The 114,280-nt window shown below is 37.9% G+C and overlaps 5 protein-coding genes across 5 annotated transcripts in view; 3 read left to right on the top strand and 2 right to left on the bottom strand.

Annotated features, from left to right (window-relative positions):
* The first annotated feature begins 51,938 nt into the window (after positions 1–51,938).
* On the top strand, positions 51,939–57,812 carry LOC124163663 (neuralized-like protein 4). Its single transcript, XM_046540724.1, has 5 exons — positions 51,939–52,307; positions 54,216–54,336; positions 55,001–55,177; positions 56,598–56,688; positions 57,384–57,812. The coding sequence occupies exons 1-5, from the start codon at positions 52,025–52,027 to the stop codon at positions 57,543–57,545; spliced, it is 834 nt and encodes a 277-aa protein (XP_046396680.1). The 5' UTR covers positions 51,939–52,024; the 3' UTR covers positions 57,546–57,812.
* A 2,843-nt stretch (positions 57,813–60,655) lies between these two features.
* LOC124163968 (neuralized-like protein 4) lies at positions 60,656–74,352 on the bottom strand. Its single transcript, XM_046541105.1, has 5 exons — positions 72,721–74,352; positions 66,097–66,205; positions 64,607–64,777; positions 62,940–63,030; positions 60,656–60,931 (listed from the first exon to the last, which is right to left on the bottom strand). The coding sequence occupies exons 1-5, from the start codon at positions 72,995–72,997 to the stop codon at positions 60,767–60,769; spliced, it is 813 nt and encodes a 270-aa protein (XP_046397061.1). The 5' UTR covers positions 72,998–74,352; the 3' UTR covers positions 60,656–60,766.
* Positions 74,353–74,410: 58 nt separating this feature from the next.
* Positions 74,411–84,502, bottom strand: LOC124163967 (neuralized-like protein 4). Its single transcript, XM_046541104.1, has 5 exons — positions 84,138–84,502; positions 81,884–82,001; positions 79,618–79,788; positions 77,935–78,025; positions 74,411–76,229 (listed from the first exon to the last, which is right to left on the bottom strand). Exons 1-5 carry the CDS (start codon positions 84,415–84,417, stop codon positions 76,065–76,067), a joined length of 825 nt encoding a protein of 274 aa, XP_046397060.1. The 5' UTR covers positions 84,418–84,502; the 3' UTR covers positions 74,411–76,064.
* Positions 84,503–94,048: 9,546 nt separating this feature from the next.
* Positions 94,049–99,716, top strand: LOC124163552 (neuralized-like protein 4). Its single transcript, XM_046540536.1, has 5 exons — positions 94,049–94,360; positions 95,742–95,862; positions 97,061–97,234; positions 97,684–97,774; positions 99,401–99,716. Exons 1-5 carry the CDS (start codon positions 94,093–94,095, stop codon positions 99,560–99,562), a joined length of 816 nt encoding a protein of 271 aa, XP_046396492.1. The 5' UTR covers positions 94,049–94,092; the 3' UTR covers positions 99,563–99,716.
* Positions 99,717–112,687: 12,971 nt separating this feature from the next.
* Positions 112,688–114,280, top strand: part of LOC124164188 (neuralized-like protein 4) — a 12,231-nt gene continuing 10,638 nt past the window's right edge. Inside the window, exons 1-2 of the mRNA XM_046541397.1 lie at positions 112,688–112,800; positions 113,499–113,721. Of these exons, the coding sequence (XP_046397353.1) occupies positions 112,699–112,800; positions 113,499–113,721 (325 nt within the window). The 5' untranslated portion in view covers positions 112,688–112,698. The remainder of the gene's footprint in view (positions 112,801–113,498; positions 113,722–114,280) is intronic.

The raw sequence follows: 114,280 nt of genomic DNA, 5'->3' as shown, positions 1-114,280 counted from the left end.
TAAAAAACTGAAATTATTAGAAAAGACTAGATTCGACTGTCGCCAATTTGTAATATTAAAACTATGTAAACTTATTCAAACTTTGTATAACTTATCTTCAGAATACATACCTTTTTCCAGAAATCGCTGTTGGAACGGCAGTTTGTTTATGTAGTTTGCGACCATCCTGTTGACGACACTCTTAACTTCTCCGCAGTGAAACAAACCTAAATAATAATATTCGTAAAAATTGAGGAATTTCTGAACAGAGAAGGCATTATCCATTGCACGTATAAAACTGAATTGAAGAAATGTATACTGGCGCAAGCGAGCCTACATACGATCCGATTATTCTACTAATTTACAATGAAAATGCACCATTTCCGTATTATTCCGTATGAAACATGACCCGAAGTAATAAATAACATTGAAAAGTTTGGCACTTTTGCATTACTTAACATAATTTCAAGGCAAAGCGTGATGAATCCGTATCAAAATATGCTGGTGACAACAGCGTTGTCAACAACTTTTGAGAAGCCTATATTTCTACTATGTGACGTTCCCTCATTGACATAGACTATTGCTAGAATTATTAAGACTTACGTTGAATATATAAATATTTACAAAGTACAAATACAGGCAAAAAATACTTATAATATTGTCACTTCCTTACCTCACAATGTGCGATGTTATTGTAGATTTCCATTTGTTTCTTCTGCAATCTATCGACCAAGGAGCCTTTCTTTTACGATCAGAAGGAAAACGAAATATTCATACTCCGTTTTTCGTGGAATTGGAGCAAATCGGAGCACTGCAGCACACAATTTTTTGAAATTAATTCATATGCCCTATGCAAACACCATGTAAACAACAGACAGGTGGGAACCAAGATGATCAAACCGAAATGCACTATGGGAGCGTGACACGACCTGCCTTTTACCGACCTTGCCTTACTAATGCTCTACTGGCGCCATAAAGTGTGAACGGAAATAATGCGAACTATTGGCAGTAACGAAATGTGACGCACGGGGTAGTGTTAGAATATCTGGTGGTTGATTTAAGAATCAATTTCACCTTTATACTTATATTTTTGCATGCGAAGAGCAAGAATTCACAATGCCGATATAATATAACGTAGAAGAGCTCACATAATAAACACAAAATTACTTAAAACTCCAGTTCAAGATTTCTGAGTTTTCCATTGCCGCCATTTTGACGTCCACTTCCTACGAGGGGAAGGGAGCGAGGGAGCATCCCCGTTCCCTAGTTCACTTACCCTTCGTTCCCTTGCGCCCTCAACCGATTGGATCCACCCTTGCTGTCGTCACATCCGGAAGTTGACGATCGAAAAGTGCACGAAGGGTGAATAATTGCGAATTGGAAAACGGCCACTGGCCGTTTTCCAATTCGCAATTGCGCAAAACCGAGGCAAGTGCGCATTAGCTGCACACGAAATAATCGCTATATCCTACCTAAATCGAAACAGAATAATACATTTGCATGCAATTTATCCCTCTGAGTGCATTTATTTTCACGCGCAAATGAAATATTTAGAAATCAATAAGAATTTTACAAACTGGTGTCTAAAAAGTTTTAAATCGGGGAACATTGTCCAGAAAATATGCATATCACTTATTTTGTAACGAACCCCTGAGTAAACCCGAAACTATTAAATACACACAAAAAGACACGTAGGAAATGTGTAGAGTACAATTTTTAATAAATATAAAAATCCTGTGAAAAAGAATCCTCCACAGGGATACATTTTTGCAAATGTAATCCTACATACTTTTATGCCCCGTTCACACTACGTCCTTTTTACGCCGGTTAGCCCCGACCATGGTTACAAAACGAGGTGTGAACGCAAGTTCCCGTTAACCGTGGTTGGGATTCTGACCACCGTTTTCCGACCATGGTTGGCGGTAGTTCATGCGTGTGTGAACGCAAGTTGGTTAAAAGCTGGTTAGAAAAAGAAGAAGGCGAAGCAGCAACGAAGTGGGATAGGAGGAAAGAAAACAGAAAATAAAGTTTCGAAGAGGAGACGGTCGTTACTGCTGAATTATATTCGTCAGAATTAATTCAAAGGAAAGTACTATTGATTCATTCCGTAATGTGTTGTATAGTATGAGATTTTAAACCCGATTTAAGTTATGCGATATACTTTATAGTTCGTAGTGAATTAGCTATTAACTCGTATTGTATTGTTACGGACAGATTGAATAATCTATATTAATATTTTGCTAGAATTAAGTAAAATGTGCGAAACTACCATAATAAAAATCCGAAGGTCACAATGATTTTAATGTTTTGGTAAGAGTTCTTTGTCCCAGTTTGAAAAAGATCACTTATGTTCATCCTTGAACAAAAGTTCTTCCCATATCAATAAAAGTATCAGGCTAACGGCTAGTCAGATGTAACGATAGAAAATAAATTTAGAAACGTCGGGTGATACCACATATCGCAAAAATTACCACGTTCTCTCTCTTATTTCATAAGTTAAATTTCAACAATCGTCACATTTCTGCAAGTTATTCGTCCACATTTGAAGAAGAGGTAAAAGAGTTTTAATTTACGGTATAGCATCAGAGTGGATCATGTCCTTTGTCAAAGTCAGAAAACAATAATAGCTAAGAATGTAATGCAGCGAAAAGTGTATCTCCATCCCAAATCACAAGTGTCTCAAATTGAGGCTCAAGTCTCAAGATTAGGTCCTCGATTTTCTTCACCTACATCAATGATTTGTCGACAAATCCGAATCAAGGGCAAGTAGTAGTATATGTTGTTGATATCAACCTAATTATCAGCAATATTCGCTTTCATTCGTATTAAATAGAGCAGTAGAAGAATGCAAGCCACACTATGGATGAAATGATTAGTTGGACGAACACATTTGAATTACTTTCTACGTAGCAAGGAACAATGATTGTCGACGCTGGAATGCAATTTGTAATTCATAAGCAGCTCATAGTATGCACATATGTTTAAATTCATCATCAATATCATTGCAATTAACACAAGAACTTTTCCCTGCACATTCTATATTTCCTTCCAACAAGTTATTCGCTCTTGTCAATTCATTTTTCACTTGGAATTACTCTACCACTCATCAGATGTCGCCAGGGTCTAACCATGGTTGAGTGTGAACGCGCGTTGGTTCTGACGTCATCTTACGCTGGTTAAGAAAGATGGTAATGTGAACGGGGCATTAACCACTGATACATATTTCCTGTAAAAGGGAGCCTGAGCTTATGAATTGATAGTTATTAAAATAATGCATTATCCATTAAGTACGTCCATTCATAGCCTCCTGCTTATCAAAAATTAGGCATTACTGGAGCACAATCCCACTCGTGGAAGAATTTTTAGGGGAGTTATTTCATTTTAAAAACGTGATTCCATGGCGGCAGGAATCTTGGAACTTGGCGGCTCAATCCATGATGATGAAAATTAACAAATGATAATATATCATTGTCATAATACTAGGAAAAGGAGATGTATATTATTATACCCAGATATGAATAGCACGTATGAAGAAATGGAGTAAATTTCCCCAAAAGTACTCAATTCATATAGAAAATGCAGAAGAGGAAACGTGATAAGTTATTTTGCTATAATTTTACATTACTAAAATAATACGCCACAGAGATATGCTATTGCAAATTTAATGCTATGTTCCTTTAACTTCTGATGTATGTTCAATGTAAAAGAGACCCCAAGCTGCACGAATTGAATAGATACTAGTTATTAAAAATCGTGAGTATGTCCCGCCGACTGTATTTGTATGTATTGCCTGACCGCACTGTAATGTAAAAAATAAGCAAACATATGCATATGAGTGGATAACCATTTGTATTTTCATTTAACTCACTCGATCTTCCGTATCGTCTTCCCATCACTTAGAACCGCTACACTGCTGCCACAGGTGGTGTGAAAATGCAATTTATCATGAGGAGTTTTTGACGACTGCTGCGCGTAATTTAGCGACAATCCTAAAAGGTAGAACAGAATAGATTTATTACATACAGAAATAAAAATAATTACTGAATGTAACAAATATTAACTAGTTAATATTAGTAGTAGTTGGTACTCTACATTCATACAAATATATTGACTGTGAACCAAACTAAGACGAAATTACAAACTATTCGTCTGAATTTTTTAAGTACTTACATGTGCCTGGCTAACCACGGCACAATTTACAGCGAAAGGTAGGCTCGGTTTTCATGATGCTTCAAACCTAGGTAAACCAACCAAAACTATGCAACGGAACGCGTTTGGTGATTAAAAAAAGGCGATTAATGAATGCGATTCACGCGACTATTCTCAAACGAAAATTCAAAGGTGAGGAAGTTCTTAATCCGAGGATTCCATGATTACGACTTATACGCCCTTTTGAGCTTAAACGTATTCAATTTCCAGTTCCTGGTGCATTCGTGACGACGACTAACAAATCGCATGGTCAGTCTTTCAGTTTTTGTGATGCTTGTGTTTGTGCTCATGTGCTCATTGAAACCCATGATTTTCTCATGGTCAGTTATATGTGGTATGTTCACGAGTTGGTAACCCATCCACAGTATTTCTTTCTTCGCTTCAGGGGCGCAGCTAGGAATAGGGTAGATTCCTTCATCAAAGAAAACGAAATGCATTGATTGCTATTCGTTACCCACCATTAGGGTTTTCATAATATAAAAATTATTTGGTTTTAGAAATTCCAGTTTTGACGAATGGCAATGGTCAATTTTAACCTCATTTGAAAAAGGCCAGATTGGCGCCCATGCGATTCCACTCCACGTGACGTCACAGGGGCCTAGTTTCTATACGAGAGGATAGGAGTTTTACATCGTCTGAGATTACCAATGCATACATGAGTCACAGAGCTCAGGGTAACATCTCTTAATAATCACTTATTTAAACTGTCTAAGGTCGGAAAGTTTCCTTCGTTTGATATGGTAGCAATAATCAATATTTAAGCCAAGCGCTACCAGCTAGCAGGGTACTCTCCTACCTGCTAGCAACCTGCGTCGTATCATCGCTCAAGCCTCGCCTCAAGGTCACCTCACAGGGCGGCAGCGGGAACCAGAAATATGTCACACGGACTTTTCCCATCATTCCTACTTAGCCGTCGCGTTTTCGCGAGCTTGAAATTTTTCACTTTTCATTTAATCGCGAAAAATAGATAACGTCATTTTACATTTTTAAATGACGTTATCTATTTTTCGCGATTAAATGAAAAGTGAAAAATTTCAAGCTCGCGAAAACGCGACGGCTAAGTAGGAATGATGGGAAAAGTCCGTGTGACATATTTCTGGTTCCCGCTGCCGCCATAGATAACGTCATTTAAAAATGTAAAACCTCTCCCAGGGCTACCACCTTATCGTGGTGGAGAGGTTTGAGTGCCCCAATGACCCGGAGAGCTATGCTGGCGGGAGCGTATGCTCCTGGTAGGGCCACCCAAGCCAGACAGGTCGAAGGGTAGGGGACTGACTAAGTGTAGCCCACTGGTCCTCCAGGTTGGGGGTTGTGCGACAGGCCGGTAACCTGCCCATGTAAAACCTTCTTTAACTCATAAGCTTCACAGAGAGCCTCGGAATAGGTTAGGATTCAACAGACGACGACTAGGCAAAAGTAAGGACATGAATACGGGTAGAACGGATATATTAAACATAGCCACATGGAATGTACAAGACTTAGGCAATCACGAGTTAGAACTTAACAACACCCTTAAAGAATACAAAGTGAATATGGCGGTCATCACTGAAACAAAGAAGAAACTCAAAGGGACAAAAGACTTGGAAGATTACGTAATGATATACAGTGGAGTTGATCAGAATATAAGAGCACGTTGTGGAGTGAGTGTTTTAATAGACAAAAAATGGAAAAATAATATCAGGGAATACACTTTCATAAACGAAAGAATAATAACGGTGCGACTCAAATTTGATAGGGGTTTGGTGATGGTTTTCCGGGTTTACACCGCGTTGATACATGTTTTGCGGACGACAGTTTCGGGCGCGTTCCAGCTCCCGTCTTCGGGTCCAAATGATTTGCAGATCTGTGATCCTTATTTATTTACAGCTAGTCAGACGGATGTTGATTTTTAATTCCATTGTTGGAAAAGCCGTTTGAAAGATGAGGATAAAGGATAGCCGTCTTCCCTATTGAAGTTCTTTGGGTGACTCGCTATTTCAATCGCCTCCCTTATCAGCCTAGGGAAATATTTATTTTCCCTGGCGATGATTTTCGATTCCTTGAATAGTATGACGTGCCCAGGTTCCGACCATGCATGCTCTGCAACCGCAGAAAGACGAAAATTTTTCTTTTCGGTTGCCTTCAGATGTTCATTTATTCTGCATTTGAGGGATCTAGATGTTTGCCCGATGTATGATAAACCACAGGAACACGTTACTTCATACACTCCTTCATAGATATTTGATGGATGACGATCTTTTTCACTCCGGAGGAGGTCAGAGGTCTTCTTCAAACTTATAAATCGCGTCAGAACGTCATGTTTGGCGAGAACTCTAGCAATTCTTTCCGACGTTCCAGCCACGTATGGCAAGAGAGCATGTGCCTTTGCCTTTTGCTGGTCTTCCTTTGCAATGTCCAAGGCCACATCTCTTTTCTCTTCTTCCCTACGCGCGATTTTTTGAATCAGTACCCGATCGTAGCCATTTTCTTGGAGCGTGGTAAGGAGGTGTTGTTTCTCTCCAGCGAGCGAATCTGTATCCGATATGGAATATGCCCTATGATATAGAGTTTTAATAACTGATGCTTTTTTGCCTGGGATGATGGTGTGATTTGCCATTCAAATAGCGATCAGTATGCGTTTCCTTACGATAGACTGAATGTCCCAATGTGCCATCTGATTTCTTCTTGACGAGAACGTCCAAAAAGGGAAGTTGGTTATTTTCTTCCATTTCCATGGTGAACTGGATGGAATTATTTTGGCTATTAAGATGTTCAAGGAATCTTTTCAGTTTATCTGTCCCATGAGGCCATATGACGAAGGTGTCGTCAACATATCTCACGAAGAGTTTCGGCTTCATAGGGAAAGAATCCAGGGCTTTTCGTTCAAATTCTTCCATATAAAGATCTGCGACGACAGGTGATAAAGGAGAACCCATGGATGCCCCTTCCGTTTGTTCATATAATTTCCCTCCCCAAGAGAAATAGCAATTACGAAGGCAAAACTCCACCATTTTCGGAATGTCTTTCGGAAGGCCTTTTTCTGTCAGAGTCTTAATGACTTCGATGGCATCTTCAATAGGTATTTTGGTGAACAAAGACACCACGTCAAAACTAACAAGGAGATCCTCTTCCGTAATCTTATATTCCTTTATAATATTGATGAAATGGAAGGAGTTCTTCACATAGGTTGCAGTTAGGCCCGAGAATGGCCGAAGGCTATGGGCAAGATACTTTGCAAGCTTATGTGTCGGTGAATCAATAGCACTTACGATAGGCCGGAGTGGTATCCCATCCTTGTGAATCTTAGGCAGGCCATAAAGTCGTGGAGGTTTAGGAGCCGACTGGATCAGTGATCGTCTCTCCTCTTGGGGTATTGACGAATGCTTCATGAGGTCCTTGATGTTCCTCTGGATTTTTGCCGTAGGATCTGAGTTAAGTTCTTTGTAGGTGGGGTCGTCTAGCAAACCGCAATAATTTGATAGGGGTTATTTAACAATACTTGGAACATATGCACCTGAAGATGGGAAAAAGGAAGAAACGGAGATTTTCTATGAGCAACTGCAAAAATAAATAGGGAAGTTAAATAACAGGGACTACTTAATAATAGCTGGTGATCTTAACGCTAGAATTGGGAAAGAGCCAATTCCACAATTGATTGGAGTACATGGAGAAGACCATCTGAACCAAAATGGAAGTAAATTAAGAGAATTTATAACTTTCAACGAATTAAAAGTAACAAACACATTTTTCAAGAAAAAAGATATCAATAAATTCACCTGGTCAGCCAGGGGTCACCGATCCCTAATTGATTACGTAATTGTTAACCGAAAATTAGCCTCGAGGATAACTGATACACATGTATATAGAGGAGCAAATATATGCACCGACCATTTCCTTGTTAAGGCAAAAATACAACTATGGGCAAGGTGGAAAAAGCATAATACGGAAAAGAAACAATGTCAAGTAAAGAAAATCTTCAAAACATACCTTTTGAAAGAGAGTAGTATTCGAAAACTGTACCAACACAGGATTACACAACTGCTCGAACAGATAAAACCAGAACATGGCATCAATAAGGAATGGGAAAATCTTAAGAAAGCTATTTTACAAATAGCTAATGAAGTTTTGGGCACCAGAAATAAAAAGAAACGGAAAAGAGGTTTAAAAATCTGGAGCGAAGAGATAGCACAGGCCATCGAAAATAAAAACAAAGCATACAGAGAATACCTACAGAGAAAAACAGAAGAAACGAAAGAAAAATATCACAGGGTCAGAAACCGCACGAAAGCAATAATAAGGAATGCACATATGATATCATGGGATAGATTTATAAGTGGAGTAGAGGAGGATATTCATGGTAGGCAAGAAATAGCATATAAACTGATGAAACAACTTAACAAATCAGAGAAAGATACTGCCCAACTAAATGTTATACCGAAAGAAGAATGGATAGAACACTATAGGAGATTATGGTATGATCCAACATTAGATGATACGATTAACACTCCAGAGGAAACAATAGGAGTAGACCCTATTGACTTGAAAGAACTAGAATGTGCTCTGAAGAAGACAAAAAATAGGAAAGCTGCTGGCATAGATGGAATTGAATCAGAGCTGATAAAATATGGAGGTACATCCCTACAAATAAGAATCCTCCATCTATACAACATGTGTTGGAAAAAGCTTGAAATCCCAAAGGATTGGAATGTGGCGAAGGTTGTTTCATTGTTTAAAAAAGGAAAAAGAAATAATCCAGAGAATTACAGAGGTATAAGCCTACGAAATACTGCATACAAAATTTACAGTAGAATAATAAATACTAGACTACAAACTATCTCTGATACCATTTTATTAGAAGAACAGGCTGGATTTAGGAAGGGAAGATCTTGCATCGACGATGTTTTTACTTTAAAACAAATAATTCAAAAACGAAGAGAGTTCAATCTGGAAACGCATCTGGCATTCATAGATTTTGAAAAAGCATTCGATCGTGTAAATAGAGAAACGTTATGGTCAGTTATGCAGAAAAGAGGGTTTCCTAGACATCTGATAAAAGCTTCCCAGAGTCTATACAGAGACACCAGAATTGTAATTGACACAGGGAAACAGATCACCCAAGAAATTATCATTAACCGAGGAGTTAGACAGGGTTGCAGCCTATCCCCAACCTTGTTTAATCTATACATAGATGACGTTCTAAGAATGTGGAAAGAGAATAATGTATCACCAGGCATAGAAATAGGACCATCTCAATACTTAAATACGATGCTGTTTGCTGACGATCAGGTTATAATACAAGATAAAGAGGACAAACTCCAGATGGCAGTACACAGACTACACGAGTTGAGCAAGCTATACAACCTGAGAACTTCAAAAAACAAAACAAAGACTATGGCATTTTTAGGAAGCAACCCGATAAGAACAAAAATTGTTATTGAGGATCAAGTCCTGGAGCAAGTGTCGCACTTCCAGTACTTAGGATGCGACATAACATATGACGAGGAAAAAGATATTATGAATAAGGTTAACACTTTCCAGAGAATATGTGGCACTATCAGAAGAACTCTGAAGAACAAAACAAGAAAAGAAACACAAATAAAATTTTACAAAGTGATGGCAGTCCCTACTGTACTCTACGGATCAGAATGTTGGGTAACAAAAAAGAAGGAATTAAGGCAGATAGAATCGTCTGAAATGAAATTTTTAAGATCAGTTAAAGGCTGCACAATATTGGATAAAATAAGAAACACTCAAATAAGAGATGAACTGGGTGTCCAAGCGGTCACTGACAAATTAAAAGAATACAAACATAGATGGAAAGAACGTTTACTTCGAATGCCAAATGAAAGAATTCCAAAGCAAGCAATGGAATATCAACCATTTGGCAAGAGAAGTATAGGAAGACCAAGGAAAAGATGGTGATGTGGAGCCGGAACAGGCTTAGTAGCCTAATCCTGGAAGGAAGAAGAAGAAGAAGAAGAAGAAGAAGAAGAAGAAAAATGTAAAAGCTTGAAATGCGTACTCCAGGAGTGGTAATGGTAATCTTTCGATTTAGGCAATAAAAAAATAATAGGAAACCTCCCTATTAAGACTCGGGGGGGTTTTAGGCACAACTAACACTGGCGGGTCTGGAGGGTATAGATAACCCGCCAAGGTAAGCGAGAGGTGCGGGGGCCGTCCCCCAGAATTTTTTTCAAAGATAAATGGTCAAAATGGTGAGTTTTACGGATGAGTGAGTAGTTAGATACGTTTTGTTTGTGAGTCATCCGTCCCCCTAATATTAGTTACAAAATTTTTCACATTAAAATATTTTGATAAAACATTCTGTGAGTTCTGGGGGGGTTTCATCCCCCAAAACCACCCCTTGCTGCATCACTGCTTCGATTCACTATATTTATTTCGCTTCATCCGCATGCGCCTGTTAACAAATCAAAACTGCTGTATATCAGGATGCACTCGACTCCAGAGATTAAACCCGAATATGTCGAACACAACGAGGTGCGTTTACGCATGTGGCACGTTCCCGCAGTGCATATTTTCCAAACAGAGACGCTATCACTGGCGCACCTAAAGTCATTTCATACGAATGCTGCTTGCTAGTGGCTATTCTTACACGATTTTGAGCATCAGTCAGGCGTCGGTATAGCGTTGCGTCAACTTGCCCCGTGAACAGGCCAATTTACGCAACAGTCTTACAGTTAGACCTAAAATATTTTTTACGGTTAATAACACAAATAGCCAACAAATGAATGAATATGATTTTGACGTTATTAATTGCTTTATAAAACCAAAATGTCCAATGTTTCTTAGTTCAAAACGCCAAAATTAGAAAATTCATTAAATAAAATCCGCGTAAACGTGCTCCGATTCACCCCATGTAGATTCAAGAAAGATAATGTTTTCTGACAAGCAATTTTGATACCTATTTGCGTAGTTTTATGGAATTCGTTTTCTTATTTTTATTATAATAAGTTAATTATGATTAAAAATGGTACAGCCGCTCTTAATTTATAAATGGTATAACTAAACTGCTCATTGATTGTTAGGCGGTACGAAGTTCGCCGGGTCAGCTGGTATAATATAAATGAGAAATCAAACCTGTCAAAAGACCTCGTATCTGTAGCGCTCTTTTCCCGTTGCATTCGACCACGGCTTGGGAGAGGTCCATATGGACGCCGTTGGAGGCGTTGGCGCCGCTCGCTGCATCGTCTTTGCTGAGGACGAAGGTGGTCACCCAATCACCCGTCTCATTTCTCTGGCCCCTCACCACCACTCTCACAACTTCCTCCTTCCGATCCTCGCACCCATCTTCACCTCTCGACACGGCGATTATCAGATGGAAGAAACTCACCACGGCAGGGACGCTGAAGCTTGAAAATAGCATCGTGTTATTCGCTATATTTTGTGCTTTGGATGAAGGACACAAGCGGGCTGCTACTTAAGTTCTCCGCGAATGGCAGACGGAAGGCTCCGACGAGAGCGCCCAACCCCGCGTGAACTAAAAATTTCGATGCGGACTGTCGGAGATCTGATGAAATACCGTATCGAGTGGTAAGCACCGCGCTCTCGAATAGTGTCCGCCGACATCCGATAATTCTGCTTATATAAGCTCAATATTAATGATAGGAAAGAGCGATTCGTGGCCTTTGCGAATGAGAACAAGGGAAAGAAAATACGGGGACTCACGTGACACCCTCCACCCATAATACCCCCTCCATAGAGCGTCCCAAAAGAAGTATGAGTTCAAATGTTTTTATTCGGGAGTGTCTCACTCGGCGAAAGAGAAGAGTTCGACCCGATGGCAAATGGTGCCGCACGGCGTTTGAATGTTTTATCTAGTTTATGGCTCTCCCGGGTTTCCTTCCGCGTTGATCCGTTTCCCTGGGCAACATTTCGCCAATGTTCCAGTTGGCTTCACCAGGTCCACTTAAGTGTCGATGCAGAATTTGGTCTTCCATATATACACCCTGTTTAACGCCTTTTTTATGGAGGTGTGCTCTGATTGGTCAAATTCCTTGAAGAAAAAGCAAAATTTATTTAATTTCTTACATTTACTAATTATTAAGGGGAGCAATTGACGTTTCTCTTGATTAATAGTCCCTATAGAAATCCCGTTTCTATTTGTATCTACAGAAAATTCCGCGATACCATTAACATATTTGATATTTTTGACAAGTCCGTTACCTAAGGAAATCCTTATCAAGCCTCCAAACTATCGGATTTCTCCCAGTAATGCTCGGTGCAATTCCAGTTACGATGATAACTAAGCATCCAAGAATGCAGAATTTATGCTGATTCTTACACTTCGATCGATTTGCTAGCATGTTTGGTCCACGAGTATATGAGATATTTTCATTTTAATTGGAATAGGAGGTATTTTTCCTTTGTTTTCTTTAAGATGCTCACTTGTTTCATTTTTTGATGGCTAGAGGATGGGAAGAGGAGGCCAATGTCAATGCCATCCCGCAGTACATCCACTCGCGTCATCCCATCTTGTGCTGTGCGCCGACAGCAGCGCCTCTAATGTCGAGCGAGGACTATAATTACAGTATATCTATCGTATGTTAATTTGGGTTATTTCAATTAAAATATATGGTATTTCGCTCTCTTAATTTTCATGATTTCGTGTGGATCACTAATTTTGCAACAGCTGCAGGATAATTGATGGGTGAGTCAACACATTTCAAGAGAGAGAAGAACTTTCTCAAGTATTTTCTAGAGTAATATTGGCGATTACATTTTTAATTCAAGCTCTCATTCCTGCAGCATTCTATTGATCAATTCAATCATTACATCAAAGCACATCACCGTATGTAAACTCGGTTCACCCTTGGAGCGCTGCTATCCATCAACTGCACAATAGGGTCTCGCTTGTGGCGAATGCATTAACTGTGCTATTATGTAGATTTGCTCCTTCAAATGAAACATTTACTTCGGATCATCATCCTAATTCTATTGCCGACTCAATTTCTGTCTTGAATTAAACAATTAAGTTGATGATTTATTGCAGATAATTTTCTAACCCCTATCGTGTAGCTGGGCAAAAACTTGAGGTGATAAATCAGTAGAACTATTTAGGCTGCATATTAGAATACGATGGATAGAGTAGTAATGGCGTCAGGAAGAGAATGGCGCAAGTAAAGTAAATAAAATTTTGTTTTTATACCACATACTTAATTTGGGAATGCTTTTCAGTGCATTTCAAATTGACTCACTTGGTAATAAAAGGGAACCTATACCATGAAAGAATGTATTCCAAGCAATTACCCACACGAGAAAAACGTTTTTTTTTCATGAAATTCTTTTCCATTTTGTGTATTGTTTTCTAAATGATTTTCACTCACGCACCTTCCTCTTTTATTTAATTGAGATTGGTTGTAATGGAGCGAAATTTTGATACATTATGGGGGAAATCGTTCGAATTTTAATAGTTCACGAGCATCCCATGTCATGTTTGTGTTCAGCCACTCGTGAAATTCAGCACAGATCAAGCGGTCAAGGCGATCACTAGCAATTGGATCGGAACGTCGCCATGCCAACTGACGCTCCAATTCGCTTTACAAACGACGACACTCCCTTCTTCGACACAAAGTGCGCCTCTCGTCGTCTCCAAAGCATAAGCCTCATAGATGGCCCCATTCCCGCTCTCTAAAGTAGCCCAGGAATGAAAAAATCCGCTCTACTGGCCACGGAATAACAAACCTCAGACATCTGAAACCGTTTAACGAACTCTCAATTTGTAAACCCGCACGATACGCTCTCCTCTAAAATTTCAGGAAACGCTGTGCAACGTTTACGCCTTTCTATAATTCACGTTCGAGTTTTTGACGTGGTATTTTTTCCTGGAACAATACGTTGGGATAATATTATCAGCATAATGTCAATTCGCTTAGCGCACGGCATCTTCAAAGGGTTTATACGGTTAATATAGAAGTTCTACTTCAACAACGTACGACCATCTCTTCTTCCTCGCCTATTTTCCCCAAGCCCTTCGTTTCTCTTTGATCCTAAATATTTGCTTCGCGAATGTGGCAATGGATTAAAATTTTCGGTTGTTTTTTGATGGAGACTTTACCCTCCCCCCCGTAAGCCAAATTCCCTGACAACGCCCATGTCAATGGCCTCACCGGGACAGCTTTAAGAATTGCGGAGTGTTCTGAAAAATGAAGATTTTTCGATTACGAAATATGTTTAAATTATTTTATAACCCTATACGTTCTTAGTACGCTGTTTTTCAAAAAAATTACACCGGGCCCCCCTGGTTTCGGTCTGCTCAGGGTAACTCGCCCTCCGTTGGTAACCCCACAAATCCCCTGGAAAATTTTCTAATATTGTTGTTTCAGAACTTAAATCTAGTCTAATATCTGTTAGCATAACTATTTACTGAAAGGGGTCTTAAGGGAGCGCTGTGTGACGTGGCTCGTGTAAATTTAATTTGTCAATTTTCCTGGGGTGACGGGTGGGGGGGTAACGGGTCTTCTGAGGGGGGCGGGAAACCCTAGATCGGTCACAGTGAATGGTGAACTTCTTGTGTTGTTTGTTTTGTTAAAATAGCTGTAAAAGATTTCTCATGGAAAAATAAGATTTCATCTACGATTGAGAGAAATGAAAACATTTTAAGTAATTTACTGATGCCATTGGTATTTTTTTTCCTTTGCAAAAGAATAAATGAGAAGAAAGTAACAACCGTACTAAATATCAAATCAACTAAAATCATAATTAAATAGTGCCACAAATAAGAAATCAGAGGTGAAAAATAAATAGTGTATCAATAATTTATGTATTAAAAATATAGCGGCACAGATATGAGGTTCACTCATGACTTCTTGTTCCTCCTGCCAGTCCTTCCTGCCAGTAGGAACCAAAATTACTAATAATAATGTTAAGGTGAAAAAAGCACCGTTTTCATAAAAGAAACTTTGAGCCAAGTGCTTCAATATGTAAACAAAGGCTGCCACATTTAATTCGAATGGTGCGTGTCACTACCTCATTCAACGGACATAAACATTTGTCTCTGATTTTCTGACTTTTTATCGGCCGAGTACGAACTAAGGGAGTAGGTACTAATTAGGCTAAAAAAAAGCACCCACACAATCAAATCAACCATGATTGAGCTCATTACTTGGTAAGATACGGTATCACACGAATGAGGTATATTTTATGCATAAAAACTGTGATTTTGAAGGATATAGTGAATTTTTCAACTTATCGCCATTCCAAGTCGATGATGGAAGAAAACGCATTCTTTTGTAACTACCCAAACTTCGATAAAACATTGCATCGACCTAGTTTCAACGGATAACCGATATTATCGAGGTATAGAACACCAGCAAAGTAACAAAATCTCCCTATATATTTCTACTATATAGATAGCTTTTTCTCAACTTATACGCAACCAAACTCTACATATGAGGTACCAAAATGCACAGAATTTATCAGAGAACATGCGACGGCATCTCTTGTTTCCTAAAATTGGTTTAAAAAAATGACCCTTGATATTTCTCTTAGGGGATGAGGCGATCCGCCATCTTGACGTCACGCACTTGCTCCATGGTGCAGAGCAAACCTTTATTTCAGGATATTTAATTGACACCAATGTAGTTTCAGATACATCTTATTCTATTTTTTGCAATATAACGCGCTCTCAACATTATATTTTTTCCAATACAACGCGCTTTCAACATACAAGTATTAACAGAGGATAGTGTAATTACTTCCAATAATTTGTTTAAAGAGCCACAGCTCTGAGCTCAATTTGTACATCAACCTTCCAATTACATTTGTATATAAGACCCTGCCTTTTTTTCTACATTTTAAATTTAGAAACGCGCCTATCCCTTGTGGACCTGCATTGAAAAGAGCGGGGGAAGCTCGCTCGGAGCGGGCGCATCACGCTCGCATATACATATTACAGTTGGGGTGGGGAAGCAAAAAGTCTGTGGGTTTGGGACCAGGGAATGATTAGGGCATTCACTGTACATGACACCCAAATATGAATGAGTTCACACATACTAACACCAGAGCATGGTAAATGGACAACAGGGTCACAGAAGAGGATATTATAGGATGAGGGGAAAAGTGGAGTATCAATAATGAATGATTCCTTCGAGGAAAGTGAATACATGGCAATGGTGAGCAGAAATCAGAAAAATGGTCATTGCGAGGATTAACTTTCTTAAGGAGTCTATCGATAAATAACATTCGTTCCTAGTTAGAACACCATGCGAGTTTGACTTAAGTATAGACAATTTAAAAAATATTTTTTTCTGCTTTCATAATGTTTGAAAAATTCCAACTAATTAAAGCTGATCCTATTTTTTTACATTCAAAGTAGAGTAATGCCGAACTAAGTTATTGTGAACCGATAGACGCTCTTCTCAAGTTTTCGGCGACGAACACCAAATTAAGGCAAGCTCAGTTGTTGTCCCAAGGAGGCTTTAACCTGCGGCGAGGTCATACATTCAAAGTTGAGATCGTCGGTAGCCGCACCTCAAAGGAAGGAGTTAGCAGGTGGAGGCTGAATACGTTGACAAATGAAGGTCGCGGAAGGAAGGTGATCGGTCGGCCGGGTCTTTGGGCAAGTACAGCGTGCGAATACAAATAAATAAATCATCAAAGAAATGGGTCGGGATCCGTTAAGAAATTACGGCGAACAGATGTCGCTACTCAGCTTTGGGACGAAGTTTGTTGGATGCGACTGGTGTTTCAGCGGCTACATTCTAAGCTTAGATATCGCGAAACATGGAGGATAGGCATCTTTCAAGAGTTATGCAGAGGAAATTGCAAGCACCGAGCTGTATTTTCATGTGGTCCAAAACAATATAATAATGGAGATATCTTGATTGAAGCTTTCGAGTTTCATGGTGATTAAAAGGGTGTCAAAAGATTTTGATCATTCCCTTGAAGAAGTGACCAGCAGTCGGTCACGAAACGTCGGGGCAATCTCCACTACGTCACGCGGCATAGACCAGTATGTCACTCTCTTAATCAATAAGAGAGATACTTCGCTGAACGAATAGGTATCCTAATTTGACTTCCCGCGGACAGTAAAGTTTTTGTTAGAAAAATGGCCCACCATCAAAACACCCTAAAGATATTCTCATAGCTCTTCTCCTGGTTTAGGCCAAGAGCGTCGAATAGGACAAAATGCAAGAACGGAGCTATATTTTAAGGTCGGGCAGAAACAATACGATAAGAGCGATACTTCGCCGAACGGATAAGTATAGGAATTCGTATTCCCGCGAACAATTTAGTAGATTTTGGAAAAATTAGGCCATCATCAAAATACCCACAACATACACGTGAATCTCTCCTCCACGTTAAGGTTAATTTGAAGTCATTTCACCCCCTCACGCGCCTGTGGAGGGATCTTGCGGTGCAAAAAATACATTAAGATTATTAAACAAACAATTAAATAAGACATAAAGAACGTCACCACTTCCGCTCGACCTGCCATTTTTTCTCGATTTCCTAGATTGAAGACTTTTCAAGGAAATGGTTTATATTTCAAAAACGAAAAATTGTTGTAATAAAAAAACAGACATCGACAACCTCAGCAAAATTTATTTTTATTTAATACATCAAAATTAATGGTAACCTAGGTTGTGGCAATACCTTAGAAACAAAATATAAATAAATATGTTCAAAAAAGGCTATTCGGGCTTCCAGCCGGGTGGTCTCCCTCCATTCTGCCGACGTTTCGGAACACGAGTCTGGTTCCATCCTCAGGGCTAATGGTGAGTGGATGAAGTTTGAATATGTTCAAAGTTTAGAGGTATGTCAAAATGTTTTGTATATTACATTCTGTTCTTATATATACATGTTTATATATACATATTTTTTAAAAATTATATTGTATTATATAAAAAAAAACCAATCGTTCCTTCTTCATGTATAAATATTGTGTATCGTCTTATTCTCTGTATTTTATATTGTTTCACACATTTTTTCTAACATAGCCCTGAAGATGATTTAAGAAAATAAATCGAAACGTTGGCTGCCAACTTTTGTTTAAATGACCTATACTCCAGGAAATACCATATTATATATTAAATAAGGTCAAGAAAAGGAAAAAAAATAATATTAATATCTATATATCTATATATATAAAAGAAAGTCGAAAATCGTGTTAGTTAGAACACTTATAACTCGAGAACGGCTGCACCGATTTCAATGAGATTTGGTTCTTTGGATTCGTCTCAGGCGGGGTTAACATATAGGCCATTAAAAAAAGGATAATTTCACAAAAAAATTCATCTCTTTCCTATGGACATGCTTTTAGGAGTTCTAGTAACACAACAATTGATAAGTCGGTCAAAACTACAAATTAAATAATTTGTTTTGTTTTTACCACTTTAATAACTGAATTTAGTAACAATATAACATTTTAATTACTAAATATATTCAAAATATTAATTAAATTGAAATTACATTTTTAAAATTTAATTCGAGCTGATTGTAAGCCCAGCCGTGGCCCAGCTCGAGTTGACACTTCACTACCGTGTTTGTAAACAAATCTCCAAGCAATTGTTGACAAACGGTAATGTCCGTGTTCCTGTCGAGGAATCGAGTAGTTTTAACTCATTTCCTTGGAATTATTGCAAATTAGTTTCAGTGAGCTCATCAACAAAGAGTTCCAGAATATGATTGATCACCAAAAGAATCAAAGATGGTTAATTTAGCGAGCAAGAACGAAGATGTGGATGACTAAAACGAGGTAAATTCAAATAGTTCGTACTCTGCATGGATTCGAATCTTTTAAATGTGTAACAAACGAAGACGAAATCACCAACAATCTATCTGAATATTTTAAGTCCTTGGACGTACCTGGCTTACCAAGGCACGATTTACAGAAAAATGTAGTTTCTGTGCTCATGATCTTTCGAAGCCTAAACCAACCATAACTATCCAACGGAACGTGTTTCATCATTAAAAAAATTGGTGATGAATGTGATTCACGCAGCTTTACTCAAAGGAAAATTCAAAGGTTAGCAAGTCCTCATTCCGTAGATTCCATGATCTCAACTCATATGCCCTTTTGAGCTTAAACGTATTCAATTTACAATTCGTGTTGCATTCGTGATAACGATTAAAAAATCGCATGGTCATTCTTTCAGTTTTTGTGTTGTTTGTGCTCATGTGCTAATGAAAACCCATGATTTTCTCATGGTCAATTTAGCGTGCTATGTTCACGAGTCGATAAACCATCCTCTGTATTTCTTCCTTCGTTTCAAGTGCGTAGCTAGGATAGGGGGTTTTGGGCGCAGCTAATACCACGGGTCTGTAGGGTATAGAAAACTCGCTAAGGTAAGCGGAAAGTGTGGGGGCACTTCCCCCAGACATTTTTTAAGATAAATGGTTCAAAATAGTGGGTTTTGTGGCTGTGTGAATAGTTAAATATGTTTTGTTTGTTGGTCATCCGTCCCCCAAATATTAATAACAAAATCTTTCATAAAAAATTCTCTAAGCTCTTGGGGGGGGGGGGGGGGTTTATCCCCCAAAACCTCCCCTCGCTGCGTCACTGCTTTGCTTCGCTATATATATTTAGCTTCATCCGCTTCATCTTGCGCCTGATAACAAAACAAAAACTGTTGTTTCTCAGAAGGTGCTTGACGCAAGACATTAAACCCGAATGTGTAGGGCTCACCGTGGTGCGTTTACGCATGCAGTACGTTTACGCAGTGCATTTTTTCCAAACAGAGATACTAAAACTGGCGCGCCTTAAGTCATTTAATGCGAATGCTGCTTCATAGGGGCTTTTCTTGCACGATTTTGAGCATCAGTCAAGCGTCGGTCTGGGGTCGTGTCAACCTGCCCCCTGAATAGGCCAAGTGTATGCAACAGACTTGGACCTAAAAACATTTTTTTACAGCTAATAACGCAAATAGCCAACAACTGAATGCGTATAATTTTTATTTCATGAACTGCTTTGTTAAACCACAATGCCCAAAATTTCTTAAGCTAAAACGTAAGAAAATTTGTTGAAAAAAATCCGCGTAAACGTGCTCCGATTCACCCTATGTAGATTCAATAGAGAAAATGCCTTTCTGACAAGCAATTTTGGTACTCATTTACGTAGTTTTATTGAATTTGTATCCTTATTTTATTATAATAAATTAAACATGATTAAAAACGATACAACCGCTCTGGATTTATAAATGGTGTAAGTAAACTGTAAGTTCATTGATTGTTAGGCGGTACGAAGTTCGCCGGGTCAGCTAGTATATATATAAAAGAAAGTCGAAAATCGTGTTAGTTAGAACAATTATAACTCGAGAACGGCTGCATCGATTTTAGTGACATTAGGCTCTTTGGATTCGTCTCAGCCCCGGATAACATATAGGACATTAAAAAATAGGAAAAGTTCACAAAAAAAATTCAACTTTATCTTAGAGATATGTTTTTAGGAGTTGATTGTTAAGACGGTCAAAAAAATAAGATTTTTTTTCATTTTTACTAATGTATTGACTGATCTTTTTAACAATATTAAAAAATTTTAAATATTCAAACATGTTAAAAATATTAAAGTAATATTAAAATAGTATTAAAATAATTGAATTAGAGGTAAGCTCAGCTCGAATTGAGTTGTCAACAAACACATAACTACCGTGTGTGTAAACAAATCTCCAAGCAATTGTTGATTATCAGTAATGTCCGTGTACTCTGCATGAATTTAAATCTTTTAACTTTGTAATAAAGGAAGACGAAGTCACCAACTATCTATCTGAATAATTAAAGACCTTGGACGCACCTGGCTTACCACGGCACGATTTACAGCTAAAGGTAGGCTCTGTGTTCATGATCTTTCGAAACCTAAATCAACCAAAACAATCCAACGGAACGTGTTTGGTTATTAAAAAACTGATAATGAAAGTGATTCACGCCACTATACTAAAAGGAAAATTCAAAGATGAGGAATTTCTCAATCTGAAGATTCCATGATCCCAACTTATATATCCTTTTGAGCTTAAACGTATTCAATTTCCAATTCGTGTTACATTCGTGATAACGATTAACAAATCGCATTGTCAGTTTTTCAGTTTTTGTGATGTTTGTTCTCATGTGTCAGTGAAAACCCATGATTTTCTCATGGTAAATAATATGTGGTATGTTTACGGGTCGGTAAATCATCCGCTGTATTTCTTCCTTCGCTTCAAGGGCGCAGCTAGGAATTAAGGATAGGCGCAGCTAATACTGGCGGGCCTGTAGGAAAACTCGCCAAGGTAAGCGAGAGGTGTGGGAGCCCTCCCCAGACATTTTTTAGGATAAAAGGTTCAAATGCTAGGTTTTGCGGCTGTGTGAACAGTTAAATATTTTGTGACTCATCCGTCCCCCTAATATTAATAACCAAATGTTTTATAAAAAGATTCTTTTAGCTTTTGGGGGGGTTTTAACCCCCAAAAACCCCCCTCGCTGCGTCCCTGCTTCGCTTCGCTATTTTTTACAGTCTTTATATCAACTCACCAACCTGTCTGTTTGTTTGTCTGTTTGTTTGTCTGGTACAAATCTTGTAACTCAAATTTGACTCACTTCCCGTGAAGCAAAAACGCTGAAATTTTGCACACTTCTTCATTTCCGATGACAATACATGAAAATATAACTTTTTCTCTCCAACCCCCCTTTAACCACCCCCCAGTCAACCCCCCCCAAAACATGTTTTTGATCTAAGAAGTTCCAAATGGTCGATTTTCGTGTTTCGTGGCATTTTTAACATAGGGGTAGGCATTTAAAAGCATAGGGGTGGCATTTTGAAACATAGGGGGCTTACCATTCACTGAAAATTTAATAAATATAGTGACTTTTTTAATACGTCACTTTTGGTTTTTCGGGGTCACTGAGTTTTTTTGCTTTGTGTCATATATAAACGTTGCTCATCCCCTGTAATCTAAATATAAAGGCTGGTTTTTAAAAAAAAATTTTTTATAAGAGCTAATTTTAGCTTCATTCGCTTTATCGCCAAGCGTTTGCCTGATAACAAAACAAAAACTGTTGTTAATCAGAAGGCGCTCAAGCAAGACATTAAACCGACGTGGTGCGTTTACGCATGCAGCACGTTTACGCAGTGCATTTTTTCCATACAGAGATACTATAACTGGCGCGCCTTAAGTCATTTGATACGAATGCTGCTTCATAGGGGCTTTTCTTACACTATTTTGAGCATCAGTCAAGCGTCGGTCTAGCGTTGCGTTAACCTGCCCCGTGAACGAGCCAAGTTTACGCAACGGACTTACAAGGGGAATACACGACCTTCGCATCGCCGATCGAGCTCAAATTTTGCGATTTGGTAGTTTATGGGTACAAATGTAATATGCCGAAGCGAGACGACGCACTTCTCGTAAAATTCCGAGAAAAAAGCAATTAAAAATCGTAAAAAATGAAGGTACGTTATATAATCTGTTTTGAACGCCTTTGTTAAACAAGTAAGCGGCAGTCCAGTGGATACGGCATCCGACTGTGGAAGTGAAGGGAGCGAGTTCGATGCTCGCTCGGGGAACTATTTTTTTGTGTTACTTTTTAAGAATTTTACTGTTTAAATTTTTTAAGTTCGTTTTCTTATCTTCGTCACTACTATGGAATATATTTTTAAAAGAGTTTTTAATAGTTAAATCAGGAATGGATCAGCTTGGGATTAGGAACTGAGGATGAAGGGTGGATAGAAACCCGGCGTCGGCATTAGCCTGCTCATAACGAAAGGCGCCGAGGGGACCACGGCTTAACGTCCCATCCGACGGACGGTGTACTGCACAACTAGTGTAATCCAAATTGCATGCAGGGATTGAATTTAGGAATGCCCCTTAATTCTTTACCGAGATTTGGATGTGGAAGGCCAGTACACTGCATCACCACTCCGGTTAATCCTTTATTTGCAATTTTCAGGATGGAACTCATCATAAAGACATGCGAAGCAAAGTGATTTGCGGCACCACGAACAAGCAGAAAAGTCGTTTTTTCCACAACCGCAACGACTGTCCATAATTTTTGAAGGAAAACACGTCATTTACATTTACGAAAAATTGTCTCGTGCCAGCGAGCTTCGAGTGGTGTTTTACCCAAGGTGTTTTTGTACCTTCAAGAACCTGATGAAAAATTTGGACCAATAGTGAAAAGAAATGTCGATCATTTGACCGAAAGATTTAAAAACGTGTTTATAACGTGCTCAAAATCGGGAAAACTGACGATAATGAGACAAACATTAATGAGACCTTTTTAGAAAATGTGATGAAACCACATGTCAACGGAGAGAAGTTTCTGCTTTTCATAAATTCGTGGGGAGAGCAGACGAACCCCGCATTTACGACGACGTTTTTGCGGATGACAAGGGAGAGGCATCGTGCACTCTGAAAGTGATACCTCCAAAATGTACCCCATTGTGCCAGCCATGCTACGTGCATTTTTTCAGGCAGGTGAAAATATTTATAAAACATTTACAGAATTCCTCGATTCTATTGGAGGAAAATCGAGATATTGCGTCAAGAGAAGACGCAGTAAAAATACATGCGTTAATTCATAACCAATTAAGTGCTCCGATTTTCCAAAACATGTTAAAATATGCATGGTTTGCTTCGAAGCTCGCTGGCACGAGACAATTTTTCGTAAATGTAAATGACGTGTTTTCCTTCAAAAATTATGGACAGTCGTTGCGGTTGTGGAAAAAACGACTTTTCTGCTTGTTCGTGGTGCCGCAAATCACTTTGCTTCGCATGTCTTTATGATGAGTTCCATCCTGAAAATTGCAAATAAAGGATTAACCGGAGTGGTGATGCAGTGTACTGGCCTTCCACATCCAAATCTCGGTAAAGAATTAAGGGGCATTCCTAAATTCAATCCCTGCATGCAATTTGGATTACACTAGTTGTGCAGTACACCGTCCGTCGGATGGGACGTTAAGCCGTGGTCCCCTCGGCGCCTTTCGTTATGAGCAGGCTAATGCCGACGCCGGGTTTCTATCCACCCTTCATCCTCAGTTCCTAATCCCAAGCTGATCCATTCCTGATTTAACTATTAAAAACTCTTTTAAAAATATATTCCATAGTAGTGACGAAGATAAGAAAACGAACTTAAAAAATTTAAACAGTAAAATTCTTAAAAATTAACACAAAAAATAGTTCCCCGAGCGAGCATCGAACTCGCTCCCTTCACTTCCACAGTCGGATGCCGTATCCACTGGGCTGACGCTTACTTATTTAACAAAGGCGTTCAAAACAGATTATATAACGTACCTTCATTTTTTACGATTTTTAATTGCTTTTTTCTCGGAATTTTACGAGAAGTGCGTCGTCTCGCTTCGGCATATTACATTTGTACCCATAAACTACCAAATCGCAAAATTTGAGCTCGATCGGCGATGCGAAGGTCGTGTATTCCCCTTGTTAGACCTAAAAACATATTTTTACGGTTAATAACACAAATGGCCAACAACTGAATGCGTATAATTTTTATTTCATCAATATTTTCTCATTTAATTTATAATAAATCAAATATGATTAAAACGATACAGCCGCTCTTTATTTATAAATAATGCAACTAAACTATAAGTTCATTGAATGTAAGGCGGTACGAAATTCGCCGGGTCAGCTAGTTAACAATAAATGGTTAATAACGAAATTAGCCTAAAATAAGTGAAAAAAATTTCGTGCACTAAATTTGTGAATAAATAACGACAAATTAACTTTTGACCAATAAATCAAAGGAATTATTTCGTGAATAAACTTAAAAAGAGATGCCAAACTACATTAACAATACTGATGGCCATCAAAGGGAAAAGTAAGCCGAACGCTCAAATTTCAGCATTATTTTGATTTTTTCAAAATTCTCGGTAAACTACGTGGAAAATGAAAATCAATTTCAGAGTGCATTTTTTCTTTCCAATTATGTGTGACCATTATCGCTAATTTAAATATACAGAAGAAAAAGGTCTGCAGGCATTAATAACGAACCTCACATGTAGGTATTTTTATGGAAATGATTCAGGACCCATTCCAAGGTCTCATGGGCCCTTCGAAAAACTATCCTCACCTTTTAAACTTTTCGTAGACTTACACACATATTATGTAACCAAAATGATTCAAAACAGCCCATCCGTTTTAGAGTTTTAGCGAGACTAACAGACAGCAATTCATTTTTATTAGTATGTAGATAATGTTTAACAATTTATTCCGTCCATATAAATCAGCTGACTAATTAAAACTGTCCAGCAGAGAAATATACTGGGTGTCCCATTTATCTTGATCACCCGAAATAACGTTTTGTCCAGATGCAAATTCAAAAATGTGGCAAGCAAATGCTCATTAGCCGTCAAGGGGACATTAATCAGCATGATTGCCTTCCTTGTAGCTTTGTTATTTACAAAGATATGAAGAGCGGTATGTCTTTTTTAAATGGTACCCTATATTTTTTATTCGGAAATTCATTTCCTCTCCTCTACCTCCTCCTGTTCATTTCTTTGTAAATAACAAAGCTACAAGGAAGGCAATCATGCTGATTAATGTCCCCCTAACGGCTAATGTACATTTGCTTGACACATTTTTGAATTTGCATCTGGACAAAAAGTTATTTCGGGTGGTCAAGATAAATGGGACACCCTGTATAAAAGGTAAAATATTCGGATACATTTTTATTTTTAAAATTTATTTCGATTTTGATCTTTATATTAGAGAATCTGCAGTTAAAAAGTATTTTTATCAGTATCTGTCAAATATTAATGGACCTAGTCAATAATATTTTTTTTGCTTTCCTTCTACGTGATTTTGTGTTCAGGGATAAAATATACCCAAAATTTAAATAATTACAACTTTATTACTTCTATTCTATCCCAAGGTTCGAGAAACATGGTAGCCTCATCACCTCTTAAAGAGTTAATTGTTCCTGTTGCCGAAGTACTGAAAACACTACTAAGTATACGAGTATTACACTTTAGAGCGACAAAAAACGCCTGAAGTGAACATGATATCCTGCACCATCAAAAAAGTGAATTTGCTGTTGGTATTAAAGCTTTAGCCTACTCCCTTGGTTGGACTAAGTCAAAAGTTGCAAAGCCTTAAGAAAGATATCTCTTCTGCTTCAGTTAACGTAACTGATATTTTGGAGAACTTAAAAAATAATCGATAAGAAGCCGAACTTGAGTTTAAGTGAGAAAACTCACTTAAAGTAGCATATGAGCTGGGGTTTTAAATATCAACACAAAGAACACGCATACGTCAAAGAAACGGAAGCAACGCGCCCGCAGAAAATCCTCAAGAGTATTTCAGGAGGTCAATCTTCCTACCTTTTATGGATCATTTAATTTCAGAGAGAGATTAAAGATAGACGGCAGAGGTTACTGTGGAGTCTCTCATCTTGGAGGCCTCAATAAAAACCTTGGTGAAACATTTGATAAACATCTTAATTGGAAGCAACAAGTACAAAGTGCTAAACAGAAAACCCTAGGTATATTACACCAGCTGTATATATCAAAGAATATTATACCCCAAAAAATGCGCACCATTCTTGTACAAAAAATAATCCTTCCACACCTGGATTACTGCTCTTCCCTGCTTACAAATATAAATGATTAAAAAAGCAAAAACCTACAAGCGACAATGAACTCGGCAATACGATTTATTTTTGACCTCGAAAAGTGGTATCGAATTAGCAGCAGAATTGAGAGAGATAATAGGCGAACAAATAGGCGAGGGAATTCGTTTTTCCACTGCATGACAAAGGACTTTATAAAATACTAGACTTAATTTCGTTAGAACATTTGCTGTTCATACGAAAACGACGGGTTTCCTGACATCCCCACGCCTATTGAGGAAGCTTGCGGGGTAGTATGCAGATGACCGACATTTAACTTTTACTAACAAAACTACCTACAACACGTTCGCAGCAGTGTCTTTCTTTATCAAAGAATAAGCAAAAAGCCCGTTTTTGAGTCTCGAAAATCCCAAATATCCTATATCCCCGAAACCCCATTCGGCAGGGGGAAATTCTTCAGACCCCCGGTTCCTTTAGTCCAAACTTACTTAGATCCGCTCTGGTATAAGGCGTATCACTGCAGGTTTTGCAATAGGAGATCGTTTCTTTTCTCTATTCGAATTTGGCGCAATGCATAGAAAATAGAATTTCCGCAAAAAAATTGAATATCAGTACAATGTGACTCTTTTTTATGCTGGCGCTTGGGAGCGTCCACTGTTTTTCTTTTTTTTGGTATCACTCCCGTAGACAGCCGCGGAGGACGCTGTCGGAGGATAAGTGGGGAAGTCTGCCACCCCCTACAACCCCTTAGGGGGATGGTCGAGGTCGTTCGGGATTTTGGTCGGACTTGGACAGATCCTCATAGCGTCCGGCGAGGCCCGTTAGTATTGAGGTTGTGGTTGAGGTTTTCAGTTTGCATATTCGGCGGGAGTCCGAGAATTGTTTCGTTCGTTCCCTTAATGTATCTATCATTACACACATCAAACTCATTGCTTCAAATAGCATCCGCACCAAACAGAGGAGAAAGTATTCTTGATTATTTAGCGACAAATATACCTATCAGGTAATAAATCTGAGCACCGTCGAAGGTAAAGTGACCATAGGGTAGTAACTGCAATGTTTTCTCTGGATACCGATGAAATTTTTAAAAAAGAATGGAAATTTTTCATTTTTAAAAGAGCTGATTTTGATGGGTTTAAGAGTCATCTGAAAAATACTTGCCCAGCGTTTCAAGAATCAATATTGAAGTTAGATGTAGAGTGTACTTGGAAATATTTTCTTTCGCTCGTAACTTTGGGAATAAATAGCTGCATTCCTGATAAAATTATAAAAGAAGGCATCGAACCGAGATGGTATGACGCGGAAGTGAGAAAATTGAGGCGACAGAGAGCGTGTCATGCTAAAATGAAAAAGTCAGCACGGATTTATCTGCTAATGAACGCGAGTTAATAATTTAGAAATATAGGTTGTCTAAAGCCGCAATGAATGAAGCGTTTAGGAATGCATTCACGAATTCTAAAAAAAAACACTAGTAGATCAGTTACGGGATAACCCAAAAGCATTTTGGTCTTATGATAGGGAAGTTCAAGGCAAATGGTCCACCGTTTTTTCGCTGAGAAACGATAATGGTGACGTGTTGTCAAACAGTTCCGATAAAGCCAATTTATTAAATTCCTACTTCTAGAGCGCGTTCAGAGAGCCTTCTGAGAACTAATCCGAGACAGTTGACGATCTCTGCATACGAAAGATGCCGCTTATTGACATTAATACGCACGGATTAGAAAATATATTAAAATCGCTGAGTCCAAATAAATCAACTGGTCCAGACGAAATCCCCTCTCGCGTATATAGAGAACTAGCCTCAGAAATTGCCCCCTACTTGCAGTTAATATTCAGTAAATCCATCAAGCAACACGAAGTACCTAATGACTGGAAAATTGCTATAGATAGACTCGATTTCAAAAAAATATTTGATAAATACCCTTCGGAAAGTTAATGATAATACTGAAATGTTATGGCCTATATGAAAATGTCATTTCCTGGATAAGAGAACTTTTGAGCGACCGCGTGCAAATAGTAGTATTAGACGGTGCAGTCTCCAACGATGTTAGAGTCACTTCTGGTGTACCTCAGGCATTGTCATTGGTCATTCCTATTCCTTATTTAAATAAACGACATTGGTGAAATAATACACAGTAAGCCACGATTATTTGCAGACGACGCTATAGTTTACAGGGAAATCTGTTCCAGTAAAGATAGAATGAACTAACGAACGACCTTGCTGCTATCCAAGCGTGGTGCGATGCATGGCAGGTAGAATTAAATTTGAAAAATGCGTAGTAATGAATTCCTGGAAGAGGAATAACTCCCCACAACTTAGCTCGATCATTCGGGGTACCCAATTAGAGACTGTAGAATCCGTGAAATATCTTGGAGTTAGACTCAACAATGATCTATCGTGGAATAAGCGAATTCGAGAAATAACCGGTCAAGTTAATCGTAAAATGGGTTTTGTTAAAAGAATATTAGGAAAGTGCGACGACAAAGTGAGAGGAATTAGCTACTTCTCCGTCATTAGACCCCATTTGGAATACGCTGCCAGTGTTTGGGACCGTCATGAAAAAGGCTTAATAATAGAGTTAGAACTCATGCAAAGAAGAGCTGCCAGGTATGTGAAAGGTCGTTACGATAGTCTTGTTAGTGTAACTGACCTCTTACATAAACTCGGATGGGAATCTCTGTCGGAGCGTAGATTGAAAAATGAACCAAACCTTTTAAATAAATTCAATGGCAGTGTCTTTTCTAACGAAGTTACCCATATCTTACGGACGCCAACGTACTTCGGAAGATCAAATCATATAAATAAAATAAGAGAAATAGATTGTAGAACAAACAGATTCAGAATGTCTTTTTTTCTACGATCAATAAGACATTATAACGGCAGCGATAGAACTCTATTTATGAGTTCTATATATGATTGCATGACTTGTAGTGTAGCCTACTAACCTACGTGAAACTTTATGCCTGTTTCTTAATTTTATTATTATATCTAACAGCATATATAGTATAGATGTTATTATACGGGACGTTTTTTGGACGGTGTGGTGTGCATGTGGGAGTCCAATTGAATGCTGCATGCTGGTGATTGATCACCCTCTGCCAAACACCCCAGAGGTGGCTCGCAGGGTATTATGTAGATGAAGATTTTTTGTAATTCCTTCCAACCTTCGTACATTAGTCAAACACGACGTAACATTTTCAACAGATACAAAGAACACCTCTAATACTACAAAAACAATAAACCTGAAAAATCCAGCATTGCACAACACCTAGCAGACACAGACCACGAAATCACCGAAAGAAAACTTAACTCTATTAAAACAAACATCGCATCACCTACTTGACGCCTATGAGAGCATTTACATTCATAAAAACAAATAGAAATTCCTAAATAGTGACGAAGGACTCATCCCTAATTCTTCCCTATTAAAATAAGAACATTACGCTCGCAGCAATTTTCCACTCCTCAACGGTCATCCTATGTCACGTTTCCCCTCCCCCCCTTCCGTCAAATGTTAACCCCCTTAACCTCCATCCGTTAACTCCCCCCTTTCCGCCCCCTACACGCCTTACGTCTTACCACAAATTCCCGCCCACTCCTCTTCCACCCTTAACCCCACAACCGGCCCCCCCTCTCTAGCCATATATTTGAGCGGTGTCTATTGTTTCTGCATCTCTCAACTTTTGTTGAAGTAAAGCTCAAATTCTCAGTTGCGTTGAGAAGAGAATCTCGGATTCCGAAACCGGTACGCTTCTCCCGTCCAGGTGGCATTTCCATCGATCTAGTTCGAACAATTCTCCCGGATTATAGCCCACGGAGTAAGTGTTGTGTGTGCGAGGGATTATTTTACGGGAGCAGCCTTAGCAAGGTCACCCCTAAAACCTCGCGAAGGGTCCTTCATAGTTGACCGAGTGTTTGTGAAGGGTTTCCGGTAGAGAGGCTGGGGTTGGTCACTGCTCAGAATCTTCCCGTTCCAGCATACCAACACAGTGCTTTGTTTGTACCTGCGACGAGGTCCCCTGTTAAGGCTATTGGACTTTTTTTTCATTTCACAGTTTAGATTGAGGCCGTAGAGGTCACCCTTTTCATTTACAGATTGAATGTGCCGCCTTGTCAGAAAGGTAATCAGTCACTTGGCGATGAACAATTTTCTCAAAGGCTTACGGTAAGGCAAATAAAATCGACATTGGGCGGAAATCAAGAGGGGAGGAGGGCTTTCGGGCTCTACTCGGGTCTCGCGATTGCGTTTTCCATATTATAAGAAAAACCGAGTTAAATACGGAATATTTCAAGCAGTTGCGATGACAATTTTTCGGGGTATTTACGAATGAAGAAATTTGAAATTCCATCAACCCCGGATGAATGGGATAGGCAAAGGGCCTGTGGCGTAGCGAGGGGGGTCCGGACATGCCACCCCCCCCCCCCCAAATAGTCCCCGGAAGAGGGGACTTTCCAGTCTCAACCTCGCCCGAATAAAGGCATTTTATTATTATTATTAAATATAGAAAAAGCATTGCTTTCGTTTAATAAAAGAAAACAGAATATTGAAAACTTTACAAATTTACAAAGGATTTCTTTGAAAAATGAAGTTATTTCGATTATGAAAGTATTAAAATTAGTTTAAAATCCTCTAATTATTACCCATTTTTTTAATTTTCCCCCTGGTTTCGGAGACATAATTCCTGGCTACTCCACTGCAACGGGCCATATGTTTTGGATAGCATTTAAAGAGTAATATATAGAAATGGAAAACTTAACTATCGAAAAACACGAGAATACTATCAAAGGAGGTTGAGGGAAGACGTTCATTTGGATTATGGTAAACAGAAATGAAATACTGATCAATTAATAACTGATGACTTTAGGATTAACTGTGTGAAGCCTTTCCATTATGGAAAATGAAAGAAAAACGTTGTTCGCTCCCCTAATATATATTCGATAGAACACGACCCGGGTTTCATAACATAGTTCACCTGACGATGTAACTATGTTATGACACCCGGGTCGTGTTTTCTCAAATATATATTAGTAAACCTAACAAAGTAAATTATATAATTTCCCATGTAATCATAAAGTTTTTCAACGCAGCTATGTAACGGAAGGCCAATGACATGAGGCCGAATGAGACCAAAGGTTCATTAGTGCGGGCCAGGTTTGAATTGCGTAACTTACGCTGAAGAAAATTTGTGAGTAATAGAGGCGGCTTAGAACCCGTGTCTTAACTAAGTTTCGGCGTTCCCAGAATAAATAATATACTTTAGATTCAATTGTCCGAGAGAATGTCCGTTGGAGTCGATTTCTATCTTCTCTTCTATGTCGATATTACCTTCAGAATAACGGGGCTGAACTACAAGGATATACGACGATTTGGAGTACAAACCCAAAGAAGAGCAACCACTCACACTTTCACATTCCGAAACGAAGTAACGGCAAATGCGGAAATTCAAAGCGATAGGTTCGGCACGGCAACCAAATCGCGGGCATAAAGGAAGGTTGTTTGTCAATAGAAAATTATTTTCTCAAGGTCGCCAACAAAACATGTCAATAGTGGCAGAATTCGAAATGTGCTGCTACCGAAGAATGATAAAGAGAAAGTGGTTCGCTTGAGTGAGAAATTAGGAAGTGGTAAGAAGATTGAAGGAAAAGAGAAATATTTCAAAAATCATTCGAAGAAGATGGAACAACGAAATCTGTCTCATTATGACGTCATGACAGAATAATGACATCTGTTACACGGAGGCCAAAAGAAGGATATCGTTAGCCAAGAAAACCTTTCACTTACAGAGAAGTCTCTTCGTAATGTTAAGGGTTATTGTACTGTTAATGACAGAAAATTAATTGAGAAATTACCGCAAGGAGCCCAATAGGAAAGAGAATTAACGCAAAAAATTGAAATAAGAAAGCAACACTAGTCGGTTACTTACTCGTGCAACAACACTTCGTACAGAATATTGCAAAAGAAAAAATTCTTGGTAAAAGACAAATGATGACCTATAAATTCATACGAATAAGTATTAGCGAAGGAAATGGAATGCACCTTTTACGATGGAATGAAATATGTATAAAAGGTTTCAAATGAAGTTATGTTGTACATTATGGCTGCAGCAACGAGAAAAAACATATCCATGATAAAATATAAACTACTAATTGTAATTTCTAACACTTTAATATAAACACGAATGCCTAATTACTTCGTAATGATAGTAATGTTATGGTATATTTAAAACCCTCTATCAAATTTCTCGTAGCCTATCTCAACGCGAATTTTAATAACCATTGCATAAAGTTAGAAGTGATTCCTAAGTACGTTAATCCGTGCTGTAAATCGCCCTTTAGGCAGTAGAGTTTTAAATTAAAGTGTTGAAATTACCATATGTAGTTTATATTTTATCGCAGACGTAACGCATTCCTACCAGGTCAAACCTGAAACGATTACATACGAGGTACTTACAACATCTCCAGGAAAGAAATCCTGCAGCATCTACAGAAATGTCCGTGGACTATAGTTCCATTTCTGCATTGTCCAGGTTTCGCTGGAAAGCACGCCCCCCTTGGCCTTGGAGGAAGCGTGTGCCCTCCCCCTCCTAATCCCAATTCCTTCCCACGTGAGAGTAAACAAGGCGCCGCTGTTCAAAGGGTACCGGCCGAAGAGCATTCGACTGCAGCAACGAGGGCAACTTGTGAAACAAGAAGGACATAAACAACCTCGTCAATAATTCTGATGGTCAGCTTCTCTCGTCCGCAAAGTTCCGGAAACAAAGGTATGAGCAAGCAAGTTGCAATTATTTAATCGCATTTTCAACCAATTTTTTTTCAGAAAATTAAGTTTTATTTTATGATTGTGGAGGTAATTCTTATTAAAACCTCCAAATCTGGAAGTATGAGACATAATGAGGAACCGATCTACTGATTCACCAAGTGCCTACATACTCCGAAGATCATTCGGCAAGCGTATTCAGAAGACGTTGCTATTCATAACGAATACACAAGAGTAGTTTAATTTTAGAGTCCGCTTTTGAAACAAGTTAACTGTGCGAAGGAAAATCCGTCCCCTATATATTAAGAATTGCATCAAAAAACCTAAACGCAGAAATTTCCACTCATCTTTTCCGGTATTTTCCCTGGAATTCGAAATTTTTAAGAACTCCATTCACGGCGGGACAAGCCTAATTAAAAGAATTGTCCTTAGACTTAAGTATATAACACCGTGAAAAAATCTTCTATTTCAAGTTAAAGACTCAGGATTAGCAATGGCAAAAATTTGGCGCATAACATAATGAAATGTTGTGTAATATTGAAAATTGAAATTAGCTTACCATTCATTCCTCGGGATCACTCTCCAACGTGCAAGAATTCCAAGAAATATCACTCGTATAACTGACACACCACAACATTCACGTGGACTGGAAATACTGAAAATAATGAGAGATAGACGCATATTATCATAATGCTGTTATCGTGCACGAACAGAGAGTACGAAATGCATAATATTTGAATACTGAAATATTATCGCAGCATCATCCGGTAAATAAGATGACGGAAAAGTTTTGGTAAGAAACGAAGTTGGTGAATAATGTTGATTAATACCCTAATATATTCGATAATCCTTTCATTATGATTGTAAAGGCCATGTAAGTTAACGGACGGGAGATAAAATTTAAGAAAAAAATACCGAAAGGTCTTGGTTGGTTATATTCCGAGGAAATTACCGAATATTTACGATTAAGATAAGCAATTACAATCACTTGCCGACTTCAACAAAGGAGAGGCGTCTGTTTCAACTCTCAAAACGAAATATTAAGGAATATATCTTGAAGGATCTGCGAGCAATACCATGCCACTGATAACAGGAAGGTCAGGCAATCTGCGGTGAAATGGCACAGCCTTACAAATATTCAACTATCTGGGTGACAAAGTCCCGAAAAGTCTTTCAGAATATTCTTGCGGCAAGAGCTAACACGACGTGAAAACTCTATTACAATCGACTGTAGCCAACAATGGGAGATAAATCATTATATTTTAGCTGTTCTCAAAACCCCTTAAAATCACTCAAAAAGCATGTACGGATGACCTTCAAGCACTCCGTAAGATACAGAAATACTCAAAACAGAAAAAATAAAGCAGATTACACCTTAGTGACTACATTATCACAAAATGACCACTGGATTGTTGTAATGGACAATTTTCCATCATCAGATACGTGGGACATGCAGGCAGCATTACTGAAACTAGATTACTAGGCATCGTGCTCAGCGATGGACAATTTAGACGTATTCCATACCACAATAGCAATCGGACCGCGACAAGCATAGCAATAAGGCACGAATTGGAAAAATATCCCCACTATCCTCGCAGCTTTAGAAGGAACAATGAAAGGATATAAATCACTGGCGAAGATATCACGAAAACAATTACTTCAAATCTTGAGATTCTTGGCTGAGGGTAATACATGTTCTCAAGCGGAATAAAGCTCAATAAAGCGATTTTCTCATGTATAATTATCGACATTAATCACAGCGAATTCAATGATATCTCAAACACTTAAATAAAATAGTAATGGCGTAAATATGAAATAGGGAACCGGACACATACACATGGCTTGGTTACTCACCTCTTAACTCGAAGACGACTATCAATAAACTGAGACCGGGCGAGGCGCCCGAAGATTCGAAGATTGAACAGACACGTGATTGGAAGACACCTTTGACGTCACGAAAATAAGGCCGATGTATTTTCGTAGATATATATTAAAATAAGATTTAATTTATAGATAATTAATAGGATGTCATTGAAATTAATTTTAAAATGTAATACTTTATATACATTCATTTAAAATAATTTATTTATCCTAAGAGCTCGTATCATTTCCTTGTGTTGCTTAAGAAGTTCGATACTTTCGGTGATTGGGCGCTTTAGACTCTCCAACGGTTTCAGTGCTCTATTCAACCAGACGTCGCCTACTTCCATTACTTATCCCCCCCACCTCTTAACTTTGTCTTGCTAACCGTCAGAAGACTGTGACTCATTATCCAGTGTCATTTCAAAAACCACTTCCAATCTGTTAGTGTCGCAGTGACTACACCAACGGACCACCGTCCCTAACTTCATCAACATCGGCTTACACAAAGGGCACGTTTGAGAAATTTGAAAGGAGTGAGGTAATGTGTGCAGGAGAGGATAGAGTAGGATTACCTGTTGCAAACAGCGGCTTGCTGGGATATTCTCGTGACTTACCGTGATTTAGTGAGTGAGTAAATGATTATTATTTTGTGGGCTTTTATTGATGTCATAACCTGCATTCCATTTATTAGTGCGCCAATGTTCGGCAAAATGCTATCATAATGAAAAAGGATATGATCGATTTTTAGCATTTTATGATTCAATCGCATTACTTATCTATCCACTCGACAGCTCCTCAAGGAGCGATGCTGATAAAAATGATATCATTTCAAACTTTGGTGTTCTCCGATAGATTGTCAGGAAATAACCGTCTTAGTATTTTTTTAAATCTCTCTCTCTTATTTTTTGTATCTATCTTTTAGTTTCTGTATCTAATCTGCATTTCCGCAGCATACTTCTTTGTTACCGTTTTCCTGGGTAATGGCCCTAAATTAACTGCATTGGATCTGTTTTACTGCTTATAGAGAATGTGAGCACGGGGCGTGGTAAAATTTGGTACGGACGTGCTTGAGGAACAGAAATACATGAGAGGGATCATGATTACGTGAAAGTTAACGTGCAAGTTCTATGACTCAATTGCCGTCGTCATAGATCAGCAATTCGAAGATGAGTTTGACGCAGCTCTCCTCTCAGTTCTCCTATAATATATTTACGTCTATCCAAGCTAACCTTCGGTGTGAGGCATTGACTAATCGATGACATTAATTATCTTTTAGTTGATACCCTGAAATATGGTTCTAAACCCAATCCCAAATTTTCAAACGCGAACTACGTGCCGTCACCATAGTAATGGGCAAGCCCCATTATAATTCCTTGAATTTATTAGGTTGCATTGGATGGACTATCTGCATTGTTTTTCACTATTCAGTCACAAAAGATTTTTTAGTATTTTTTTAGATTTCTCGGAATACCTCTCTGTTTCACAGAAAGATTTAATTTACATCCAACAAATGTGCTCAGTAATTAACATTCTCTGTTTCCGATTTTTGTATTTAATCGCCTCATTATCAGCGATGAAGATGAATATGATAATTTAAAGCTTACAATTTGCTCAAATCATAAGATTCATAAAATTATTATCTGGTATACCAACTTCCAAAAACCTTTCTCATGTTGTTCACTTTTGTGTAATTTTGCAGTAACGCTGAACTAAGCGTGTCTCTGGGTGTTAATCGAACTGTTCGTCGGGGATGCTGTCACAGATATGAGCAAGAAGTGAGAAGAAATTTGGTGCGAGAAGAACATATGGTACGAGCACGCCGGTGGAGAAAAACTTCACTGGAATGATCCTGAATACGTGAGTGAAAAAAATTAATTCAATTAATTTACATTCAAGTTACATCGGAGTCTATACAGGGCTAACAATTCTTACCCAGGCGATACGTCGTCTCACTCTCACAAATCTGAAGGCTAAATTCTCCAAAAAGACAGATGACTCACCTCCTGGCCGGTAACTTTTCATTCTTTTCTCAATAGCCCACTATTTCTCATCTGCGGCCCTCTACACCCATAATGAATGATATTTTTGGCAACATTTCATACTGTTTGATGATTATTCTGAAATTAGTGGGTACCGTTGCATTGCTCAGTGGATATAAGGACAGGGAATAGGGTAACTGTATACGAACATCCCTGCTGAGGATTCCCTATAGGGGAGTGAAGTTATCCTTAATTAAAGTCTATTTATGACTATTTCCCTTTCTAACTTTCGCCATTTCCCACATTAGTACTGAGGCAGGGATTTCAAAGTTGACATCATATTATTGGAACTGCGCGTGTCTTGAATATAATCGAAGAAGAAGATCGAAATTTAGATTATATTCACTTTAACACATGTGCTCCGCCGATGCAATCCATGGCAGTAACAAGTGACTATCAGACCGATCTTCTTCCGTCCGCGACCTTCAATTCTCAGCACATTTATGAGGAACCGCTTGGGCCCCCATCTCCAAACTACTTACTCCTCACTCCTACCATAACCGACGACCTCAAATTTGAATAAATGGCCTTGTCTCCAACGAATAATCCACAACCCCCTTTCTCCAGCTGATTGCATTCGTTAACAGTACAGTTGTACGTCGCTATACAATCAGAATTGTTTATGGATCAAGTCAACATTGTCAAAAAATTTGGATATACCTTAAACGTTAAAACACTTTCGGTAAAACATTTGAATCCACTATGGTTCTGTCGTTAAATAATTATAGGTGGTATATATAACCATTTTTAATGAACTTTATACGCAATATTTCAAGCATTTCTATGCATGCATGTAAGTATTTTTAGTCACTTCATCTTATGTTCCGCTAGATAGGAATCCACAGTAACAACGATCAAGTGTTATGACAATCGGCTTATTAATGATCTACTGTACTTCATATCCCTCCAGTGGCGCAGCGAAGGAGAGGTTTTGGGGGATAAACCCCCCCGCCCAGAGCTCACAGAAATTTTTAAGTTAAATCTATTTTACTTAGTTGGATTAATATTGCTTATAGAATAGTGTGAGGATTAGAAGTGAGAAAGCCCAAGCTAATGTAACTAATGCTATCTAGATTGTGGCATAAACAATATGTTTATGAATGGTATAAATTGTAATTTCGATTTTATGGCTTCCAACTGCTCTGTATACGGACTGTCTATAAAGCAAGTACACAATAGAAATCAAAATACAATAATTGATATATGAATTTATAGCTTAGTGTTTGAATCAAACATTACCCTATATTTATATATGTAAGTCTACTTGATTTTCGTCAAATGTGAATCCATATTTTCGACGTCCGTATTAGTTACGTACTCTACTGCAATGCTAAAGTCTTTTTCACAAAAGATAATCATTTGACTAATATTTCATTAAAACAATCAATGACTTATTCTTTAAATCACAGAACAAACCACGAACAATTTCTGAAATTCAATTTAAAAGACTGAAGATCATTAAGACTATTTTCATTAGGTAGACACAACCATCTTACCTGCTACCCGATAAATTCAAGAGGAGTCATGGCTTGTATCAAATTATGACTAACCTAAAGCTACGTTACGGAATTTTAAGTTGTAGTGAACCAGCAATACCCTCTTTAACAATTTCATTCTATTGCTAGTTTAAAGCGAGAAGAAGAATACGCCGAAATGATACGCAAAATATTTCATGAGGGCCTATTTTTACCGTTAGAGATCCTTTAATGATATGTATCTAGGAAAAGTCTCTTTGAATTTGTGGACGTTTTATAAAAATTTTGTCGATGTGGAAGCATGTGGAGATGACCGCTTATTCTACGTATTTTATATAAAAATGGCTGCACGTATATTCGACGGAATAAGGATTGGTAGAATGATGGTGACGTAACCACTTTGGTCCCAACATACGCCGAGCGTCAATGGTAATTCGGTATTGCATCACGTAACTTCCATGCGATCAGCGAGAGAGTGGATTGTTTATGTGCATTTAGGTGTCAAGAACTATCACTAAAGGTTAGCTTAATGGCCTTTCATCGGTGATTCGACTTAAAAATATTTTAATGTATATATTGGATTTTAATATATGTAATATATATGTTGTATTTGATTTTTATGTGTTCATAATTTTTCCCCGGGCTCATTTTGTTTGAAATTACCTCGTCACGTTAAATATTCGACAGGTACATGTGTTTATTAAAGAGATTTCTAGCTATCCGGATTCTTTCCTTAAGACTAGCGCTAGGCTTAGATTGCTTGAACAATTAAGAATGGATATCTTTAAGAGCGACACAGAGAACATAATCTTAGAGCCACACTATATTTCCAGGTCCGACAGAAGCGATAAATTAAGAGAGATTTTTTGCCGAACGGATAGATATGGGAATTCGTTTTTCCCCCGAACTATAAAGGACTTTAATAAACGCTTGTCCCAACCTCGTTAGAGCACTTCTTTTTTTTTTTTTTTTTTTTTTTTTTATAGCTGTAAACGGCTGGTGTCCTAACACCCCCTGCCACACGCCTTTTAGGCGGCTTGCAGGGTATTATGTAGATGTAGATGTAGATGAAGACGGGAAGGCAGCATACTTAAAGAATGGAGAAATTAATGTGCACGTAAAGGAGGGGGAACGACGAAGTGCTGGAAATGGTGGGTCAGCGGAGGGAGCTTCTAGATGAGATACGGAAGGGACACAGGGTATGGATGGAGGGAGTACTTTGCTAAGAGTGGATGTTGAAATCAATGTTAGTGGGTAGAATGTTTGGTAAACAAGGGAGAGGAAGGGGAGAATGTTTTTTTTTTTAGATAGAATGCAAGGGAGTAGGCCTTATTGTGAATGGAAGTGGGAAGTGCTTAAAGGAAGAGAAGTTTCCCTGTTGCTTTATAAGTGCTCCTGGCAAACCTACCTTAATCGGTTGAATACTATAATGATAAATAATTATCCAACACTTAGAAAGCCATGAACAGAGAATAAGTAATTGAGTTCGTCTCTGGCATAAACTGAAAAACAGTTGGGGAATAAAGCCTAAAGTCACATCACTTAGAATATTACGTTATTTTTGTATTAATTCGTCCGCTCAGTCGCGAACACAAATATCACTCGTGAAGCGGAACTTTCTCCAGAATTGACTAATTTTGGATCAATTCAATCAATGACTTATTCTTTAAATCATAGAACAAACCGTGCATCACCTCTGAAATTGAATTTAGAGGATTTCAGGACATTAAATTTTGTTTCACCAGGTAGGCACAACTATCTTACTTAATATCCTATCATTAAAAGAGGAATTTTGGCTTATACCAGCTTAAGATTATCCAAAGCAGAGTTACGGAATTTTAAGTTCTTTCATACCAACAATACCCTCTATAATTGCAAGGCCGCTAAACCAGGCCTCCGCATCGGAGAATAGCAAACCCACTGAGTTGGGTCTTTTCTTCGGTACGGTCTAAAAGAAGTATGTTGTTCGTCGTGAAAGTGAATTTGACCATCACAATTATTATTTAGATGGGGCAATTCACGATAATGCTTTCCGCAGATGAAATGAGGGCGACTTCGTAACTTAACTCCGTGAGGAATTCACGCTTGATAGGAGACCATGACTCTTGCGCACCCCATCATAACAGTCGCTCATCATAACGTTTGTTGCCGACGTCCATTCCTCGAATAACTGCATACTCATTTCCAACTACTCATAAGAGAAGGGATTTTCGTTCTCCGAAACGAAGGCATGATTCAGCGGCATTGCCAATTCGGCGTCTATTCTGGACAACAATTTCGACTCCTACTGTGCACTGCCGCGTAATTTTCGTTTTTGTGGTTTATTTTAAGTAAGAGGAACAATATAAACATTTCTTCACTTAAAATTTTTGAGAATATTTTTTTTCATATCGCATACGTAACTTCGATATTCATGTACTTTTCTACACCTCATAAATTGATGTATACCTTTCGGCTATTTAAAATTTCAAAGAATTGGTAACATTTCATTTTAAAAAGCTATATGTAATGCAGAGATATCGTTCTCTCTATGTAAACACAATGAAATGTACCAACTCAAATATTTTTCTCGTGATGCGATGAAGAAAACAACCGTTTCGCTGTTCTCATTGTTTTTCGCGTGTGTTTCTTCACTCTTTCGACCATAAAAGCTAAAAGTTTCTTCCCGATTAATAATTCATGAATGAAGTCGAATATACAATAAGAAAAACGATATATGATGCGACCCTACATGGCTTCGGCAGAATTTCACACAAATGCTAAAAGTTCAGCACTTTACTTTTTTTGCGGCGATAGCAGGTGATTTTTATGTCCGGGATGTACTAATGCTGCACAGTGAAGGTAAAGAATTCTAAATGCACCCAGTGTCATTAATGAGGTCAATATAATTGTGTTCTCCCAATCAACTGCATTGAAAAATACGATAATTACGAGTACTTTCAAAAGGTGAAAATTATAGCTACTTACTTGTTGTTTCCTTGGATCTGGAGCACTTGACTCTTTACAGGAGAATGAAGCCAAATCCTGAGATCCTAGTGTCATTATTCCTCTTCTGTAACCCTCATGGTGACACAAAAAAACTGCACAATGTAACTGCACAATCACCACAAGATGCCTCCACACGCACACCATCCAACATACTTAACAATATATCACGCACTGAACCAGTTATTTCCAAATTCAGGTATTTACGTACTCAACACAAACCAATGCACTTCACAGTGCCTAACGAACGATTTGGGTGTTTTAGATGCACACACTGCTTCCTTCTTGTAATTGGGAATTTGAAATAATCACTTCACAAGACGGAAAAAGCACACCAGTCAGAAATGACTTCCAACACTATCGTCACATTGCACCCAGCAACTGAAGTATTTTCTGAGTGGCTTCGCACCGATCCGAAATTTTTTCCACCCTCAACTCTGAACTGCGTCATGCTGAAGGCCTAAACGCACGACCTCTTTCTACAGATAAGGCAGTTCAAAAAATTTTTAGTCCTTAAGCGAGAAAGCAAATACTGGCAATCCGTTTGAGCAGGAGTGATGCGTCGTGTTAACCGCACGTGTAAATGGTAGCGATTATTCATGAAGGTTTCGTACGGAATCCAGGGTAATTCTTCCCTTCGAGAGCTTTTCAATTTACAGTGGCTATAACGTCATCAAAGGGACCAGAAGATTTTTAACGTTATATCCGAGTGACGTTATAAAAAAAGCAGCCTTTAATCTGAGTAAAAGGACAAAGTAAAGAAGAGTACGCAAATGTTCTGCTATATACAACACTGTTTATTGAAATTTACTCGTACTTTGGAATATGTATATTAAAAAACCTTAATAAAAAATGATATTCACAATTAAATATTTTATAGCCAAATAAAAACCTTACTTTACTGTCGAAAAAAATGTGTGATCTTCTTTTGAACGGTCCTCTCAGAAATATAAATTCTCTCCGTTGTGCAACAAACGTCTTGAAGCGCGCTGAGTGTTGAAGCAGTGAAGAGCACTTTTGCAACCTAAGAATAGCAAAATTTTTGACGCTATACCCGAGCGTCGCAATACTTCTCGACGGTATAAACGGGTTTTCGTACAACATAAAATGTTCAATTTTGGCTGGTCGGTATAAAATGTGACGTTAAACCCGAGTTGACGCTACAGCCGATGCCGTTATAACCAAGTTCCACTGTATAATATGGAGTGAGGGATGAAAGACCAGCCCTCACCGCGGCATACGATAGAGTAAACTCAAAATTGAAGGTATGCGGTGAAACGGGGACTCATAAATGCACACGGTGGAATAACGAGCGCCATATTTCGCCATTAGCTGAAGCAAAGTCACCCATGAGACGTAGAGTAAGGGAGGCAGTGCACTGACTGTTGTTTACACTTAAAATAAAGGAAATACAGGAATTTAACCGCAGGCGCAAATGCAAAATGCGATTACTGATGAAGATTTACTCGTTGCCCCTGCATAGCTAACTTCTTCTTGACCTAGGGTGGGCATAAAAAGACACTTGGTTAGATAGTAAAAAACTAAACAAAAAATGAAAGTATGGAGCTTAACACTAGAAGGACGGCAGGGGTCATTTGACCCATTTTCAGAATTCAAATTTATTTTTCTCTTATTAAAATATTTTTTTAAATTTTGAAACTTTTTGACTTTGTTCATTTTGGTCTATATTTTGATAAATTAGTGAAAATTCAACAATAATGTTTTGTTTTAAATTTTTATGACGTGTTATACCTAGAAGGACGGCTAGGGGTCATTTGACCCACAACTGGTTTTCGCGCTATTTTCTTGCCCGTGGTCACTTTAGTGCCATGTATATCATATATCCTAGTGTGGTAGATGATTTGCTTCATTTTTAACCTGGAAGTACCCGGTTCAATGCCAGTTTCGTCCCAAAGGCTCCTATCTGTATTCGAAAACCTAGGCATAGCGACTTGTTGTGCATAATCTTTCATTATTTTTTGGGCAGCAAAGGGAAATAAAACCTTTTCAATCCTTGATTTGCGTAAATTCATGCAATTATGATATTTTAATTTTGTTTTATTTATTGTTCAATGATTATTGTATTACCCACACCGGAAAATCGTCACGTATCCCAAGAATTGTTTTCCGTCGCCCAAGATTCAGAGCTCTTAGAGAAATTATTTTCAATATCGACTCATCAGGTTTACGAATAACTTTCATTTCTCTGTCCTGACGGCACTGTCACTTGACCTAGCCCCTTTGTCGTGTGTCCAGCATTAGTGCCGCCTGACCCGGTCGGGGTTTGGGGCGGGTTGACTGCACGCTTCGTCCTGGGGAAAAATCCTGTCTCTTTTTGAGAGAGCGGAGGAATTGGGTGGACTGTAAAATTCTACTGTAAATCCTACCCTTGGAATCCGCACGTAGGTCGAAGAAGAAGCATTACTGCAAGTCCCTGGAAGATACGAATCAGGATACGGTTGGCGGTTGAGTCCCTGCCTTTCGAATGGCAATTAGCGTTACTTCTGAAAATTTTGTCCTTTTGTATGAATTTCTAATGCTCTCCAGCTCTCTATACCTCCAATGCAACTAGAGAAGATTCTACCATAATGCGCTTTCGTTTGTAGATTTTATCGCATGCATATCAGTTGCGAGTTGAGGAAGAAAGTAAGAAGTCGAGAAATATATCAAGAGAAGAGAATCGTCGCGAATCAAATAGCTGTAGGGAATATCGAAGAACAGTCTGGAAGTGAATAGTAAGCATCAGTTCCAAGACATTCTGACCAATCCATCAACATCTGCGTATGATGGATGCGATGAAGTCCAAGATAGTGAATCCGATGGCGACTTTGGCGTGATAGCAAATGCACAGCTCTATCCAACAAAATGCAACTGTCCTTTTATGAGGTAAATTCCAAATAAACAAGACAAATTTGGAATCGAGTACTGGGTTTTGTAAAATGTGAATACATATGTGAAATGAAAATACAGCCTAAATGAATTTCTATATTGTGGCAAAGATGATGATTGGCCATCAAATCAAGCGTTGGGGAAATAAATAGTTACTGAAGTGACCGTAACATACAAGAATTCAGGACTAAATGTAAGTTGTAACAATTATTTTCCATCTATCCTGCTGGCAGGAAGCCATAAAAAATGCAAAACTTCTCTTGCATGGACGATCTGAAAAAAATAGGCGTGATGCACAAATATCCATGACCCCTAAAATAGCTATGTAATCCATTCAACGCGAGTGTTCAAAAATACCTTAGGCCATACTCTTTCGTAGAATCAGGCAAACTAGAACAATAATGTACTTTCACTCAGCAGCATGAGCTCAGACGACACTATTTCCGAAACGAATAAAAGAATACCAGAGACCATCCTATTTCATAATAAAAACAAAGCGGGAGTAGATATGATGGATAGCATGTATCAATTTATTTACACGTCTCCAAATCCAACAGCCATATCTCCACGGGCACAAAAAAGAAAAAGGTGCCAAATACCATCAAATTGAATCATTGCACCAATTTCCTTTCCATTTTTCAAATTCCTTTTCATGTGCAAATGGCTGGTGTCCTAACACCCCCTGCCACTCGTTTTTAAGCGGTATGCGTATTAGTGTGTAGATTTAGATGTACATGAATAAATCGTCCAATGAACGCATTCAGCGCAAAAAAATATTTTGTAGAAACAGCACTGAAAAAATACTGTCTGTCTGATATTTACAACAAAGTAATAAGTTTAAAAAAATTTTATGCAAATTTTGTAACCCAGTACCCCTATTGTTTAAACATGTAACACCACTTTTGTATTGAGTGCATGTATTTTCATTATTAGATTTGCAATCGACTACTACATACGGTTTAATTCATGATTCTTTAAAATAATTGTTATTAACTTTTGACGATGGAAATAATATTTAATAATGTTAAATAGTGTTTTTAATGAACTGGTCCAACAATTAATACAATTAAACTAAATATTAGTTGAAAATTAGGCGTTTTATTCCAAAATACATTTTAGGGGTCAAATGACCCCTAGCCGTCCTTCTAGGTAGCGCGAAACTCCCGTCCTCCTAGTGTTAAGGGGTAGAGTTTGCTCTGATTATTATGGGACGGGGTGTGGCCCATCTTTCTCAAGGGAGCCGCTAGAGAAAGTTTTCCACTGGCAGCTACACGTCTGCTGAGATGACCACTAGCCTAGAGGCAACCACCCTTTGATCCTCCATTTTTCGGCATTAAGATACATTCCATAATGTCGACCAGTAGCCAATAATGAAATTAACTTTAAGTATTATTCAGGCGCAACTCACAGCCGATTTACTGATGTTTTTTTTTTGTTTCTCAAATGGCGCGAATTGACAACAAAATAGCAATAAATGCAACGCGCATACCACACCGGTATCCCAAAGCATATTTTTTTTAATTAATCAGCGTTCTAGTTTGATTTGAATTTATATCAGATTATGTTTCAATATAGTATTTTAGATAATTGCGCCATAGGCCATGGTTTTATTTTTTACAAAGTATGAATAATAGAGTTCGTTATGATTCTGGAAAGGAGTGATCAAGAAGTGCCTCTATTTTACTATTATCACATTCGTCCCTACATTAGCAGTGCATAATCATATTTTGGGATATAATTAATGAACTACTCTTTCTACTCCCCTTAGTATATTTCTATCGATGCCAATTTTTGTTTAGATTGCGAATCGTAAAGCATCGAATTACATGTAAATGTGAATAGAATCTGTATTTTTTCATCATTGGTAATCTATGAAAGAACCACGTAAAAGATAAAATGTTCTTCAACTGATTTTCACATACGATCAATTTTTATCTGACCTCTACCCTCAACTTTTTTTGTCCGAAATTCTAGGACTAGGTGTCCTATTTTCTTCGCTGAAATTGGGCAACAAATATCATCCAAAAATATTGGACACGATGCAATTTCTCCAATGACTTTCAATCAATGAGCGATGGTGACAATTTGTATTTTTTCTCATTTTTGGTCATCGCAAATATTTTAATGTGTACCTGGGGTTGGAATCAAAGTTGAAATGAACTCGTGGGTTTTCGCTGCAAATGCCGACCGTAGATTTTACCAATAAGACTCACTATATAAATTTACGGAGGGAATTTTGATTAAATCTTCCTATTTCAGGTTAAAATTTTTTGCGATGAAATGTAATAAAATTCCCCTTTGGTAAAATCCTTGTGTAGTATCTATCTCATAAATGAAGCTAAAGGTGCTGTCGCTGCTTGAGTCCCGTAATACTAGACCGAAAAGAATCGACGAATTTCATACACTGGCCAACTGCACAGCAATCAGTCTTTCCGAGAAAAAATTCTTGCTTGTTGCTCCTATGTCAGCAATAGTAATTCATAATACCTGAAATAGCTTTAGCTCTGGGATAGTTTGAGTCGGACTAGACAAAATAGGCTCTAAATGTGCACACCGTAATAGTCAGTATTAGCTATCTGCATGAATTTCTTGGCGTGTTATAACTCATACATGAATCAGATAACATTATGCCAACTTTTCCTTTTTCCATGAGTAACTTATAATTTTGTTTGCACGGTAGCGTGTTCTCATCCTTAGCTCTCCTAGTGTCTGAGCTGGCCGCAAGTCGCTGTCCTGTGTGCTCTTGGCCAGTGTCCGGTGAAAGAGGGCGAGTCTGATTGGTGGCTAGGATGAGTGTTGCATGCCAATTAGTGTGGAATCACCTGGTGGTGGCTTTAACGGTATTTCGTAAATTCAGATGGCATGTACAATGGCAGAGTGATGGGAATAGATAAGTGTACTTTAAGACATGGCAGAGAATACTATGAATAGTGTGTTTTAAGATATGGCAGCCAAATATCTGATATAAATTGTCATTTGGGGTAATGAGAATCCTCCAGGGAGTCTTGAGCCTTTTCACCTGGTCATCCAAATTGACTGAGGGATCTTCCACTCAGAATAAAAATTCATAATAAGAATTAGGCAAATAGACGGGAAAGATAGGTTACCACTGAATAAATATTTCCCGTTCCCGATTTACTCATCACCCCCAACACAGAACGACCACATATGAAAAACATTTTTCTGTTGTCGGAGCGCGATTATGGAACAGTTACCCAAAAGATGTGAGGGATTCTGTCCCACTGTTTTTGAGCAAAAATGTCTCTCACCACATACAAATCCGCGAAAGTGTATAACTTGTGTTGTTACTTCTTCTCTTCTATATAATCATTTTATTTTCACTTATAATGTATCCGCCGATCCACATATTTCCCATATACATTTTTGTTAGCTGTTAGCTCAACTGCATTTTGTTTTGTTAGCTCAATTGCATTATGTAACCCCATTATGTTCTTAATGGACAAGTCAACGAACAATAAATCATATTTTGTTTCTCTCATAAGTTTTATAGCTCATTAACTCGGAAGTTGCCGCCCCTTTTCATAAGTGGTTGACGTCATTTGAGTTTTATTTCATGTACTCGTTCAGATAGAACTTTTCACCGAGTTCAAAGATTCGCCCGCAAGAGTAAAAACTACAAATAACCATAAGCGGGCCATGCCCATTGCCCAATGCTTAGGAGAGATATCGTTTTCAATAATATGAAGATAAGTGTCATATGACCTATTGTATTCATATCTATTGAGATATGAGGTCATATTTGTTAAGAGTTGTCGATATAATGAGTATGACTTTAACTCAACGGATATAAGATAGTAATTAGCAGCAAGGACACGATCGAAGATACAACCACTGCCAATTCCCCTGCTCATTTCCTATCATTTTCAGTGAAAGAATCTGCTAATATATAAATTTTTTTACGTAGATAGAGTCAATAATTGTCAAGTAATATATGTTGTCGTTTTAAATAGGGCGAAATTAACATTTTCTTGAGGAATCGGAGCTCCATCAGCCCTGACATAATGAATCTGACATCATCAGCTCTGAGGATGTTGGGAAAGTCTATCAACGAAACGTCGGCCTACACCATGTAGACCCTGACCCGGTTGGAAGCCCGAAAAGCTTTCATCTAAAGATTTTCTTGAGTCGATTGTCTTGCTGTTCAGAATTCAATTTTTGCAGGATGAAAAAAGGATAATTATTTCGGATTCGAAACCCTCCCAAATCTTCACAACAACTATCGCGCATGGAATAAACCTACTCATGTACAGATCCACGTCGTCGTGCTTAAGTCCAAATATGAATCTACAACGAGTAAAAACCACGCCTCGGACCACGAAGGGAAACATTCTGACGGCCCTACGCATCAGTGGACGTGAGTTACACTCACTTTTAAAAGTTTTTGGGCAATATTTGCGGCGCAACTCCGGCTTCTCGAGGAAATTTAGTTTACATTGCTACTTTTGTTGTCATTAGCAACATATTGCAAAATTTACTTTTTCGCGTGAAGATATATGCACTGAGGGGGAGAAATCGGCGGCCTAGTGGAGTAAATGTGCTGTTGAGGAGGAAATGGTTATGAGATCGAGTCCCCGTCGTGGAAAACTTAGTTGGTTAACTATTTTTTCAGGTCGCTCACTCGTTTTGTATTCATTTACGGCGTCAAACCATTTAAAATTCGATGCAACAACTTTTCATGCTTGCTCAGCGGTAATGGGTCACATAAAATTTAGTAATTGGGTAAGGGATGTCTTATCCTTCTAGAAAATCAAATATCCGCATTTACTCTGAGTGACATTAAAGTGTAATAGTTATTGTGAAAGGTATTAATCTTCCATCTATAAATTTGGATACTTACACTGTAAAACCGAATTCAGGGAATAGAGAAATCAGCGAGATCTCACTCAACATACTTGCAAATCACTCTCTCGCCCAAGTAGTTGACAAGCCTACGAGAGGAAATGAGATATTGGACCTTTTAGCAGTAAGCCATCCTAAGTTGATAAAACAAATCAATATTATTGACGGTGTAAGTGATCACAGAGTAATTTTTGCAATTTTAAATATTGATGTAGTGTCAGCTGTAAAACCAAAACGCAATATCTAATTATCTTATAAATGCAACTTCATTAAATTTGTCGAGATGCTTAATGACTCCTACACAAAATTCGTAGCTAAAACAGGATAAAAGCACAGATGTAACATGGAAATACTTCTTAGAAATTCTGCGCCAAGGACTCGAATATATTAAGCAAAAACTGAAATGTGATAATAAAGAACCACGCTGGTACTACAACGATATCAGAAGGGACCTTAGGAAACAGAGAAAAGTATACAACTGGTGAAAAAAAGTCCATTACGTTAGGTAATAGATCGAAGGAACTTGAAGTAAAAGAAAGGTACGCTGCACAACGCTCAATAACTAATAAATCAATGCGAACTGCAATGCGACAGTTCAAGAAAAATTCAGTGAATTACTCGAAGAAAATCCGAAATCTTTTTGGTTGTATGCGAGAGAGCTTCAGGGGATATCCTCAACCGTATATTCATTATTTGATAAAATATACCTCACGGCAAACTTTTATTCAAATTAGAGTCTTTGATACTTTGATACAAAAAGTAGTTCTTGACGGAATTAGCTCTGATTTAGTTAAAGTGATATCAGGTGTTCCACAATGAAGCGTAATCGGCCCCCTTTTGTTCAATATATACATAAATGACGTCTGCTCCCGTTTTAGCAGTAACATATTTATATTTGCTGACGACGCTGTCATCTATCGCGAAATTAGTGATTACTTTGACTATGAAATTCTATCATCGGATTTAAACGACGTTCATTTGTGGAGCCAAGAGTGGGGACTATTAGATTATTAAATTGAAACTGTGTTAAGTAAATATGGCATAACGATGCATTTCGTGGAAAGAATAGGACTAACACCGAATGAAGCGACGGACTTGGGAGCTTCGAGCATTGGCGCGAGGTGGCGCCACTTAGGGTGGCACGCACTCACTCTTGGGGCCGTATCACGGGTACCATTGGTTAAAATTGGAAAATATAATAGGTGCGAAAATTCCATAGAGAAAAAATCATTCGCCTTGACCGGGATTCGAACCGCCTCTTATGCGGGTGACTCCCGTAAAGTTATCACCGTGGCAAGTCCCGGTATACTTAAAATATAATAGGTGTAGCATATCAAATGCCCAAGGTGTCGTTGATTACCGGAGAACATCAGTTGAGAAATACCAGCGCCTTCTTATTGCCATTCATGTCCGAAAAACAGCCAAGACAGCCAAAATTTCTCAACATTGAGATCGATGCGGCACGTCTTCCCGTTATCCGATTGCAATAATATTTTACAAGATATGTTTTTACACCAATTGGCATAAAATGAGGGGTTGTCCCGAAATAAATTCGAAAAATGAGGACCACCCTATTGTATCATGCAGTAGTTTTGGATGTACCTACGTTGATGAGTGAGAGAATAAGTCAGTCAGGACACCTTCTTTCATACTAGAGCTTTGTATTTAATAATGTTCGTGCGTGAAAATACAAAGGGAAGCTGTGCGATTCGTCGGAATCTGCAGCGAGCCAATAGACAGCGTTTCACAACTTTTACACGAATCATATAGGGAGTTTATAGAGACTCTTTGGGTTCGGCTTTGAGTTCAGCTTAGATTGCTTTCACACATCTTAATCTACATATTGACAGATTTTAAGTTTTTTATAACGGATTTTTTTCAGAGCGACAGGGAGATATTTATATTAGAACGACCATTTTAATTTAATTATTGATGCATTAAACTTATGCCTCTGCAAGAATCAAGAGAAACTGTTTCTAGTTAGGGTGTTTATGAGCTTTGCATGACCGTGGTGTGAGATCAAGATAATTTTAGCCAAGACCTTATGGCACGCACAAATTCTGAGAAACAGTTTCTTTTTATTTTATGATACACACAGAAATTGATATTTGTTTTTGAATTTCATTTGAAAAACTCTGAGACGAAAGACTAGAGATATAACCTCGGAAAAGAATACTTCTCAGGTCACAGTTCCAAGTCCATGTGCAGTCCTCTCTACTTGATAAGAAGATGTTGGCAGCAAACATCAACAGTAATAATTCCTCCTTGAAGTGAAGATCTGTCACAATAATTCATAATAAGAGTCAATGTGAGTGACATTAAGCGGTACGCTTCTAATTAATCTTCCGATAAGTCTGTGACATTTGTGAGTACAAAAGCGACCCTCGTCCCTCGGTAATTCACAGTGCACGCCAACTGTCCTTTGGGTCTGAAATCCCCTTCAAGAGGACTTAAATCTATACGTTTGATATTCGTCATGACAACCACTAAACTCGCCTTTTTGACCACCTGTCTGACTTCTTCACTCTTGCTGACCTGCGGTGCAGATGAAGAATGTCACGCTGACAAATATTCCCCGGCCTCAGTCAACTTGTACATAGGCAGCCACAGGAATAGCACAGGAGACTGGGTAACCAGCTTCAACATCAGCAAAGGAGACACTGATGCGGAGGGAAGCAGTAATGTGACGCTCAATCTGTCGCAAGACGTGGCTGAGTGTAGGGGTAAGAGGATACTGCACATTCGAGGAGTTCTCTCAGGTAATGTATACAGTACATCCAACATACAAACACACTATCACAATCATAAGATTGGTGTACATACTGCAGCCCCCATTTCTCCCTATATCTCTCAAGCTAGTTAGTTCTTTTGCCTTCCTTTCGTATGCTATTCTTCCCCGTTTACCTTTTCAACTGTCCTTTGCATTTGTCCCTTGGTCTTTCTCTTGCGATATTTCCATCAATTTCTCCTTCCATTATCTTGCCCACGTAACTGCTGTGCCTGATAAGATGGCCAATGCACCGCGGTCTCCATCTTTGGCGCACTACAGTGATCCACAGTGCCCTTCCTTCTCCTATTTCTCCATGTACCTCCTCATCTTTCACACTTTAAGTCCATTTTATTTTCAGCATCGTCCTCCTTCAACACGAGGTCTCGAATACCATTTCTTTTGGTCATTTACTCCAACAGACCAAGCTCCTGATATTCATGGGATGTATTCTTCTCTTTCACAACTTTCATTACCTCCTCAATATAATTCGCATGAGCAAAGCGACGTACCTAAGTTTCACTATTCCCATTAGGTATGGCAAACTTGTAACTAGTTTTTTTTTGCAGGTGAATTAATTTTTAATGTAAATAAATAAATATCTTAAACTTAGACAAGCACCGTGGTAGATTACGTATGATTTGATGTAACACTTTTGATATAAGACACGGTCTCAGGCGTTACTTTGTGGAATTGCTTCATCATAGAATAAAATAAAATAAAATTACTTTGCTTTATTCCACACTTTATTTTAAATAGCACGACCCGGGTTTCAGCATCTGATGACGATAGCATTAGATGCTGAAACCCGGGATTTAGATTTAAAATAAAGTGAGGAATAAAACAAAGTAATTTTATTATATTCTATAATACTTTTGATTTCAAATTACACATTCAGAACGATATGGCAAACATTTTAAAATGGTATTCAATGGAGTAAAATTAGGAAAGTTAAGTTTCATTTGTTATGGAATCTGCCTCAACATTTTCATAGCAGGTATCCGTTGGCAATGAGACTATTGCGCACCAATCCAAGTAACCCAACATATACTGCATCTTCAAAACCCTAAGTTATCACTGCCAGCGTTCCTCCCTCTCTCTTATTACTCATCGTAAGGAATTTCATGATCTATCTTCAGCAGTGCTTTTCTGCCATCATCAGACAAATCTCGACTTGTCACCCACTCTCTCTCTCTTTATGTACATTTACCTCAGCACCCAAGAGTCAGCAAATCATTCATTGTTATTGCACGCCGCGAATGGAATAATCTTGATACAACGCTACGTTGACCACCTTCACACAATTCTTTCAAAAGTGCACTTCATGGAACGCTTCTCGAAACACAACAGCTTGAAATGTATGATCTCAGTAGAGGTAGGGCGGCTTCAATACCACCAATCATGCCTTTTCTCTACCAATGTACCAATTGGGTGTGTTATTTTTTATGTATTGCATTGTCCACACAAATCCAATCTCTCTCAGTTGGTTTTCGCTTTTTGGTCACTTCCTCCTTCTTGAGGCGATCTTCTCCAACACCGTTGTATTTTAGAAAAGGGTGTATCAAACAAAATCTTTATGTTTATCTCTTAAAGGCAACATACCTTTGGTCACATTTTATTACTATGTTGTGCCATATCTGTGTGTTGTCATATTTCGTATGTCCGTAATTCTCTTTAACTTATGTTTTATAATGCTACCAACCATTTCTACCTGTGACAGTATATCGCTGTAAATATTAAGTATTTGTTGAATGACGAGGGGTTAGATGAAAGGAAGCGATCCACAGTATTAATATCGCCCAGATAAACCCGTTTTTTTCTTCCCTTGCAAGGAATCAAAAGTACACTTTATGCTATTTTATTGCTCTCTCATACGTTAATGACTTTTCTTTTCCTGAAGGTCTTTCGTCATCCTTTTCCCAAGGATATCGTAATAGTAAGAAGAAAGATTTATTGTTTCACGATAAGTGTGGTAGCAATGTTGCTATCTTGAACAACGGTCTGCAGGCACGCAAGATCAAGTAAGTAAAATTTTTCACACTCTCAGGTGTGACTGTGAATTAAATGTTTTATGCAGACGACATCACGAATAATGAGGATATTTAAGTCATAGGTGAATTTCAATTCCTCACTAAACGCTGGATATTTGACTTTGAATTGCTTCAAGGATTCAATTTATTTATCAACCTAGGACTTTCAGGGCAGTATTTCAGAACCTGACTCATTCTTGATTCTTCACTCCAACTTGGTCATTCAAATATAAAACTCAAGTTGGACTTGAGTTCGTATTTTAGAAAATAGCTTCAACTTAACACATTGAAGCCAGATTAACGGTGGTATATTTCATGAAATAACGAATTTTCCTGAACTATTTTCATTCGCTGTCTCCTGCACCTTGAAAGATAGTACCACTAGATTCCATTGTTGCACACAGGAGTACTTTTGCGAGATATATTTCATTTGACAAGCGTGAGGCGAAGGCGGCCGACTTCTTGGAACTTGGCGACACAAATTCTGTTTGGGACTGGAGCCAACGCCAACGTGGCAACCAAGTCGAGTTTGAGTGCAGATCAAGACTTAAGTGTCATTCTGGAATGCGGCCCTCACTCTCATTACAATAAAAACGATAAGCTGGATATATTTTCCATGTTATTCTAAAATGTGAGTTTTCGAATTCTGACGCAGTATCGAGCAAAGCGAGCATGCTGTTGTCTTCACTCGTCGCCCCCTGGAGATAAACGAAACATTGGAAGTAAAACTGGATGTAAAACATAATAAATTTACTCATTGCTTGGCAATTGGAGTCACTACTGCTTCTCCAATGGACTTTCCACAAATTCTGCAGCATATCAACAGCATTAAGTGAGTATTATACGATTTTATAGTGCTGTAATGGGAATCCTACATTTATATTATTTCTGGTATGGTAATTTGGTTTAGGGCGTAATAGTCATATATTTGCACTGCATCGCAGGCATGATTTCATACTTATACTTTTCCGTCAACATTATTTCATCAAAAAAGTCCTTTTTAACAAATTTCTCATTTTAGCTAACACTTTCAACCAAAATGGCTGTTTATAACTTAGCAAAGAAGTTATAAAAGCCAGGAGAAAATGAGACTATACTTTAAGTATTGTAGCATAGAGAGCAATGTCTAAACGTGGAAATTGCGGCTCCAGTCCTTATGGTGCTGACGGGACATTGGATGTGGAACTGAAGAAAATACACGACTTCTTTCTTCAATGCTTAGCCAGTGGAGGTACTGCTGCCGATTCAATCACAAATTTCGCAACATACCGACACCATTAGTGAGTATTTCGCTATAATAGGATTTGTGCATTAATATTCAGCTGCGGTGGGGTCAGTCGTTCATTTAGCACCGGTGGGCCCTTCCCCAACGGCCCTCACTCGCCCGCCAGGGGTTCAACAAGGTATTTTCACATCCCGGAAGAAAAAGGCCCTATTCTCTTTGACAAATTTTCCCTCCGCGCAGTGTGGAAGACTTGCGATCTAGATATCGCAGCTGATGACGAAATGATGGCATATAAAAAGGCTTATTTTAATTAGGTGTCAATGATAATAGTTAGAATTAAGTGCCAACGTTCAAGTTGTATTACGTTAAAAAACCAATGTAATTGCAAGATGCAGATGAAAGCGGTTACAGTATGGCATTGCAATGAATGCGATCGGTACTCCGGATTACCTTTTCCTTTTATTTGTGAGAACATTTCTAGACTGTTATTTTCTCGTCGATTTTTAAATATATATTATTGCAAACAGCAATTGTAGGCCCTATAATGAAGTTACTATTCTTATCCTTCGTTACGAAATTGAATCATCCTCAGGGATACATTGAAAATATTGGCAGGTACAATAAAACCTTCAAAAAGTATTCAACATAAGCACAAACGAGGAGTGGTATGATGTACAAATAATTATCACTACCTTAAAAATAATGGAAGGGTAATTTATGCATTTCTTCCATATTGACAACCAGCTTTTCATCATGATTAATTCCAAAATGAAAACCAATAGCATCTTTGCCATTAACGATTTAATTCATGACTTGGAGACCAAGTAAAAGAGACATCCGTGCATTAGTACATGACCTTGTAATCAGTGATATTCAATTGTTATTAGAAAAAAATCACTCTTTACAGATTATCAACATGAGCACAGACCTTAATTAACAGTGAAAAATGAGTGTACTAAAGTTAATAAATCCATGATAACATGTAATATAATAACTTTAATAGCTCCAAAATGTTGTTTCATTCTAGGAACAAGTCCTGGGCGTGGTATATTTCAAACACCTATCAGAATGGAGAAATGAAGTTGAAAAACTATGGAAAAAGTTTGGACGACATGAATGTAAGATCTTGCTTGATTACCATTACTCCATTGTTACACTCATATCCTCGTAATTGCAATGGCATTTGGTTATCTTGCTTTCACTGCCAACCCAACCGCTATTCACATGAATTGCCATGAGAACAAATTCCCTCGTGTTTCTAAACCTGGATGTGGAGGATCTCGAAAGCCAAAGGTCCGTGGGTTCGATTCCTGGAGCAGGGGAATTTTTTCTCATGACGATGTATGAGAATTTTGTCGCCGTTCAGGTGTAAGGATCGAAATAATTATTAAAGCAACTTCAAATTGGGTATAAAATTTAAACACATCAGAAGCCTCATCTCTTCCTGTGTGTTCATTTACCTTGATCACTGTTCCTTAGGATTGGCATACTTATGAACCAATAATATTTTCCCTTTTATTCTCGTATGATTTATATTGTGTATAGCAATATATTCTTTTAGTTCTTTTATATATTTCCCGAAACCTATGTGTAAAAAATATGTTTAATAGCAAATTTACACTGAAGCCAAAATGACCCAGTGTATTGATATAATTACTTATTTATCTCTTTGGCTATTTCTTTGTCACTGCAAGAGGTCATGTGTCTAGAAATGTGATATATATATATATATGTCAGATATGCGTAACAAGTGCTGAATTCAAAGAGAAATCTTGCATTCACATGTGATTACATTCTAATTGTGTCCATTCAGGTCGGCGATAGAGCTGCTGTGAAGAGAAGTAACACAGGAGGCCTTCATTTTTATTTCAATGGCGTCGATCAGGGACCAGCCTTCTCCAACATTCCACATCCCGTTTACGGCGTCGTTGAGCTCTATGGGAACGCAGCCATGGCCACAATTGTCGAAGACTGAGGATTAATTCCTGGAGATACGATAATAAGTGGAGAGCGTCTTCTCCTTTAGACAATTGCGCCCATCTTAAGTATCACTTGGAGTGGGGAATTTTCGCCTTGCAATTTTCAATGAAACCCATGCTTTTCTCTTGATGGGGGAGGTTAAATTTGATAAATTCGCATTGGAGGGTACGTTTTGATTGTGCCGCAATAGTGTTGCATTTGGACGTCGAAGCAAGGTCAAACAAACGTGGGTTTTATCGATTATTGTTGACACAACAATGAGCCCAGGAAAAAAATTAGGTACTTCTACAAAATAAAATATGTTAAATATATTTCAACTTGACTCAGCAATGAAAGGTCGCTCCCATATCGTCTTCTTCTCTTCCAATGAATGATTTGTCTTGGCATCACAGCGACAGTGCGCCATTTCACTGATCGTAATCAAGTCACATATGAAGTCAAGAACCTGTCAAGACGCTCAAGTTATGATAGGACCAACTTAGTGACGTCATCCACCATCTACTACCATCCTTAATTTTAAGGTTTTAAAAATGTCAATTTTTTGTGTTCTTAAATAATGTATTTTGGATTAAAAAAGAGTTCTATCCAATTAAGTGTCGTCACTTGTGGATAATTTGTGATTTCCTCTATTGCTGCATGCCATTCCAAGTCCTCTCGTATGAAGAGCGAAATTTGGACTCCATTACGTCATATGCTCTTAACCAAGTTCCCTTCGTTAAAGGATAAAGGAGGTTAAAAAAATAAAGAAAACGCACTCTCATTACCCTATATTTTTAATGCTGAGTAAACAACTGTTGATTTTGTTACTCCGTCACCATGATTTGTAAGCAAACTTTTTCCAAATTTTGTAGTGGAATGTTCATAAGTGAGTTGGATAGAGCATTTTAGGATAACAAATTGCTTAATCCGTCATAAATTTTTAATTAAGTTCATAAAATACTTTCAATAATCCAACAGTTGATAGTTTTGTGTTATTTTTGGTCGTCGCAACGACATCTAGGAATAATATATATATATAGCACGAGAAAAAAAGTTTAATTTCCAGCGAGAGCAAATGTGGCGCCACTTTATCTGTTAGGATACTATTTCCACCCATTGTACAAAATACATTCCGAATATCTGAAAAATGGTAGTCAAGCTGATTCAATACTATGATAAGCACGATCAAAAATGTTACTTACTGAATATAAATCAACCCTACACATTTCCCCACTTATTAGTAATCATCAGCAATATTCAACGCTTTTCTAGCGATTTCATAAGTCTTTAAAATATTATTATTGTTATTATTATTATCATCATCATTATTTTACAATTATAGGGATACTGAATCGATAAATTTAAATTTCTTGAAGACAAACAACGGTAAAAAATACTTGCGTTGTTGCTGCTGTTGTCTACAAAGTTGAAAACATCTGTTTCAACTGTAATCTTATTCCTAAACAGCACAGTTGTTCGACGTAACCAATTACCAAAAGAGCTGCTGTACAAGCATCAAAAAGTTATTATTATAGATGCGTGCATAGCTGGATTTATGATGAATAACGACACTTCATCGGAGATTTTAATACCTTTTTAAACGCCAGTGTTTCATGATGGGTTCCATTTCTTATTTCATGTTGTTATGTACTTAAATAATTTACCTATTCTGCGCCACTTGACTACAGTAATTTTTCACAGATATGAATAATAAATAAATATCCTCTACATCCCGTGCATACAGAGCCAGATTGATGTACATTCGAATAATTGCAAGTAATGCGAGTTCGCAGTCTGATAATGAAAGACAATGACTTTCAGTAAAGATTATTTATATTTTTAAATTATATCCCCTGAATTCAAGGCATTTGGTCCAAAATTATTATTCCTTCCAGGAAGTGAGAATCTGGAAGGTTATGAAAATATTCATCAATGAACCTCTCAGCTTCTAAATTGGCGGCGAATACCTTCCCAGAAATAAATATCTTCACATTTGGGAACAAATAGAATTCTGAAGGTGCTAAATCAGGAGATGACCTAGCAAATCTTACGCCAAATGCGACAGTTCGCCTTCGCCAGCGCACTGTATTTTGCTGGCGAAAAACGATTTTTTTTTCCTCCCGTGGTAATTGAAGCGAATTGCAGTATTCTTTTGCACGGACTATACTCCACTGACCGAGAAGTTTTCACCTCACACTCTCATTGCTTAAAACCATCACTGCCGGATTATCATGCAAATCTCTGCGCTTAAGCGTTTATAATTTCATCTGATACTGGATAAAATTATGGAGAAAGGAAGTTCAGCGCACTGGAGGAGAGGAGGGAAATGCCATTCGAATCATAGAGAGAGAAATAATAGAGAGAGAAATAATAGAGAGAGAAATCGCGATCGAATGGCATTCCCAAATTCCATCTAAGTCTGTGATCTTGCGTGGAGGGACATCACAAATAGATTCGAAACAATTGCCAAGAGAAAATCCTGAGCAGGAAACAGACCATCCGGAGCAGCTGTCAAACACTGTGAAATATTCTTTCCCGCCTCAGTGGATATAAGATTTGAGCGGTCATTACATTTGACCTGATTATTCGTAGTTTTGGAACCCTCCCCGCGAAATCAAAAGACCGTCATGGGAAGATATTTTAAAAATTGAATTGTAAGGGACTTTTTTCTTAATTTTCTACTATTACTAGGCATTTGGTAAAGTTTATTTTTATTCACTCATGTGATTCCCATTGAAATTTTATGTTTTCTTTTAGTATTACCATAGAGTAAGTATATAGAGTATATACTTACTCTATGTTATACCATAGTGTATATACTTACTCTATGGTATAACATATTGCCACTCGACCGGATTGTCGACCGTTAATAATATTTTTTATACTTACTATTAAAATCGATTCGAAGAAATCATTTATATTAATAATAATAGTTATAACGGTCATTAGCGAATATTTAATGTGAAATCGTGCATGTTGTTTTCAAAATAATGATAAGGAAGATAGATAAGTGAGTTACTGAATCACAATTATTCGGAGATTATTACTTGAATTGTAAATATTACGCTTAAAAATTCATAACTTCATTTGTTAATGGAGAAATTGGGGATGACCCAGAAAAGATTATATTCATAATTTTTTATTTATTTTTCATAGTTTTGAATCACATATGTTCCTTAAAAACGGTTCTCTGTCAGTCATATACCAATGTGCGAGTAGTATCGTGCTTCTTTCCTGTCAACTCCGGCTGACGATTGTGGCTCCGGTGGCGAATCCTCTCACTTCGTAAACGCCGTATAATGTGGAAGGGGCAATGGTGGTGGCAGGTCCTTGGTCGACGCCATTCACGAAAAAGTGAAGGCTCCCATTGCTTCGCTTCATCACTCCAATCGTTTCTCCAACCTGAAGAAACCAAATGCTCCATTAAAAATACTATCCAACTTTCCCAACACGACTGCCCAAGAAAAGAATTGATTGTATTCATCTAGCTCCGTGGTATGCATGTATGTCTTTTTCAGACCGTAGCTGTCAGACGGTCCCAACGATTAAAATGCGTATTGTTAGAATAGACACATTAACGGCAGTAAGTTAGGGGTTGTGTTATCAGAATTTAACTTTCGATTGAGATTAACCTTTTATGCGATTTTATCGAATTCATATCCACGTCCTACAAAGAAATTCGTGTTTTTCATGTGCCAATTTTCTTGGTGTTTTTTTTCCCGGTGATGCAATAACACATTCATGTTTTCCATAACCGCGTAAGAAAAGGCGTGCGACTTTATATCATTGTATATTTTTCTCTAACTTTGCGTAAGAATGCTGTAGTAAGCGATGAAACTTTTTAACGATTCCTACGGGAGCTCGCTAATCAGGTGAGTGGTGATTTTGAAAGTCCCGTTGGCGTAGAGATTCCACTAGAAAATTATCATAATATTGTCGTATCGTGCATGATTTCCATGCCTCCATGATTTTATTCCCGGGGACATTCTTCAACAGCTATTGCTCTTACTGCCACCCTCTGTCCCTAATTTTCCCGTCGGTTGACTTTATCTTCGTATGATGAGATTTTTTCTTTCCCATATCGTGCCAAAATTCATATATCCGTCGTCTTTTATTGATGGTTGTTACTGTGCATCTAATATTACCCAAATGGAAAAATTTGGGCTAATTTACTCATAAATACTGCATTTTAACTTTTGTATCGTCAAAAATGTTTCATGCTGGTTTCCTTTTTCATTTCCTTATTGCCAATGACATTGAAATTCAGTGAACTTTCTATTTGGTAGCAGGCTAACCTCAAACTACAATGCAACTAAATTGGATCGGTGAGATGTGAATGTTACAACGAAATATGAAATGCAGCAGGAAGGCCTTGTAAGGGGAAATTGATTTTACTTATACACGGCCCTAGTGAACTCCAAGACTATATACAACTTAGATACCCTCAATTTTTGGATTCCCAATTTGGTCTCATTTAGATTTGTATGCTATAGTAAACAATATGCTAAAAAAAACTAAATTCTACTCTCTTTCCTCGTAACTATACATTTTACTTTACGGAAAAGATTTAATATTTAGTTAAACTTCTAATTATATCCTGGTGTCTGGTATATTTTTCTTTGGGAAAAGTGGAACAATCCCGCCTAGTCATATGCTCACTTTGTCTCATAGCATAAACCACAATTAATATCTGGGAATGAAAATTGTTATGCCAAATTAACGCCATTTTTATGTTTAAACGATCATCTTTTTATGAAGGAAGGTTCTATTGTACCCGAAGAACTTTCATGAATCAAATAAATCATATCAAAGCAAAGAAGACGGAAATAATTTCCAAATGGTGTGATCAAAAACTAAGATCTCCGTAAATCTCGTTTCAGTAGGTCAGGACAATGGTCATGCATTTAAAATATTATCTAAATAACCAATTTCTGCGCCATTTTCATTAAAAATCTCACGCAAATTCTCTTTGATTGGAAGAATATTCTTCACATAAGGCGACACAGATTCACCCCGAAATTCAATAAAATTATCACCTTCGCGCAAACATAAAAAAATATTAATTATTCACTGTAGAAACTCATGTTCTCATCAATCCTAAAAGCCAGTGCGCAAGGAGTTATTATTTTAGTAGCTGTTTAGAATTACTAATTCAGATATACTTCTACCTAACGCATTTTGTAGACGACATGACGCTTCCAAAAATTTAATGAACAAGAGAATGAGTTGAAATGTGGAAGAAAATAAATCTTCCTAGCCATTGCGGAAGCGCTTGGCGTTATTGTCGGAATATATGACATTTGGCTCAACGTTTAACATCGTCATAGAAAACTGTTATATTTTTCGACTTGTGGAGCAAAGCCATCTAAGGTTACAGCACAGATATTCATTTAGCTTATCACGTACTCACCTTGGATTTACAGGAATCGGCACCGTAGTTAGGAATCAGATTCTTATCTTCTCCGTATATGGATTTACCATAAATAATCCATGTCCCTTTGCTAGAAAAATATCAGGCAGTAAATTGCGTTTGCCGAACAAATTCTCCCAACAAAAAATAACTCAAACACTTCTTTATATAAACTTTAAACTTCGTAAATAAAATGCTAAAAGTTATAATTATCATTGGCTATTTCTGGAATGGGCTAAGTTGCTGTAATTGCTACTTCGTATGCATTTTTGTATGCAAAATTTAGTATGAATTTTCTTCAAAAATTAAACTTCAGGGTTCGGTCGGCAATGGATAATATCATCCAATTAAAAAATCGTACTTCAGACCCTGATGTAAGTAGACAACATTCCCGCACAAGACAAATTTGATCCTAAAAATAGTCACTTTTCGGCCTACCAACTCAAAGCAAATCGAAGTATAGAGCAAATCTTTTCTATAAAAAATATTCAGGCTATAAAATACGTATACTGAAAGAAGTCATCCAATCAACTTTCATCCGCGTGCCAATGCCTTTTCACATTCATTGAAACCGTAACTTTACCAAGGTGAATCGTTTTTTAGGAATAGTTGAGTTGATTTATCATTCATTAATATTAGATTTTTATTGCCTGGATTCAGTTTGACAATTTTTACAAATTTTTTGGGCAAATATAAATAGAGGTACTCATCTCAAAACAAATTAAAAATGTTTACAATACAGTCACAGAGCAGGCGATGAAAAATGAGTATGACTATATAAAATGAATTATGCCAATGGTAAAATTATCAGGCGATAGGAGAATTTAGTTAGGAGCTAAGTCAAACCAATGTAAGGATTTATGACTGTAGACGACGATGACAATGCAAGCCATAATAAAAACCATTTACGACCGTCATGAAACATATAAATACTACATTGAAAGGATTTGGAACACTCATTTTAAAAAATAGGTCCAAATTCAATCGTAATAATCCAAATAGGTTTTTTGAGCTGATGACTGGCTGCCTTCGGGTTCTGTTCATTTCTTTCAGGCGACGACTTATCCGCGAAAGTCAGGTTTTGTTTGAGCTTCTGAGCGATTGCGAGCAAGACGTTGACGGATTCATTTCCTTTGGTGTCCGAGTGGCATCGAAAGTCCAACGTGGAGGTGCGATCGACTCCTTCAGAAATACTTTCGGCCTTATTCATAGATTTCCGCCAAAACACGCTAGTAGGGCGACTAACTTAGTCGACTACTAAGGCCTATATACATACATAGTCTCTGAGTGTTCTCGTGTGTTCTCGTCTCTGTGGTTGCGTTCCGAAACTTCCAAACGGCCAATCCACTCAACACTTGGATGTATTCGCCGCAGCCTATTCAATGCATTCTCGCGCAACTGCATTTCATTAATCAATACGGCTTCATTTTTCTCTTTCCCTATTGGCCAAAATTCGTATCCAATTTCAAACAGATCTAAATTCAACAAAATTAAACGAATAAAATTAGCTAAAGTTAGTTTTTAATCATTTAGTGTAAAATTTTAACGAGTAAAAGTTAACTCTTATGTAAATTTGAGATTAAATTAACTTAATAAAACATTTTTAATAAAGAATTTTTATCGGAATCTATGTTTAATCGCTAATTCCATGTGTTGTTAGAACTTACCTCCTATACATAGAATCGTAAAATTTCACATCATCGGGTGAGTGAACCATTACACCGATTCCATGGCAGTAAACATTTTCCGAGGTTCTCTGGTCAAGACGTACTTCAAAAATCTCGTTGTCCTTCAGAGGTCTATTGGTGAACACCGTTCCGTGAAAGAGGTCCTGCAAGCTGCGGCAGAAAAGTTATACCAATGGTGTTGAAACGAATAAGAGAAGCTTGAATGCAGACTAACTAAAGCTGGCGTAGAATTTTTAGTCAAAGACAGGGGAAATGCTATGGGTAGAATAGTGTCACAATCATGGGCGCAGGGAGAAAAATTGCCAGGTGGAAGATTTCAGCTCCGTCCCTGGGACGCTATGTTGCAACGGGTGACGATCAAGCTTCTGTTTGAATTGTAAAGCAACGGTAGATTTGATAGAAGTGATTTTTTAAGTTGTTCTTATTGGTAACTTTTGCTCTTTCTAAATACACTTTTCTTACTCCGATTACAAAAGCAGGCTGTTCCGTCAATTCCCAAAATATTTTGACAGGGGTACAAGTCAATCAGAGAATCATTTTATCAACAAGATGGAGTTTATTCTGCAGCGGCATGGATGTGCCGACGAAGAGATTTAATCTAAATGTTGCGCGAAATGTTGAATTTAATTTTACGCATTTAATTTACATTTAGCGAGAAATTTGCCATGAAAAAATATATCTGGGCTTAGCGGGTGCGCGAACTCGGGTCTCCAGAATTCCAGTCCGGTATGCCAACCAGTTACACATCAAAGGCATCTCCCGTCCAAGGTGAATTTCTATACCAGATAACCCAACATTAGAGGACGGCGGCAGAGTAATCTGTCAAGACGTCGGCATGGAGCTGGAACGCCGCGAGAGTTTCATTAGATTTATTCTCCGGGAAAACTGCAAGCAAGTAAGGCACTTAATTTATTTTTAAAGTCGTGATTATTTCTTTTTTGGGCCTCATTCCAGAACCTAACTCAACATTGAGTACTCACTCTACCACGGTGGTTCAGATGTCAGATTCTAGTTGAGTTTGAGTGAGAGATTGAATTTTATGAACTAACTACAACTCAACTCACTTGAGCTGGATAAACTGTAGTAAATTTACGTATTACTGCATTTGCATAAACTATTTTTATTCATCAACACATGCTCATTAAAAACAGGCATTACTGGAGTATAATATCTCACGTGGAAGTATACTTATGACAGGAGTTTTATTTTAAAAGCTGAAGCGGGGAACATGTTGCATCCGATTGAGTTGGGACTCAAGACAGGTCTCGACGTGGCAATCGCTTCGACTTTGAGTCGGAATTAGGAATTGAGAAAAGTTACGCGAAACTTTAGCTAAATTAGAATATTTGTGCATTAAACCAGCAGACGTTCAAAATTAATTTTATTATTACGGGGCCTTTGATCACGAGAGAGAAATTCCCAAATCCATATCTGTGTTGAATGTGCGACTCGACTAAGAAATTACTCACTCTATTTTTTTAGCCGACTTTCCTTCGTTAAATAATACGACGTTGTGATGGTGGCGATGGTGGAAATGTAGGTTATCTTCCTTTGGCTCCAATTGGCTCGGACCTCCATCTGAGGAAAGAGAGGAAAGACGTTAGACTTCATTAGTGATGAAATGTATGTACTATGGGGGAAAAAAGTATCCCAACAAAGTTTGTGCCGCCACCATCGCTTCGCAGGAGAATGGGTTCCCTTTCTAACAGTATATAATCCTTGGAAAGAGACGAGGGAAATTCAAATACGGTCTTTTTTCAGCCACCAAGGTCGTGACGGTGAATTTGCCTGCCTCGAACCGAGGCTCGAACGTATTTCGTACTCTCTACAATGATGGCGCATTTGATATCCCTAGGAATAGTGCCTTACTTTTACCCGCTATCTCGCTCTAACCCTCATTTCCTTTCCTTCTTCGCTCCTACTCCGGCACTCGTAATAAAATTCACTGAAAGACCATCTCCACTTCCTCATTTTCTCGTCTCTGAAAATTTACGGGATAAATATTCGCTAGACGTGATCTGCAAGGCAGCAATGGCGAGGAGCGATTTTGAGCATCAGGAATTACCCTAAATAACAACGTCAACAAAAAACTTTTTTCTAACCTAGAGATGTTGTGGAATGATCCTTGAGGTGCTTTTCGTCCTGTTTCCAAATCTCGGCTCAGATATTTTCTATCACGTCTACTTTCTTTAGGACAACCGAACTAAATAAGGGTTCAAGAATATTTAAGCAAATAAATCGTGATTTTAAAAATGTGAAAAATAGGTACTTAGTCGTAGTATCGTAGGATTTTCTTATATATTTAGCATCTGGTAAGTTCCTTTTCAGTGTCAATCAGTAATCTGATAACATGTTGCTGAAATTTCCTTGGTTCTATTTTTCCAAATGTAAAATATCTTGTTCGAAACCCTCTCTTTGTTCATCTCTAAAAGCGCTTAGGTTTGGTGGAAATAGGCAGGGTTTGAGTCGAGAAAATAGATTTTAAAATTCATATTGCAGCCCATATTTTGGTACAATTTAATTATATTAACATAGCCACCAGATCATGATAATTTTCTGCCATGATATTTCCTAAAAAATGTCCCGATACATTTTTAAATGCGTTCCACGCGCTTTTCTCCATTGATCTCACTTGCTATTGAAATTCTGAATCCTTCAATTCCTAATCTGTGGCCCATTACATATTCCTTATTTGATCTCACTTAATTGAACGACTTTTTGTTTCAAGTAAGTAAAACCAGCACCATATTTGTCCATGGCTTCAACAAAATTTTAAAAAAGTCCTTATTTAATAGGAGGAGGAAAAAGAATATTTTTTTGGATCAACCAAAGGCTGAAAAAGGACATTTTTGGATCCAGGGACGAGTTCTTTACGTTCCGGACACATTGTTTTCAAGCAACAATTTTTTCTGTCCCTGATATCCCATTCGCAGATGAAGCAAAACATTTCGTATAGCCAAGCTGTAATCCTAGTAACATTACAATTACTTTAAGTGGCCACAAATTTTCCATGTATATTTTTGGTGGTAATTTTTTTCTAAAAGTAACTGCATATTCTCGTAAGATTCTTTCATTTCAGTTTCATGAGTTAACAGTATTGATGGGAGTTCATTGCCATTATGTAAGAGATTAGCCTTTAAAATAACCTAGGAGGAATAAATGAGCAAACGCTAATCATCTGTGTTTAATTCGAAATTAAGAGTATCCATAACAGAGAGAACATCATTGCAAAAAGCAAATCTGTTTTGGTGAAGAAACCAAATCAAATTCGTCATGGCGAGAGCGGGACATCAAAAGTTTCGAATTTGGATCCAACAATTTACAACCCTTAAATCGTGATCCTAATATTTTACCATGCTTTCAGGATAAAATTTAAATCGTGAAGTAGATCATTTAAATCCTCTTGCGTCATAAAACGAGGTACAGCAGATTTACTCGGTCCAAAATTTGGGTCCTTCGAGTTTCCGAATCCTTCATTATCATGTTCTTGATTACTTTCTGAATATTTTCTAGGATTAACATACTCCATTGGTTTCGGCACTTGTAAATTTTCGGAGTGAGGGAACGGTAGTATCGCTGATTCAAAGTTGTCTGGATTTTTTACAGTGTGTTTTGACTTCGTTATAATTCCTTCCATTTTTTCAACAAAAATAACAGTCTGAACAATGATCTGCCAAATTATGGGGACGGCAAATTCCTTATGACGTTTTCCCTTCGACCAACCAGTAAGAAGCTCTACATTGGTGCCACACAACACATGGGGATCCCATTCTTTATCTTGGCCACCCAACAGGCAGTAAAAATAAAGTTTATAGCCCTGTCTGGAAAAGGGAGTAATTTTCCACCTTTGAGCCTTAAAAGTAATTTCACCGTATACGTAATAAAAGTCATTAGGATGGTTCACGCACTATCTATGCCTAAATTCTGATTAAAGCTAAGCCACTTCTCAGCGATTACGTTGTAATAAGCTGTAATTTCTTGCGAGCAACAAAAGTCTATCTTCTACTATCTTCAGAGAAATCAAACATCTTCTCGCTCCTACAGCTGGTCACATGCTGATGTGAAGTTGCAGCTGAGGCAGCATTGCTTTGAACAAAACGATAAGATAGTACAATTTTAAACATAGCTTGACAGAATAGGAACGCATGACATCGTAGGACAACATGTTTTGGCAGGAAAGTTTTATTTACACTTTCTCATACACACTCACTTTCTCACGATACATAAATGAATTAAATTTCTACTTTCGTAAAAGCAAAAATATACATTAAGCTGTCCTAAAGAAACTAAATGTGATTGAAAGAATCTAAGCACAGATTCGGAATCAGCGCGAAAAATACGCCTTAGACAATTATCACTTTAAAAGGTTTTAGTGCGTCAATTGCGATTGAAAATTTTCTCAATGATATGCACATGATTGCTACAAATTTAATAGACACAATTTTTCGAGTTAAATTCCATAAATCGCAAAACAAAATTAACATATTATTTTTTCCTAGCTAGTGGCAAAAAACTTTATTTTCTGCAATTTGATACCTCACTTTCTTTTTAATGTATTGGGAAACCAATTTTGAAAAATTAAAACTGCATGCTATTTTGGTGTCAAATTACTTTTGACAATAGATAAGGGTCAAATAAAATATCTAAATTAATGTGGACGAAAAAAACACTCCAATGAATTTACACTTCACTTGGGACAATGTATCTCCTTTCATTAAATTCGAAATCTCAGCAGCAGTTTGATGTATTATTGTCAGCATCAACATCTCCGATTGTAAACCTAGGAGCTAGCCGGTCACTTCTCAGGTGGAGGTCTTCTCCGACGCGTTCTGGCAATGTGCACGGCAGTCCTTCCGGAAAAGCTAAAACTTCTTCAAAACCAACTGCATTCAAATGCGTGGCCCATGGAATATTCTCGTTGACTGCCTTGTTTACGTTAAGGGAAAGCTTGCTATGGCCCATAGTGATTTTTGTTGTTTCGATGAGATATGCGAAGGAAAATTCAGAGGAGCGTTTCCAATGCGCGCACATGATGCCGTCGAATGCGCCTCAAATTCTACGGAGTTCATCGCCAGTCATGCTCTGGGTTGCGGGAGACTCGGTAGTCGATCGCGTATTTGGACGACGAAGATAAGAAATGGTTTGCCTTGTTTGAATTTCCCTCACTGACCAAAGAATAACAGCCCACTGGAAAGGAACCCACTATCCCGCGGAGCGATAGTGGCGGCACAAACTTTGTCGGGATACTTTTTTCCCCCCATAGTACCTGTAATGGCCAGTAAAAGACAACTTTGAGGATAATTTATTCAATTTGGGAGAAAAAGAAACTGTTGGGAAATCAAATTCAGGGATCCAAAGTACTCTTATACTAGACAGAAAGTATTGCTGGAAATAGAGCAATGGTAACCGCATAATTATTTAAGAAATAATTCTTTTCTTGTGGAACACTTCCACAAAGGAGAGCCCAGACTTTACCTTTGAAACGGAGATTACGTCATATACAAAACGTCTATTCTTCAAAACACAATTTTTCTTGAAGGGGGAGAATTCGATCCCCGCGGCAGTTTAAGATAAATTTGATATTTCTATACGAAGCAGTAAGCGTTGATGATCCTATTTTTATTCCCATGCGTGAACTACAAAATGATTTAAAAAAAGTCACGAAATATAATGACTCCGGGTGAAAAAAAATCCGATAAAAAATGTACTGACGCAAGGATTAGAGTCATCATCAATGCTAACGTACTCATCGAAGAATCAAAAATCAGAGGAAAAGATTCTGAAATTATGTAAACTCAGAACTGAGTCACGTGATTCCCTCCAATGTGTGCAATATTCATCGCATCAGTGATGTCATTTACCGAGTCTGAGGAGCCAATTGTTTTTCTTATTCCAACCGAAATCCAGGGAGGGAGGGAGAATCGCCTTTGGCACTGGCAAAATGAAAATCAGATGCCTCGCTTCCAAATTCCTTCCGATGGATTCCTTCCCCTGTCGTTCAATGCCAGCTCCGTCGCAAACTGTCTTCGTCGACGTACACTGCCAGATTTCTGTTTGAGGCTTTCTCAGTTTGCAGTTCTCTCCAAATTTTCCGGGTTAGCTGCGCGGGGGCTATTTAAAAACTAATAGAAAATGCCAATGGAGATGATGGGAATAGGTTTAACACAACCTGGAAAAGACTAATCCGTAAAAGCAAGCCGAATTGAGGTTCTCATCGCTGATTGGTCTTGCCACTGGTAGGTCACCCTGCTGAGGTATATTGATATTTTTTATATGTATATGGCATAGCTATACCTTTATATATTGCAATGAAGGCATATTACCAAGACCGCTTCATGGTCCTGGCGATATGCTAGAAGTAAACGGTCTTGTTGAATGGTATCATACTCTCCCAGCAAGTCTAAGAGATAGAAAGGTGCAAATTCCAAGCTGGATTGAGTATAAGGGAACTAAATATAAACCAGGTATGGTTCTTGTCACCGGTGCTAAAGATTTGTGTCCAACATTTGCAGAGATTAGGTTTATCTTAATAGATGACATGCCAATTTTCATTTGTGTAGAGCTAAAGAACTTAGTCTTGAATGAGCACGTTCTAGGGTTGAGGTCATTCACTCTAGTGCGTGGGTTTGCATTGGCATGAATAAGCTATTGGACCCTCTACCACTCTATGCATTCACTATGGCAAATGGGGAAAAATATGTAGTGCTGAGATATGCCATATAAATGTAAATATATGTATCCTTTTCAATGCAATTTAACTGTAAATATGATGCATTTGTGACTAGCATGGAGATACCACCCTTAAGGGTTGTATCTACAGTTGTAATGTACTTGTTTTTCTTGTCAATTATGCTTTTCTCAGTTACGTATGTAACTAGTTTCTAGTTTTTCCCACATATTGATATGTATTTCCTTATGTTTGATGCCATTAAATGTTTGATTCCTAGACCAAACGACATTGTTGTTATTTAGATCTTAAACCCCATTACGTGTTCAGTCTACATTTTGTCATCAGCACCGATAATTTGCTAAAATAAGGCATGCCAACGCTACAGTTACTTCCGCCGGCCGAGCAAACCGCTAGGCTGGACTAACAACTGAACGCCGAAATAGCAGATACCTTGGCTACCTCAGCTAGTCTGACGTCTGGCGGAGCAAATCGCATTTGTACACGGAGAAAATGCAGTCGAGCGGTCAGCAAATGACTATTGCTTGCTTGGCGGAGCAGAGGCAACAAACGCCATTTGCTCAGGCTGCGGTGAGTTTTGCTGTCACTATACTGACAAACGAATTTTGCCGCAACAGCATAGGGAAGGTAACTTATACAAAGTTTTTTTCTCCCATATATATATATATATATGTATATGTTGGTTATTATATATGTTGAGGGACTTTTCCATCCATCGTCACTCAGACCTGATCTAAAGATATGGCCAGCATAGGCTACAAAACGTCATCGGAAATCTACTTCGACGCACCTAACCCGGAAACTATGGATAGAACTGCAGTTCCCTATCAGAGTTCTCGTGCCAACCCTAATGAGTGTTTTCCCCGAATTCACGGAAGCGATGGGTGGAGCACTTTTGGAAACACGATACATATTACAATGTAATATGTATCGTGATTGTGATTAATATAGTATTCAAGGTTATATTGACGAAGTTTAAAGTTTATCTAAAGAATTTTATGGTTTTACGATGGGTGAGAACACATTTTGAGAGTATGCAACCCGCGTGGCACCCAAAGTGTTGCCTGGGGTGGCGCGCGCTCACTCTCGGTGCGATATCCCGAGAACCAAACGGCAGAAATGAAAGATATTTGAAGTGATGCAATATAAAAGTCTAAAGAGTCGTTGTAAAAAACAGAAAAGTGATAGAATAATCCGAGAGTGACATAACCTTAAGTTATGTCCTAAAAACACCCAAAAAACACAAAATTTCTAAGCTTTAAGTGCGATGCGGCGCGTTTTCTCGGCATCCGATTCCTAAGATAATTTACACTATTTATTTTCTCACCAAATGGAACAAAACTGGGGGGTGTCCCAAAAGAAATTCGAAAACTTTAAAAATAAGGACCACCCTAATGCTACATACCTTTCACGATGATCTCCACGTGATGTTGACCCTTTCCGTTGCTTCCGCAGTCAGTTGCGATGTCGTGCGTGGCGTCAATCGTCAGTGGCGCCGTGGAGTTCGAACCAATAGCAGACAGCCTAGTCACCCACTGACCATCCGACTCATTCAAGCGACGGTCGAACGAAATTTTCAGAACGTTTCGCCTGGTGTCATTGTGCCAGCACGCACCGCTGTCCCGCTCCGCGCCCGTTGACAGAGAGCAGAGTACAGCGCAGAGCCAAATGACGGCGTGCATTGCAATCGGAGTGAAAAATCTCAAGACCAAAGTGGATATATTTCAACGACGTGTTCCTATCCCTTTCTTTCCTACTCTATGAATTTATTTGTATGTTTGCGCATATGGCGTGGTGTGAATTAATGAAGGAGTATATATACATATTCATATACATATATATATATGACACATGCAATATCCCTGATGGCTTTTATTCGGGTCAATAACGCAACATGATTTAAAAATGGTGACCCGATCCGTCAGCGGCTTGGTTGTGACCCATGACCCTCTCTAAATATCAAAGTGCTCTGCTGATAAACTACAAATTTATGAACAGAGGGAAAATATCATTATTTTATTTTTCCCATGTAGATTGAACCCCGGGATTCAAGTCATTGGACCACTTTTCTGGTCAATTAATTTTTCATGTGATTTCAATGACCCGATGAGCACCTTCAAAAAACCAATAATCTTGCTAATTCATTACGGTATTGTATGATATTTGGACTAGGCGACCGATAGGTAAGCTCATTCGCGCCATTAAGAAGGAAAGGGTGGAGAGAAACCCGACGTTGGCTTTAGCCTGCTCTCAACGAAAGGTGCCAAGAGGACAACGGCTCAACGTCCCATCCGACGGACGCAGTTCTGAACCTGAAGTGCCCTCAGCAAAGCACTCAAACAGGGATCAAGCAGTCTCAGAAAAGTCTCCGCCACTACCGGGATTTGAACTCGTGTCCACTGAGGGGGGAGCCGCTAGGTACACTAACAAGACCCCGGACTTATTTATCACTCGTCACCAATCCTCATGTTTGTTTGAAAGAACTCACCCCTGAGGTCCCTTATGCACCATTGAGCATCGATTTTTCATCCGTCCCTACGTTATATTACATGTATATTAATCGAGGCCTTGGCATTGCTGATCTTGGCATTCAACAAATCCTTACTAATCGGTTGATCTGCATGATCTTACCAAGGGAAAAATCTAGCAAGTCAAATTTAAATCACTTCCCAATTAGCCATCAAATATTCAGATCAGAACCAGATGATAATACATTCGTACGCTATTTATAGTTCTTACTAACCGCCACATTCGGCAGTCAACATCTGCATTAATTGCTCAGCTGCAGCATCAATTTTAACAGTTTTCTTCGCAATCGTAGCTTAGCCAAAAAATTATATTATGTAGCTTGGCCGTTACTTTTCTGTATATTTTATATTTTTCCTAAAAGTTTACTGTGTAAGTCCATTGTTTAAGGCTTGCAATTAGCCACTTCTTTACTTGGAAAACTATTTCGCCTTATGGGCTTAACTTTATTTAAAAAAATTGAGAAAATTATATTAAAATTGATTTTAAAAAATCATCTAAAAAAACACTCTTTTATTCAAAAGTCATTATAAAAGAAAAATTTTTGCAATAACTTAAAAATAAAAATTAATTAAAAAATCCACGTTTTTAATCGAAACTGAAAAAAAGAAAATAAAGCACCATACCCAAGGTTTCATATTCATTACATCCCAAGTTTCAAGCGTGATGGAGTGGAATTTTTCCATGTTGAAATAACCACTTATAATTTTTCACAAAGATGATTGTTAATAAGTTTCACAGGTAAATTTTACACATAAATGACTACTACGTTGAAATCCAAAAACGTGGTGTGCATCAATTTCAACATTTTAAAAAAATTGTTTTTTTGTAATTATCTGTAAATATTCACAAAAACTGTTCAGTTATAATGAAAACGACGGTTTTATATTAATTTTTAATCTATTTTGATATTTTGTTATTTCCTGTGCTTTCACTTGGTGCTATTTTAGTCCCTACCACATAGTTTTTAAGGAGCACGCGCCAGATGTAACTTATAATGAAGAGTATACATTTACATTAAAGGTGAAATTCGTGGAGTAAGTTGTAAGACAACTATGTAGATGAAATTTTGGAGATAATTTTGTTATTTTCATAATTATTCGAAGGTTTCAACGTGATATTTTTCATTATTTGATTTTTTACGACATACTTTCATTGAAGAAAAAAATCTTCACAATTTGAATGGCTTAAAGTTAATGCTTGTGATAAAATAATGCCCGAGCGCAAAATTAAACAGTCTGAGGTGACTTCAGCAAGGGCGAGAGAGCCCTTGAAAAATCTGGAATTAGAATATTCCATAATTTTCCTCAGCACTACGCAAGCAGCTGGCTCTCTTCAGTAAGTGTTCCACCTTCTGCCACAGTATTCGAGTAATAATGGTGTCTGCATTAAAGTTCTATCTTTCATCACCAGGTGGCACTCCTCGCATTTGCTGACCCGGATGTAAACGAAACGATGAGCACGAGAACTTCTGAAAGTGGGCCTAGTTAGATATATATCTAGGTTTAAGTACTGTAGGCCTAGTACGTATTATTAGGCCTTCTGTATTAAGTATTGCTTATGTAATTGTAGACTTATGACCTTTAACAAGTACATTCCACATTATTTTACGGCTCTCTCTTACTTTCTGGAGTACCTATAGGCTAAACGTCAAGCAGTATGTTGCCTCAATTCCACGGAGAACTAGGCTTTAATTGGATCCAGGTGTTCGAGTCGTGGAGTGGTGGTAGACCATTTCGTGAAGAACCATTCAGTCTGGCAAAAGTTGACAAATGCATTAACCTTAAGAAAGATCTGAGATTTTCCCGGCGTATGATGTTGTTGAAGTTATTTCGGGTTTCCCACCGGATAAGGTTCTCCATATCTGCCAGAGAAAGTAAATGTAAATGTAAATGAATGTTTCCATTCCTGGCATTAGTATTTTGATGTATACCTCTTTGAATCTTAGCCATTCTCCATTCAATACTTAAGATATGACATATAATTTCGTATGAAGTTATAACGTATACATTACGAATTTTTTTAACTTTGTCCAACTGTGTCACATGATGCTGTATGATTTCAGCTCTGATGCCGCTGAAATCTGGGCGCAAGGAAAGAGAAATTATTTGCGTTGGCGAGCACACTGTGAGAATAGCCTGATGTAATAATTTTGGTTAAGAATCGCTCCTTCCTTCCCTGCTGGAACGCCAGCCATGATGGCTACCCCTTTCCACTTGCGGATCATTTCCTGTTGACAATGGTTGCTATGGCAGAAAAACCTCTCACTTCGTAGACTCCGTAAACAACGGATGGAGCGTTGGTGATCGCTGGTCCTTGATCGATTCCGTTGTAGAAAAAATGAAGACTTCCGTTCGCTCTCTTCATCACTCCAATCGTCTCTCCCACCTGAAAGTAGGGATCTGTCTAGTGCCCAAAATGGATCTCACGTAAAAATAAAAGGTTCCCTTGATTTACTAAAGCTGAAAGAAAGAATAACTCACACCATCATCAAATTGCCTCACCATTGACCAAAATTAAACAGACTAAGAACATAAGCATTTAGAGGCATACTAATAGAATAGTGTAAGTTAACAATTTTTTGAGAGTTCCCAAAATAAATGAGAATTGCTAGTTGCCAAACAACAGAAAGAAATAAACAAATATCAAATTAAAAGGGCACTCCGTGTCACCGTGTTATGTGTCCAAGCCGACGTCACGTATCCAAAGCTAGAAGGCAGGCTGTTTCAGCGTAATTGCAGTTTCGTAATATTTAATAAGTGAACGATATCTCTTGTGCGCGTAAAAATTGGAGTTAAGCCCTTTTGGCTGATGTATTGCTTTGACCCAGTTTAACGGAAGTGGGAAAATTCTCTATCGATCACCGAAATGGAAGTCTTGTGAGATCAACTTATCAATAGCTTTGACGAACCCTTAGATGTATAATCAACAATTGAATTAAACAATCTCAATTATTACTTACTGAAACCTTACTCGCCTACATTTCGCCGACTATTAGCTAAATTAAGCAGCTGGATGGATATATAATGTGTATTTCTGTTGATATTTTTAATTATGGAGCGTTTCTTTTGTTTTGAAATTATATAAACAAAAATCAATATTTTTTTCTCAATGACTCGCATTGAAATTTCTGCTTTAATAATCATCGGTCTTAAGAATATTGCTCTGTACATTGTGGTTCTGTATATTAAAAAATTGATCGCCTATAAGATCTATCTAAATCCAAAAAGAAAAAAAATAATAATAAAACAAAATAAATTATAAAAATACTACGTTTTTATCGCAATATAAAAAGAATACAATACATTTTCTATGAGTCCCTAGATAAATTACTTCATGTACAACGAAAAACTTTGAGCATATTCCACTCAATTTATTCTTGACGTCAAATAAAACGTAATTTACTGTAGCTCACTGTGTTTAGTAGTTTCATTATATTATGATGTTGTATACGAAGCAATTTATGTTGACATGTTCTGTCAGACTGTATAAAATTAAGTGTATTATTTTTAGTACGTGATAAAAACGTAGTCTTCTATAGAAACTTATTTTTGCTTTATAAATTATTTTATGTCAAGAATCAAACCTGTAGGCGTAATAAGAGGCGTATTTCCATAGGATAAATTATCTATGCCGTTCCTGCTTGAATAATACCAACAAATGATGAAATTTAAAAGAGAAATGGGCCCTAATGGCAAGAATTGCTTTTTTTTATCTTGTTGATACGTAAGAGAAATTTCGATGCGGAGTTGAAGCATCGTTGCTACGTTCGGATATCACCATGCACCAATTTTTTTATCGAACGAGTTTGATTCATCACCACAGTTACAGAGGAAGGACCTACGAAGGTGTTGAAAGAAAATATATATCCGGTCAAGTTGGCGACTCCGTTAAAAATAATGGGTTGCGTTGATACGTTGCGCGCTGCCTCTGGCGGTGGAAGGCGCAACAACAAATGACTGTCGCTACTCAACAGTGACGTCCGCATTGCCGACACAAACTTTCACAATGGAGCGCTGGTTGGAGAGCGCGCGTTAATGTCTGTTTTTGCCGTGTAGACTGACTTTGCCAAGCAAGCATGGGTCAAACTTACCTGAATGCCACATGCGTCGGTACCGTAGTTCTCGACGATGATCTTATTTCCTCCGTAGACATGTTTATTGTAGTATATCCACGTCCCTGCGCTGAAAAAATATTATTATCAATAAATATCACTTAAATGGATACACTAAACATAAATCAGCGCGTATCGTGATAAATGTAACTACAATATTCATTGGAATTCAAAAATACTATAATGTTCCAATTAAATTGACTGTAATGGATGTTTATTAAAATAATTATTGTGACTATATTTTCATGAATGAAAAATATTACTAGCTAAAGTCATTTAAAAAAAACTTGAAACGTATGCCGATAGGCAGGGTCGGCCCTAGCAGGTGCGGGGCCCTTCACTTAAAATATTAAACTCTATACCCCATCTACCAACTCGAGCATTTCGAATCCCTACCACTCTCTGGCTAAGTATGTGTTCCCCTCCCAAATTCAGACTTCGTAATTACGCCGTTATGATACCATCACGCAGTTCGTTTTCAAAACTATCGTATATTTTAATACAACGCGGGGCCCCCCAAAGCGCGGGGCCCGGGGCGGGCGCCCCGGTCGCCCCGCCCTAAGGCCGGCTCTGCCGATAGGATGACTTAAAGATCTTTGCTTTCATAATTTGGTTTCAAATGATTAACCCACACTTAATATAGGTGTATAGGTTGAAATACTTACGATTATTGTTAAACTATCACGCATTTCAACGCCTATTCGAGGTCTATCGGTTAAAATGTTTTAATGGTATCAAGAATTCGGCGCATATTCCAGACAACTATGAACCACAAAGTTTCCCCAGAGTTAGTTTAACCAAACACCATCATCTACTTTTGACTACTCAATGTAAAATTAATACATTTGAAAACATAATTTTTAGTTGTGAGAAACTCATTTCTTTTTCATATTGAAAACATTAAAATTGAAATACAACAGGAGCATGTTTTTGTATGGTAGCGAGGCTTGGACGTCGAAAGCGGTTGAGAAGTCAAGAGTAGAAGCATTCAGAATGTGGTGCAGCTGAAAAATGACGAAGATGAAATGGATCGACGGAGTGAGTAATGAGTAAGTTCTAAGATGAGTGCGGAACAAGAGAAGTCTTCCAAAAATCCTAAGACATAGAGACAACTTAGCCGGCCACAACGCGAGCCTGACGAAGACAATCGCAGGAGGATAGGTGCACGGTAAGGGATATTTCCGAATAAGTAGAATAGATCAGGTTGTCAAGGAGTTGTTGAGTGTGCTCCATCGACAACAAAAGACACCAATCCTAAGATTGGCATGACTCCACTCAATCCTTCGATCGGCATATCTTCCAGGACCTACGTAATTCTTCTCATTTACATCCTCCATCACCTTGTCTACTCTGTTTCTTGTCCTCCGCCGACCTCACCAATCGTCCAACAAGGATGATTTTCATCAGACCATCGTGTTTCATCAGGTGGTCGATTTTAAACTCTCCCGTCTTCCAACCAGAGTTTCCAAAAGTCTTTCCCTTTCGACCCTTCTTAGTACTTTCTAATTACTCAAATTACAAACGTATGCAGCTATAAAAGCGATAAATACCAACAGGAACATTCCTCATCCGGTTTATTGAAAGTTTAATTGGGGCATGAAGAATGTAATTTAGTAGAATATAGTCGTTACTTGTTAGTTGTTACTGCTTAATGGACATTACCTTTGGTACATGGAGTCATAAAACTTTATATCGTCTGGTGAATGAGACATCACTCCAATTCCGTGGCAGTGGGATTTGTCGGCATACCTCTTGTCAACTCTCATTTCAAACAGCTCATCATCTTTAAGAGGTCTGTTTGTGAAGACTGCACAGTTAAAGAAGTTCTCCAAACTGCGAAAATAATCATAAAATAGCATTTTGAATATGCTTAACGGTCATTTACTTGTTGTAATGTATACATCTGGAGGTTTCACATTTTATTATTAATTCAATTATAAAAAAAACAAATAGCGTCCGTTGAAATTCAACGGAATGCTAAAACATGACTTTGACATTATTAAAGCAGTCTTACTACACTCACTGAGGTTTAAATAAAAGCAATATCGCCCTTGTGTACCTATGTATTCTCTCCTCTTTTTGACTCTATGGTTGTTTTTCTAAGTTCTGTTGTTCATGTGGAAGGAAAATGGCAAACATTTGGTGATAAAAATACAAAAATTAGAAGAAAATGAAGCATGCAAATTCTAGCTCTAAAAAAGTACAAAATTTTCGTTTGCAGTATTACGCACAATGATACAGAATTTCAAGGGACATGTGAGGTGTTGATAGCTTAAGAAGACAATAAAAAGGTCCGCACGGAGTTTATTGCTTTTATAATAAAAATCAAAATGTTTACCTTAAAGGGTAAGAGACAACCTCAAAAATAGTTTATCGCAAAAATTCTGTATCAGTTTGCCCATACATGTAATAAGGAACATCTATAAGTATGCATGGCATAAGGTATGTATCCTAAAATCTACGTGTCCATGTATCTTAAGTGCTTTGGGTTATGAGTGAGTGAATCGTTTAGTAAGGACACGTTTTTTATTTTGGATTTTAATAACTAATTTAAAGGATTTTATGGGAACTTGCAGGTTAATTCTAGGCATGCAATGTTTTAGGGAGGACTAATCAAAGTGTAATCAAAATATATTTCATCAAAGCACATTACCATACCATCTCTTCTGTCCTTTAAAAAAAATTCTATGAGCCTGAGCATTAACTGTTGAAGTGTGACGGAAACAATTCAATCGGTTGCGATGAAACAAGCTGCAAATTAAAGAATTTATATTTCTACGTTTCCTCAAACTCATTTGAAACTCGACATAACATATTTAACCTTCGTACTTTTGAGAGCTTTATCTGAGTTACGGTTTTATAAGCTCGGGAAACATTTGAACAAAATTTTACAAGAACTCCTTCATTCTTTAACACGAGAGCCCATATTTCACACGAACCGACTCTTTTAAATGTATTTCTGATAACATTTTAGTGATTGAATTAGTGCCAAAATGTTTCGATAAATAAACGCTTTTTATTTGCATTATTTCAGGACTTGAAGGGAATTCAAAAGCGCTGTCGCCTCCGGTATGTTGGCGCAGTAGATGAAATTTAGAGTTGAAACCAATAAAACAAGATCAATTGTTTTCATATTTGCGTGCGTCAACTTTTTCACCTGGTGAGCTACGCCAAGACTTTCACATGGGACAGAAATAGAGATATATTTTTGCCGATTCAATGCATGCCATGACGCGCGGGCATTTCTAAGGGTTTCTCCGCCATTGATCGAAGTGGCATGCATCGTACGATGAATCATTTTCCTCTTTCCCTCGAATTCTCCCGTCACATTCCTCTCTTCTCAACTGCCTAGCGGACTTCAAAATTAGGGGCAAATAAACATCAAAAGGAGAATAATAAGTCCCTATTAACAACTGTAAGTCCTTATTGAAAATTGAAGAGCTTTCTATAGCAATAATTGATGGCACTAATTCAATGGCAAAATAGTTCCGTTCTCAAACGAAAATTTACAAGTATGCGTTAATCTATTATACAGACTCCGTAACCTAATGAAAAGAAAACCTAAAATAAATCGCGTTGAAAAATCAGCTACTATTTTTCGAGGGTCAACAACCGTACTTTTCTCATAAAAATACGGATAAAAATTGTTGTGAAAAATGTATTGAGTTCCTGATGATATAGATAAAGCGTACTAATAAATTTACCTCACTTCAATTCCAGCTATTTCATTACAATCGATTGAGCTTTTACAAGATAGGAAGAACATTTTAAAGTCTGGTATCTCGACTTTTTGGGATATGCATAAGATCGACGATATCCGAAATTCATTTTCAGAGGGTTTAAACGCATTCAGTACACGTGAACAAGAATGTCAACGTTTGATAAAATAGCCAATTTCCGTATTGAAATCATTTATGAATGCACTCACTTTATTCTCTGTGCAGACAATCCGCCATTGAACACGACGACGTTGGGACCATGGCGATGATGAAACATTATGCGGTCGTTTCGGTCTTTCCTCGAAGTGGTTTGGTTGGCTGGTACATCTGAGAAGGAGACGATGAAAAAAATACATTCAGATTATTACAGTTATGATGTAAAATATGTGCTAGCGACGATGATTGTCGTATTATTAAAGGCAATTTGCCTGGCAAGGAAAAAATTATTAAATTAAAGATAATAATTTTTAATATTTGAAAAAAAACATACTAAGACGAGACAGGCAATACACAAGCTTGATAATAATTCTATCGGCGCAAAAAGAGTTAGAACGCTGAACTTCGGCGGAACTCCATACAACGTATTTGTATGGAATTCTGCCGAAGCTCCATATGGTCGAGGCGTGTATATCGTTTTATTCATTTTTTATTACACTACAACAATAAATAATTAAATTATGTTTAAGCATAAACTTTTAGCTACTATGGTCGAAAGAGTGAAGAAGAATACGAGAAAAACTATGAGAACTGCGAAACGGTCGAATTCTTCATCTACATCTACATGATACCCTGCGAGCCACCTCTAGGGTGTTGGGCAGGGGGTGATCAATCACCAGCATGCAGCATGCATTTGGACTCCCACATGCACACCACACCGTCCAAAAAATTTCCCGTATACGAACAAACTATACTACTATATGCTGTTAGAAATAATAATTGAATTAAGAAACATGCATTAATTTTACATAGGTTAGTAGGCTACACTGCAAGTCATGCAATCTATTTACGAGTTCTGTTGCTGCCGTTATAATCTTTTATTGATCGTGGAAAAAATGACATTCGGAATCTGTCTGTTCTACAATCTATCTCTCTTATTTTATTTATATGATCTGATCTTCCGTAGTATGTTGGCGTCCGAAAGATATGGTTAACTTCGTCAGAAAAGACACTGCTCTTGAATTTATCTAAAAGGTTTAGTCTATTTTTCAATCTACGGTCCGACAGAGATTCCCACCCGAGTTTATCTAAGAGGTCAGTTATACTAACAAGACTTTCGTAACGACCTTTCACATACCTGGCAACTCTTCTTTGCACGCGTTCTAACTCTGTTATTAAGCCTTTTTTATGAGGGTCCCAAACACTGGCAGCGTATTCCAAATGTGGTCTAACGAGGGAAAAGTAGCTAATTTCTCTCACTTTGTCGTCGCACTTTCCTAATATTCTTTAAACAAAACCCATTTTACGATTAGCTTGACCGGTTATTTCTCGAATATGTTTATTCCACGATCATTATTGAGTCTAACTCCTAGATATTCCACGGATAAACATCATATAAAAATCTTCATCTCGTCACAAAGAAAATATTTGAATTGGCACTTTTCATCGAATATTTTATTGAGAGAACGACATCTTCGCTTTACAAATAGCTTCTTTAAATTAAATTTGCTCATTTTTTTATTTTTATGGCCGAAAGGTAGATTTCAGTTTCCAAGTTGTAGACAAGTACATGAATCATAGTTATCGTATCATAGAATCGAAGTTACGTATGCTATATGAAAAATATATTTCCAAACTTTTCGTGCAAGGAAACGTTGATATTGTTCCTATTACTTAAAATAAACCGCACAGACGGAAATTGCCATTTTGGTAGTGTTCATTGCCACGGAGCAAAGAAGTTTCAAATTCCATGCAAAAACAAACATTTTTAAGGTTTTGGCCAGATTTTTTCGATTTCAGCCAACTGTGCGTCGGAAGGAATCACTCACGACATACGCTTACATTTACGTTTATGCGTTTCATACGGAATATGGTTCCCGTCACACGGTGACTGAGTCGAAGCCATAATAGAAGCGATAACTGCAGAAAGGCATCATGTCCAAGTTGGACAATTTTCCTTTAAGTTTTTGTTAGGTACAAGACAACGTTTCCTACTATAAGGAAACAGGTCAGCTCGGTATTATTAGCATGGGGTACTTCATCTTAGTCGGAAACGTTGAGATATGCACCTACCAACAACTTAAAGAAAAAAGGAAAAATCGTCCATCTCGGACATGATACCTTTCTGAAGATAGCGATTCAATTGAGAATTGTAGCCACAAGACAGTGGAGGCCCGTCATAATGAATGATCCTCTTCTTTTAGTGTTGACCAATGAAACCGTCACATTATTTTTTCCGCTCACAGAAAAAAAGACCGAAAAGTATGTGCCTCTCAAGAATAGAAGTTGCGCTCACTGTCCACCCACCTCGCACCGTGATTTCCACGTTTATGTCTCGAATTCCGCTGCATTCCACAGCGGTGTGCGTCGCGTCCATCCTCAGGCCAGCGGGGGAATCTACCTCATCCTTAGCGTGAGCAGAGAAGGTGGTCATCCACTGACCATCGGAATCATTCAAGCGTCGGTGGAAGGAGATTGTCAGACTGTTGCGTCTGCTTTCATCTGCGGGGCAACTTCTCTCCAATTGGGCGAGCGTCGATACGAACAGCAATGTCTGCAGTGCTGTGTAGGCCTCCCAATCGCGCATATTCAAGCGGAGATTATCCACGGTCACAACGATTGCTTGCGGACTGATAGTTATTTATCGAAGAGAGGTTCGCATCAATGTGGCATGTGACATCTCTCATTGGGTAGGTATATATAAAAATGAACTCTCCCCCCAAACGATTTATTTGGTTTGATGACGCAACATTGATGTTGGCGGGAAAATGTATGAGGTAATTAACGTCATCACAGATGACCTAGCGATGAAAGGTCATTAAGGCCACAGTGCTTCCGAACCAAGTTAAATATAATTCTCGACTAAATATAATAACTCGAAAAAATTGCCTGTCGTATGTCTTGTTTCTTGACCTCCAACTGTCGATATCATTTGCGTCATTCTTTCCCTTTGATTGACGAAGGATTCATTTTGCGCAGCTCTCGCGACATTATTATTGTCATGGCCACACTGAGTGAGTGAGCAATCTTCAAAGGGTTGGTGGGATGTAGCTCACATCTCAACTCCCTCCACAGGCAATCGCGTCACAAATTCCTGAGTCTTATGTTTCACTGCCTTCACTTCGAACAAATGTTCTCCTGTACAACTACCCTTGGTCCCAAAACAATTCCGGGCCAATGGCGTCTCAGCATTTGAGACCTATGAGAAGCCCATTCATGAGTTGATTTATTTTTTGGCTGTTTTGTATTGCAAATGTGACGCACTACTCCACGAAGACTTTTTTATACGCCGAGGGTAATAATGTCTCGGTGGCAGGGCCGGATTTCTCGTAAGGAAAAAGAGGCAGTCGTGCCCAGGGGCGTCGCAGTCCAAGGGGCGCCTTCAAGGGCGGCAGGTCATTCAGTGACAGCAGTACGCTATGTTTTTATTTTTAAAGTTACTCCTCTTTTTTGTTGTATGAATTAAGGTTAGACATTATTTTTGGAAAGGGTATTCATAAAGTGTTTTACTTGCTTAAAGGTTAAACTGTTTCATGTAATTAAGTTAAGGCTGGACGGCGATGTTTGGTGGAACTTGGTTACAGGAAACATAATAAAGATACACCGTTGTATGTTCCACAGAAGTTTTAATAACCAACCAAGGTTTCGACAATAACTATAATAAACTATGTCGAAAATGACATAGTGTATTGTAGAAACCTGGGTCGGTTATTAAAACTTCTCTGGAACATACAACAGTGTATCTTTATTATGTTTCCTGCTTCATGTAGTTTTGCTCCAAGCTGTTTTTCTTTAATTTAATCATCTATGTTTTCGCTGCGTAAAACTTCAAGTATAAACTTGTGCTGTCAGCCATATATCTTTTTTCCGAACCTTACCTCATGGGAGTGGCTATGCCTTATCATAAAAATCGGGAACTGGGGGGGGGGGGGGGGTTAAGTGAGGAGGGGCGCTCAATGGAGAGGTGCCTAAAGCGTAACTTTGGGTAAATCCGGCCCTGCTCGGTGGCTACTAAGTCAACGCTCTGCTACAACTACTTCTCCCACTTTGCGACACTCGTCAAACAGAGAGGAGCATGGGTGGGAGGAGGCATTAATGGCGATTGGAAGAGGAGCAGAGAGAAATAATTCATTGAGGATGAAAATGAGGGTGGAGGATTGGCCGATGAAAATAGAGGAGCATTTCAGGCATAGTCGTATGCATTCGATTTTTTTGTGTATTATAGGGGTAATGTGATGCTGAATTGATTGAGCAAGCGACTAATTTATCGGGAAGGGGCTCGGTTTATAGAATACGGCATTTTTTTACGTCTTGCAAAGTTGCCAAAAGATACAGTGTCCGGCGTGATACGGTGGAAATCTTTGATATTCAGCTTATTAAAACCACTTGTCTGTTTCCACACACTTTTATTTACACCGACCATGGTTTTGGCAACTTGTATCTTTATCAAGGTTATTTATTAAAAACCTTGATAATGGCATAAGTTGCGGAAACCATGATCGGTGTAAATAAAACTATGTGGAAACAGACAAGTGGTTTTAACAAGCTGAATTTCCAGATGAGGGCTGTTGTTTTTACTGATTTGTACATAGATAGTGGTTAGGTTGTTCGATAAATACCAGTCAGATTTGCGGGTCTCTTGATGACAATCGCAGGGCAACACGAGAAGAATGGCGATGTAGCAGCTTCGTCCGGAAGGAAGGATGGATAAAAGGCCTTCGAGTGCTATTTCCCTGAAAGAAAGCTCGGACAGAGAAGAAGAGAGTTCTCACGCCTACCTCGCTGTTTTGGGATGTATGGTATTTTTACCTTTATACATTAGTACAAAAATTTCTTCAACATTTTCATTGGTAAATTTAATCACGAAAAAAATATGAATAAGTTATGTTCCCAAGTGATGGGTTCTCGAAATCTCTTAAATTGAGCTGTTTGGTCAGATTATTTATTATTATTTTGGTGAGATTCATAAATGGCCCTTCCATCTTCAGCAGGCCTTTTAAATGTAGGCAATAAAGTTTTAATTGTTGTTGGCAATCTTAGGAAGCATGGCTAATTTTTTTTATAAGATCACTTGTTTCTCTTGATCGTCAAAGTGTGTCACACAACAGCTTCAGCTTTTTCCTTCTTCATGTGTAGCAACTCCTCTTCTTCGCGAAGAAAAACTGACAAAAGATCATTGCTGAGTGGGAAACCTTTTTATTGAGGGTCTCTTAGTTTTCTGCATTCGTAATTTATGAGTTGACTCCAGTGAATTGTTGGGATAAACGGCGAAAAAACTATCGATTATAATAAATTCGATACCTCCACTGCATAAACGCTCAACAATCGCCCACCGAAACAAATCCGCGCATCTAGATAGCCCTTAGAGTACTCATAGCCCACATAATTATGAAAAACGTATTTAAGCGAATTCTTCGATACATATTTATTGATCACTTATTCTTTAAGAGAATTACGTACAATAAACTAAAAGAAAGTGTTAAATATTATCGCATGAAGGTACGGATAGTGAATGCTATCTGCGCAAATGGAATGCAGAACGGCAAAATATCTGCTGGCCATACATTTCGACTGTTCAAAAGCTTTAAGATGAACTTTTCAAATTCACATCAGGAGGCTCGATCTTGCTCTAACGCGGCTAAACTTAAGGCAGAATTAAATATACCTGTCTTAAACTCTCATCATATGCTTCGCCGATGGTTGTTATCCAAGAACAGTAAATGAAATGTGGTAAAGCACGATAAAGGAACACAGTGCCTGAATTTTCCTTCAATCTGGTTTACTCAGCGTAATAGCATGTTGGCGGACAGCAAAATCTACGTACGGAGAAGCATTACTGTAATTTCCTAAAGCTCTACATTCCGTTCGTACACATGAATGTTTACATGTTGCACCTGAAGAAGTCTCAAAGAAAACATGATAGTGACAGAAAGTGGAACAGCTCCATTGGTCCAATAACATCGAAACAGAAAAACTGTTGTAAATGATCTAAATTCTCCGTTAAGGAGTATGAAAAAGGTGTTTTTTCAGAGACATAACGTTTTCTCTGAAAAACTACCGCACATAGAAATGTATGAATTGAAATATGCTCATCAAAACTAGATTCAAATAATTTTTGGCAATTAATTCGCAATTAAGCTTTCAATTAGAGTGCACCATAATCTTCAGGCATTTAATATACATTTAATAGGATAGAATAGAAAATGAAATTTATTATTCCGGGACAAGTATGTTCCTAAGGAACATTACTTTTTAGTGATGTGAAGGCACGCATAAGGAAACGCCCAAATACATTATCAAAGCAATAAAAGTTTTTCACACTCTTAAAGTTTGCCGAGTTCATTTAATTTCCTAGTTTTTGCGAAAACACGTGGGTAAATACGATTTTGGTTGAGCCTGTGTCTTAGGCGATCAGCAATTGATTTCTGCATTGTGTGCTGCATGTTCTTTGGGATACCATTCTGGTTTTAACACCGTGTTTGAAGTCCCGCCATCCCATATAATTTTCCTTATATCGACTTACAACGTTCCTGGTCTAGCGCCTCTGATAAACAGCGAGTACAGGTAGAGTACAACACATCCATCTTGTACAGTAATATGGGCTATTTTCAGTAAAAAATTATGAACATTTCCAAATTAAGATGTCTCTGACTGGCTAAAGCTTTTTCTCACATCATAGTATTTATTCTCTTTTAATTTTTATGATCTACAACTACTCAAAAACGCAAAAGCCAGCTCAATAGGCGTGTTGCGGGGGATTTTAGAACACCAGCCGTTAACATATCAGAGTAAATACTGCAACGAAGTTCAACCTTGCATTTACTAAAATCCATTATTTTTCGCAAGCAGAACGAATGGGGAACGTGTATGAATTTGATTTATTTAACCGGCGGACAGAATAGTTTTTCAATTTAAGAGATAAATCCGCATGAAAATCTGAGTTTTCCCTCGCGAGATATTGAATGCTAAATACTGCTAAATTTTAAAGCGCGCCGAAAACTCCCTCCCCCAAGCCACGGCTGAAGAAAACCTCGTATGATGTCGTCTGTGCCGGAACATTTCCCGAAGTAGTCTACCACAGCGCACCAACACAGGTGATTCAAGAGTGCTTAATCTACCCAAAAGTAATAGTAAAGTAATAAAGCCTCTGACTTTTAATGAATTCAGGAATAATTTTATGTTATGCAGTTGATATTTCACATCAAAAATGATAAATAACCACACAATATTGTTTGAATCCTGAAATTTCTCTTGAATCTAAGTTCGGCAGTGCCCGCTCAATGCCTTTACTCAACTCACTAGTTAAAATAAAATGAAAACACTTCAGCCGCAAATTATTGAAGATGATGATAATTCATTGAAACCCGGGTCGTGCTCTTATAAAAAATAAGTGGTATATGTAATTGTGTATATCCAGGAATACTTATGATGAAATACCACACAGTAAAGCAAGAGTTAGTGATTTTTGATTCACTATCATTTTGTGTTGGTGCGAAAGATCCACAGAGAAAAAATCATTCGCCTTGACCGTGATTCGAACCCGGATTCCCCGATTTCCGGTCGAGTGCTTTAGCCAGTTAAGCTACCGAGGCGAATGATTTTTTCTCTGTGGATCTTTCCCACGATTGGGCATTGCGGGTGACTCCCGTAAAAGTTATCACCGCGGCTAGTCCCAGTATACTTTAAAATTTTGTGTTGGGACTGTCTTGATCTTGTTTGAAATTCATGTGCTCCCACTTGTTCATTTCTGTTGGTTGTTACATATAAATCATCAATGTAAACATTTTGTGTATAAAAAAGTACATATAATGTGCAAAGAGACACAAATCAAATGTTTCTATAGGTATTTCCAGTATTTAAGACTCGAAAAGCTTTATCATGCTTTTGGCCAAAATAAATTTTCTACACCAAACCAGTGTATTTAGTAATGCATAACAGACAAGGCTAATTCTGTACAACTCGGAGACAAGAGAAACTCTTGAAATACGCGAGCGAAGTTTATACTTAGTACGCGAAATGTTGATATTTTTCATAATTCCATGTGTTACTTTACAAATCATGCACCGTGAACACGGACTTCTGTGGCCCACTTACAAACCCTTTATTTTAGATTATTTTCTTCATTTTACTTTTCAGACCTTTAAAACATTAGAACCCATTTAGACTGTCTTTGGCACAGTATCTAAGCAGTAGTTTTAAACTCCTTTTTCAAATTTTGTTTATTTAAAATAATATTTTTACCTGGGCCAATGTTATCTACTCCTGATTTTGGGTTACTTTGGACACAGGCGATTTCACCCGCTTAAAAGCATTGTAAGAATAGCTACGACCAAAGGAAGACTTGGATTCAAGAGGAAATCAATATGTTTTATGGAAACACACATTTTAGACGCGGTTAAAATATTTGTTTTAAAGGATTTAAAAATATATTCAAATATGAGTGTTGTTTTATTTTTTACCATTTTATTTCTTCAAATAATTGAATTACATTAGCTACATTTTTCACTCCTTATTTACGAAATTTTATTCAAAGTACGTAGCTTAATCTATGACCCCAACAGACGCAGCATGTTACTTACATGTAGCAGTTTTGTTGCATTATAATAAATAAATATATTGTAACGGTTCAAACCGCGAGAGCCGCCCGCTCGCCTCCCGTTCGATATCTCCCCGTACATGTGATTGTTAACTCTCCACTCCCCCAAAATAGAAAATTGCCCCTACGGAGACTTACCGTTTCCGGGCTTAAAATCAAGTTCCCCAATTGTTCGTGCCTGCACGCACACTCACTTACAACAGGATTTAAGGAAATCGTGGCAATAGCAAAACAAATAACTTCAATGACATCCCTTTTACAATTGATTTTTAATAACTGAACTACCATAGGTTCCAAAATTTACACTGACACTAAAGCATTCCCCAAACACACACAATAAATCCCCGTTCCAAAATCCATCGGCGTCACCTCCAACATGAAATATTCACCTTCGGCTTCTCCTTCAAAATTACAAAAGCACTTTCTCAATGATTATAAAAAATTGATGTTTCCAACAACAAAATATACCCACGCTCTTTGGCGAATGAGCAACGTAAAAAATAGTGACATCAAACTTACACAAAAAAAAACTTTCCGTGCAAAGCAAGTATAAATTGGGCGTTACTGTTCAAGTGGCCACCCGTCTTGAAGTCGGGCTCAATGATCCGCCAAGTGACACTAACATTCAGATATTATGCTCAAGCTTCACCACGTGCCGCACTTAAGTCTTGCAGGGCCGTGACTAAGACCAGCTAACAGTAAATTCACTAGGGCCTTATTGTGGGGAGCACTCTTGGGACTTTCAAAGGGGGGAACAATCTGGACACAAAAGGATCTATTCGGGCTTTGGTAATTTCCAAGCTTACTTCCTTTATCCGATGTTCTCGCCACCCCTGAAGAGCTGTCCTCGTATCTGCCTCCACCACGTGCCGTAGCTTGGCTGCTGCTGCTTGTCACTGAACGCCACTATTTGACTTATCTCGTGTCAGACCGTAGGAGAGAGAGAGCTATCCTTCTCGTCTCTCCCTTTTATAAACTCTGCACTACCCACAATCACCTCTGGTGCACCACAACGCCCTCTTTTTCCCCGGCCGAAAGGCGGGTTTTCAAACGCATTCCGGGAGAGAACCACTGCGTCGCCTCTCCCGGAAATCCACTCTCACACAATTTCACATACATAAAAAAATATACTACAATAAACACAAATAATAAACCCTTTACATAAATCTAGTATAGAACTTCCTTAAACAAAAAAATGCTAAAATTGTGAGTGTGCGCGCAGACGTAACCCCCCCAGCCGCGATGTTAAAAAAGGATGCGTCGGGCCGGCTCCGGTCCTTACCGCTACAATATATATTATATAAACTTGTCGGCCCAATTTACCTACATATTTGAAGAATGAGATATTTTAAGTTATAGGTTTCTGCAATTTCTCCAATTATTCGGTTGTTTTACCAGTTATAGGACTGGGGCCAAAAACAGGACAGATATAATAAATAAAAACTAAAATATAGGTCTACTACTCCCTTTGACTCAGACAAAAGAACACAATATGCATTTAAAGAATTTATGATGGGGGAAAACATCTTTTGCAGTAGTAAAACCTACTTTGTCCCAGAGAAAAGCTGGGCCAAAGTAAGTCTTAATTTTGAGGTTAGGAGACCTGTTGCTGTTATGAATTTTTTTACACATAAACTTTATCTTCATTTAAAAATTTCAACTATACCAATGTCTTAAATATTAAATTATGCTCATAAATAGATACTCCCCGGATTAAATCGAAACTTGAAGCTCGTACGTGGTGGAAGGGGTCCATATTAATAATGAAGGACACTTTGTTTCTTCCACAAGTTGATGAAAAATTCTATTTAATCACCGGTTTCGGCTATCACACCATTATATCAAATACAGACAATATGTGGTGGGAGCAGGTTAATATATACTATGGTTGTTAATGTGGGAGGTGGGGGGGGGAAGAGGTTTGGTTTCAAGCTGGGATTGGTAATTAATCCCCAAACTTATAGCTCTTTTCACAAACAAAAGTTTAAGAGTACAGAAAAACACGTGGTTGCGCAAAGAAAAGAAAACTACTTTTGCTGATCCAAGGGGTGAACAATCAAATGATTGGAATACATCACTAAAATCTTTGTGCTGCCGCCTGGTGGAAACAGATGGAATCAGTCGAAAAACTGTTTCCTTAAGGTAACCAGAGTACGTTGTATTATTTTCTCAATTTGGGCCGATGAAGGACCACAGGGTCAAAATAACCTACGTTTACGGTTTTAGACTTTAATCCTTTGAAAGTTGAAACTGGGCTGAATTCCACTACTCTATGAAAAGTAATGCAAAATTTTAAGGGTTTTGCAAATGTTAACGATAAGAATAGCCAGTATATGAGCTTAAATAGAAAGGGTTATGAGACAGATAAGATAATTTGAAATAGTGGAAGCTCGTTCTTGCACTGATAGCAATCTCATTATGCATTTTCATGATATCAACAAAACTCTCACTGGTTTCGTAAATTTACTATCACCTTTGATAAAGAAGTGAAGGCATGAATAATGGCTTGAAAATTGGTTTGGAGGCTTGATTAAAAAATTACTGTAACAATAAGTATTGTTTAAACTATAAAAAATACATTTATATTACTTAAAAATAGAAATATTATGCATGGTTTGCATCGTGACTGCCCTCTGTTGGTACCACAATGCACTTGCAATGGTCAGCTGCAGTACAAAATTTTTACAACAGATGTCGGTCACGATGCCGAAAATGCAAAATATTTCTATATTTAAATAAATTTTCAATTTAAATGTAATTTCAAGTTAAACAATACTTATTGTTACAGTAATCATTTAATCAAGCCCTTGTGTGCTAATTTGCGCAGGACGCGACCTTGTTTGCACTTCAGGAGCGTGTAGAATGGTTGCGTTTTTACTGATTTTCACTGCTCCGCAACTCTAAATGTAGTAGAGTCTGAGGCATAATTTTTATGAGATGTTTATATGTGTATAAAGTTCATTCTGAAAATTTTTCACTTGTTCTCATTCAGTCCCTTTTTAGATATTGACCTGCGAACATCGACGTAAGAAGGCTTTCGGCATTGTTCGACAAGCTCTAGAAAAAAATGAGGGCATTCTCAGTACTAAAAATTGTACTGCAAGTAGCTCTTTTAGTATTCAACTTGGAAATAAAATTTTATAGGTATCATTTCCTTCATAAAAATTTATGGTATTAAGAAGTTAGTATCGATAAATTTTTCCCGAGTTTTTACGGAAAGATTTTGACCGAGTGTATTTTATGATAGAAAATTTATAAAAAATGCTTTCCTTTGCTGAACACACTGGTTTTTTAATTTTTCTAATATCTTTTAGAACAGCTTCGAAATTAAACTTTACGCAAACCACGTTTTTCGTCAAAATTTTCCCATTTAAAAAGCTGCCAAAAAAAGTATGGTATTTAAATTTTTTGGATAGCGTTTTGTGATTGTCTACTTGTAGGCAACAAATGATAAAAAATAATCAGGAAAATTAAAAGTGCCAAGCAACCTTGCCTGGGTGATTTGAAATGGATTGACCCCTATGCGATAACCCGGCTATTAATTAAAGATCAGCTCACTGATCAGCAGAGACTATATAAGGAGCTTTTTGATCGGCTGTGCTTATTATCTGTCGTGCTTTGAGGAAGAGAAGATCTAAAACATTGAAAAGGAGTCCATCAAATAACATGGAGATGTTTAGGAATATGATCGCAATCTTAAGTCTGCTGAGCGTGTCTTCTACGGAGGAGAGAGAGTGTGGATTCGAGAGAGACGCATCTCCCCTGCGACTATCGCTGAGCAGTAGGAGAAATCTGACTGAGGGAGATTGGGTGACAGATTTCCACTTAAACAGGGACGACACAGCGGCAGCCGACCTCTTGAACCTGCAGCTGTCGCAGGCAGTGACAGAATGCGGAGGCAGGAAGAGTGTGCACATCAGAGGAACGCTATCAGGTAAATGCACTCTGCACATATTCTCCAGACATTGAAATCACCTCTCTCGGTAAGTGTTCTCATACTTTCCTTCAAACGTTCCTGTCTCATGATTTGGTGTGGTATTGTATTTCGAGGAGGCAACCGACATCTACGGTCATCAGTGGATATCACTAAATATCAAGCTGCGAGGGTGGTTTGATAAGCACATGACTTTTTGAAGAATATTTATTTTTTCGGCAAAAATGTGTTTTACTTCTGGACATAGACTCCTCTTAGCCCGATATATTTCTCCTTTAAATGAGGTTGTTGTTTCCTTCAAATCAATATCTAATTGGTCAAAAAACTCTGAATAATATTTGCAGGTGATCTTTTCACCATTTTCAAAATAATGTATGTGAATGGCACCGCGTGCATTCCAAAAACTGTGGCCATGACCTTGCTGGTCGACAGACCCACCCAAGCCTTCTTTGGTGTACGTTGACCCACAGAAACGACGGTATTAATTGTTGGATTTCTATGGCTTGCATTTCGTGTACGGTAACGAAATAGAGAAAAAATTCGTTCGGATTGCATCTGAACATTGCCAAACACTTCTTTGAAGAGTTCATACGATTATGCTTAGCGATAGCTTTACGATAGCTTTTTCGTGTCCAAATATTCATGTAAAATATGACGTAAGCGCTCATCCAATATGCGTTTAACATATTTCATCTCACTAGAATTCATTTTTTGAACTTTTAATATCATTCCATGGATTTTATCGACGATTTCTAGCTTAAAGACGCCTTTCGGGCGTCCTGATCGTTTGACGTTACTTGTGCAGCTACGACCGCAACGGAATTCAGTAAAACTCTTCTTCATCATTGAAATTGCTAGTGTAGAGTTTCCATAGTATTTATCAACTCTGTTATTGGTTTCGGCGACGTTTTTTACGCAAAAAATAATTTTAAGTTAGGGCACAAAATTAAATTTTTCCATTATCGTTAATATTCACATGGTTTTCTGCTTTAAATGGCTATCAAATGCAAAATAAATGACTTAACTAGGTCAAAATTTAACAGCTGTTTACGAATATATGGCAACTAACCAGAGAATTGTTATATCTATAGTTACTACGTGATAAAAGCAAAAAGTCACGGGCTTATCAAACGACCCTCGTATGTCCATCCTAGCTACATCTAAAAAGGAGAAATTTGATCTTATGGGATCATTTCATTTCAGAGAGGCGCTTATGATAAATTCGTGGAGTTTCAATACTTATAAAATTGTGATTATAAAGCGGCCTTGATTATTTCTTATTCTGAATAATATCTTCACCTGAATGCTATTAGAAACTCTATCCAAACGGTTAAATTTGAAAATGTAATTTAAAATTCTTTTTTTTATTAATTTTTAATAGGTGTATCGTCGTCTACTGGAACAAATCGAAATAAATATGGAAAGGATGAACTTCTGTTTCACACTAAATGTGGGAAAAATGTGGCCGTCATTAATAACGGTCTGACTGCAAGAAAACTTAAGTGAGTATCAAATTAAGTGACTGTTTTTCTGGATTTTCCCAAATAGTATTTCTCCCAAAGTATACACAGTGGCAATGCATTGATATTAATTTTATGGGGACTAAGCTGAGACCCTGAAACGTAATAGCTTATTAGTTAACAACCAATTCTGCTGAAATCCTGAAAATTGTTTTTTGGTCCGTGGAATTCCGTCTTCGCACATAACTTCTGCCGTCTCTATGATCCATTCAACAATTTAAGGAAACAAAATTTCGCTATAAAACTACTCGTAGTTCGAAATAAAGGAAAAAGTTAAACAAATTGAAAGCGGAGATAAAAATATTTTAAATAAAAGAGAAAGTGAGGAAATATATAATAATGCTTAGAGTTAGGACATCAATTTCAGAACATGAGGACAAGGTAGGTTTTGACCAGATTAGTGCACTCAGGTAAAGAAAATGAAGAGTTTTTACGGGAAATGCGATACTCTTGACGGCTTTTGATAAAACTATTGAATTAATTAGCCACTTCTGTGCATACGATCATATTTGTCCTTCAAATTAAACAATTGAGTGTAAATTATAGTGTAAGGAGTTACGTTGCTGTTATGTTAGATTGCATCTGACTGTCTGTGTCACCGAAGGTTGCCAGACTTCTAGAGGTTTTAAATACAGAGTTAGAGAACATAGAAGAAGTTGTATACATAATAATTAAGAATCTATTTCTGCAAATCATTTATGCTTGTGTAATCATTTTCAGCAACTTTGACAGAGACAGTTTACATTGCAATGAAAAAGGGCTTAATGAGATTGTATGGAAAATTTAGACTTCGTAGTGATTTTTTATTTTGTAATGGCTCACCTTAATGTAACGTAAAGCCTCCATATAACGAATATACCTTGACGCTCACCTATACGACACTTTGTTGTCTGTTTTATGTCATCGATCTTCATTTGTTCTGTACCAAACTGTCCCCCCCCCCCCACTCTCCTCTCGCCACTTCTGCATAAGCCCTCAGCCTCCCTTGGCTCAGGGTATAAATACACGAGAGGGAATCACCTTAAAATGGCATAGACTGTCGTAACCATGGTCAGTAGTGGAGTTATATATTTAAGAGTCGAAAATACCATTTTTTGTTTATATTTTACGATAGACACATCGAAGTTCCACCGCAACAAGCCTGAAACGATTTAAAATGCATTTTCTTGTTCATTTACAGCATAGAACAGGAAAATAATGCCGTCGTATACACAAATCGTCCGCTTAAAATCGATGAACTGTTGGAGATAACATTAGAGAAGAAGCATACGAAATTCGGGCATTCGTTGGCCATAGGGGTCACGACGCTACCTCCAGCGGAGAATCAACAACTACCTCATATAAACAGTATCTCGTAAGTACCCCATTGCATTCTAAGATACCTTTTCATTTTCTCATTTTTCAGTTGAACAAGCATCGTGCCCAAATTCGAACATATAATCACCAAAATTTAACGAATAAAATTAACTGCAATAATTTTTGTATCAGTTAATGTAAAAATTTAAATAATAAAAGTTAAATGTTAAAATTTGTAAAAAGAAAGGACTAAACTAAAGAGATGAGTAAATTTTTAACGATCAATTGTAATTGCTATTTGTTAGAACGTTAATCCCAATTACTTGTTGAAATAATTATTTCAATGCTTAGTGAAATAAAAACGTTCTGACTTTATTGATCACGTTATTGTCTAGTTTATTTTTTAAGTAATCAATGAACTGTTTCCCATACGTTATTGCGAGGAAACATCACATCATCCTACATTTATATTAATTTCATTTCCCTTTTGTCAATTTGACTCCACAGGAACGGATCGTGGGCAATGTATCACGGAAATACTTATCTTAACGGAAAAGAATTCGTCAAAAATTACGGTAAAAGCTTAGACGCATTGGAGGTAAGTAATCCCGAATTAGAGGTGTTCCTTCCTTTACCGAGTTATACCCTCTCTGCCTAATTGTCGCTGCAACTACCGTCCACTAGATGGCAGCAAGAGAAATCGTCATTTGGAAAGCAATGCACTCACAGGGAATTCAGCCGAAAAATGTTTTCTTTTCCAATATATCTTCTAAATTCACGGACGATATGGAAACCACATGCATTCGTCTTATAATCTCAGTCCAGGTCCCCAATAAAGGAATAGATGGACGTCGTGAATCACTCGGCTTTGCCTATGTGCCACTCTTACATAAATAACCACGTTTTGATTAAATCACTCTCTGGTCTATCTATCATACTGGAACTCAAGTTCAACCACCCTCTTGCTTAGCTACAGACTTCAATTTTTAATACAGATCAAAAAGCGAAACAACAACCCATTCTTACGCTCTTCGTAGTTTTTCAGAGGCCGCCATTTTATAGAGCTAACATTTGTATCAGTCGCACAAGTGCTGTATTAATTTTAACGACATGCGATCATTCCCAATCGTTCCTGGTTATTCGGCACGGAACGAATGCAAACAATCAATTTTAGTGATAATATCTCCGAAGATAAAAATCATCTTAGAAACTAGTTCCATCACACTAATTATAAGAAAATGTAACAGAATTTAAAACAATTAAAAAATCCACCTTATTATTCCAACTCAAAAGAAGAATAGAAGGATATGAACCTATGTGCTGTCTTGGCATGAGGGCCCGCGCACACAATCTATGTGTGAAAGACTACCTGTTCAAAAGCAAAAATAAGGGCGCACTGTTTCATTTTCTTCTCTTAAGCCTTCGGAAGAGGGAAACGTTTACTTTGGAGTGCAGCCGTGACTTCCGGAAGAACGTCCGGCCATCTCAACTTCCCGGCTCTTCCATCGATTACCTTGTTCTTTGGTATCATATTGTATAGAGCATTACGATTAAAATTAATGTTACTTTTTGTTTTCGGGAGAAGTCATTTCACTAAGCTATCTCAAAATCCACTAATCCGTCCCATATTGGGTGAGGGCCCCTTTGCAGAGACCCTCGGGTCAACAGATGATTAAAAGTGACTGTTTGAAGTATTTGTGATCATTTTGAATCCCACCCATTTCAATTCATTATTCTTTTGTTAGCACAGAAAGTCAAATTTTGTGTTGGTTGACTAAGTAAGTCAAATTGTGGAACTGCCCCACGTGTTTAGGTGCCGTGGGCAGGCAGTCAGCTCGTAGTCCCCAGATAGAACGGTTGCACTCAAAATTTCTCCTTATTATGTTTTTGACATAAATTATGTATCTGAAACATTGCCTTTTCTATTATCTAAACCTCCTGGTCCTTCGGAACATTATCTTCATAACTATCGCGTACAGTGGCTTTTGTTTGCTCTGCCCATTCCGAGAGAAATAATGCATCTGCTCTCAATGCTAAATCTTTCCGCACATGATGGAAAACTTGCGATCTAGCTACCTTCCGTAGCTTGAGGGTTATTTGCTTGCCATCGGTGGAGGGCTTGCAATTCTCTTTCTTTCTTATCAACCCATATATTACTTCCTGATCTTCCATAGTTATTTGTCAACGCAATATGAATTTCCTTGCAAAACTACGCTTTTCTAAGGTTGGGTCTCGCGTTGGTGTGATGAGGAGTAACACTGGAAGCCTGCACTTCTTCGTCAACGGAGAAGATCAAGGACCAGCTGCCTCCAATGTCCCTCATCCTGTCTACGGCGTCGTGGAACTATGGGGAAATGCAGCACAGGCATCCATCGCCAAGTCTTAATCGACTTCCAGTCACCAGGCCAAATTTCAAGTCTGCTGCTCTTACAGTTATATGATATAAGAAAAAATATATTACGTCACGATTTTTGTGCCAGGATGCTTATCTTGAAGTTTTTTTTTAATTTACCTGTTAAATCTTTCATATAATTTTTGTTTGTAATTAATAAAAAATAAGAATTAAATGCCTTATCGTACTTTAATTTTTCTTTGGCATGAAAACTTTGATGCCGCTAAAATATTGTTAAGTAGAATCATTAATAACATGTTAGCATTCAGACTAAACCATGGCTACTATAGCCTGCGTTCATTAGGGTGGCATGGCGTACGTGCCCGCCAGTTACCTGAGTCGGCCCGCGAGCGCAAAGGGGGGGGGAGGAAAGGACCGATCAGAAAAACTCAATGTGACCGACTCAGGTAGCCGTCGGGCCCGTGCGCCACCCTACGGCATACAGACTATAAAACAGTGCATCAATTTTCACAGTAATTCTGTACACTAATCAGTTTCCTCGTCTCATTCATAGATGCGCATTTCAACAAAACTATTTCGTCCCAAGATCGATATGACTGCATAATTTTTCATCACCGCTGGATGTCTTTGCGTCAACTGGCGGACTATCTGCATAGAGAATTAAGTGAGTGGGCCAATAAATAATTTCACTACAGATATCGGACATTTTGTTAAACGATGGCATTCTTTTTCAGGTGTACCGAAGGCAGTAGCGGGAGGGATAGGATGTTTAAATGTTCAAACCAATGGTAAAAGATTTTAATGGATGTTTACGGTGTTATGTGCACCCTAAAAGGTCGATATGCCTGATTTTGGAGAGTTGTATTTCGGTGCTATTCGATGGGTCAATGTGAAATAAACTTAAAAAGGAAGATAATTTATTTAAGAGTCATATTTTAATCAACTGTTTAAGTCTTCTGCAAAAGAATTGGGTCACAACTTCAACTTCGGCGGGTTTTCGCTGAGGAATTATTGAAAGGACGTGGATAAAAAACTACAAAATTATTTATAATAGCATTTACTTCCAAATATAACTCGCTGATATAGAGCCAGCAAATTGTGGAGTGTAAGCAAACAGGTAAGCAAATTTTCAGTAATAGGAAATAACGATTTGAAAGTATGAAGAGGCTCGCAGGTTTTAATTTGCACGATTTTTTTTAAGGAACGGGAATATTTATGTGAATTGTAGAGGAATAGGCGTAAATTTTCGACCATTAAGGATACTTCGGTGCATAGTAACTGAGTACTCTGTAACACGGCCCTGTTTCTCCCGACTATCTTCGAGTCCGGTCAATGACGAGGGCTCGAATCGCTAGGAATCGAACGACCAGGGTGGAAGTTTGCCAGTAGAGGAGAGGGGAGGTGAGGATAAATCCGCCTGCAAGCGAAGTGAACGGAAAGAATTGTTTGTCCTATTCGTTATTCCCTCAGTGACTCACTGCACTCTTTACGTAAAAGTGTCCCGAGTCACGAGTCATCATTGGGAATTCCTTTAAGGAGGGAAACAGGAAAAGGAAAGAAAAGGGACCACCTCGAACTACTCACTCGATCGCTGCTTCCACGACCTCCGCGGTTATTTCCTTGGCAGCCTAACGCTCCTTTCACACAGCACGGTTTCGCCCGTACGGCGGAAAACCGTACGGGGCACATTCCAATAGTGGCGCAAAGAATCAGATGGGAGCTTTCACACTGATACGGTGACGGTTTATCGCCGTGATACAGCTGCCGTCTGCCACTAGAACCATACGGTCGCCGTCCCCGTCGAACTGCGTAGTAGCGCATTGGAGTAAACAGCCCCTTTCACACAGCCCGGTTTCAGTCGTACGGTTGGTTCGCTAGTGAGTGCACGCTGCTCAGTTCACTGTGGAAAAATGTATGAAATTGACGCTCAGGTGCTTATATCTTTGGTAGAATCTAAGCCTGTGTTGTGGGACAAGACTCTTGCAGTATTTAAATATAGAAATGCGACGTGAAATGCTTGGAGTTTGTTTGGCGCCGAAACCTGATTTTGATGTCATCGATAGATAATAATTAATTAAAAACATTGCTTGCTCTCGATCCATTTTAGCTAAGCAGTACACACAGACAGGTGCACATCCGACTCAAGCCAATGCTCAACTGAAGTCTCTCACCGTACGACGGGACCGTGCTGTGTGAAAACTACTTTTAAACCACTTACAACCGTACGGTTTTCCCCCGTACGGGCGAAACCGTGCTGTGTGAAAGGAGCGTAACGCCACGACCTACAACGGAAATGCGAATGCCTTGGTCACAGGCAAGGGGGCTGCATAGAGGAGGCCCAATTCAATCCCATACTTAGAAGGCTGATTTCTGTTCTCGCCACTTCTGTCGCATCTTCTATATGATTTATACTGTATAGATACCTTTTCCTCAACTTATACGCAACCACTCTACAAATGAGGTACCAAAATGCAAAGAATTTATCAGAGAACATGCGACGGCATATCTTACCTCCTAAATATTGCTATTGTTTCCTAAACTTGGTTTTTAAATAATAAAAAAAAACAAAAACAAAAAAAGTAAATATTCCTGACGTTAACGGCGCACAAACTGATACATTTGTTCATTTGCAACAATACCACGCATTCATTGAACATATAACTATTAAGGCATACAAAGTGTTGGGGTTTATCAAACGAATTTGTAGGGACTTTAAAAATGTAAATTGCTTATTACTGCTTTATACTACCCTAGTGAGATCTATTCTGGAATATGGCACTGTGATATGGAATCCATATTATTAGACACATATTAATGCTCTAGAAGGGATTCAGAAGAAATTTCTCAAGTGACTTGAATATAATCTTAAGAAAAAGTCACATAATGACCCTGGAATTGAAATTACCAAGCATTTGAATTTGCAATCTCTCTCACTTCGTAGAAGACATATTGATATGTTCTTCCTTAATAATATTCTGAATAATAAGATTAAATCCCCTGATTTATTGTCCTTAGTAACTTTCCGAATCCCAAACATCCATACGAGAAATTCATCTACTTTCTATGTTCCTTTTCAACCATCCAATTATACAAATAACTTGATTATTTTCAGAGCAATGTCAGAAATTAACTTATACTGTGATAACTTCGATCTATTCCATTCATCCTATACTTGTTTTAAGAAATATGTAATAAATAACGTAACAATGTGATACCGTTACATATATTTATACTTTGTTATTATATTTCATATATTTAAAAAAAAGTTCTCTGTATACTTATGTATTTTATGTATGTATCTTTTTAATCTTTTTTCTTTCTTTGTAAATCTTTCTGTAAACTGGAAAAAGGGTGTAATCCCGTTTATTAAATATTATTATCATTCTTTAAATAACTTCTATCAAAATGCGGCTGATTCCACATTTAAGTCTCCTGTTGATACGTAAGTATGAGTCATCATGTGCGTTTAACAGAGGATAGTGTAATTACTTCCAATGTTGTGTTTAAAGAGGTCCTCTCACCTCAATTTGTACATGAACATTCCAATTAAATTTGTACATAAGACCCTGCCTTTTTTTCTACATTTTAAAATTGGAAACGCGCCTATCCCTCTGTGGACCTGCATTGAAGAGAGCGGGGGAAGCCCACTGGGAGCGGGCGCAGCACGCTCGTTCTAATCTGTTTTCAAAAATGTCCGCGAAGCGGTGATGAGTGCAATGCGATCCACTTTTTTCCAATATTTTGAAGCATAATGTTTCAAAATGCAAGGAAAAGCATCGAAGAGTTATAAATTTGATAGATCACATCATTATTTGTATAATTTTCGGTTAACACCCATTAATTATACCTTATTTTTCCGTGAAACTCGGATCAATTTGTCCGCCAGCGACGCGAGTGGCGACTTCTGTAAACCCATTTAAATGCGCGGTGGACGACAACGCATTATGAGGCAGACTTCAGGATCCTCTTTTGTAAAATCCGTGGTCTTAGGAGCACGCAATATACCTCGGTCGACACCACCGCCACTCCGCGATCCGTGCGAAATATACAGAAACAAAATAAAAAGGGGCTGCAATAAAAAGGCGCGAGCATAAAAACGTTACAACTAATCTGAGAAGAAGAGGCAAGCAGTTTCATTAATAAGCATTTTTTGAATTCGGGAATAAAAACGTGAGTTTAAGGAGAAACAACAACATATTTATTGCTGGTAAGTTTTTATTTTTCTGTCTAAATGATGTGTATTTGAAGAGAAAATTCGAAAAGTTTTCATTCATTAGCATTTGTTTTAATTCTACGGAAACGAAAATCTGAATTTAAGAAATAGAGATGTACATTTTTATTATTTAGCTATTTTTTATATACAGAAATTTTAATCTGCATATAAGAATGATTTTTATAAGACGGATCTTGGTTCTTTTATTCATAATTAAATGTGGGAGAATGAAATTGTGAATTTGAGAAGAAGAGAAGCATATTTCTCACTTGTTAGCCCTTGATAGTCTTTAGGAAAATAATGTGAATTCAAGAACTCAAGAAGGTGGATATTTATTTTCGTTAGTAATATTGTGTGTTTAATTTTAAGTGAGGTAATAATGGTTTGAATTAAAGCCAAAAAAGTGAAAATCACTTCATAATGCAATTGTTTGAACAGCAAAAATAACAATGTAAATAGGAGAAATTCATTATCGTTAGTTAGCAATTTTTTCCCACGAAATAAAACAATGACACTTCAAGACAAAGGGAGCATATGTACTACTCGCTATTATTTCTAAGTCTGCGGGAATAGTATTTTAAATATGAGGAAATAAGAAGTACATTTTCTACTATATGCTATTTGGTTTTGTTTCCGGGCATAACAGTTAGAATCTTAGGCGAAGAGCCTTCCATTTTCATTCGCAAGCATTTTTTCTTTGCAGAATAAATTATGTGAGTTAAAGATGAAGGTAGTGCATATAGCCTATTCTCTTTCTTTGGAATTCTTTGCTTTTTTGAAATCACAATGTGCATTTAAGAAGAAGAGGAGGCTTTTTTATAATTCTGTCACTGGTAAATTGAAATGAAGGAGATTTCAATACACCAGTGATGTGAAAAAGAAACAGCAATTTGAGACACAGTAAGGATTACATCTTTCGACATATTTTGTTAATTGCAAATGAAATATTTTACCCAAATGAAAACATGCATAAATTCCGTGATTCATAAATTTCCTAATCCATAATATGGTAGTGCATATAGCCACCCTGAGAAATTTTTAGAAATTACCCATAATAATTTAATTTATACACTTGAGTAAAATTATCACTTGAGTAAAAATATATTTGTAGAACTACCATTGAACAATAGGAGTTTTAGGGTAAAGCTTGGATCAAAATTACGCACATTTTTCAGTTATTCAAAGCTAATCTTATTTACAAATATTAATTTTCTCAAACAAAATCTATTTTGAATAATTGTAAAATGGTATTATCAATATCCTATTACTAATTTTGCTAATATTTCTGCACCAAAATTCCATTTCTTCATTGAAATACAGCTTTTTTAAAATTATTTTTCTATTCTTTTGTATTCACCATATCATTATTGTACATTACTTCATGTAACAAGTTTCTTCATTACGACAGAAAAAATCGTGCTATTCAGAAATCTAAGCAGATTTACCATGATTTCCTGATTGTGATTCCATCTACGCTCATACTTTCTATTACTCCCAACTTATTTCTTATACTTCTCTGTTGGAGTATAATAATTTTTTGGAGGAATCAATGTAATAATTAAAATCACGCAAGAAGTGGTGGTCTTTGATCTTAGAATACACGACACAATTCACGGTATATACATTTTCATTAAGAATAACATAAAAACATTAAGTAATATTAAATAATAAAAGGTAATATATTCTAGCATAATAAATTTTTACTCAGCTACTTAGTATTAACGAACGCGCTTTCGATAAGTCACATGGATGGTCGTGTATGACAAAATTACTACTGCTCAGCAGACAGAAAATATTTACGAAATGTAGAACGTTACAGCTTCAGAAAATGAATGCATGTAATTGATTTAAGCATGATAAAATCGTTCCATACAAAGGTGTACATCTAAATAAGTATAATATATCAACAAAAAAAACAGTTTTGATGTCTTCAAGCTGTCTGTCTTTACCTTTAGCATCTACAATTTTTTTAGGGATGTAATTATTATAATACTATATATTTTGTTATTTTTCATTCTGTTCTGATACATATTAATTTGCCACTTGTGGGTCATTTTTTTCGAGCCATCTTAGTAATCACGTGGTACACCAAGCATTTGAAATTCCCTTGAAGTTTTCAAGAAATTGTACGCTGGTCATACTTGTGTAACTGAGTTCGCCGTCCACGCGCCAGATAGGTGCAACAATATCCAAAATATTATATGATCTTAATGGAGGGAAACTTCTACCTTAGAAAATAGTACCCTTATAACATTCGTCTTCATTGGATGCGTGCAACCCATCCTAGAATATTGCTTTCCCATTTGGTCAACTGCTTCTCCCACCACACTAAAACTATTCAACTATCCACTCAATTTTTTCTAAGCAATAGTTCGACATCGCATACCTCACCTCAGGTTCTCTTCACGTGAAGAAATACTACTCCCACTTATATTATTACACCCCAACCACCGCCGAATGACATTAGACATCAAATTTCTTTACCGCATCATGAATGGGTCCTTCAGATACAGTGATCTCCCAACATTCCTTTCACTGCGCATTCCAGCCCGCAAAACCCACAATACTGAAAAATTCCAAGTAATTGGAACGAAAACTACGGGAATACCATGCACTCAAAAATTGGGTAACTCGATTTTACGCAAAAAAAGGGTACTTTTATGAGAAAACACTTAGTCCAGATCCGAAGATTTTTAAAAGTATGTTGAATTGAAATTGATTGCTTCGTTTGGAAGCTCTTCAAAATCGGGTCTCTTGCTTTTTTACAGACAGTAGTCTTAACTAACCATAAGTAAAAATAATTAAACCATTTGTTTTTTTAATAAATCCTACCCAATTATTAACGTTTTTAAACATGAAAATACGCATTTTGAACAATTTCACGTGAGATTAGAGAGGGGTAAGGGTTCGAGTCGAATCTCACAATACCTCACTAATTTCACTAGCGCTACCTCGCAGTCCATTGCAGTACCTACACACTACCACCCTTCTCAACCATCGTAAATATGACGTCAGAACCAGAGTGCGTTCACTCGTAACATGGTTAGACACTGGCGACATCTGTAGAATGGAATTGACGAAAGCGAATAAGCTGTTGGAAGGAAATAGATGATGTGCAGGAAAGAGATCTTGTGTTAGTTGCAATGATTTTCAACGTATACGCATATTATAAGCTGCTTAGGAATGAAATATTTGTACTCCAGCGTCGTCGAGCATTGTTCCTTACACCATTCTTGCTACGTACAAGTTAATTCAGATGTTTTCGTCCAACAAGTCATTTCATCCATAGCGTGGTTTGCATTTTTCTACTGTTTTATAGAATCCGAATTAAAGTAACTATTAGCAATAATTTGGTTGGTATCAACAACATATACTAATAGTTGCCCTAGAATCGCATGTGTTGAGACACCATTGATATATGTGATGAAAAGGGGACCTAATAATTTTTAGACACAGTCTAAACTTGGTCGGCCGTATTCATAGATTTCCGCTAAAACACGCTAGTAGGGCGACTAACTTAGTCGGCTACTAAGACCTTTTAGTCGCCTACTAAGATATGGTATTCATGGATTGTATTACGTGAGCTACTAAGAGCTACTAACTTAGTATGCTACTAGCCAGCTCGGCAGCCGATACTCGGTAGCGGTTTGGGTTCAACCCGCTAGGCTACGCTTGACAACATTGCATCTGACTCCTCCGCGGCGCGCAAAATTCGTAACACTATCAAACAAAAGAAATTGATTCAGCAAAATGCATTGAAATTTTTACTTCATAATGGATAATTCGATGTGATATCGCATCTCAGACATATTTATTGATTGCTGTACACAAAAATTATGCAATACCTTTGGGAAAGGGTATATTTATGAGTAATATAATATTTATTGATCACATACATTGCGTATTGTTTGCACTTCCGATATTTGTTTCCATTAGTGTATGCGTGATTAGTATGGAAAAACAAAACTAGCAACGTCAGTATTATACATATCTTATTCGGAAAGTAGAAATACACCTCGATGTCGGAGTAGAAACGAAAACTTTTGCAATGCAGAAATGAAACGGTAAGAAAATAACGTTGAGATAAATGTGTGAATGATACACATTTATTACGTTACAAACACCTACGTGCGAGCAATTAGTAACATATGTTTGCAACTCCTAAAATGTTAGTCAAGGAAACAACAATCTGCTTCGCTACATTTAAATATTTCAAATATTGACAGCGTGCGGAAATATACGGCATATACTTTACTAGAGGTGGTTAATCTAAAATACAAAGCATAATTAACGTAACTTGTTTTACTTATTTATTGCCCATCATATCACAAATAGCACTACAACGCACACAACATTTCACTTCACATTTCACGAGCTGTCTTTATGACACTTATAATCCGTACATTCTGAATCAACTGGTTCAATGAAAAGCTTGACTCACACTTAATATAAAACACTATAACGTAACTCTAGTAAACAATGATAATCAGTAATATATGATCTTGTTTTTTCTCGGCGAATATTTCTTATAAATATTTCTCGGGTTTCTAGCCGAGTGAGACTTTTTTGGTCTAACGTTTCGACGGAACACTCTTCCATCGTCCTCAGAGAATGAATGTGCTGCAGGCCTGCCTTCCTGCGCTTATATAGCCGTTCAAACCGGGGGGCATTGTTGTCGCCTTCTGTCCGTTATCTTTTTGATTAACGGTTTCCATTCCGTGCTTATCGTGTACCCAGAATCGCGATTTACTTTATTCCTCTCCAGCCGGATCTCAATGGCTTCTTTAAGGAGACGATCCCAAAACAAAGGTGCCTTAGAGATCACTCGAGCCTCATCGAAAGATATTATATGATCTTCCGTTAGGCTGTGTTCAGCGAGGGCCGATTTCTCCGGATGGAACAGTCTTATACACCTCTTGTGCTCTTTAATTCGTGTCTCTACCGTGCGCCCAGTCTCTCCGATGTACACTTTCCCACACTGACATGGGATACGGTAAACTCCAGGTGTTCTGAGTCCCAAGTTGTCCTTCACACGCACTAAATCCCCACGCAGTTTTTGCGGTGGTTTGTGTATAGTTTCAATATTCCGCTTTGCTAGAATCCTCGATATTTTCCCGGCCACAGTTGAGACATAAGGCAGACAAGCTCTTGCTATGGGTTTCTTATCTCTGGAAGGCATATCTGGAACGAGGAAGCTTTCAACGCGGTTATTCTTGTGCTCTGTGTTAGCTCTTAACAGGGCGAGCGAAATCTCTTTCTTCGTATACCCATTTCGGAGGAATGTTTCCCGTAGGTGATCTAATTCTTGTGGGAGGCTTTCTTTGTCTGCTATAATATTTGCACGATGCAGGAGGGTAGAGAGAACAGCTCTTTTTTGAGATGGATGGTGGTGACTTAAGCCATTTAGGTAAAGGTCAGTGTGTGTTGGCTTCCGATAAACTCGGTGACCTAAAGTTCCGTCTTCCTTTCTTTGGATTAAAATATCGAGGAAGGGTAAACTGTTGTTTTTCTCTATCTCCATCGTGAATTGAATATTTTGATGTTCATCTGAGTATAACTACTTTAAACTCATACATGTACAATGTTCATTCTAAATTAGTAAGTTTATATGGTATATTTACGGCTATATAAGCGCAGGAAGGCAGGCCTGCAGCACATTCATTCTCTGAGGACGATGGAAGAGTGTTCCGTCGAAACGTTAGACCAAAAAAGTCTCACTCGGCTAGAAACCCGAGAAATATTTATAAGAATGATAATCAGTTTTCCAATCTCTCTGCACACACCAAAAGAATTTGCACTCGTTGACGTTCGAAAGAATTCTTCGCGTCTCACTTCCCACTCATCACTAATGATTTAGAATCAGTTAATGTTATTTCACATTACCATTACGTAGACAATGAAATAAATAGGCTGAAACAAATTTTTAAACCAGAAATTGAAACATCAACAAACTTCCAATCTCACTCTCCACTATCACTCGTACCGTAACCAAAACAAAAACAACAGCGCAACGAAATACGCGAAATGTAAATACTGCCGAAAGCTCACGTTAAAGTGACTAGAATAAGTAATATAATCAAACACAAATTATAAGCGTACAAACGAATGAAAATTTATAATCGTTTGCTGTATCCCTAAAGAACAACTGCTTCAAATATGAAACATATCCCCTTCGCAACAGCTAGATACCTTTGATCGAAATGGTTAAACCAGTATGAAATAAATAAATAATTTTGTCGAAGCTCATCACTCACAAATCACTTCACTTGTCGCTTCACTCTTTACTTCATCGTCTATATGCAATCAATTCACGTAGGGGCGCACTGAATGTACAAATTGTGTTCACTTACACCACTTACACTAGAGGCACAAGTTCACTGCAAGTCGTAGCTTCCTCGCAGCTACGAAAAACTTTCAATTCCTGTCAACAATTACACTACATACGTTGCCTGCCTTACTTGAAGAATGGATTCTCGTATTCCATTTTGGCACAAATGCATAAAAACTCTATAGCAGTATACAAATAAAACCGGAGTTCGATCATCCACAACGGTCCGCCATATTTAGTAGCTCCCTTAGATAAGGCCGAAGGGCGTCTAAGAACCGGCTACTAAGATAGTAGCATACTAAGCTTAGTAGCCCTTACTAACGATCTATGAATACCATTTTGCTAGTATGCTACTACTTAGAACGCTACTTGGGCGTTAGTAGCTTACTAAGGAAACTATGAATACGGCCGGGTATGTTTAGACTGTGCTTGAGCCTTAAACCTCAATTGAAGTACCCAATTGGGGTAATTTGGGATTGAGATACACTTGTCGCTGCATTGCAGTCCTAGCATTTATTGCTTTCTGATTTTGACAAAGAATATGATCCAATCTGATGCTATACCAAAAATTAAAACTTTAATTTACTTCAATTCAATGGTTGACGAATTAACTTGTACAAATGTGACTTGAATATCTTAGCAATTAATCCTATGGAATAAGAGCGAGAACGTGGTAATTTTTTGTATTATTTAATATCAACCGATGTTCCTAATTTTATTTTCTAGAGTTATGTGACTTGCAGTAAGCCTGATATTTTATATTAGTAAGGGAGGAAATTTTGTCCAAGGATGAACATAAGAAATCTTTTATAAGCTGGGCCAAAGAACTCTTACCAAAATATTTCAATAATTGTGACCATCAGATTTTTAATAAGTTAGTTACCACATTTTACATTATTTCTAACAAAATATTTATAGAGATAAATCAATGCGTCCGTATAAATATACAATGCGAGCAAATGGCTAATTCGTTACGAAGCATATCATATCGCATATCTTACATTAAGTTTAGAACTTATTAATATTCAACAAATTACGGCATGAATCTAGAGCACTTTCCTTTTAATTAATTCTGACGAATAGTTCAATTAGGACGGCCGTCTCCTCTTCGAATACTTTTCTTTCAGTTTTCTTTCCTCCTATTCAACATTGCTGCTGCTTCGCCTTCTTCTTTTTCTAACTAGCTTTTAACCAACTTGCGTTCACACACGCATGAACTACCACCAACCATGGTCGGAAAACGGCGGTCAGAATCCCAACCACGGTTAACGGTTACTTGCGTTCATACCTCGTTTTGTAACCATGGTCAGGCTTAACCAGGGTAAAAAGAGCGTAGTGCGAACGGGGCATAAGGAGGGATAAGGATGGGTTCAAAAATCGTCAAAATCTCCTGACGTAATTATAGGATCTGCGATCTTTCTTGTTAGGATCTGGGGCCTGATTCTGCTTCTTTCTGGCTATAGCCAACGTGATTTGTCGAAAATATTGGCGAACGGTGACAGAATTCATATTCTCATTTTCATTCGCTAGCTATTTCGCCAGAAAAGCTTCGCTTCGTCTCTCTGGCGACGCAAAAGTTATTCTCGTTCTTACTGGCGAGTATATAGCGAACGTAAACATTCGCCAAGAGCGAATTTCGCTAGCGATGACAGTGAAGTCGCTCTAGCGGCTTAGCGAAAGAATTGACGGGAGATTGAATCGTGATTTTTACAACCACTTTACATCATTATTATGTTGTATTTTTGATCCTAATGAGTTTAATTGTTATTAAAATTCTTGGCATACAAACTGTGCGTTGTTTTACTCATCTCGTCGTTCTACGTAATTCAATAGATGCGATTAAAAGTGGGTTTGCATTTGAATGAACCGCGAAGCTTTTCTTTGATAAGCGTATTGTGTTATCGTGGGAGTTCTGTTATTCAGAGCATATAAATGTGTTGGATTGCCTGAGAAAACTTGTTGTTTATGTTGTTATGCTCGTGAACGTTTCATTGGAAATAATAAGAAAGAGACTGACCGGAGTATTCTCATACAAGACCATGTCCTCCAGTAAATGAAGTAGTGGTGTAGTGGATAGCTGTGCTATCTACCAATCTAAATGTTATGCGGTCGTTTCCTGCCATTGTAACTTTTTTCTCTCCACCACAAGAAAAAGATTCGCATACTATGGTTTTCATCTTGAATACCATGGTTTTCATCTTGAAAAACTTTTCATCAATCTAAATACAATGGTTTTCATCTTGAAAACCATTGTATTTAGATTGTGTCATGTTTTATTTTAATTTTCGGCCCGATATTCTCTATCAATATTTTAACGTGCCGAATGATACACGCACAGCATTAGCCTACGCTCTACCACAGTGATTTATTCACGAATACTTTGACTGTGCATATTATTTTCGAGCGTGGAGTGAGAAAGGAGGGTGACGCCCAGAATCCGGGATTTGAGCGCTGTTCGCCGATGGACAAGAGAAATACAGAGATAATCGGACGTGTGTGCCCCGTGACGTGACAGTCCGTTGACCTTCTAGCCTGGCCGAGGGTTGCATCATGCATTCGAAGACGAGGGAAGCGTATAAATACGCTCCCGACGCCGATAATAAGGAGAAAACGCGAGCATTAGACGCAATGGCGCCCATGCGGTTCCTTGATAACTGCGCCTCGCTCCGATGGCTGCGCTTAGCTATCCTCTGCTCCTTATTCTTCCGCTGCGGCCTTTGTGATACTCAAGTGAGTAAATAACTAGCAACAACAATATCATATATTTCTTCCGAATAGTACATATTTATTATTGATGAAATCATTTCAATTTTGTAGAATCATTATCAATCGCAAAGTATTCGTAAATTTATAAATATTTTTATAATACATTTTTTCACTCATTTCGTCGGCCTTAAACAGCCGATTTGACCGTTAAATTGAATATGAAACCTAAAATGTACCTGTGGTTGGTATATTCACGAGTATTACAAAAGGGCATCCTCAGCTCGTACTCTAAAAGTGTTGTCATTCACCGCGCATTTAAATGGGTTTTTACAAAAGTCGCCACTCGCGTCGCTCACGGCATTTTGATCCGAGTTTCACGGGGAAATAAGGTGTAATTAATGGGTGTCAACCAAAATTTATGGGCATTATGATGTAACCTATCAAATTCATTTATTTTCAATGCTATTCTTCGAAATTACGAGCACTGCACTGCAAAATATTGGAAAAAGGTGGATCGCATTACACTCGCATTTCACATGGCCACGATGCGGACATTTTTGAAAACCGCTTAAAATGCGACCGAAGTGGCGAGAACAGAAATCAGCCTTACATTGGGATGGAATTGAGCCTCCTCCATGCAGGCTCCTTGGGTATATTTGTGTTCTTGCGCGAGGGAGTTTCGGCATTCATTTGTTTGTAATAGTTCAGTGACGACCGCACAGGTGTCTCCCGGGGAACAATGCAAGTCTTCGCAGCAGCGAGTGCTGAGCTTCTCGCTGAAACGACGCCAGGACGAGATTGACGGCAAATGGGTCAACATCATCTCGGCTTGGCGGAAGGACCCACTTGACGAACCCCGAGGCTTCTTATCGCTAGACGCCACGCATCGCACGGCCAAGTGCGACGACGGCTTCACCACGGTTCACGTCGAGGCACGAATCAAAGGTGAGGGGCCATTGGGTCTATCCAGTGATGTCGATCACCCTTCAGTGAATCCATCTGGAATGGTCCATCCACGGTCACTATCACGACTGATGCCGGTCGCTACTTGCGTCCGTTACTACCATATTTTCGTATTTCTGGCTGCAATGAAGCAGTATTTGCCAACTACAGAATTACCGAGAAGATATATGCTTGGCAAGTAGATTTTTTTAATGGCTCCTCTGATACTTCCGTAATAAGTCACTTAACTCCATGTTTGGAAATACCACGGTTAGCCTAGACGTAGATCTAATGAAAAGTTTCATTCGCAAGCGATGGCTTTCGAATTTGAGTAAATTAACATTTTCCTGAATTTCAATATGATCAGAGTAGATGACTGTAATGGCAAAAATTTAACGCATAAAAAATGTACTTAGTGACAACGTGAAGTTTATGTTAGCGGAACACCCTAGCGAAACCTAGGGCGCCATCCGCAATTCATGTACTTTTCGCTCAAGTCATTAGTTTTCCCTAAATCAAATCATTTCCCCCGTCATTATCATTAAGTATTAAAAAATTATTG

The sequence above is a fragment of the Ischnura elegans genome, chromosome 8, assembly GCF_921293095.1.
Source record: "Ischnura elegans chromosome 8, ioIscEleg1.1, whole genome shotgun sequence".
Taxonomy (NCBI): domain Eukaryota; kingdom Metazoa; phylum Arthropoda; class Insecta; order Odonata; family Coenagrionidae; genus Ischnura; species Ischnura elegans.
The sequence above is the reverse complement of the archived record's forward strand: the minus strand, read 5'-3'. Positions and strand labels throughout refer to the sequence as shown.

Bases quoted from the DNA above. Each gene is read 5' to 3' on its own strand.
- LOC124163967 (XM_046541104.1), bottom strand. From the start codon at position 84,417: ATGCGCGATTGGGAGGCCTACACAGCACTGCAGACATTGCTGTTCGTA. The intron at 82,002-84,137 runs GTGGGTGGACAG...TCTCCTTCTCAG, and splicing joins CGTGGAAATCACGGTGCGAG to ATGTACCAGCCAACCAAACC. The intron at 76,230-77,934 runs GTAAGTTTGACC...CCCTACTTTCAG, and splicing joins CCGACGCATGTGGCATTCAG to GTGGGAGAGACGATTGGAGT.
- LOC124163968 (XM_046541105.1), bottom strand. From the start codon at position 72,997: ATGCACGCCGTCATTTGGCTCTGCGCTGTACTCTGCTCTCTGTCAACG. The intron at 66,206-72,720 runs GTATGTAGCATT...CTCTTTCCTCAG, and splicing joins CGTGGAGATCATCGTGAAAG to ATGGAGGTCCGAGCCAATTG. The intron at 64,778-66,096 runs GTGAGTAATTTC...TTTCTGCCGCAG, and splicing joins AAGTCGGCTAAAAAAATAGA to CTTGCAGGACCTCTTTCACG.
- LOC124163663 (XM_046540724.1), top strand. From the start codon at position 52,025: ATGACAACCACTAAACTCGCCTTTTTGACCACCTGTCTGACTTCTTCA. The intron at 52,308-54,215 runs GTAATGTATACA...CTTTTCCTGAAG, and splicing joins CATTCGAGGAGTTCTCTCAG to GTCTTTCGTCATCCTTTTCC. The intron at 55,178-56,597 runs GTGAGTATTATA...GTTTCATTCTAG, and splicing joins CAGCATATCAACAGCATTAA to GAACAAGTCCTGGGCGTGGT.
- LOC124163552 (XM_046540536.1), top strand. From the start codon at position 94,093: ATGGAGATGTTTAGGAATATGATCGCAATCTTAAGTCTGCTGAGCGTG. The intron at 94,361-95,741 runs GTAAATGCACTC...AATTTTTAATAG, and splicing joins CATCAGAGGAACGCTATCAG to GTGTATCGTCGTCTACTGGA. The intron at 97,775-99,400 runs GTAAGTAATCCC...CGCTTTTCTAAG, and splicing joins AAAGCTTAGACGCATTGGAG to GTTGGGTCTCGCGTTGGTGT.